A 144,179-nucleotide genomic window follows, 5' to 3' on the forward strand; every position below is an offset into this window, starting at 1 on the left:
CTTTCTCTTAGAGTGCTCACAGTGGGGAACGCCAGCTGCTATGTTATGAGACAGTCCTCAGAGAGGCTCATGGGTGAACTTAGAAGCAGATCCTCCAAGATGGGCCTTGAGGTGGCTTCAGCCTCAGCTAACATCTCAATTGCAGCCTTGTGAGAGACCTGGCATAGCACCCCCTAGATTCCTGACCCATGGAACTGGTGAGATAATAAATGTTCTTTGTTTCCCGTTTGCATGTTTTTGGGTACAGTTGACCCTGAACATCACTAGGGTTTAGTGGTACCTATCTTCTGGTCACTGGAAAATCTGATTATAACTTACAGTTGGCCCTTCTTATACATGGTTCCTCCCTATCCTCGGATCATATGGTGCTGAAGTACATACTTAATGGGAAAAAATCCATGTGTAAGTGGACTCATTCAGTTCAAGCTCATGTTATTCAAGGGTCAACTACAATTTGTTACATAACAATAGACACCTTGGAGAAGGAAATGGCAACTCACTCCAGTATTCTTGCCTGGGAAACCACATGGCCAGAGGAGCCTGGCAGGCCACAATCCACGGCATCACAAAGAGTCTAACACAACCGAGTGACTAAACAACAACAACACAGTAGATGACTAATACAAATACTATGCTAAATCTTGTCTCATAAAATAGCTCCTTTGTCTTCACAAACACAGAGAAGGGTAAGAAACACTACCCAGATTACAAATGAGGCAATGGAGAGGCAGAGCCCTTGAGTCGCTTGATTACATATAGCCAGTACTTGTTCCTAGCCCAAATTTGAATACTAATCTTTCCGTCTGCTATCTCATTCATTAGGTTTATTGCTTCTCCCCCGAAGCAAATTAATTCTTTCAGTTTTTCATTCCTTCAGTCAATTTATCAATCATTCAACCGTTATGTGCTGGGCACTGCTCTGAGGATTACAGTGATGAAAAAGATTGACACAGTGCTGACCTCATGGAGCTCCCATCAGTGAGGAGAAGTAAAAGACATATTATGATAAATTCACATCATAGTAAGTGCTGTGGCTGATGTAAACAGTGTGACAGGATGAAGATCAACAGGGGCAGGGGTGAGAGAGTCACTCAGACTGCAGAGTTGGTCGAAGGCCGAAGACTGAAACAGGAGACTGAGTTAGCTTTGGGAAGCCTTTCAGAAAGAGCCATCTAAGAAAATGGGCCTCTCGCTCCTTAATTTCCTACTCCTTGGTTTTCTACAATATCTTTGCTCAGTCGCTACAGTCATGTCTGACTCTTTGCAACCCTGTGGACTCTAGCCCATCAGGCTCCTCTGTCCATGGGATTTTCTAGGCAGGAACACTAGAAAATGGGTGGGTTGCCATGCCCTCCTCCAGGGGATCTTCCCAACCCAGGGATCAAACCTTGTCTCCTGTTTCTCCTGCGTTGCAGGCAGATCTTTACTGGTTCTTAATACCACAGCCTCCAACCTTGGAACCTTACCCAACTCACCTTGGATTTGCTTACTGCTTGGAGTTACATTATGTTCATCATTGATGAATTCGAATTGTTCACATTTGTATCAGCCCTTTAAGGTTGTTCCATATTCTCCTTTGTAAATTTGAAAATACTTACCCAATTTAAATTCACCACCATATCCCCTCAAACTTTTGTTTTCTTTATACCTGTGCCAACCCCCAACTTTATATTGGGATTTGTCCCTCTGCTCATAGAGGGATTATAATTGCAATTTTGCAGCTGTCATATGTGTTGCCTGGCACATAGAATATTCTAGAATGACTTGTTAATGTTGATAAATGTAAAGATGTTTGCTGTAAAGTCATTAAAGTCCAGAGTAATAGTATCCGAATTATAAGAAAAAAATTCAAATATCCATTAAATAATAAGAAATAACTCCTTGTTCTCATGGGAGCTTACATTCTGGCCAGAGTCCAAGCCCTCATCTTAACTATGAAGAATAGTATATTAATGAAAATATATTTTAGCTAACATTCCATTTCCTGAACATAGTCTTTTAGAGTGGACAGTTTATAACATACTGGGTTTGAAATACAGATGGTTTTTATTTTAATTGATTTGAAAATGCAAATAAGTAGGACCTATCCCATGTATAGAAGATGAGAAAAGATATGAGGGTTGGTGAGGAGACAGTAGGAGAAAAATATGGGAAAGAAGAGAAAAGATGGAAAGGGCAGTAATCCAAGGGATATGGGAAAGAAGAGAAAAGATGGAGAGAGCAGTGGTCCAAGGTGATCTTGCCATGAATTAGATTTTGTATTAGCAGCTGCAAAGACAGATGAAGTGGTGCTTAAAACAAAACATGGATGCCTTCAAAACAAACTTTGCATATTGGCTCAATAAAGAAAAGTTGGCATTTACTTGCAGCTTTAATATTGCCCATGATTTTCATGGCACTTTGGCTATAAAATTCAAACCTAATTTGTACACTCAACATGGTCATTCCTTATGTCAGAATTAAAGCCCTTTTAACTGAAATTGAGTCCATCCTTGCAGTACATTCTATTGGCTAAAGTACTAAATAGAATGATGGTTGTCTTTAATACAAATCGAGACCTTGAAATGGTTTATAAAGGAGACTAAAATGTAAGCAATCTGGTCTGAAAATAACCGTTGAGGAACTATAGCTGTTTAAGCAGCTATGCTGCATGGAGTGTACAACTGGTCTTTTAACTGTTGCAATAAATACATTGGTTAAATCACTCAGTGTTATATTTAATAAGTTGATCTGTTTAATCACTGCCACAAACAGCCTCCTATTGAAATGGTGGTGCTTTCAGTTTCATTCAGCAAATTTACCTTCAGTGAACTTACAAACTACAAGTGAATTATTGAGTTTCCCACAGGGAAGTCTCATTGCTTGTGCATTCTAAAAATTCAGACATGTTTGAAGGGATCTCTTTCAATAAGTAACAGGAAGATTTTCCTTAAATAATGCATGAGAGGCACCTATGTCACACTTTTAGGATTATCTGCTAATCAGACTTATCAAGCTTCTTTCATGTAGTGTACCAGAAAATTAAGAGTAAAAAGGTCTGAACAGATACTTTTTAGAATCATTTGTGACAGAAATTGACGTATTTGTATGTGTGTATGTGTGCCAACAAAAACAATTGACCAGATACAGACTTAAAGAAGGGGCAGGGTTCCAGAATTATTTAGAGGTTTTATTTGCAAAAGTAGAAAATCTTTGTGAGGTTATAGAATTATTATCAAATATTCAGAAATAGTCTCTCTCAGTTGAACAACAATATCTGATGAGAATCAAATCAGTCTTTGTTAGACTAGGAATGGGTTCGTGCTAATTCGGCAGCTTTCTGTCATGTGGGGGCCAACCTTTCTAAAGTTGAGCATTTCAAATTTCCAAGCTGCTGTTGAAGCTACATTCTCTGACCATTTCAAAGAGTTTTTCCTTGTGCAAATTATTTGCCTTTTCTGAGGCTTGGATTAAAGCTGACCTTAGGACATTATTTCTATGCATGTCTAACAGACAATCTACCCAGACTCTTGACTTTTCCTGAAACAATGTGCCTGAAACCTGACTATCCACACACTGAATTTCCCTTTATCACTGGGCAGTTTTTTTTTTTTTTATCTACAATGCACTCAACACATAAAACTTCTTAGCTAGACTAACCTTTATTTCTTGATTGACTTCTGGATAAGTATCCCAAGGTACTCAGGGTATTGGTCTTCTTTATCTGGTCTCTTTCATCCTTGAAATAAGCAAGAAGTTTCAAGATTAAAAAGCTGGCAAGCATAAATATTAAGCCACATTTCTTATTTCAATCCTCACTAGAATTAGAGAATCTTACAGATGCAAGAGATCCCAGAAGTCACACTGATCAGCATGGTTAACTTGGTAATTCATGACTCCTAAGTTAGTCTAAGGCTGATAATGTCTCCTTTGGCCATAGTCTGTCCACATATAATATTAGGTTTTGAGGACTACTGGAGGGTTCTCTTAGGTGATGGAGTATAGTTTCATGACATAACATTATGAAATAGAGGCAAATATTTGTATAATGCCTACCATGTGCTAAGCAGTATTCTAGCACTTCATATAGCTCATTGAACTCACATGTAACCTTCGTGACAACTCTTACCATATACTATTATTTTCCACACTTTACATATGAGGAAACTGGGGAGACTAAAAAACTTGGGCAAGGTAAGACAGCTAGTAAATAGGAGAATCAGGAGTCAGATCCTGGCAGCTTGGTTCCAGACTCTATGCTTAACAAGTACCTCAATAAAATAAAAGGAATTCTTATATCAAGTAATGATAAATTTATAGAGGTACCATTGCAAAAGCCCATAAAGTTTTTTTCTGATCTCCCTGAAGGCTTTGTGGTGATCCATCCACTCACTCTTTTTCATTGCCTTTGAGAATGGCCAGCGTCTATTTACAAAGTTGTTAGCAATCATTAGGTATGCCACTTCTGGACAGGAAGAGTACTACTCTATGGAAAGATAACCAGCTTATTTGTGGCTTCAATACATCTGAGACTTGGTTTCAAAAACTGAAAGCTATGACCAATAGCTCACAGCTGTACTGTGGTCAAATGCGTCTTTACTTTGTGAAGATTATGTAGGCAGCTCTTCTCTGTGGGTGTGTGATTCTTGATCCTAGAAATTACTTCTACAACTAGACTTCTTCTTGGAAGAGGTCATGGCAAAACACTTCAGTGTTCTTGCCTGGGAAATCCCATGGACAGAGGAGCCTGGCAGGCTACAGTCCATGGGGTCACAAAGAGTTGGACATGACTGAGTATATACATACACATGCACACATGATTTCCATATAATAACTATACACTCAGAAGAATGCCTACTACCAAAAAGGCTGACAATAGCAAGTGTTGACAAGGATGTGGGTCAATCAGAATTCTCATATATTGTTCACAAGAATAGATTTTGGCACAGCCATTTTTAGATGGCTGTTTGGCATTATCTACCAAAGATAAAGATAGGCTTATTTTTAAATTTTCAAATACCACTTCTAGGTATGTAACCAACAGAAATGCATACACATGCTTATCAAAAGGCCAGCACCAGAATACTTTTTACAGCACTAATTGTAAAAGCCCAAAGCTGGAAGGATAAAAAAGATAAATATGCATCAGCACAGTAGGCAAACCAACTGTGATACAGTCACACAATGGGATGCTACACTGATATACAGATAGGTGCAAAAATATGAATCAGTCTCACAAATATACTGTTGAGTAAAAGAAGCCAGACCAAAAAGCCATACATACTGTATGAGTCACTTTATGTAATGTATGCAAACTGGTAAAACCTCTGAGTGCTTTAAGCTTATCCCCTGGATGGGCAGAGATGGGGAGGGGCATCAGGAGATTTCTGAGTTCCTGGTGGTGTTCTGTTTTTTTTTGTTTTTTTTTTTAGGGGGGGTGCTAGTTACATGGATGTAATCAGTTTATTAAAATTCTGTTGAGCCTTACTCTTAAAAGACTTCCCTGGTGGCTCAGACGGTAAAGCGTCTGTCTACAATGCAGGAGACCCGGGCCATCCCTGGGTTGGGAAGATTCCCCTGGAGAAGGAAATGGCAATCCACTCCAGGACTATTGCCTGGAAAATCCCATGGACAGAGGAGCCTGGTAAGCTACAGTCCACGGGGTTGCAAAGAGTCGGACACGACTGAGCAACTTCACTTTCACTTTCATACTCTTATGATGTGCACACTTTTCTGTAGGTATGTTATATGTTAGTAAAAGATTTTTTTAAAAAAGTTATAGGCATGCAGTTTCCCCGCATAGTCTAGTGAATAGTACATACCATCAGTGTTTCAAGACAGTGAGTGAGTCTACTCTTCCTCAGAGAATGACTCTTGATTCTGGGAAGAAAGCCTGGCCAAATCCCATCACCCTTTAACCAAACAGAACCAAATAGGCAGAAGTGAATATTTAAAATGTAATCAACCTCTTTTTCAGATTTGTAAAAATGTTTGGATTAAAGAATAAATAAACAGGGTTTTCAACTAGAAAAACTGTCCCATTTTGACCTTCATATTAATTTTCTAGATAGTTTAACTTGGAATTAAACTTTTATGTGTCCATGGGGGTGTGAGGGAATGTGTTTGAGTTGTTGTATACTAGTATTCAGGCTTCCCAGATGGTTCTAGTGGTAAAGAACACAGTGCAAGAGATGTAAAAGATGTGGGTTTGATCCCTGGGTCAGGAAAATCCCCTGGAGGAGGGCATGGCAATCCATTCCAGTATTCTTGACTGGAGAATCCCATGGACAGAGGAACCTGGTGGGGCTCAGGGTCCGCAAGTTCTCAAAGAGTCGGACACGACAGAAGCAATGTAGTATGCATGCAGGCATGCTAGTGTTCCTAGCAGCATAACTTGCAGCCTGAGTCTCTTCTGAAAAAATAATATGTGCTGAATTTATTAAAATTCTAGAGTATTCAGGCTTTTTCAAACCAATAAAAGAGACACATATTGAGAAATAATTCAAGTTGACTATTCTACAATTTTGTGAATAACATATAACACTGTGATTAATGTTCAAGATGCATTTCTCTTAGGAATTCAGATTCAACTTGCTTTGCCTAAGGTACCATTTTGGATATTTCATATTCTTCATCTAATTTTGATTGTAGCTATAGATAATGGTTTTGGGTCTTTATTCTCATGATACAGATAAGAAAACTGAGGCTATTGAAATTGTCTTGTTCAGCAAGAATTCCGACTCCAAATCTAAGCCTTTTCTGTCATACTAGTGATCCTCAGAGATGATATTTTAGAGACTGTCACTGCTGAGAGATCCAGGAGACAGGAAGTCTTTTGCTATGCTGACAAAGGCGCCATCCTATGCCGATGAATAAACAGATGTTAGGCTAGAAGATGGAGAAGGCAATGGCACCCCACTCCAGTACTCTTGCTGGGAAAATCCCATGGACGGAGGAACCTAGTAGGTTGCAGTCCACGTGGTCACTAAGAGTCGGACAAGACTGAGTGACTTCACTTTCACTTTTCACTTTCATGCATTGGAGAAGGAAATGGCAACCCACTCCAGTGTTCTTGCCTGGAGAATCCCAGGGACGGGGGAGCCTGGTGGGCTGCTGTCTATGGGGTTGCACAGAGTCAGACACGACTGAAGTGACTTAGCAGTAGTAGCAGGCTAGAAGAAGTGGGTACAGAGATGGAACATGGGTGGACAGAGCTTGCCAAGCATTTCCATTCCTTTCTATTGAGGGCGAGGTCTAGGTAAACAAAATCCTATCCAAGTTTTTTTTGTTTGTTTGTTTTCTGAATCAGACATGATTTTGACTACCTCAATACGGGGGAATTTAACAATCCTTTTTCTTCTGCACCAAATGTTGATAAAAAGGAACAAACCACAGGGCCCCTTTTTGTCCTATGGTCTTGACCTCGGAATTGCTAAAGAATGTTTTCATATTTCTTTGTCACAAGTTCTGTTGGAACTGAAGAGAGAAGAAATTAAATTCTGTAAACAAAGTTCAGAAAGACGCCCTTTGGTTCCAGGAAAGAATTTACTTCGGCTCTGCATTCAATCTGGTTTGAATTGGCAGCTGCAACATCTTTGGGAAGTCCCTAAGTAGCTTGGAGAACTGATGCTACATAAAAGAGTAATTGCTGTCATTTGAAATAATTAATGTTTGAGTCCCTGGGTGGTATTGTGAGAAGCAAAATATTTATTAGACTGGCCTGTATATGTAAGGAAAAACTAGACCCTGGAGACAGTAACATTAAAAAAAAAAGAAAGATAAAAAAGAATAATGACCTCAACTCTCTTCCTATTACAGAAAGGAGGAAAAAAAGCTACTGGGATGACAGACATTTTATTCTTTGTGTCTTTTCTTGAAAACAAAAACTGGGACATGGAATAGCAGCAGGACATGGAATGAGTTAGTTATTTGTCACTTTGTCCTTGTATCTCTCCTTAGCTCTTGCAATCTTAGCTCTAACTGCATGTCCACTTCGAAATATTATTCTGCATGAATTTATTTCACTGTGTGTGTCTGGTGAACTTTTTCTCTATCTTCTGTTTCTCTATCTTGAATGTGAATTGAGCAATGGCTAGACTTTGGTTTGAAAGGTCAGCCTTCAAGAGGCTTTTAATTTCCCTCTAGCCTCCAGGACTAACCCCTAAGTAACTACCATAAAAGCTGATCCCAAAAAGCTTTCCCAAAGAGGGGTCAAGGTTTCTGAATTTTAAATCCTGGCCTGTCATTTGACCAAAAGTTTTCCTGGTTTGTGCACTTGCTTATATTTGGTTGTTTACTTCAGAATAATTACATAATTCTAATTGAGCCAAACTGAAGCACATCTGGGGAGCAGCTACCCAATAACTGCTCATGGAGTGAATGAATGAATTGGCTTACTTACCTAAACCTTGTTTCCATCTTTGGATCTGAGAACTAGTGCTTGAATTGACCCTTCCACGTTTGTTCCAAAACTTGTATGCTGCACCAGCATGTCTGGTTATTGTCATCTTGGATATTCCTCTGAAATTTCTTTAATAAAAGGATGAATTTAATGAATATGCAACTAGCCCATAACAGGGGTTATAAACTAACAGTTCATTGGCCAAATCCACACCCAAACATTTTTTATTTGACTTTCAGAGTCTTTTAAGGTTTTTAATTAAAATTTAGGAGTTGGGGATTTTACCCAAAAATATAGATTCTAACTGCTTGCAGTAGATCTATATTTTTCCCACAGCTTCATATGGTGGATCAGAATACCAGCTACCTGTTTCAGCAAGTCATGAGCCCTACACTTTACCCCTATTCATGTCTGCCCTAAGAGGAGATGCCGTTAATGATTTTATTTGCTGTTATTCTTCAAATCGGAGAAGGCAACGGCACCCCACTCCAGTACTCTTGCCTGGAAAATCCCATGGATGGAGGAGCCTGGTAGGCTGCAGTCCCTGGGGTCGCTAGGAGTCGGTCACGACTGAGCGACTTCACTTTCACTTTTCACTTTCATGCATTGGAGAAGGAAATGGTAACCCACTCCAGTGTTCTTGCCTGAAGAATCCCAGGGACGGGGGAGCCTAGTGGGCTGCCATCTATGGGGTTGCACAGAGTCGGACACAACTGAAGCGACTTAGCAGCAGCAGCAACTCTTCAAATATATGGTAAATATGTATTTCCCTGTACCACAAGTTTAGACTAAGAGCTGTATAATTTTAGAAAAAATGGAAATAAGTATGTGTTTTTCTTTTAATAGGAAAATAAATTCATTTACAGAAATGTATCATTTTTAATTTGCCTGGCCCATTTGAGTATTTGATTTTACAACTCTTGCCCTAGTGTCTTTTTTCTGTGATAAAGATTCTATGCTTTTCATTTCTCATAGCTTTACAAAAGCTAGAACCCAGAGAGAGAACTACTGTTTTCTGTAAAATAAATCTTTATTATTTTTATTTTTCCTATCAGTGTTCTTCTGAATAGTGATAAATTTAGATTAAAAGCTTATCAGAGACTGCTGACAGAGTGGTAAAAATCAAGGAGATGGAGTTATAGATAGGACATAAATAAATCCAGTCCATGGCGTGAGGACCTGGGGTCACATATGGGGCTGAGCCAAGCTGGAGGCAGGCAGGAAGCTGAGAACTGTATCACAAAGATCAGATAGCAACCAAGTCAAGAATTTACTGGAAGAACCAAGTCAGAGCTCAGGAAACTCAAAGAGGAAAACATGTTTGGAACTTGTGTCCCGCCTAGGTTTTAACACTTCAGCACACATAGAAACTTGAGGCCAGGTCGGTTATTTTTAATCTTTTTTCTTAAAAATCATATTCTAATATCTTCCACTATATAACTTAATTACAACATAAAAATGGTTTCTTCAGCAATTTTTCTAACAGTATACATGAAAGTATAACATATACAAGTATGCAGCTTAAGGATTTTTTAAATAAGTGAACAAACCAGGTAATCAGCATCCAAGTTAAAAAATAAAACATTGCCAACATCTTCACGGCCTTTCTAGGCATTATCCTTCTAAGGCTGACCACTATCCTTATATAATACATAGGTGATTTTTCTTGTTTTCTAATTATATATATATGGAATCATGCAGTATTTACTGGCTTTTTTGATTCAGTATTATATTTGTGAAAATCACACATTGTTGCATGTAGCAATAATGTTTTGTTTTACTGATATTGTATGAAAACACCATAATTTATATATTCATTCTACTCAATGTATATTTGAGCTATTGTTCTCCTTGTCTTTTTCATTTTAGCTATTCATGTAATTGTGAATAATCTGTAAAGGTGAGCACCTTTTCTTATGTTGATTGGCCATTTGAATATTTCTTTTTGAGAAGCATTTTTTCATGTCTTTTTTTTTTTTTGTATTTATTTTTTTTTTTATTTTAAATTTTATTTTATTTTTAAACTTTACAAATTGTGTTAGTTTTGCCAAATATCAAAATGAATCCGTCACAGGTATACATGTGTTCCCCATCCTGAACTCTCCTCCCTCCTCCCTCCTCATACCATCCCTCTGGGTCGTCCCAGTGCACTAGCTCCAAGCATCCAGTATCGTACATTGAACCTGGACTGGCAACTCGTTTCATACATGATATTATACATGTTTCAATGCCTTTCTCCCAAATCTTCCCACCCTCTCCCTCTGCAACAGAGTCCATAAGACTGTTCTATACATCAGTGTCTCTTTTGCTGTCTCGTACACAGGGTTATTGTTACCATCTTTCTAAATTCCATATATATGTGTTAGTATACTGTATTGGTGTTTTTCTTTCTGGCTTACTTCACTCTGTATAATAGGCTCCAGTTTCATCCACCTCATTAGAACTGATTCAAATGTATTCTTTTTAATGGCTGAGTAATACTCCATTGTGTATATGTACCACAGCTTTCATATCCATTCATCTGCTGATGGACACCTAGGTTGCTTCCATGTCCTGGCTATTGTAAACAGTGCTGCGATGAACATTGGGGTACACGTGGTTCTTTCCCTTCTGGTTTCCTCAGTGTGTATGCCCAGCAGTGGGATTGCTAGATCATAAGGCAGTTCTATTTCCAGTTTTTTAAGGAATCTCCACACTGTTCTCCATAGTGGCTGTACTAGTTTGCATTCCCACCAACAGTGTAAGAGGGTTCCCTTTTCTCCACACCCTCTCCAGCATTTATTGCTTATATAGACTTTTGGATCGCAGTCATTCTGACTGGCATGAAATGGTACCTCATAGTGGTTTTGATTTGCATTTCTCTGATAATGAGTGATGTTGAGCATCTTTTCATGTGTTTGTTAGCCATCTGTATGTCTTCTTTGGAGAAATGTCTATTTAGTTCTTTGGCCCAGTTTTTGATTGGGTCATTTATTTTTCTGGAGTTGAGCTCTAGGAGTTGCTTGTATATTTTTGAGATTAGTTGTTTGTCAGTTGCTTCATTTGCTATTATTTTCTCCCATTCTGAAAGCTGCCTTTTCACCTTGCTAATAGTTTCCTTTGATGTGCAGAAGCTTTTAAGGTTAATTAGGTCCCATTTGTTTATTTTTGCTTTTATTTCCAATATTCTGGGAGGTGGGTCATAGAGGATCCTGCTGTGATGTATGTCAGAGAGTGTTTTGCCTATGTTCTCCTCTAGGAATTTTATAGTTTCTGATCTTATGTTTAGATCTTTAATCCATTTTGAGTTTATTTTTGTGTATGGTGTTAGAAAGTGTTCTAGTTTCATTCTTTTACAAGTGGTTGACCAGATTTCCCAGCACCACTTGTTAAAGAGATTGCCTTTAATCCATTGTATATTCTTGCCTCCTTTGTCAAAGATAAGGTGTCCATATGTGCGTGGATTTATCTCTGGGCTTTCTATTTTGTTCCATTGATCAATATTTCTGTCTTTGTGCCAGTACCATACTGTCTTGATATCTGTGGCTTTGTAGTAGAGCCTGAAGTCAGGTAGGTTGATTCCTCCAGTTCCATTCTTCTTTCTCAAGATAGCTTTGGCTATTCGAGGTTTTTTGTATTTCCATACAAATTGTGAAATTATTTGTTCTAGCTCTGTGAAGAATACCGTTGGAAGCTTGATAGGGATTGCATTGAATCTATAAATTGCTTTGGGTAGTATACTCATTTTCACTATATTGATTCTTCCAATCCATGAACATGGTATATTTCTCCATCTATTAGTGTCCTCTTTGATTTCTTTCACCAGTGTTTTATAGTTTTCTATATATAGGTCTTTAGTTTCTTTAGGTAGATATATTCCTAAGTATTTTATTCTCTCTGTTGCAATGGTGAATGGAATTGTTTCCTTAATTTCTCTTTCTGTTTTCTCATTATTAGTGTATAGGAATGCAAGGGATTTCTGTGTGTTGATTTTATATCCTGCAACTTTACTATAATCATTGATTAGTTCTAGTAATTTTCTGGTGGAGTCTTTAGGGTTTTCTATGTAGAGGATCATGTCATCTGCAAATAGTGAGAGTTTTACTTCTTCTTTTCCCATTTGGATTCCTTTTATTTCTTTTTCTGCTCTGATTGCTGTGGCCAAAACTTTCAAAACTATGTTGAATAGTAATGGTGAAAGTGGGCACCCTTGTCTTGTTCCTGACTTTAGAGGAAATGCTTTCAATTTTTCACCATTGAGGATAATGTTTGCTGTGGGTTTGTCATATATAGCTTTTATTATGTTGAGGTATGTTCCTTCTATTCCTGCTTTCTGGAGAGTTTTTATCATAAATGGCTGTTGAATTTTGTCAAAGGCTTTCTCTGCATCTATTGAGATAATCATATGGTTTGTATTTTTCAATTTGTTAATGTCGTGTATTACATTGATTGATTTGTGGATATTGAAGAATCCTTGCATCCCTGGGATAAAGCCCACTTGGTCATGGTGTATGATCTTTTTAATGTGTTGTTGGATTCTGATTGCTAGAATTTTGTTAAGGATTTTTGCATCTATGTTCATCAGTGATATTGGCCTATAGTTTTCTTTTTTTTGTGGGATCTTTGTCAGGTTTTGGTATTGGGGTGATGGTGGCCTCATAGAATGAGTTTGGAAGTTTACCTTCCTCTGCAATTTTCTGGAAGAGTTTGAGCAGGATAGGTGTTAGTTCTTCTCTAAATTTTTGGTAGGATTCAGCTGTGAAGCCGTCTGGACCTGGGCTTTTGTTTGCTGGAAGATTTTTGATTACAGTTTCAATTTCCGTGCTTGTGATGGGTCTGTTAAGATTTTCTATTTCTTCCTGGTCCAGTTTTGGAAAGTTGTACTTTTCTAAGAATTTTTCCATTTCTTCCACGTTGTCCATTTTATTGGCATATAATTGTTGATAGTAGTCTCTTATGATCCTTTGTATTTCTGTGTTGTCTGTTGTGATCTCTCCATTTTCATTTCTAATTTTATTGATTTGATTTTTCTCCCTTTGTTTCTTGATGAGTCTTTTTCATGTCTTTTGTCTGTTTTTTCCTATTGTACGACTTGATGTTTTTCCTTCCTATAAGTTTTAAAAATACATGTATTCTGTATATGAACCTTATTGTGATACCAGTTTTGCAGATATCTTCTCCCATTCTGAAGCTCATCTTTTCACTAGTGATGTCTTTTGATGAATTGATATATTAAACTATAATATAATCCAATGTATTTGTTTCTTATGGTTAGTGCTTTCTAATGTATTTTATTTAGGAAATCTTTGCCAAGTCATAAAGACATTCTTCTGTACTTCAGGCTTGAAACTTTATTATTTCATCTGTCATAAAATCTGTCCATCTGGAATTAATTTTGTTTATACTGAGAAGTAGAGGTGAAAAAATTTTTTTCATATGGATATCCATTTGACATAGCGTCATTTATTAAGACCAATTTTTCCCCACTGCACTGAGTAATCAAGTGACTGTATGTGGTTTGTTTCTGGACTCTTCTTTCTGTTCCATTGGTCTATTTGTCTGTTCTTGCACCATTCCCCCACTGAAACTGATTAACTACTCTATAACAAGCCTTTGTATCTAATACTTTAAGACTTTCAGATTTATGTTTCTTCTGCAGCATTGACTTTGCTATTCTTGGATCTTTTCATTTCTCATATAAATAATAGGCAGCTTCCTTGGTGGCTCAGCAGGTAAAGAATCTGCCTGCAGTGTGGGAGACCTGGGTTTGATGCCTGGGTTGGGAAGATCCCCTAGAGAAGGGAATGGCTACATACTCTAGTATTCTGGCCTGGAGAATTACATGGACTGTATAGTCCATGGTGTCTCAAAGAGTAAAACATGACTGAGCGACTTTCACTTTCACTTAATTTCTACATGGTTGAGCAAACTCTGGGAGCTAGTGAAGGACATGGAAGCCTGGCATGCTGCAGTCTATGGGGTTGCAAAGAGTTGGACATGACTTAGCGACTGAACAACAATACATATGTACACACAAACTTGTTTGGAATTTGATTGAATTTGTCTAAATTTATAGATCACCTTGGGAAGAAGTGATGTTTTTACAATATTAAGTTGTTTTATCCATTAACATGATTTCAATACCTATTTTATTAGGCTTTCAGCTTTCTCTCAAACTTATTTAACATTTCTCAAAAAGAGCACACCATCCTTCTCAGAGATTTTGCTTTTTATTTATCATTTTGTTATTAATATGTATCTTTTCTGATTACATGCATAATGATTAGTCAAAGTACAAAAATAATTCAACTACAAAAAAAAGAGAAAATAAATAATTCATTCACTATTTCTGCTTCTGCTGCTACTGCTAAGTCGCTTCAGTCGTGTCCGACTCTATGAGACCCCATAGACGGCAGCCCACCAGGCTCCCCTGTCCCTGGGATTCTCCAGGCAAGACCACTGGAGTGGGTTGCCATTTCCTTCTCCAATGCATGAAAGTGAAAAGTGAAAGTGAAGTCACCCAGTCGCATCTGACTCCCAGCGACCCCATGGACTGAAGCCCACCAGGCTCCTCCGTCCATGGGATTTTCCAGGCAAGAGTCCTGGAGTGGGGTGCCATCGCTATTTCTACCTTCTGGGAAAATCACCATGAATATCTTTGCGTAAGTATCTTCCATATATGCCATAAAATGAGGATTGTACTATATACAGTCTTTTTTGTCTTCCTTTATCTCCTTGCGGCTTCCTTTGTGACTCAGCTGGTAAAGAATCTGCCTGCAATGTGAAAGACTTGGGTTCAATCCCTGGGTTGGGAAGATGCCCTGGAGAAGGGAAGGGCTATCCACTCCTGTATTCTGGCCTGGAGAAGTCCATGGACTGTATAGTCCATGGGGTCGCAAAGAGTCAGACACAACGGAGTGACTTTCACTTTCACTTTTTCACTTATCTCCTAAAGTATTTCAAAGATATTTTCTCACTTGTATAAGTTTCTATTTAAACATGATTTTAAAAATACTTAAGTATTACTGTTCCAACATATTGGCATCAAATAAACTATTTAACAGAACGCTTATCATTGTTAATTTCAAGTTTCTTTAGATTCTTTTTCTATTCTGAATCATACTGGAACAAAAATTCTTGTAAATAAATATTTGGTTTTATGCTTGACTATCAGGATTCTGTGAAATTTTGGGGGCCCTTCTTGCCAGGTGTCCTCATGAGAATGAAGTCATCTTTAAACACTACATGACAATCTTTGGCTGCACCACCAAGTCATCCAGGGAAGACAGCATGACCTAGGAATTCAACTGCTTCCTTTTGATCATCTCATTATTGGATGATTATCCAAAATACTTCATTGTGGGAGCAGAAAATGTGGGCTCTAAGCAGATGGAGCCAAACCACATACTCCTCCATGGGAAGGCCGTGGTGCTGATGGGCAAGAACACGTGACATGCGAGGCCACGGAGGACATCTGGCAGACAGCCCAACTCCCCCCCATCTCCTGTCTTCACTAAATCACATGGTAAACCACATTTGGTAAATTTCCTCAGAGATATCCAACACATTTTCGCAATGCCTCAGAAGCTCCAGATGTGGAGAAGACAGTGCCCCAGATGGAATTTAGAAGACATTCCTCTGGTGTGTTTCTCATATTATAGGCACTTTTCTCCCTACTTACTTTGCAGTAGGAAGGGCAAAGGAGGTGGGAGAGCCACAGGGCTGTAGGCCTGCTGTGGTCAACTGGGTCTGGTTCTGTGTAGAGTCTGGTGCTCATCTCTGCAGGAGATTGCTTCTTGATCCTAAAAGCTACTTTTCTGATTGTCCTTCTTCAGGGCTAGAATGACGAGCCTTGTCATTTATTCAGGGTTACTCTTTTGGGAGGGATTTATCTTTTATCTGTATCCTATTTTAAAAAATAATTCCTGGGGGATTTGTCTGCAGTGGCATATATGAACTGTATCACATGTATCAACTCCTCTTGACTGGTAATGGATAACTGGAGAACTAGGTGGAGAAACAGATTCATGGTTTAGAAGAAAAGATGCTAGAATAGTTTATCAATACTAATTAGGAATGTGTGTGTTGGGAAAAGTATATTTCTGATTCTGAGTCTATATTCTCAGTGCTTAGGATGCTAGATTAGGGAAGGCATTAGGAATGACCATTAGGAAACAGGTGGAGGTAAAATCAGTTGAAAAAATTACCAGAGAGTTCCTGGTTGGCACCTTGGATGGGTGGGCTTAAATAATGTTCCCTTGAGCCCACCCATTTCTCATCCCCTGCAGGATCTTTCTCCCATCTGTAAATACGTGTCCTTAAATTGCTCCTAGTTTTTTCATAGTTTTTCCTTTACTTTCACCTCTACTGTTCTTCTCTATTCTCAGAAATCTTTCTTACTTTCAACAAGTGTGTTTAGTGGGATGGATGGCAAATAATAATAACTGAATTCAATTCAATGTACTGAATCTTCAGTTCAGTTGAGGCAACAAAATTCTTCTAATGGTAATTGTCTTATTTGTAAACCTTCACTGAATCATGTGAGGTACACATACAAGCAGAAACACAAAAACAGTCACTTTCTTCCAGTGAAACCTTCCTCATATAAACTGATTATTTTAACACTGGATATGAATAATACTATGATAAAAGCAGTTAACAGGAAGGCCACTTATGGAGAACTGTGATGGAGCAGAGCTTTTACCCTCCTTGCAAGCTAACACATTAGCCTAACACAATTTCATGGAATCTGAGAGAAGACATCAATCATACTTCTGGATCGAAGACAAAGAATTCTGTTACTCATGACACAAACATGGACTTCATGTTTGCGTCACTTCTCTTGCCCAGCAATTCCCACAAAGGAGAGATCCGTCTGGATGTTTGTGTCATAGCTGAGGTTGCCTTGAGTTTAGGGAACCTGAATCTTTGATTCTATACAGTATGAAAGTACTACTCTTTCCTCTTCAGAGAGAGAGACACCATCTATCTTCTAAGACTGCTGGCTGTATAAACACCCTTAAAAAGACAGCCAGAAACAAATGGACACTTCATACCTCACTCATAAGACATGCGAAATCACAGGAGCCCCATGGAGAATTTGCTCTGCCTGGAAATCAAGGAGGAATTCTTAGAGGCATTGTCTAACTTTAATAATAAATATGAGGTCACCAGGCAGAGAAGTAAAACACCCTAGAGAGTGGAAATTGAGCGAGCAAAGACATGGATATAGGATGAGGAAAGTACTAGGACTATTTCCAGTGACTACAGACTAAAGTATTGTTCTCAGCTTCAACGATTTAATCAAATTTTGATCATTACTGAAATTTAATTGTTGCTGTACATTGATGTCATCATGATCCCAGGGATACATGTGAGACAAACCATGGCATTGAATGCACTGAAGGATGGGATGTAGATCAGGATACAATCTGCAGGGAGAAATATGTTTTGCCTTCTGGGGCCACACACAGTAATTGCTTCTCACCCCCGATTATGATGGCCGTGCTACAGCTATCTGAAGATAGCTCCTATCCCAATGCCTTCAGAGTCCTTGGGTCTTTTAGCCACTTAGCATATGTCATGGTTTTTAAATGCTTCCCCAACTTTATCCTTTTCCAGACATAACCCTAATAAAAGTGCATCATCTGGAACTGGGCAGAATTTCTGGGTCTTGAGTTCATCTTTTAAACTACTGAGGATCTAAGTGACTAACTCCAATGATTGCTTTGTTGCACAGCAACCAACTGAGCCATAAAGGTATCATCCTACCAACCCAATAAGTATTATATAAGGCTTTTGGACTAACCTGGCCCTGCCAAGGAAGATTCTGACCAATCTGGAGAAGAGAATTTTTGGTAGCCTAACAATCCTTCCTGAATTGGGGGCAGAGAACCACCTGCATCAGTATAACGGGGAGGAGAGTTGTGACGAATACATGCAGATTCCTGAGCACTACCCCCTAACAAATTAGTTTACCAGCAGCATTTTTAACAAACTCCTTTGGTGATTTTTTATGCACTCAAATATTTTTATGCACTCAAATATTAGAAATCCCTGCTTAAGAAGGTCCTTAGGAAATGAGTCTTTTTGTCCTGAAGGAGTTAATAGACATTGCTCAGGGGCCAATGAGCTTCCCAGCACGGGGGAGGAATTTCCCACCTATTTCTGCCAGTGTGTCTCCAACACCCCTCAGAGGAAAGGATAATTTATCCTTCTTATCTCATTATTAGGGGCTGAGTGGGAGGGAGATTGTTTCTTTTTGTCCTGAAGGTGACCCACGCAAGTGACAAGGTGTCGCCTGTGCTATGTAGCTCAGACTCCATAACCCACAGAAAAAGATTCACATGGGTTGTCAGGCTCGGTGTAAAGCGATAGATCATGGAGGTGAACAATACACAGGGTTTATCAGAAGTGTGGATGTCTAGAGAAATATACTGACCATAAGGTGATGGGCACGCTAAAAAATATACATCGCAATAAGTGCTGTGAATGAAATAAGTGGTGTACAGTGAGTGAAGGCATGAAAGGTGAAGTGGGTTCATTATCCTTCAAAGGAAAAGAAAAAATGTAAAGAAAACTCACTAAGTCTATGGAAAACTAAAAGACAGGCAAATGCCAATGATATGTCCTGAAATAAACATTTTCTATTTAATATATGGTTACATTTAGCACATTATCTCATTTAATTCTTACAATAATTTCTCCAGGTTAGATCCAGTTGCACGTGTTTAATAGATGAAAAAACTGAGAGTTGGAGGGTTTGAATTATTAAAGTTATTCCACAAATGTTTATGGAGCATCCTCCATGCATGGCATCATATAACCTCTTTGATTAAGTCCTATAACCAGTCAGTGGATGGCCTCTGACTTCAGGATGCACACTTGCTGTGATCTCTGGTCAAATTGCCCATAGCATGGTTACCAAATATGTAAATGTAAGTTACAGCATAACTTAAATGTAAGTACAATGTACCATACAAACTAAAACATAAGAGTTATAAGCCTATAAGAACTATGTGGATTAAAAATGTCATTTGGAACACCTGAAAAGGCTTCTTGGAGAAATATGGACTTGAGCTGGGCTTTTAAATGTTAACGGGATTTAGTGATGGTATCAAGAATAGAGGACACTTACAAAAATGCAAAAAAACACTAATTAAATGCAATAAAAATGCTAGTTCAACCTGTGTTTATTGAAGACTTACAAGATGCACAACTCTTTCAGTCACTAAGCTCTGGGACTTCAAAATCAGCACCAATCTTTTATGAAAGAATTTACAGCCCAGCTGGGGAGACAAGATATAAAGTTATAAAACAATTAGTGATAAGAACTAACAGCACTATGTAATGTAATGTATTAGGTTATGTAATGTAAACTAATGTACTAGGTTATGTAATGGATCACTCAACTCTCTAAGTCAAGGGCTATAACAATAAATGATACGGTGACGGCTATTTAGACAGTAAGAGGCAAAAAAATTAGAACCTAAGTAAATTTGACCTCTAAATGACTTTGGAAATTCCAGAAAGAAAAACCTGGAGGCAAATTAGCATGTTTGTGTGTGTGTATGTGTATAAGATTGCATTTTTCCAGGAAAGATAGACTCAAGGTTGTGTTTTAGTCTTTCTGTATCCTTTTTTTCCCTCTTCTGTATCCTTTTTGAAGTAAAGTACTTACTGACACTATAGGAGGAAACACATGTGATGTTTTCTGCTTCCTCCTAAGAGTACAGATTTCTATTAATTTCCTATTTCTCAAAGCTTTGTGCTATACTTTTTATTGTTCTTTTGCCAAGGCCGTCCTTCTTAACTTTCTACTGGATTCAAAGTACAATAATGAATTCTTAGAATGGAAATTGTGTGTATATTTAGTTTTTTTCCAGGGCATATATTTTAAAGCTTTTTTTCTTTTATTAAAATATTTGAAACATTTATGACAACTGCTGATATTTGTTACACTTTGGTTGTGAGTACATGAATGTCTCTATTGTATCATGTACCATATATATCCTATTAGATTATATTTAAATTTTTCAAAATAGAAACAAACTTTTTACCCAATTATAATATTCCCAAATTCTTGGCATTAGGAATATAGCTCACAGCTACAATCTAACATCCATCATCAACAAATGAGGCAAACCCCAGGATAACTTATATCCAACACAGCAAGTAGGAGGAAAGTGAGAAAGATTAGCTTGGGATGACAGTTACAAAACTGTTTTAATATAAAAAGGAAGGCAAATCTCTAACTTAAGTTTAACAGAATCAAATTGCGATAGAAGTCAAATGTACCACCCAGAAAACAAAAAGAAGAAATGGTATAATTCCATATTTTTTACTATTCCTCTTCTCTACACATCCTTCCAAGGCTTCCAAACACATAATGCATTTAACATCTCTAGCTCAGAAAAGTCTTTATGAATTCAAGAAATGAAATGACTGGCTCATTTCCTAATAGTTTAGGGGCATAGCCTTCCTGGGGTTTTGTTTAGTCGCTAAGTCGTGTCTGGCTCTTGAGACCCCACGGACTGTAGCCTGCCAGTCACTCTCAAACCGCAGCACACACGCTGTCTAGTTGGACCTGGACTTCCATCAGAATAGTTGATGGAAGTGTCTCCATTTTTGCAACTTTTGTATTTGAAAGACAATGAATTTTTTTAACTGAACCTTGTTTTCCAGAACAGATTTAGAGATTTACAAAAAATTAAGATGATAATACACTTGGTTTCCCCTACTTTTTATTGAGGTTACATTGGTTTATAACATAATGTAAATTTCATGTATACAACATGATATTTCAACTTCTGTACACATTTTCCACTCCTCCCCTTACAGTCAACTCCCTTTACTAATTTTGCCTTTCCCCTTCCACCCTGGCAACCACTGCTCTGTTCTCTATGTGTTTGTTTTTGTTTGTTAAATTATTTATTTGTTTTATAGTTCACATGTGAATGAAGTCACATGCTTTTTGTCTTTCTCCCTCTGATTTATTTCAGTTTGCATAATATTCTCAAGGTCCATTCGTGTTTTTGCCAATGGCAAGATTTTATCTTTTTCATGATATCTTTGAATGAGTAGTATTCCATTGTGTGTGTGTGTGTGTGTATACCAACCACATCTTCTGTCTTCTTTTTCCTTGGACTCTTAGGCTGTCTCCATCTCTTGGTTATTGTTAATAGTGCTGCAATGAACATAGAGGTGCCTATATTGTTTTGAACTAGTGTTTTTGTTCATTTCAGATAAATGCCCAGAGGTGGATATTAATTGGCTGGATCACAAGATAGTTCTATTCTTAATTTTTTGAGGAATCTTCATACTGTTTTCCACAGTGACTTCACCAACTTACAACCCCAGCAACAGTATATAAGTGTTCTTTTTCTCTACATTCTCTCCAACATTTGTTATTTCTATCCTTTTTAATAATAGCCTTTATAATTCCGATTATAGTTCTGATTTGCAGTTCCCTAGTACAGCAATGTTTAGCCATCTTTTCATGTACCTGTTTCCCATCAGTGTTTCTTCTTTACAGAAATGTCTATTCTGATCTTCTGTCCCTTTTTAGTCGGGTTGTTTAGGGGGGGTTTGTTGTTGTTAAGTTGTTTGAATTCTTTCCATATTTGAATATTAATCCCCTAATGGATATACAATCTGCAAATATCTTCTCCCATTCAGTAGATTGTCTCTTCAACTTTATTGATAGTTTCCTTAGCTATGCAGAAACTTTTTAGTTTGATGTAATTCCATTTGCTTATTTTTGCTTTTGTTTCCCTTGCATGAGAAGACAGATGCCAAAAAAAAAAAAAAGGATATTTCTCCTTTATATCTGAATGATAACTTTGCTGGATAGAGTATTCTTGGCAGACAGTTTCAGTATTCTAAGTATGTCAAATATTTTAAGTATGTAAGATAATTTTCAGTATTGTCTTTCAGTATTTTAAGTATGTCGTTCCATTGTCTCCTGGCCTTGTAGAGTTTCTGCTGAAAATCTGCTGATTGTCTATTGTGGTTTCCTTTGTAGGTTACTGTTTTTTTCCCCTGTCTGCCTTCAAAATTCTTTCTTTGTCATCAACTTTTGATAATTTTACTATAATGTGTTTTGGAGACAGTTTTTTTGTGTTGAGGTAATTGGACGTTCTCTTAGCTTCATAGACTTGTATATGTTTCTCCCCCAAATTTGGAAAGTTCTCAGTTACTGTTTCTTTAAATAAACTCTCTGCTTCCTTCTCCCCCTCTTTTCATTCTGGGATACCCATTATCCTTATGTTTCCCTTCCTTATAGAGTCAGATAGTCCTCACAGAATTTCTTCATATTTTAGCTTCTAATTTTTTAGATTTTTTGAATGTGGATCATTTTTTAAAAGTCTTTACTGGGATTTCTTTGGAAGGAATGATGCTAAAGCTGAAACTCCAGTACTTTGGCCACCTCATGCGAAGAGTTGACTCATTGGAAAAGACTCTGATGCTGGGAGGGATTGGGGGCAGGAGGAGAAGGGGATGACAGAGGATGAGATGGCTGGATGGCATCACTGACTCGATGGACGTGAGTCTCAGTGAACTCCGGGAGATGGTGATGGACAGGGAGGCCTGGCGTGCTGCGATTCATGGGGTCGCAAAGAGTCGGACATGACTGAGCGACTGATCTGATCTGATCTGATTGACTTTGTTACAATATTGATCCTGTTGTTTATGTTCTGATTTTTTGGGCCATGAGGCATGTGGGATCTTAACTCCCTGACCAGGAATCAAACCTACACTCCCTGCATTAGAAGGCAAAGTCTTAACCATTGGACTGTCAGGAAAGTCCCATTGGTTTAGATTTTAGCTGTTTCTACTTGTATCATTTCTAAATTTTTATCTTCCAGCTCACTAATTCTTTCTTCCTTATGGTCTGCTCTATTTCCAATACTTTCCAATGTTTCTTTGTCTCATTTATTAAATACTTTAGCTCCATAATTTCTATTTGGTTGTATTTTAGAGTTTCAATCTCTTTGGTAAAGTATTCCATCTGTTTATTAATTTTATTTCTGAGTTCATTGAACTGCCTGTAAATTTTCTTGTAGCTCATTAGTTTCTTCATAGTGGCCATTTTGAATTCTCTATCAGTTATATCACAATATTCCATAACTTTAAGTGTGGCTTCTGGAGAATTATTATTTTCTTTTTGTGATACTGTATTCCATGATTTTACATGGTACTTGATGAATTGTTCCTCTGCTGGTGAATATGAAGTAGCAAACACCTTTCATCTTTAGGTAGAGCTCTTATTTAACTTGATTCTAAAGATTCAAGTTTAGTAATTAGAGACCTTTCTTTTGTTTTTCAGTAGCTGGCACTAGAGCACAGGTTTCTGTTTCTCTTACCTGAGCTACCTCTGAGATACAGGCATCAGTTCAGATCAGATCAGTCGCTCAGTCGTGTCCGACTCTTTGTGACCCCGTGAATCGCAGCACACCAGGCCTCCCTGTCCATCACCAACTCCCGGAGTTCACTCAGACTCACGTGACAGGGTGACACGTGACAGCAGGGTGACAATATACAGCCTTGACGTACTCCTTTTCCTATTTGGAACCAGTCTGTTGTTCCATGTCCAGTTCTAATTGTTGCTTCCTGACCTGCATACAGATTTCTTAAGAGGCAGATCAGGTGGTCTGGTATTCCCATCTCTTTCAGAATTTTCCACAGTTTATTGTGATCCACACAGTCAAAGGCTTTGGCATAGTCAATAAAGCAGAAATAGATGTTTTTCTGGAACTCTCTTGCTTTTTCCATGATCCAGCGGATGTTGGCAATTTGATCTCTGGTTCCTCTGCCTTTTCTAAAACCAGCTTGAACATCAGGAAGTTCACGGTTCATGTATTGCTGAAGCCTGGCTTGGAGAATTTTGAGCATTACTTTACTAGCATGTGAGATGAGTGCAATTGTGCGGTAGTTTGAGCATTCTTTGGCATTGCCTTTCTTTGGGATTGGAATGAAAACTGGCCTTTTCCAGTCCTGTGGCCACTGCTGAGTTTTCCAAATTTGCTGGAATATTGAGTGCAGCACTTTCACAGCATCATCTTTCAGGATTTGGAATAGCTCAACTGGAATTCCATCACCTCCACTAGCTTTGTTCGTAGTGATGCTTTCTAAGGCCCACTTGACTTCACATTCTGGGATGTCTGGCTCTAGGTCAGTGATCACACCATCGTGATTATCTGGGTCGTCAAGATCTTTTTTGTACAGTTCTTCTGTGTATTCTTGCCATCTCTTCTTAATATCTTCTGCTTCTGTTAGGTCCATACCATTTCAGTCCTTTATCAAGCTCATCTGAGATATAGCAGATACGGTGCTAGACCACCACGATAAAACAGATGTTGCAATAAAGCAAGTCACATGAACTTTTTGGCTTCCCAGTACATACAGAACTTACGTTTATACTATACTTTATATAGTATAAACATAACTTCAGTTATGTTAAGCTTGTAATAGCATTATGTCTAAAAACCATTTTCACATACCTTATTTTTAAAAAAACTTTATTTCTAAAAAATGCTAACCATCATTTGACAATGCAGGGTTACCACAAACCTTCAATTTACAAAAACAAAAAACAAAACAAAAAAACACCCACACACAAATAAGCAAAGCACAATAAACAAGGTATATCGTTATTTGAGAATCAGCACTTTCCACCCTCTAGGACTGTTGTAAATTTTACTCAAAAAATGGTAAGGAGTTCCAACCAATTAATGGAATGAAGAATTTGGTGCCAGCAACACATTTTCAGTATTGAGAATAAAGTAGAAATAGAAGAGAATCTTCTTAACACTACTAGTCTTACACTTTAGCTATTTATCCAACTTGAGAAAGTTTAATTGAGTAATGTGTGATGTTACCTTGAATCCATTTGTAATAGTTAATTTATAAAGCAAAAATTTAGAAATCTAATTTTCTTTGTCTGTATATCTTTTGTCAATCTTGTATATTTACCAATTGAGTACATGTTATATAAAACAAGAACTATTATTTCCAGGAGAGGCTTAGATTAATGTTTGATGACCTCATTTCAAACATATCAAATTATTTACAAGCTTAAATTATGTAGTTATATAAATATTTAACTGCATTTATTATTTTTATATTCAATTTTCTTATTAAATACATCAAAATTTGCAACAAGTTTCAGTTTCTGGGTTGACAACTGATAACTTTAATGCAATTGTGTACCAGTATAAAGAACCAGAAGCTACATAATTCTAAGCTGAATCTTCTTGAGCCCTAGATAGAAGCACTAATACCCTCCCCCATATCCCCTACACACACGTTCTTTTTGAGTTTTTATGATGGCAGTGGGAGATTCCAAATTAATACTCATTTTATGAGATTAGATTTAAAATCTTGACCTCTGAGTTCTTTCACCTTTGTCTCATGACATGCTTAGATGGCATTCTGTAATCCTTTCCTAGGTTGTTTTATTAATTAATTAGATTAAATCTATAAATCTATTTAATGTTTGAGTGTATTAACCACAACTCTAAAGTCATTTTAATGATAAATGTTTGCCATCTTCTCCTTTTAACTCTCAAATCACATTTTTGCCTCTACATTCTGAGAAAATTTTTCCTTTCCTATTAAATTGATTTGATTTTTTTTTTTATTGGGTAATCGGAGTATCTTAAATTGAATGTAGTTTGTATACCTCCTCTGTCCCATTTGCCTTATGAAGGTTTTTTGGTGAAATAGCCACTTTTCACTAGTGTCCATGAATGGATAGTGTTACCATTGTATCACAAAAAGAACTCATAATCTCTCTCATATGGTTAGAGCTATGTTTCTCCTGGGGGATTTGCAATTTGTGATTTAAATCTGAAAGAATTCTTCTCTGGACCACCTTTAGACTCAAAACCGCAATGTAGATTCCTGCCTCCCTGCACTGCAGATTGCAAACTTGTCAGCCCCACGTCTGCGTGAGCCAATCCCTTAAAACTCTCTCTCTCTCACCATATAGATCACCGTATAGGCTCTGTTTCTCTGGAGAACTCTAATACAATTTTTTTTGCTTTTTGTTTTGTTTTGTTTTGTTTAAGATGTGGGGTGTGTAGTATAGATGTAGAAGTGATTCTGTGATTGCTAAGGCCAGGTTTCAAAAATGATGGGGCTTCTGCTTACTTCTTTTGGGTTGCTTGCTGGTGAGAGCCAGCGATTACTCTGGAAGATGAATGAAAAAACTGCATGTTGGTGTTCTGACTACAGTCCAGCTCAGATCCCACATGGCAGCCAACCTTAACCACCAGACACATGAAGGAGGAAAGGAGGGAGGGAGGGAGGGATCTTGTGGTCCAGCCCTCAGCCACTGAGCTGCACTAATTTATTCTTCAGGGAACAGAAAGATGCTAGCTTCAACTCTCCCCAACGCCAGCTCTGCCTAAGTTGCAGGTTTGTAAGCAAACAAAATGATAATTGCCGTTTTAAGCCACTAGTTTTTGGGTGGATTGTAAACAACAATTGATAACTGAAATACCTTGTAAGTAAACATATGGATCAGCTTAGACTAGGTTTAATTACAATAGCTATCAACTCGCCAAATCTCAGAGACTTAATAACATCAAAAGTTTATTTCTTGCTCCTATCACTTGCCGACTGTGAGTCAGCTGCAGTTCTACTCCAAATAATCTTTGCTCTGGACCCAAAATGAGAGGGCAGCTTCAGTCTGCAGCTTAGTGATGTCATAGCAAAGGGTCAAAAGGAAATGAGGTAACTACACTTTGGCCCTTAAAGCTTCTACTTGGAAGATTCATACATTTCCACTCAGGCTTCATTAGACAAATCATATGGCCAAGATGATTACATTTCAAATGGGGCAGGAAAGGATGGCCTCCTGCAAGAAACAGCAGAAGCTGGACTTCCCTGGTGGTTCAGTGGATAAGAATCTGCCTGCCAATGCAGAGGACAGGAGTTCAATCCCTGGTCCAGGAAGATTCCACATGCCATGGAACAACGAAAGCCTGTGTGCCACAAGTACTGAGCTCGTGCTCTAGAGCCCACGAGCTGCAACTGCTAAAGCTCATGAGCCTAGAGACTGTTCTGCAACAAGAGAAGCCACCACAATGGGAAGCCTGCACATCCTCACTCACCGAACTAGAGAAAGCCCACACAAAGCAGCAGAGACCCAGCACAGCTGTAAATAAAATGAAGGAGCAGAAGCCACATGAGCAGCCATACTGGGACATGCACGCATCACCCTCTCACGGGGAGGAGTGGGGAACTTGCTGGACAGTGTTGTGATCTGCCGGAGGGGACATCCTTATGTAGGAGAAAGCACAGGAAACAGTCAATGGTTTGGACCCTTTCTAAATCTAGTTCCTGAAAAAAAAATTGCTCAAACATCAATACCTCTCATAAAACATTGCCCACTCTCCCTGTTCCCTGTTCTCATAGTACTTAGCATTTCCCTCCTCAATATTTATCATACTCTTGTAATACATCATACTAGTAGGCAAATGAATTTAACCTGAATGCTATCTCTAAAAGACAATGAGTTATTGAGGATTTGTGAGTAGAAGGGCAAAGCAATCTACCTTATATTTTAGAAAGACTGATCTGGTAGGCGTTTGGAAGATGGGTTCAGATAGGATGAAACTGGAGACCAGTTAACCAGCAACTCAGCATTTTGTCTAGAAGTGTAGTGACTAGGGTCTGAATAAGTTCATAATGGGACAAAGGCCAAGGACATGGGTTAAAATTGTTAATAAATTTCATTGACTAGCATGAGTGATAAATAGGATATGGGAAGTGAGAGAGAAAGAGATGGGGATGCTTGAGTTTTCCAGTTTAAATAATTTCTCATTAAGATAGAACAACTGGCATGTTTCCTTTCTTATGTTATCATTTCTAACTTTCCAGAGAAGAGAGCCTAATTTGCAAAAGAAAAAAAAAAGACTTCCAGGAACACAGGACTTTTGTTTAAGACAGGAGTGTTCTACTAGTTTATCAATGTTTGTGTCATAGGTCTTAGATACTTCTTACCCAAAATCTACATGAAAATTATTCTTAGACCAAGAAAAAAATAATGGCAATAAAATTTAAACTTGAACTCTGCTGAAATGTGTGTCTGGGAATTCTGGGCAAGGAAGGATGTGAAACCATCAGAAATGACGCTGCCCGCTGCTCCATGACAAGTCATAAAAAGACACAGAGGGTTGCTCAGCAGAGCAGTATCTATCTACTTGGAAGTTCTCCAACTGAATGGCAAGAGAGACTATCTTTGGGGAAAGAGGAGGGGGAGAAGATTTATCTGCCCAGATTCCTCCCAATGGATGTTTTGCCATATTCAACATTTTTTTCCCACAAGGAGAAAATGTGCCTGGGTTGTGTCATCCAGTCTTTTCATCCCCAAACGCTGATACATGGTGTTCTGTCTAAATCTAGAAATGATGACCAGAACTGGAAACACCAACAGGGCTGGTAGTCAAGGTTGAGTCAACACACTCAGCGCCAATTACTGGGTAGCCTTAGATAGCAGAGCGACAGGGACAAGCAGAGTTTAGGGGACTGTACTTGACAAGTGGAGTAGTAGCTGGAGTCCTGGGAGACCTGTGGAGTTGAAGGAAGCTGAAAGGGTGTATAAGATGTGTGCCCCATACATAACCTATTTTCTTTACTATGTCACTGCTGCACACCAGATACTCTGTTCAGATCATCTAATCATTATAACCTTGTAGACATTTTACATGTGAGGAAAATGTGTGACAGAGGTTAATGTGTTGGCTAAGTCCACACTGCTAGAAATGCAGAACAATTTGGAAGGAATTTCTTGGCCACAGTACTAAATTGGCAGACTCGGAGGAAAGTCTCCTGCACTTGATTATCGACATCATGAAGTTGAGACCCTGGCTGTCTTATTGCCACAGAAGATATGCATTCCATTAGCACTGCTTGAATAAATTTAACAAACAAAACACTCCATTACTCGAAAAAAATATTTTATTTGCATTCTTTCTCCTTAACTTACCTATTGTGTAATTTTTCAAAACCATAGGACTCTGGGTCCCTTTGGAATGCTGAAAAATATAGTTTAGAAGAAAAAAAAGAGTCTCAATTATGTACAATATGAATTCTCATTGGTAGACATACTTTTCTCACTATGATATATTATTTATGAAAAAGTGCTCCCTGAGAGCAGAATGCAATCCCCATCTCATCATTCAGCAATAAATCATTAAAATTTAACAATAAATCCGCTGAGTTTTTATCTCAAATGTTAGACTTTAAGCACATAAGATTAACTGCTTGTATACAATAACGAGTCATCAACAATATGAAAGCCTTTGAAGCACAACACTTGGTAAATTATTAAGCTCCCATAGCTTTGAAAGACCATAATACAGATATTTTGTTTTTCCTTCTTTGACAGCCATAATTAGATTTATGTTTGATGACAGTGTGGTTAAAAATGAATATGGAAACATTATCCAATAACACAGCACATTGAATAGCATACATGCCTGCCAATAACATATACATTCTGAATTTAATATATATCAAGAAAGAAGAGGAAGATAAAGTATAAAATGTGGCTTGCAGTTACATGGATTTTTTTTTTCTCACAAATGTACAAAACTGATCCTAAAATTTATATGGAAATGTAAGAGACCTCGAAAGCCAAAGCAATCTTTGCTTTGGCAAAAAGAATAAAGCAAGAGCACTCATATTTTCCTGTTTCAAAACAGACTGTAATCAAGACAGTGTGGTACTTCCATAAGGATAGATATATAGATTGATAGAATAGAATTAAGAGTTAGTAAACAAACCCTTACATTTATTGTAAATTGGCTTTTGACAAGGGTGCCAAGATGCCTCAATGGGGAAAGAACAGCAAATGGTTCTGGGACGCCTGGGCATATCCACATACCGGTAAATCAAGCTGGGCTCCTATCACACACCATATAACAAAATTATCTCAAAATAGACATAAACCTAAAGGTACAAAACTATGAAATCATTAGTGGAAAACATAAGAATAAATCTTGGTAACCTTGGGTTAAACCATGGATTCTTAGATACAATACCAAAAGCGCAAGTGACAAGATAAGAAAATAGATAAAGTAGACTGTATTAAAATTAAAAATTTTTGGACTGCAAATGATATTAAGCAAGTGAAAGGAAAACCCAAAGAATAGGAGAAATATTGCAAATCATGTATCTGATAAGTGACTGAAGTCTAGAATTTATAAAGAACATTAATAATTCAATAATAAAAAGACAAGTCAAAAGTGGGTAATCGACATGAATAGTCATATCTCCATAGTTGTGCGAATAACCAATAGACTCTAAATTTTGATAGATGTCGTAGTCATTATGGAGTTGAAAATCAGAGCTACAGTGCAATATCATTTCACATCCCATAAGATGAATATCATCAAAAAGACAGACAGTAGCAAGTATTAGGAGAACGTGGAGAAACTGGAACCCACGTTGCTTGCTACCGGAAATGTAAAGTGGTGTAGTCACTTCCCAGAAAAGTTGGACAGTTCATCAAAATGTAAACCCTAGAGTTGACATAGGATCCAGCAAGTCTACCTATTTCTAGGTATATACCCAAGAGCAATGAAAACATGTCCACACAAGAACTGGTACAAGAATGTGCCAAACAACATTATCCGTAATAGCAAAGAAGTGTAAGCCACCCACATATCCACCAACTGATACATAAAATGTGATATATCTATACAACGTAATTGTATACAGTATTTATCCACAGAAAGGAATGAAGTACTGTACATGGTATAACATGGATGAAACTTGAAAATATTATGCTAAGTGGAAAAAAGCAGTCACAAAAGGCAACATATTGCATGACTGCATTGATATCCAATGTCCAGGATACAGGGATAGAAAGTAAATTAGTGCCTACCTAGGGTCGGACATGGGGACTCATTGCTAATGAGTATGAGTTTTTTGGTGAGGTGATAAAAATGTTATAAATTTAGATTATAATGATGGCTGCACAATCCCTTGAATATACCAAAACCCATTGAACTGTACACTTAATTTTTTTAATTAATTACTTTTTGGCTATGCTGGTTCTTCATTGCTGCATGGGCTTTTCTCTAGTTGTGGAGTGGGGGACTACTCTCTAGTTTAGGCATGCAGGCTTCTCATTTCTGTGGCTTCTCTTATTGCAGAGCATGGGCTCTAGGGTGCATGGCTTCAGTAATTGTTCCCAGGCTCTAGAGCACAGGCTTAGTAGCTGTGGTGCATGAGCTTGGTTGCTCTGGGGCACGTGGGATCTTCCTGGCTCAGGGATGGAACCTGTGTGCCCTGCATTGGCAGGCAGATTCTTTACCACTGAGCCACCAGGGAAGTCTCCTGAACTGTACACTTTAAACAGATGAATTCATTCAGGGCTGTTGAAGCGGCAGGTGGAGGGACTATTTAACTTCTCTGAGCTTCAGTTTTATCATTTGTAAATTACTTAGTTCACCGGCTTTTGTTGAAATGAAGTGTTCAATGAGCACCTAGCCCTTAAGAAGCACACGTCAATCAATACTCTTCAAGGAGGTGATTTGTAATTCATTTCCAACCTGGATTTTAGAAAAGCTGATGAAAAGGATGGGCTGTTTCCTAGAAAAATTTACACGCAAGCTCAATGTAATACATAATTCTAGAGGACTCAAGGCTCCTGGAAGCACATCTGCAGGTTCCTAGGTCTGTATTTCTCAGGGGATCATCACTGGAATTCACTCATGGAGAACCATGTTAGGAATTCAGCTATTACCACTGTGCACTGGAATCTGCATGAGAACATCCTCTACGTTTTAAACCTACCCCACAAGGTGATTCATGTGCACTCACTACCACAGAGGTTAAATGACTCCAGTCATGTCCTGCCTGCCATTCTGGGTTATTCGCAGGAGTAAGACGATGCAGCCTAAGCACACTCAGAATGTGCTTTTACATGCTCGGCTTGCCTTTCCCTCAGGACAGCAAGGAAACTCTGTCCAGGAGCCTCCTTGACATACTCATCCAGCAAAGGCGCTCTGACCTGAGCGAGTGCATCACAAAGGAAGTTCTCTGCCTGGTGTTGCAGAAAGACTAGCCTCTTGCGATGGCTTCCATTAGGGTCCAGCTGCTGCTGCTGCTAAGTCGCTTCAGTCGTGTCTGACTCTGTGTGACCCCATAGACGGCAGCCCACCAGGTTACCCCATCCCTGGGATTCTCCAGGCAAGAACACTGGAATGGGTTGCCATTTCCTTCTCCAGCAGACACTGTCATTATTTGAGTTTGTAATAGGTATTTTGCAATCCAATTCTTGGAAAAACAAAACATCTGACAGTTCCTAAGTGCCTCTATGGATATCAAATAGCTCCTTATTTAGTAAAAATTGCAGAGTCAAGGATCAAAAATCAGCAGAGATCATCTGTTTTTCATTTGATTGTATTTAAATCTAACTTTCAATAAATGTGTATGTAGTTTACATAGGAAATGCCTTAAAAATAATTCATTTCATATGTGTGTGTGTGTGTTTGTGTGTGTGTGTTGAAAGAATAATTCTACATAATTCCAATGCTCACTGTTTGGAGATAATTACATTTTAATTTTTCATGAATATCTGTTCATATCCATTAGAGATACATTTAGATATAGAAGAATACAGTTTGATATCATGTCCTTGAGAAGCTCTTCCTTAGTCTTCTACCCTCATCCCAGTCTAGAATAGTTTCCCCTGTTAAACCAGTTCTTATCACCTGTACTTTTTCTTGATGTTCCTTATTAGAGAAGAAATTATTTAGTTAATTACTGGAGATGTTTCCTGCTGTATATTTCCACTATGAAATAAGTTCTTACTAGTGAGGTAAGACGGAGAAGGCAATGGCACCCTACTCCAGTACTCTTGCTTGGAAAATCCCATGGACGGGGGAGCCTGGTGGGCTGCCATCTATGGGGTCGCACAGAGTCAGACACGACTGAAGTGACTTAACATAGCATAGTGAGGTAAGAACAATGTCTATCTCATTCATTGCTATATCCCCAGCATTAAACTGAGTGCTAAGTATATAGCATATGTTTCTTGAATTAACAAAGGTTAACGTTAAAAGTCTATGTGTGTGTTGTAAAGTCAGCTACCATTTCAAACATTTTTGTCTGGTGCAGTCTTGAAAACATCCTATAGAAACAAGAATGCTACTAAAGCTCTCATTAGGAACTGATACATTTTGTGGAGTTGAAACAGAATAGAGTTGATGACCAAGAGAAGTAACGTATGAGAGGGGGCAGGGATGCTCAAGAAGGAGGGATGGATATACATATATTTGTTTATTTATGGCTGATTCACCTTGTTTGTGGCAGATGCCAACATAACACTGTAAAGCAACTATCCTCAAATTAAAAAAAAAAAAACAGAACAGGGAACTCACATACACGTACACAGAGTTTGTGAGGAGCAGTATGAGGCATAGAGGACACTGGCAAAGTTTGAGCCTGGTCTGGTCATCTTTATTGAGTCTCAACTGAGAGAGTCTTCTCTAGGTGAGAGCAGGCACCTCTTCATCTAATTCTAAATCTCATGTCAGACCTATGTTGGTTTTCAATGAAAGCTCATTAGGCTTCCAGTGAGATGTAGGAATGACTAAGAGTTCCTGCAAATGACACTGCTCATTATTTTAGAACTTTCTCTAGAATGTAAAAACTCAGTCTGCGTTGTCAGCTGAAAGATGTATAAATATGCATGAAGCTTTATCTTCTTAAAGCCTTGGTTTCTTCATCCTTAAAATGGGGATAATAATACCTACCTCAAAGTCTGGGAATAAAATGCATTGATGGAATTAAAATTTAAAAGGATTCTTGAGTGAACCAGTAATCAGTAAGTCAGTCAGTCAGTTCAGTCACTCAGTCATGTCTGACTCTTTGCAACCCCATGGACTGCAGCACGCCAGGCCTTCCTGTCCATTGCTAACCCCTGGAGCTTGCTCATACTCATGGCCATCAAGTCAGTGATGCCATCCAACCATCTGTCTTCTGTCGTCCCCTTCTCCTCCTGACTTCAATCTTTCCTAGCATCAGGGTCTTTTCCAATGAGTCAGTTCTTTGCGTCAGGTGGTCAAAGTACTGGAGCTTGAGCTTCGGCATTAGTCCTTCCAATGAACACTCAGGACCAGAAATATTTCTCCATAAATGAAAAAAGTAAGACTACCTCAAATCTCTCCACATGTGAGACCCTCTAGCTTCACATCTTACAGGAAACAATCTCACCACCAAAGAATTGATGCTTTTGAACTGTGGTGTTGGAGAAGACTCTTTAGAGTCCCTTGGACTGCAAGGAGATCCAACCAGTCCATTCTGAAGGAGATCAGCCCTGGGATTTCTTTGGAAGGAATGATGCTAAAGCTGAAACTCCAGTACTTTGGCCACCTCATGCGAAGAGTTGACTCATTGGAAAAGATTCTGATGCTGGGAGGGATTGGGGGCAGGAGGAGAAGGGGACGACAGAGGATGAGATGACTGGATGGCATCACTGACTCAATGGACGCGAGTTTGAGTGAACTCCGGGAGTTGGTGATGGACAGGGAGGCCTGGAGTGCTGCGATTCATGGGGTCGCAAAGAGTCGGACACGATTGAGCGACTGAAGTGAACTGAAACCTCTATTGAAATGCTTGCTTTTATTGACAATAAGGGCAGAAACTGAGGAAAGACTATGCAAGGACCTATCAAAGCTATTATTGTTGCCACATGTATTCTGAATATTTTTTTTAATTTTTATTGGCATATAGTTGATTTACAATGTTGTGTTAGTTTCAGGTGTTATTATATATCTTTATCCAAAGAAAACTTGCCCTAGGAAATATAAATCTGACAAGCATTGTATGTGTCACCTGAAGCTGAAGAAATCAGAAAAATCTTTGATTATAACTATCAGATAAGAACTAGCAGGTTCTTATTGCATTTCCTTTTTTTCACTGCAGAATTAAAATCTGCTGCTTCACTTGAATATTCTTAGACATACAGTTCATTGAGAGAAAGCAAACACAAAAGACCACATATTATGTGATTTCATTTATATGAAATGTCCAGAAGAGTTAAACCCTTAGAGACAGAAAGCAAATTGGTGGTTTCCAGGGGCTGGAGTTGGGGATGGGGAGAAATGACCCCTACATGGATACAGGGTTTTCTTTAGGAATGATAGAAATGTTTTGGAACTAGAGAGAGATGGTGATTGCACAATTTTGTGAGTATACTAAATGCCGCTGAACTGTACACTTTCAAGTGGATAATCTTATGTGAATTTCATCTCAGTTGAAAACAAAAAAAGAGAGGTGCAGAAAGGGACTTTCCAAATTCGATGTTCTTAAGAAAGTCCTTTCTCAGTGAAGAGATGACTAAGGTGTGAGGCATAGGTCATCCCCAGAAAAAAGTAGTGGAGTCAGGAAAATGCCCAAGGGCAGAGTGTGCTTTGCACAAGGACTTGGCAGGATGGGGTGCAAAAAGTGTTGCATTAATGAGTCACATTTTAGGTCAAGCAAAAACAGTATCACATTCCTTTATTTGCTATACTACATTTAAATCAGATTTAGTTCTTCCATGCTCCTCACATTTCTGTATTCAATCTTTTTTCCTAAGCAACTGCTGAGAGCAAGAGCTGGACGAATAAAACCACCGAAATAAAAAAAGGAAGTGCTGCATTGAGATCACCTCTCATTTACTGATTCAGGTTTCCACCAATTCAACAAATGGTCTTTATAAAGATCAACTGCAATCAAGTCCATTTATTATGTAGTGTGTCTCCTGCTGCTAGAATCTTAGCTCCACAAAGAGTAAGTAAGTATGTAAAGTCAGTGTCCGACTCTTTGCAACCCCATGGACTGTAGCCTACCAGGCTCCTCAGTCCATGGAATTTTCTAGGCAAGAGTACTGGAGTCTTTGGATATTTTATTAACATTTTAGTGAAAGGTTTAAAATGGTGCCTGGCTCAAAAAGAATAGTTCAACAGGGATTTTCTCAAAGACTAAAAATTCTGTGATTCCATTTAAGCACCTTCCTTGCCATATTAGTGTGAAGTCTGAACATAGCCCCAGCAAAGCAAGTTTCTGCAGCCCCTTTGGGAAGCTTTGCTGTCTCCTGTTGCCTAAGATGAGAGTAGAAATACTAATGTCCAGGTGCTGGGGTTGTCACATCAAGCTATTCTACTCCAGCCCCACTCGCCAGGGGCCAGACTGCATAACGCTTGTGCACGCTTTGAACTGGACCGTCTCTGCTGGGGCAACAACACAGTGGATGAGCACACTCTGAAGAGTAGGGGGTGCCGAATCTTTGCTTTGATATTGTGAAAATCTTGCCAGTACTGGTCGGAAAGACCTGGAGGTCTGTGATAGACACAGTGACGGAGAACTTAATGAGATTCCTGAAACTTCGTTGCTAAACTTCCTGCACATCTACCTCTTTCTGCAGGGTGAAGCCATTATCAGAAGGCACTGGTTCACTTATTTGTAAGCAAAGAGCAGCCCATGGGAGTCCAGAGGCAGAGCTCAAGATGATTCTGTTGAGTCTGCCAAGTCCTGTTACCCAAATATATCTGTAAATGAGGTAAAACCTTCAAGGATGCTTTACAGACTGTCCTAGATCTGATTGCATGTGTGCTAAGTCACTTCAGTCATGTCTAACTCTTTGTGACCCTATGAACCATAGCCTGCCAGGCTCCTTTGTCCATGGAATTCTCCAGGCAAGAATACTGGAGTGGGTTGTCATGCCCTCCTCCAGGCGATCTTCCCCCCTCCCCCAGATCTGATTACCACACAGTAAATATTTATAAATATTTGCTGTGAACACCAAAGGATGAACAAAATACAATTCTCTGATTTAATTAATCTATGAGTAAAGGGGACTTCATAAAACTTTTATTCAAAATAGAAAATAATTAGTGTTATTACAAAGGAAGTTAATAACTTCTGTGCCTTAATCTCTCTTTCAATTGGTATATATTTGCATAACGCAGTTTCTTAAATTGTGGTCCAAGAGCCTTCAGCATCATGATTATTTATCAAAGATGCTTGGTAATATACACCTTTCCAGGCACAGCCCTGTACTTACTGAACATCTCTGGGAGAAAGACCTGGAGAATATGCATTTAAAGAATTTTCTCAGGTGATTCTATGCACATTAATGGTTAAGAACCTGTTCCATAGTACATTATAATTTATTACACTTGCCAATGTATTTTCTTCTTGTTCTTCTCCATCATAAGGGCAAGCCAGATGTGTCTTTTATAGGTGAGGAAACGGAAACTTGGAGATGTTAAATTCAAGATTGTAAGTTAGTGGCAGAACTAGAATCTGAACTTGGATTTATCTGATTTCAGATTGAGTCCTTGACCTACTACTCCAATCTGTGCTGTGCCTGTACTAGGAAAAATTAAAAAAAAAAAAAGAATTAAAAGCACAAAATGACCACTTTGTTTCTGTAGGCATGTCTTTTATACAAGCAGGGCAGTTAGTACTAGGAGAAACACTGCCATCTTCTGGCCATCTGAAAGCAAAGTGTAACCTTGTTATTTTACTGATCATTTTCTCTTGCTGACCTTGATGCGCCTTTCAATGATGGATATGTTCTGAGCCATCCTCACTCACCACAGATGCATTTGAAGGACCAGTGGACCAGTCCTTTGGTCTTTAATTTTGTAGTTGCGATTTTTTTCCCTCGTAGCTGAAGTTAGCTTACTCGTCTAGGAGGGCAGATACCACAAGATTATTAGTGCCATACACACAGTAGATCCAAGGTACATTGATGAAAATGTTTTCTGGGACCAACATATCCTGAATCTCTAGACTCTAAGTCTTTTTTTTTAATTTAAAAATATTTTTTGCTATGGTTATACAACTTTCCTGATGAATCCAATGTGCAAGTTAGAGAAGTAAAGGGAAAGAATATAGCAAATGCGTGAGATGGAGGGAAAGAAGAAGGATGGGGAAGAGCGAGGGGCAAGAGAGAGGTGATTTCAAGTGGTTGCTAGAGAAGAAGGGGAAGAGGAGAAAGCTGAGAAAATGAGGCGAGCAGGAAGGAAAGGAAAGGCTCTCCCTTCCTGGTTCGGTGGCCACTGGTGGCACCCAGTCTCCGTGTTCTGGGTTTGTCTCTCCAATAGGAGCTGATGGTTGATGACTGCAGATGTCTCACAAGGTGATTAATGTTGCCACTAGATTAGTCCCCTCTCATTAAAAAACTAAAAAAAATATTACTGTTGGTGTCAGAAAGCTAACCCCTCTCTTCAAACATTTTTTTAACACTAGTTATTTATTTGATTGTGCCAGGTCTTGAGTTGTGGCATGTGGGATCTTCAATCTGCATTGCAGCATGCAAACTCTTAATTGTGGCATGTGGGATCTAATTCCCTGACCAGGGGTTGAACCTGGGCTCCCTGCATTGGGAGCACAGACTCTCAACCACCGGACCACCAGGAAAGTCCCCTTCAAACATGCTCATGGAAGAGAAGAAGACAGAGCTTCTCTCTGCTCTGCTTAGTCTCTCCGACATGTCCCACTCTTTAGCTTGATCCTATCTTTATCAGTGTAAGTGTTACCAGACAGATGCTTGGAATGGTGGCTAGAAATTAAATGTAGGACTTTTAAGCAAAACTTGGAAGTCTCCTGACATTCACTGGGTTTCATAGTAGACTGATCTCTTCTACCTAAAAAGCAAAGTAATTATTCCCACCACAGTACTATAAAGTGAAGCGAAGTCGCTCATTCATGCCCGGCTCTTTGCGACCCCATGGACAGTAGCCTGTACCAAGCTCCTCCATCCATGGGATTTTCTAGGCAAGAGTACCGGAGTGGGTTGCCATTTCCTTCTCCAGGGAATCTTCCCGACCCAGGGATCGAACCCAGGTCAGTAAGCTGCCAACAATTTAACAGTTGGCTTACAAAATTCCTGAGTATTGAACAATTAATGCTTGTGAGCTAGTCCAAGCAGTCTTCATGGTATTGCTGAGCCCTGCCTTTGGACTGCCCGTCCTGTAATGTATTGGGTTGGCCAAAAAGTTCATAGCATTTTATGGAAAACCCAAATGAACTTTTTGGCCAACCTGATACTGTATTTTTCTATTGTCAGTTTGAGTTGGGTACCCAAAACATCCTAGCACTCCTACTGAGAACCCCCCTCCCCCTTTTACCCTCTTAGCAAGGGTCCTCCTCCCAACTACATCTTTGGCAACTCAGGGAAACCTGATCCTACCCGAGGCTCAAGATTGAGCCACATGGATTAAGCCAACCAGAACGTCTTGCCCCCTTACATAACTGTTGTCCTTCCTGGATGTTGTGATACACAGATAGGTCCAAGTAGCTTGTCGCCATCAGCCTGACAAGTAGATCCATATGAAGATGGTAAATCCAAGAGAATCATAGGAAATCATGACTGGAGGCACTGGAATAGGTTAGTGCTTAAACCCACCCTATCTCTGAACTGCTAGTAAAATATGCGTCAATTTACATTTTGCTTATGCATCTCAGTTGGATTTTTTTTATTACTATCTGCCAAGGTATGGAGTCAGGCACCATTGGCATATACTTCATACACGTTCAATTTATTCATCATAAAACTCCAAAATGCTGAAACAATTTCCCCATTCTATAGATGGGGAAACTAAGTCTCAAAGACATTAAAATATGCATGTCTACCCTTATGGAGTGTTGTGGGCCAGAGTGAGGCACTCGGCCCATGGCAAAGGTCATGAGGAAGGAGGCTCGACATACTCAAAGGTGGGATCGAGCCTCAGGAGTCCCCCTGGAAATTCTCGAGCATCTACCCCCATAACCAGAGCCTGCCTACTTTACTACTTTGTGCTCTCACCTACACCTCTGACTTTATGGGGGGCTGTCCCCCATCACCTCTTTCGGAGAAGGAGTTAACTTAGAGCTCCAGTTAATAAAAACTCCTGGGCATGACAAGAGTGTTTTAACCTACAAACTCCTCTGAAGGTTCTCTAGCCTGCCTGACAGGCTTGTCCAGCCACATGTGATTGCTCACAGCCTCCCAACTGTGAGAGGCATGAGATGCTTTAAACCTTCTAAAAACAGGTTCCTTAGAAAAGTTAGAAAACCATTAGTATAAGTATAATAGGCTGATTAGAAATTGTATTGGTGAATGGTTTTTCATTTGTTGAGCCAATGTTTACTGCTAAGTCTCCACATCCCCTGCCCTTACACACATTAATGAATATATAGAAGACATAAGTATTAACCTTTGATATAAATCATGTTAGACCTTAGGCTAAGTAAATTCTTTCCTTAACTAAAACCCACTACACCCTATAGGAATGTAACTTTATTTGGGTGGCATCTGTTTTAAGAATAATCACCCCTGGAGAAATAAGTGTCCTGGTTGACTGACCGCTGTCACAAGGAGAGAGTCATAAATTGTCAGCAGGTCCCCTGGCCAGAAGATGATGTAACACCCCTAAGACCTCTGTATACATTTGTATGAAGCACCTGACTTTGATAAAAGTCAGGACTGCTGACCCCACGTGACTTTTGCATAACATCTCAGTGTATAAAAGTAGACCATGGAAAATAAAGAATTGGGATCAGTTTCTCGAAATACTGGTCTCCCCATGTCGCTCTCTCTCTCACTCTGGCTGAGTCTCCATCTGGAGCACGGAACCCACCAAGCTTACTAATTTTGCGTGGGCTTCTAAGATCCGACCAGGGAGGCCTCAGTGTCTCCTCTCCTTTGGGAGAACGGAAGGACGCCTGCGGCCTATGTAAGTGGTGCAAGCTTCTTGTCTTGAAATTTTATTGGTCTCCCGCGTAAACCAAGCTACTCAGCCTCTTTTCTCCACTGAATTTTCCTACTGAGCTATCCTCATTCTATTACTCTTTACATCTTTAATTAATATCTAATTGAAGCTATTGTATCCTGATCCTTGCCGACGCCGTCCCTGCTTCGAACTCCCTGGATCAGCCGGGGTTGGATCCCGGCAATGGAGAAAATAAACATTTAATCCCAGATCTGTAGGTCTCTAGATGTATCACAATAATAAAACTCAGGTCCACTTGGGAAATCCTACAGTCCCTATTCTTCTATTCTTATCAAAGGACTCTGTGTAACTGAAAACAACTTGAGTGTTAGTTGTAGCTTAAAAATGTAAAACAAAGCATTGTTTCTGATCACCTAATGACAAAATTGGGGCCTTAGGGTTAGACTAGAATTGTAAGTGCACTTCTGGAGGGCCAGCCCCTCCCAATCTGAACAAATAGCAATGATCCACAACACACTTTAAAAGGAAAATGAAAAGGCACAGCCAGGCTAAAGAATAAGAAACTCTTCCTTGCTAGAAGAATGGAAAACAACTGCAAGATAATTAATGACCTGACACAAGCCAAAGCCCTGTGAGATCAATGCCCGGAAGGAAAGCAGGGCTTGTTCATGGGTTTAGTCAACAATAAATACGTCCCATTTGAGGCTGAGGACAAGAGCCAGCCTCCCTTCTTACAATCGGGGAATGAGGCAGAGCTTTCTGACTGGTGGAAGAAAGCTAAACAGAACTGCCAGACACGGCCCGGGACTATGGCTTATATGGAGTTGTGGAGTTTGAGAGCTAGTAAGTCCTAGGTACAACAGCCACATGACATGGAGCTGAGCCAAGCTGACCCTAGATGCCTGACTGAATATTGTTGTTGTTCAGTCGCTAAGCTGTGTCTTACTCTTTGTGACCCCATGGACTGCTGCACACCAGGCTCCTCCGTCTGAATATGCGACAGCTCTAATGTCACCAAGAACTGTGAGTTGCATAACACATCTATAAATCCAGTCTCAGAACTGAGGATTCTGGAAGCCCTGGTAAAAGAGGCCATGAAACTACTAGACAGATGAGACTGCAGAGAAAAGGGGTTGGGGGGGAGGTGAGGATCTGTTATTACAGAGCTCAAAAATACAAGAAGAAAATCCTTCCAGAAGAGCCACACTTCAAAATCAGTATGAAATTGCTTCAGTTAAAGTTAACAAAGCAATTCTAAAAAAGACTTTAAAATAACTATAAGATCCTCTTCTCTACAAGGAGATAGATGGTGGAATAAAATCTATTAAACTCTAATACATTGCCAATGAAAAACAAGCATAAATGAGATAAGTACAAGAGAAAATGTGAAAGAAGCACTTAGAAATGTTACGAACGAAAAAGGTAGAGAATAAAATATATACCTAAGTGGATAGAATACTCCAACCTGATTAGTAAGAAAAAATAGTTAATTTAAAAAGAATAATGAGGAATTTCCCCCAAATGCAACATTTAGAGACAAATATATTAAAAATAAAAAGGTAAAAATTAGATACTCAAGAAACTTCACCAGATAATACTAAGAGTTTCAAAAGAAACTCTTATGAAAGAGAAAATAGCTGAGAATTTTCCAGACAGAACAAAAACCACAGCCCTATCTTTCTGATAAAAATTCTACACTTATTACATAGGCTAAGTAAAAATAAATCTTCACTGAAGCTCATTATAAAAATAAATCTTCACTGAAGCTCATTATAGTGAAACAGCAGAATACCAAGGACAAGGTAGGGGAAACTTTAAAACTTATCAGAGTTAAAAAATAAATATTATCTTTGAGGGAATGATATTTAGACCAACAGTAGACATTCCTTTGGCAGCAATAAATGTAAGAAGACAATAGATTAACATTTTCAAAGAGATGAGGGAAACTTGCAAGTATCCTAACATAAAATTCTGTACTCAGATAAAATACCTTTCAGGAGTGCGTGTGGAAAATTTTTTAAATTTTATTGATTCTATAACTTATCTAGACAGCTGTGCAGAAACTGATTCAATAGCTAAAAATTTCTGATCAAATCAGAGTTAGGAGAGCTCCATGTGCAAGCCAATGGGGAAGACCAAGCTGTTTGTGTAAGCAAGTCTCACTGTGTGATCTATGACCTCCTTCTGCAAATGAACTTTTCCTTCCAGCTCACAGGTGATACTCTTCCCCATGATGTCTGCCACCAAGAAGACCAGATCATGTTCACCACAGTAAGGGTGATCTTGAACCAAGGGCCATCTCAGACTCTGGAACATGGTTGTAACTATTCGGAACAGTCACACTCAAGTGAAATTATGAGGGCAAGAGCCATGCCACCAAGCCCAAAGACCTTCTCAACTTCCCTCGTCCTCCCAAAGGAACCTGAAATTCTTGGATTGGAGCTCACCAGAGAGGGTACAGGGTGTTCTATGACTCAAGTTCACCTTGCAAAGTACAAGGCATACCTCAGAGATATCGTGGACTCTGCTTTAGATTACTGCAATAAAGCAAATATTGCAAAAAAAGGCAAGTCGCACAAATTATGGGGTCACCCAGTGCATGTAAAAGTTATGTTTATACTATACTTTAGTCTATTTAGTGTGCATTAGCATTATGTCTAAAAAAATTTATAAACACTAATTTTTAAACGTTTTATTGCTAAAAAATGCTAACCATCATCTGAACCTCCAGCAAGTTTTATATATATATACATATATATATATATATGTATATATATTGGCAGCAGATGGCTCAGATGTTGTAAAGAATCTGCTTGCAATGCAGGAGTGGTAGTGGTTTAGTTGCTAAGTCATGTCCGACTTTTGTGAACCCATGAACTGTAGCCTGCTAGGCTCCTTTGTCCATGGGATCCTCCAGGCAAGAATGCTGGAGTGGGTTGCAATTTCCTTCTCCAGAGGATCTTCCCGACCCAGGAATCGAACCCAGGTCTCCTGCGTTTCAGGCAGATTCTTTACTGACTGAGCTATCAGGGAAGACCAGCAATGCAGGAGACCCAAGTTCAATGCCTGAGTCAGGAAGATCCCCTGGAAAAGGGAATGGCAACATATTCTGTAGTATTCTTGCCTGGAAAATTGCATGGACAGAGAAGCCTGGCAGGCTTTATAGTCCATGGGGTCGCAAAGAGTTGGACATGACTGAGCAACTAACACTTTCACTTTCACTTTTCACAACATCAGAGATCACTGATCACAGTTCAGCTCAGTTCACACGCTCAATCGTGTCCGACTCTTTGTGACCCATGGACTGCAGCACACCAGGCCTCCCTGTCCATCACCAACTCCTGGAGTTTACTCAAACTCATGTCTATAGAGTCAGTGATGCCATCCAACCATCTCATCCTCCGTCGTCCCCTTCTTCTCCCACCTTCAATCTTTCCCAGCATCAGGTTCTTTTCAAATGAGTCAGTTTTTCACATGAGGTGGCCAAAGAATTCGAGTTTCAGCTTCAGCATCAGTCCTTCCAATGAATTTTCAGAACTGATTTCCTTTAGGATGGACTGGTTGGATCTCCTTGCTGTCCAAGGGACTCTCAAGAGTCTTCTCCAACACCACAGTTCAAAAGCATCAATTCTTCGGTGCTCAGCTTTCTTCACAGTCCAACTCTCACAACCATACATGACTATGGGAAAACCATAGCTTTGACTAGACAGACCTTTGTTGGCAAAGTAATGCCTCTGCTTTTTAATAAGCTGTCTAGGTTGGTCATAACTTTTATTCCAAGGTGCAAGCGTGTTTTAATTTCATGGCTGTCACCATCTGTAGTGATTTTGGAGCCCAGAAGAATAAAGTCGATCACTGTTTTCCCATCTATTTGCCATGAAGTGATGGGACCAGATGTCATGATCTTAGTTTTCTGAATGTTGAGTTTTAAGCCAAATTTTTCACTCTCCTCTTTCACTTTCATCAAGAGGCTCTTTGGTTCTTCTTCACTTTCTGCCATAAGGTGTCATCTGCATAAGTGAGGTTATTGATATTCTCCTGGCAATCTTGATTCCAGGTTGTCCACCCTTTCTCATGATGTACTCTGCATATGTGTTAAATAAACAGGGTGACAATATACAGCCTTGACGTATCCCTTTCCCTATTTGGAACCAGTCGTTGTTACATGTTCAGTTCTAACTGTTGCTTCCTGACCGGCACACAGATTTCTCAAGAGGAAGGTCAGGTGGTCTAGTATTCCCATCTCTTTCAGAATTTTCCATTGTGTTCCATTGTGTTTATTGTGATCCACACAGTCAAAGGCTGTGGCATAGTCAATAAAGTAGAAATAGATGTTTTTCTGGAACTCTCTTGCTTTTTCGATGATCCAGCAGATGTTGGTAATTTGATCTCTGGTTCCTCTGCCTTTTCTAAAACCAGCTTGAACATCAGGAGGTTCACAGTTCATGCACTGTTGAAGCATGGTTTGGAGAATTTTGAGCATTATTTTGCTAGCATGTGAGATAAGTGCAACTGTGTGGTAGTTTAAGCATTCTTTAGCATTGCCTTTCTTTGGGATTGGAATGAAAACTGTCCTTTTCCAGTCCTGTGGCCTCTGATGAGTTTTCCAAATTTGCTGGCATATTGAGTGCAGCACTTTCACAGCACCATCTTTTAGCATTTGAAAGAGCTCCACTGGAATTCCATCACCTCCACTAGCTTTGTTCATAGTGATGCTTCCTGAGGCCCACTTGACTTTGCATTCCAGGATGTCTGGCTCTAGGTCAGTGATCACACCATCGTGATTATCTGGGTTGTGAAGATCTTTTTTGTACAGTTCTTCTATGTATTCCTGCCACCTCTTCTTAATATCTTCTGCCTCTGTTAGGTCCATACCATTTTGTCCTTTATTGTGTTCATCTTTGCATGAAATATTTCCTTGGTATCTCTAATTTTCTTGAAGAGATCTCTGGTCTTTCCCATTCTATTGTTTTCCTCTATTTCTTTGCATTTATCACCAAGGAAGGCTTTCTTATCTCTCCTTGCTTTTCTTTGGAACTCTGCATTCAAATGGGTATATCTTTCCTTTTCTCCTTTGTCTTTGTCTTTCTCTTCTCTTCTTTTCGTAGCTGTTTGTAAGGCCTCCTCTGACAACCATTTGCCTTTTTGCATTTCTTTTTCTTGGGGATAGTCTTGATCACTGCCTCTTGATCACTCTATCAGATCTAATCCCTTGAATCTATTTCTCACTTCCACTGTATAGTTGTAATGGATTTGATTTAGATCATACCTGAATGATCTAGTGGTTTTCCCTACTTTCTTCAATTTAAGTCTGAATTTGGCAATAAGGAGTTCATCATCTTAGCCACAATCAGCTCCTGGTCTTGTTTTTGCTGACTGTATAGAGCTTCTCCATCTTTGGCTGCAAAGAATATAATCAATCTGATTTCAGTGTTGACTATCTGGTGATGTCCATGTGTAGAGTCTTCTCTTGTGTTGTTGGAAGAGGGTGCTTGCTATGACCAGTGTGTTCTCTTGGCAAAACTCTATTAGCCTTTGCCCTGCTTCATTCCGTACTCCAAGGCCAAATTTGCCTGTTACTCCAGGTGTTTCTTGACTTCCTACTTTTCCTACTTTCTACTTTTTCCCCTATAATGAAAAGGACATCTTTTTTGGGTGTTAGTTCTAGAAGGTCTTGTAAGTCTCCATAGAACGATTCAACTTTGACTTCTTCAGCATTACTGGTCAGAGCATAGTCTTGGATTACTGTGATACTGAATGGTTTGCCTTGTAAATGAACAGAGATCATTCTGTTGTTTTTATGACTGCATCCAAGTACTGCATTTTGGACTTTTTTGTTGACTACGATGGCTACTCCATTTCTTCCAAGGGATTCTTGCCCACAGTAGTAGATATAATGGTCCTCTGAGTTAAATTCACCCATTCCAGTCCATTTTAGTTAGCTGATTCCTAGAATGTCGACATGCACTCTTGCCATCTCCCATTTGACCACTTCCAATTTGCCTTGATTCATGGACCTAACATTTCAGGTTCCTATGTAGTACTGCTCTTTACAGCATCGGACTTTACTTCCATCACCAGTCACATCCACAACTCCGTGCTGTTTTTGCTTTGGCTCCATCTCTTCATTCTTTCTGTAGTTAGTTCTCCACTGATTTCCAGTAGCATATTGGGCACATACTAACCTGGGGAATTATCTTTCAGTGTCCTATCTTTTTGCATTTTCATACTGTTCATGGGGTTCTCAAGGCAAGAATGCTGAAGTGGTTTGCCATTTTCTTCTCCAGTGGACCACGTTTTGTCTCCACCATGACCAATCCATCTTGGATGGCCCTACATGGCATCGTTCATAGTTTCATTGAGTTAAACAAGGCTGTGGTCCATGTGATCAGATTGGTTAGTTTTCTTGGATTGTGGTTTTCAGTCTGTCTGCCCTCTGATGGAGAAGGATAAATGGCTTATGGGACCTTCCTGATGGGAGAGACTGACTGAGGGGGAAACTGGGTCTTGCTCCAATGGGCGGGGCCATGCTCAGTAAATCTTTAATCCAATTTTTTGTTGAAGGGTGGGGCTGTGTTCCCTCCCTGTTATTTGACCTAAGACCAAACTATGGTGGAGGTAATGAAGATAATGGTGACCTCTTTCAAAAGATCCCATGCACACACCGCTACACTCAGTGCCCCCGACTCTGCAGTAGGCCACTGCTGACCCACGCCTCCGCCAGAGACACATGGACACTCATGGGCAAGTCTGGGTCAGTCTCTTGTGGGGTCACTGCTCCTTTCTCCTGGGTCCTGATGCACACAAGTTTCTGTTTGTGCCCTCCCAGAGTCTGTCTCCCCAGTCCTGTGTAAGTTCTGTTGCCTCTATGGTGGGGTTAATGGCGACCTCCTCCAAGAGGGCTTATGCCATACCCAGGTCTACTGCACCCAGAGCCCCTGCCCCTGAAGCAGTCCACTGCTGACTGTACCTCCTCAGGAGACACCCAAAAACAGTTCTGTCTCAGTCTGTGTGGGGTCTCTGGGTCCTGGTGCACACAAGGTTTGTTTGAGCCCTCTGAGCATCTCTGGTTGGTATGGGATTTGATTCTAATCACAGATTACCATAGTAAATAAATCATCATGAGAAAGTCCAAGATATTGATACTGCAAGAATTACCAAAATGAGCACGAAGTGAGCAAATTCTGTTAGAAAAATATGACACCAATAGTCTTGCTCGATGCAGGGTTGCCACAAAACCTGTTGGGAAAAATCACAATATCTGTAAAATACAATAAAGTGAAGCACAACATACTGAGATGTGGCCATAGGACTTCTGCTTTTGGCCATGAAGATGAACTAGTTGCCCCACTGTTGTCTAGAACTAGAAAACCAGATAATAGAGTACAGATTGTCCCTTAGAGGATAGAAACTAATGAGGTGACCCTTATGATCACTCAGATCTTCTGCCCACAGGCTCTTTTCAGACCCCGGTACAGGAGGAACTCTAAGCAGAGAATAGTCTTCTTATCAAGTTGAGGGGCACAGGGTAGTATTTAGGAGGCTGAGGCTGCCAGACTTTTCAGAACAGAGTACTGAAAAGAAGGAAGTTACACAGAAAAAGAGTTCCAGAAATCTGTGCAGAGATTCTTTGAAACCTTTGGCTATTACTATGTGCAGAGATAAGACTCTGAGAGCCAGCAAAGAACAGCTGTGGGTGCTGTAAGCAGAACAATTCCCAGCAATGACATGGGGGTGGGAGATGTTGACACTCCAACCAACCAGAGTAAAGAGAAGCCCTTGAAAAGATGGTGAAAGTACTGGACTCTAGTAGTAGGGCTAAACCAGCCATAGAGTTAAATTTGCAGACCTGCCCTAATAAAGATAGAGACCTGAACTATCAACACCATAGCCACTAGCCACCAGCTGTTGAATCTTTGAAATGCAGCCAGTCCAAACTAGAGATGTGTTTAAAACTGTAACTAAAATACAAACCAGATTTTGAAGGCTTTACTAGGAAAAAAAAGAAAGAATGCAAATAATCTCATTAATAGTTTTTATATTGCATACATGTTGAAATGATGACATGCTGGAGTCCAGCTCCAGCAGCCAGGGAATCAGCCTGAAGGGTTGAGTGGTGTTGGCGGACGATGATGTAGCCTCTGACTCACAGTACGGAACTACATGTTTATTTCAAGCTTCAGGTTTTATTTTCTACTTTGACAAAAGCATTAGGTCAGAGGTTTGACATTTTTAGTTTTCCCTATCCAGATTTATTGTCTCCAGAAATCACTGTTGTCCTACAAACTGAGTTCCTGCTTCAGTGATTCTCTCAGAATCAGCTTTACTATCTATTATCTGGAGAAGGCAATGGCAACCCACTCCAGCACTCTTGCCTGGAAAATCCCATGGATGGAGGAGCCTGGTAGGCTGCAGTCCATGGGGTCGCTAGGAGTCAGACACGACTGAGCGACTTCACTTTCACTTTTCACTTTCATGCATTGGAGAAGGAAATGGCAGCCCACTCCAGTGTTCTTGCCTGGAGAATCCCAGGGACAGGGAGCCTGGTGGGCTCCCGTCTATGGGGTCACACAGAGTTGGACACGACTGAAGCAACTTCGCAGCAGCAGCAGCAGCAGCATCTATTACCTACTTTCTCTTATGTGTCCTATACTTAACTTGTGATTACATTGTTAACTCATGCCACATTCCTCAGTTTCTTTCTTATCTTTCTAAATCCTGTTTGCCCCTAGCATCTTAAGATCACTATCTCCTAAAAAGGCTTCTAGCTATTCTTAATTATTCCTAAACCCTAAACTCAGCAAACTTCTTTTGCCATAAATATTTCCCTCACAAGCAGGTCTCAGATAACAATCCTTCTCATGGCCTCAAGCTGCAGGCTATGTGCTCATCCTGGAACATTCTTTGTAAAGATCTTTGAACAAATGTCAATGGTTACTTTATAGATTATTTTCTGGGCACAACTGCAGAAGGCTTTGTGCTTTCTCATGCTTCTCTCAAACACCTTAACATTCTTTCCAGCCAACTCAACCGAAGAAAGGAAAGAACAAGTCAGAATCACAAGGCCTAACTCCTTCATCCCCGGACTGTGCCTGCGAGATGAGGAGAGGGGGTTGGGGCCGTGCCTCCATTTTGTCAGTAATGTGTAACCCAGCTCCCAACAATAACATTTGGGAAATAATGGACTAAACAAAATGTATTATTAAAATTAAATTTTAAAAAAGAGAGATAGTCCAGTGGTCGTTACGGAGCCAGAAATAAAAAGTATGCAGGAAGGAATATTTCAAAATCTTCATTTAGCTTTCTTACCAATAAAACAAATCCTTTGAACTATTTACTTTTTTCTTTTTCTTATATATTTCCAGTTATACATATTTTTAAGAAATTTTATTATTGAAATATAATTGTTTTACAATGTTGTGTTAGTTTCTGCTATGCTATGCTATGCTAAGTCACTTCAGTCGTGTCCGACTCTGTGCGACCCCATAGACCGTAGCCTACCAGGCTCCCCCGTCCCTGGGATTCTCCAGGCAAGAACACTGGAGTGGGTTGCCATTTCCTTCTCCAATGCATGAAAGTGAAAAGTGAAAGTGAAGTCGCTCAGTCGTGTCTGACTCCCAGCGACCCCATGGACTGCAGCCAACCAGGCTCCTCCGTCCATGGGATTTTCCAGGCAAGAATACTGGAGTGGGGTGCCATTGCCTTCTCCATAGTTTCTGCTATATAACAAAGTAAATCAGTTATACATACACATATATCCCCTCCCTCGTAAGCCTCCCTCCCACCCATCTAGGTCATCTCAGAGCACTCAGCTGAGCTACCTGTGCTACACAGCAGGTTCCCACTAGCTATCTATTTTACACATGGTACTGTAATATAGGGTACTACCCAGGTAGTGCTAGTGGTAAAGAACCCACCTGTCAATGCAAGAGACATAAGAGATGCAGCTTCGCTCCCTGGGTTGGGAAGATACCCTGGAGGAGGAAATAGCAACCCACTCCAGTTTTCTTGCCTGAAGAATCCATGGACAGAGGAGCCTAGAAGGCTAGAGTCCACAGGGTTGCAAAGAGTCGGAAGCGACTGAAGTGACACAGCATGCACGCACCATATATATATCAATGCTGCTGCTGCTGCTGCTAAGTCACTTCAGTCGTGTCCGACTCTGTGTGACCCCATAGACGGCAGCCCACCAGGCTCCCCCGTCCCTGGGATTCTCCAGGCAAGAACACTGGAGTGGGTTGCCATTTCCTTCTCCACTGGAGGAAAGTGAAAATTGAAAGTGAATTCGCTCAGTTGTGTCTGACTCTTCGAGACCCCATGGACTGCAGCCCACCAGGCTCCTCCATCCATGGGATTCTCCAGGCAAGAGTACTGGAGTGGGGTGCCAGTGCCTTCTCCATATATCAATGCTACTCTCCCAATTTGTCTCACCCTCCTTTCCCTGCCTATGTCTACACGTCTGTTCTCTACATCTGCATCTCTATTCCTGCTCTGCAAATGTGTTCATCGGTACCATTTTTCTAGATTTCACTTACATGTGTCAGTATACAACACTTCTAGTGCCTAATATATAATCTTGTCATGGTAAGTCCTCACATAATAAGTAATTATGTGTTGTTTAGGAGATATATTCTTAGAGTAGCAGCCTATGGAGGAAATGACTTAACCACTAAAAGCCTTTAAAAAGGAAATACCTCCTGAGAGATCAGAGAATGGATGAAAGATTAATGAACAGGTTACAGTTAGTAATAAATAGAAAAAAGGAAAATAAAAAGCAAGGTCCCACCAAAAAAGAGATAACCAGAAATACCAAAAACATGATTTTACTAAAATATTTTTACTTATATTTTCTATTTCCAGACATAAAGAGAAAACACCTTCCATCAGTGGAGCTCTTTAGGTAGTTCGGAGCATCCGCTTCAGCTTATAACTTACAACTATACAAATATAAATAGTATTTATTAACATTCACAGTTAATACAAACTTTCAAAAGTGTTTAAATGTAAAAGCAAGGAAGTGATAGTGGGGAGAGGGGCTTGTCTAAGAAGCTACAGAAAACAACAGAAGCAATTCTTAACACCTAGTATGATTTCTGGAGAAGGCAATGGCACCCCACTCCAGTACTCTTGCCTGGAAAATCCCATGGATGGAGGAGCCCTGCAATCCATGGGATTTCGGAGTCAGACATGACTGGGCGACTTCATTTTCACTTTTCACTTTCATGCCTTGGAGAAGGAAATGGCAACCCACTCCAGTGTTCTTGCCTGGAGAATCCCAGGGACGCGGGAGCCTAGTGGGCTGCCGCCTACGGGGTCCCACAGAGTCGGACATGACTGAAGCGACTTAGCAGCAGCAGCAGTATGATTTCACTTCTGCTGTGTATAAGCTGACTTTACACTAACAGAGAACACATGGCAAGTTACTGAGTACTTTGTGGGGGATGGAACAAAATAAGAATCTATCTTATCAGCTTTGATGATAGACATGGGCTCATGATATGCCACAAAGCTACCTTCCATAAGAGCAGCTGGTCTCTCCAAACCAAGCTAGATGTTTCTAAGGGCAGCCCCAGTTTTTCACGAATCATTCAGTGTTTCTTAGAAAGTCCTTTCAAGTCTGGGGATACACAGTCTACCAGGATGCACATCAAGGTGAAAACAGAGAGATGACAGTGATCTAATAATTCTTTCCTGATCAAAATGTTTGACACCTGAGAAAGAAGTGGGTTATTTGATCCAAGTGACAAATATAAAATATTCAAGCATTATAACTGAGTCTGCATTTTCTATGTGAATCCAAAATGGAAATATTTCACTATGAAAGGCCAATAATCTGTGTAAAGATTATTTGTGCAATAATCTGTGTAAAGATCTTAATCCTTATTAAATTTTACGTTCAGAGGATATGTGCAGGTTTTCCCTGAATATACTCCTCTCAAAGGTGTAAACAAAATTTATAAATATGGCAAAATCTCTAGAATTATCAGTGGAGCTGGGGAGGTAATTTAGAGGCAGTTGATCACATCGACTAATTCATGGAATGGGGTCAACCTGTGGATAGGCATGTGTGTTCACATACATTAATTACCTTCACACTGACAGGATCATATGTTACACACTTGAGCATGATCTCAATCTTTGAATTCACGCTTTTTTAGACACTTAACAGGCAAGAAGATGAACATGGGTATTTACTCTCACCAGCATTCATCTCCCCAACTAGACTTTAAAAATCCTTGAAAGCAGAATCATGAAATGCTAAAAGCTATTAGCCCTACAAATAGCTTTGTGCAAATATATTAGCTCTACAAATCTAATAAATGAAAAAAGAAAACACACCCAGTAAAAAGCCAAGCCAAGCAATATCTATAGCTACTCAGAACTTATTTGAACATATTTAGAATATTTAGTATATTCTCAGAACTGAGTTAGTTGTTTTTCACTTTAAACCAAGTTTTCATTTTCATTTTGCAAGTTTGCATTTTCACGTTCATTAGTAATGTCCTTCATGACTATGTCACAAATTTTCTCTGCAAGAGCTTTTGGGAGACTTTTAGTCAAAGTGCAATATGCATTTTTCTTCCCATGACTTTGATACCAATTGCGGAGCAGTTGGACCTTCTGTTCAGCTGTTTCATGGACATTGTCATGCATGATATCATCTATTTTGGCTTCCTCCATACCGTTCTTCCGAACAAACTCTTTAACTTCAGTTATTCTCATTTGTTCAGCAATACTAGGGATATATTTACCCAAGTCAACATCTAAAAAATAGAGAACAGTCTCTGAAAATTTGTTTTTCTAAACAAAATTCCCACTTCTGAAAAACCATAGTTATTTCTCTTCTTACTGTACTTAAGAATATGGGTAAGTCCTAGAGATCTAAAGAGCCAATTGGGGAAAAATAAAAACAGAAACAACCTTGAGTTCTTATCCCAGCTCCTTCTATGTCCCCAGTAATTTGCTCTGTACCCTGGGCAAGATACATAACATCTCTGCATCTTCTTTTCTCATCTATATAATAAGAGGGCTGGAAGTGCTCATTTCTAATGCCTTCATGGACCTGATGATCAATGATCCACAAATATAAAAGGTAGGCCAAGGGTTTATGACCATCTTATCACTGACTCACTGGAACTAGGATACACCAAGAGTAAGTATACAACTGAGTCTACAATTCAGATTACCTAGGAGTTTAGGCAGAGTTTTTCTATACTATACCCAACTGCTTGTGAAGGAAAACAAAGCTTTAAGAATATAGCATCTTATGTTACCTGACTTATTTTTAATAATGAGCATTAGTTATAAATTTAAACACACTGCCTAAGAAACCCTTGTTAGTGAGCAGGAAGAAGTGCAGCCTCAAGGAATAGCAAGATCCCACAATGTGCCACTGAAATTTACAACATTATTTTAACTGCAAAATTAGCCTGTTACTCCCAAGGAAGCCATCTCTATCAAACAAAATGATAAAAATCTTACCTGTTAAATTCAGTTGCCTCCCTTCCTGGGGAAAAAACAAAAACAGAGGGAAGAAGAGAGGGAAATAAAAATATATTTAGAATACTCTAAATGCAATCTTCCAATTCTTCCTTAATACTCAAGGAAGTACACTTACTTGATGTATACAATTAGACTAAATGACTAAGGAGGATTCTTTCACCATTCAAATTTTTATTCTGAAATGTTCCAGCCTAACCAGAAACGAAGGGAATAATGGTTCATTTTTTACAGAGGCAAGAAACCTAAGGGTTTGTGAAATGTGCTGAGATTATTCTTTGCACAGGCACATGAAAAACAACATAGTAAACATCATTCTAACATTTTCTTTACTGTAACGATTTGAATTTTTGACACAAGAACATAGTTTAAGTTGAAATGATTTTGTACTATATTGATTTAAAGAACCCTAAATCCCACTGGCCCCAAATGAGAAAATCAATATTTACCAGGTGAGCAGGTCACTCTCCCCATTGTACCTTTGGCTTTTTTTTTTTTTTTTTCCTCCTTTGGGCACGGCTTGCAGGATCTCAGTTCCCTGATAGGGACTGAACCCAGGCTACGGCACTGAAAGCCACTAGGCCACCAGGGAACTCCTTTTTTTAGCGATGTGACAGGCTTTGATTCCATGTTGGAAAAAGATATGGTGACAGATAAGGTAACAAGTGACTGGAGAGAGCTGAGTTGTGCCTTTAGTGTGGACTTCCAGAGTAATCTCTTTGCTTGGGCATGTTGAATCCATGCTCTGGGAAAGGATATCTCTCTGCATTTCTGTTCATGAATAATATCAACATGGAACGTGGACGCTTGGCCACATCCTTTTGTCAGCTCCCTTTGTGTAAGTGAGAACTTATTAATAAGAATTTATTTGTATGTTATTTGTATAGAAGTTTCTTATAAACTGGGCACCATATCTTAATTCATTTTTGATGCCCCTCTAATCCATGCACACACAAGCACCATAAAGGTTTGCTTTTTAAAAAGTAACAAGTAGGGGGACACATGTACACCCATGGCTGATTCAGGTCAATGTATGGCAAAAACCACCACAATATTGTAATTAGCCTCCAATTAAAATAAATTAATTTTTAAAAAGTAACAAGTAAAAAGCTGAATGACTATTTTTTTAGGATAGCTGATGCACATTTCAACACTTACATCATTTGAGGCTGCAGAGTTGCAATAATCATTTTTTTTATTCCTCTCTCGACTTTTCGCCACTGAAAGATCCAAGAAATATCTATCAGACTCAGGTCTCAGCCTTGTAGGAAGCATGACAGAACAAAGTCTCATACTAAGAGAAGCATGAGAAGAAAGGAGAAATTCATTCACTAAAATTTACAGCAACCAACCACCAAAAGAAGCCTATTTGTCCTGATTTTGAAAACTCCATCCCACTGAGTCAAGTGGTACAGAGATATGCCACATCTTTTTTTAAATTTTTTTTCTATGTGGACCATTTTAAAAGTCTTTTATTGAGTTTGTTAAGTCTTCCCTGGTGGCTCAGATGGTAAAGAACCTGCCTGCATTGTGGGATACTGGGTTCGATCCCTGGGTCAGGAAGATCCCCTGGAGAAGAGAATGGCAACCCACTCTAGTATTCTTGCCTGGAGAATTCCATGGACAGAAGAGCCCGGTGAGCTACAGTCCATTCGGGTCGCAAAGAGTTAGACACGACTGAGCAACTAACACACACACTGAATTTGTTCTAGTATTGCTTCTGTTTTATGTTTGGTTTTCTGGCCATAAGGCATGTAGGATCGTAGCTCCCCAACCAGGATCGAACCTACACCCCCAGCACTGGAAGGTGAAATCTTAACCACTGGACCGTTAGGAATGTCCTGATATGCCACATCTTAATGGAGCCATCCAGTTACCACACAGTAGCCTGAAGCTGGCTTTTGACTTACTGTGTGGCCATCGCCACTCTGTCTCGCTCGCTTGAAGCTGGGTGACATGGCTACAGCAGGACACAGAAGCCATAGGTTACAGAAAGTTGACTTCAGTTTGCTGGGAAGTGGCATTATTTAAACATTGAGTTTATATTTTCAGCTAAACCTCTCAAGGCAAGACAATTTTTTTATCTTCAGCTGACCTGGAGAAACAGTGATTTGTTCCAACAGAAAGGAAAAATTGGATGTATCAGTGTCATCAAAAGTTGGCTCTGCCATGTGTTGTATGAATGATCTAATGGGAGTTTTCTAGAATAATTATTGTTGTTGCTTTAGTTGCTAAGTTGTGTCCGACTCTTTTGTGACCCCATGGACTGTAGCCCACCAGGCTCCTCTGACTATGGGGTTTCCCAGGCAAGAATACCAGAGCAGATTGCCATTTCCTTCTCCAGGGAATCTTCCTGACCCAGGGATCGAACCCGTGTCTTCTGCATTGGCAAACAAATTCTTTACCACTGAGCCACCTGGGAAGCCCAGGGTAATTACAAGTATTCCAAATTTTGGTTTACCTGATGATTTTACTAAGTAACTCTTGCATAAAAGGTATGCCACAGTCTTTAAAGTGGATAAATAATAAAAAAAACATGGGGTCTTGACAAGGGAGAAGAGGCACAGAGAGGGATGAATTTATCAAGTGTCTGCTGCAATCCCTTTGCTCTTGGAGTTCTCTTTATGCAGGGGATGATCTCAATGTAGAGTCAAGGACTACTTCTAATTCTTGGCCAACTTGGCTGCTGTGTAAATGAAAATACCCTTGTTCATGGGGAGGATGGGAATACCCAATCAGTGCCCCAGAATGGTTGCTCAGAAACAGTAGCTGAAGGATAATATCATCTATTCTTATCAGCTCTCAGGGGTGTATTTAGAAGTAGGAATTTAACTATACTAGAGTTGCTACCTGGTAGGAGCTTTCTTACAAGTAGAAGACAGAAGGGAATTCTTGTGAACAATGACTTCCCAAGTCACTTCAACCTGCCATTTGAATGAAGTAAGAGCTTACCTTTGTATATTATTAGAACTATTGGGATGAGGAGGATCAGGAGGGCCCATAAACTGTTTGCGTGAGATCTGGATCCTGTAGATAGGAACATTGTACATGATATATGAAAGTATATACTTCTTAAGATTATTAAAAAAAAGATGAAAACAAAGTACTCAAAGAGTCAAAATGGATTGCCTTTTCTTCATATTTTACAGTGAGTTTGGGAGAAAGGAGAATATAATCATAAAAAGAAATAATAACCTTTGCATTTGGTGTTGCTCGTTGGTGTGCATTTCTCAATGATTCCATGTTCACACCTAGAAAAAAATACAGAGGGAATTCAAAAATTCTGATGGACTGATTCCTTGATCATTTTCAATAACATACTATAAATCCAGGGACATTTTATCCATTTTTGCATCTCTGGCAAACATATTCCCTCAAATATTTCTAGATTAGCATTTTGTTGTTGTTGTACAGTCACTCAGTTGTGTCTGACTCTTTGCAGCCCCATGGACTGCAGCATGCTAGGCTTCCCTGTCCTTCACCATCTCCCAGAGTTTGCTCAAACTCATGCTCATTGGGTCGGTGATGCCAACCAACCATCTAATCCTCTGTCATCCCTGTCTCCTCCTGCAATCAATCTTTCTCAGCATCAGGGTCTTTTGCAATGAGTTGGCTCTTCACATCAGGTGGCCCAAGTATCGGAGCTTCAGCTTCAGCATCAGTCCTTCCAATGAATATTCAGGGTTGATTTCCTTTAGGATTGACTGGTTTGATCTCCTTGCTGTCTAAGGGGCTCTCAAGAGTCTTCTCCAATACCACAGTTCGAAAGCATCTATTCTTCGGCACTCAGCCTTCTTTACGGTCCAACTCTCACATCCATACATAACTAATGGAAAAACCATAGCTTTGACTATATAGTCCTTTATCAGCAAAGTAATGTTTCTGTTTTTTAATACACTGTCTAGGTTTGTCATAGCTTTTTTCCCAAGGAGCAAGTGTCTTTTAATTTCATGGCTGCAGTTACCATCCACAGTGATTTTTGGAGTCCGAGCAAATAAAGTCTGTCACTGTTTCCATTTTTTCCCCATCTATTTGCCATGAAGTGATAGGACCAGATTGGAGAAGGAAATGGCAACCCAATCCAGTATTCTTGCCTGGAGAATCCCATGGACAGAGAAGCCTGGTGGGCTACAGTCCATAGGGTCGCAAAGAGACAGACATGACTGAGCGACTAAGCATGCATGCCTAATGGGATCGGATGACACGATCTTAGTGTTTTTTAGCATCTACTTGGTGCAAATTCATGACATAATTTGGGTGTTTGGATGAAAAATATCCTAAAGAATGACTATGGGTTAAAAATACCTTAGGGTTACAAATACCTTGAGGTTAAAAAAAAGGCATTAAAATATCAACATGTGAGAAAAAAGATGGAATAGACATAAAAATAAAGTTTAATTAGCTAATAAACGTAAAATTATAAATTTCCAAAAGCAATTTCAAAACAGTCATAGAGCAATTAAATGGTCAGACAATAGCCCACTGCCCAGCCTGCTGCTTATGGAGTCTACTTAGCTAGCCCCTTAAAGGCCTCCTCTTTTATATCAATTAGTGATTAGGGCACTCAAGAAGTTCCTGTAGGATTTTCTTCAGACAGCCAAATACTGACAAATTGTCTGAATTATAACCTGGCTCTGCCCATTCCCTACCTAGGTGAGCTTGGACAAATTTCTACAGCACATACTACCCAATCTGATTGTCACAGAAATGATGTTGATAAGACAAGTGAGTATTATTTGCATCCACATTCAAAAAAATAAGATCATGGCATCCAGTCCCATCACTGCATGGCAAATAGATGGGGGTAAAAATGGAAAGTGACAGACTTTATTTCCTTGGGCCCCAGAATCACTGCGGATGGTGACTGCAGCCATGAAATTAAAAGACGCTTGCTCCTTGGAAGAAAAGCTATGACAAACCTAGACAGCGTATTAAGAAGCAGAGACAATACTTTGCTGACAAAGGACCATATAGTCAAAGCTATGGTTTTTCCGTTAGTTATGTACGGATGTGAGATTTGGACCATAAAGAAGTATGAGTGCCGAAGAATTGATGCTTTTTAGCCCTGGTGCTGGGTAAGACTTTTGAGAGTCCCTTGGACAGCTAGGAGATCAAACCAGTCAGTCCTAAAGGAAATCAACCCTGAATATTCATTGGAAGGACTGATACTGAAAATAAAGCTCCAATAGTTTGCCCACTTGATACAAACAGCTAACTCATTGGAAAGGACCCTGATGCTGGGAAAGATTGAGGGCAGGAGGAGAAAAGGGCCACAGAGGATGAGATGGTTGGATGGCATCATCAATTCAATGGACATGAGTTTGAACAAACTCTGGGAGATAGTAAAGGACAGGGAAGCCTGGCATGCTGCAGTCCATGGGGTCGCAAACGGACACGACTTAGCGACTGAACAACAACAAAATGAGTGAGGAAACCAAAGTGCAGAGAGGTTAAGTGATCTTTTCAAAATCACCCAATTAATCGGAAGAAAAGTGAAACCTACAATGAGGTGTCCTATCTTTGGGTTAAAATCAAGCACTTTAGCATGAAAGACAGGTCCTTCATGATCTGACCTGGTTCCTTCTCAGTCTTTCCTAAACTCCAGCCAGGTCCTTTGTTCTCCAGAGCTTCCTTTTGCCTTGTTGCAGTTGCTGTTCCCCTGCCTGAAATGTCCTTTCTGTTCACACCAGGTAAGTATCTTTCCTTCCTTTTTTCAAGACTCAAGCCATGTGTCATATCTTTACCCATCCCCCAGAGTTCAAAGGTTTTCCTATATAACTCAAAATCTGGAACACAAGTCTAACCATATGGTCTGGACATAATAACCATCATCTTCCTTGACACTCTCTGCCTCTAGCCTTAGATCTTCAAGACCAGGCATGCGTCTGCATACATCAATGGCTTGAGCAGCCAGCACAGAATCAAGCACTCAGGAAGTGTTCAATAAATGTTTAGACACAGGATGTTTGGGTGAAAAAATGGTTGTTTAGTTTCTTGGAGTCAAAGCAAAATTAAAACCCAAATTCTTCACTCTCAGCCAGTGCTGCTTCCCTTTCAGGAAATCATTTTCTCTCAAGATACACCTACTGTTTTAACCAGAGAAAGACTAAAACTTACGTGGTGCAAGGGTTACAGTGTTCACACGGAGAACTGTTACAAAAAAAGTTCGATTTGCATCTGCACTTGGTATTCCGGGTCCGAGTACAGTTTTGTTCCACTTCTAGCCCTAGAATACCAATTTGATGAATGAACAATGAAAAGGATGGGCAGGAGCAGCATGCGTTTTTGAGATCCAGTGCTGACATCAGCAATCAAACCATCAAACCTTTAGTAACATATCTAGCGTTTAAATGCCAAATAGACAATCCCAGGTTGAAAGAGCTGAAATCATCTAGCAGTGTTTTAAGCACACAGACAATCCAGCAACCTAGACAATCCCACCTGTACTTAAAATGGCTCCCCTGTTCTCGTCTAGAGCCTGGCTACTCAAAGTATGGCTTATAGATCAGCAACCTCAGCATCACCCAGGAGCTCGGTCAGGCCCTGCCCCAGACCTACTCAATCAGACCAATGCCAAAACCCTCACTTAGAGATTCTGATTTAATTGCTCTGAGATGGGACCTGAGTGAGAGAGTGAGTGAAAGTCACTCAGTGGTGTCCAACTCTTTGTGACCCCATGGACTGTAGCCCACCAGGCTCCTCTGTCCAAGGAATTCTCCAGGCAACAATACTGTGGTGGGTAGCCATTCTTTTCTCCAGGGAATCTCCCCGGCCCAGGGATCAAACCTGAGTCTCCTGCATTGCAGGCAAATTCTTTACCATCTGAGCCACTTAGGAAGCCCTTGAAATTGGACCTAAATGTGGGCAATTTTTATAGCTTACTGTTTGATTCTACTATACAGTTAGGGTTGAGAAACACTGCTTTAGAGCCCGCATAGGGACAAGAAAAGCTTTATGTCCAGAGGGTTCTTGATGTTCTTCTTAACAAAACTGGGAGTACTTCTGCTTTAATCTGAACCCTCAAGATAGACTGGAATATCCATGAAAATTCAGGTCCTCAACAGTAATTATCAGGACAAGCCAGATCCTCAGAGAAATGGGGAGCAGTCCACCCACCTCTTGGGTTTCTGTGTCCTTGTATCTGCAGGCTTCTGAGCTCTTTCTGGCTAAGAACAAAAGTCATTTTACAAGCATAAATCAAGGCAGGAAAGAAAGTCCCTGCAATTCTGGTTAGAGCTGATGGGTCCTGTTCACCATGCTTACATTTAGTCATTCTCTTACATCTGGAAGAATTGCCTAGAGTTGACCCATAAATGTCCAGACCACTCATTCACTGGGTACCTGATCCTGCTTCATCCCCATCAGCCCCACCCTCTCCCTCCTGTATGTTGACATAGCCCTAGCATAGGTCCCAGTTTCTGACTGTATTATACATGGTGCTACATGCAGTACCATGATTTGTCCCTTTTGAATGTTTTTTTAAGACACTTACCATGTTCTTCATCACAGATACTACATCTTATGCATTTGTCAGAATGATGGCTCTTGTCTGTGTACTCGTTCCCCTCTGAGCAGAGCACACATTCTGGTATATCTCCGTCGCGTTTGCAATCACCGTTTTTCCGTTTGCCTGCCCATGGGGAAAAAATGGAACAAGTGTTTAAACACAAGTGTTTAAACAACAGCAAGGGAAGTCTGCAGGGATGATAATAAAACACTCCTGAAACAGGAGTGGAAGGGCTAAGCTAATGAAATATAAATACAGTAGTGGAGAAGGCTGTTGAAAAATCATATCAAGAGACAGAATTTCTCCCAAGACAAAAGCTAAAAGAGTTACTGAGAGCCAGAGATCAAATTGCCAACATCCGCTGGATCATGGAAAAAGCAAGAGAGTTCCAGAAAAACATCTATTTCTGCTTTATTGACTATGCCAAAGCCTTTGACTGTGTGGATCACAATAAACTGTGGGAAATTCTGAAAGAGATGGGAATACTAGACCACCTGACCTGCCTCTTGAGAAACCTATATGCAGGTCAGGAAGCAACAGTTAGAACTGGACATGGGACAACAGAGTGGTTCCAAATAGGAAAAGGAGTACATCAAGGCTGTATATTGTCACCCTGCTTATTTAACTTATATGCAGAGTACATCATGAGAAACGCTGGGCTGGAAGAAGCACAAGCTGGAATCAAGATTGCTGGGAGAAATATCAATAACCTCAGATATGCAGATGACACCACCCTTATGACAGAAAGTGAAGAGGAACTAAAAAGCCTCTTGATGAAAGTGAAAGAGGAAAGTGAAAAAGTTGGCTCAACATTCAGAAAATGAAGATCATGGCATCTGGTCCCATCACTTCATGGGAAATAGATGGGGAAACAGTGGAAACAGTGTCAGACTTTATTTTGGGGGGCTTCAAAAATCAGTGCAGATGGTGATTGCAGCCATGAAATTAAAAGACGCTTACTCCTTGGAAGGAAAAGTTATGACCAACCTAGATAGCATATTGAAAAGCAGAGACATTACTTTGCCAACAAAGGTCCATCTAGTCAAGGCTATGGTTTTTCCAGTGGTCATGTATGGATGTGAGAGTTGGACTGTGAAGAAAGCTGAGCACCGAAGAACTGATGCTTTGAACTGTGGTGTTGGAGAAGACTCTTGAGAGTCCCTTGGACTGCAAGGAGATCCAACCAGTCCATTCTGAAGGAGATCAGTCCTGGATGTTCATTGGAAGGACTGATGCTAAAGCTGAAACTCCAACACTTTGGCCACCTCATGTGAAGAGTTGACTCAATGGAAAAGACCCTGATGCTGGGAGGGATTGGGGGCAGGAGGAAAAGGGGATGACAGAGGATGAGATTGCTGGATGGCATCACTGACTCAATGGATGTGAGTCTGGGTGAACTCTGGGAGTTGGTGATGGACAGGGAGGCCTGGCATGCTGTGATTCATGGGGTTGCAAAGAGTCGGACACGACTGAGGGACTGAACTGAACTGATGCCTACTTTATTTTTTTTTAATTTTATTTATTGATTGATTGATTTTTGGCTGTGCTGGATCTTCGCTGCTGCACAGGGGCTTTCTCTAGTTGCAGCGAGGAGGTGCTACTCTCAGGCTGTGGAGCGCAGGCCTCTCGTTGCGGTGGCTTCTCTCGGGGTAGTGCACAGGCTCTAGGGCACTCAGGCTTCAGTAGTTGTGGCACATGGGCTTAGTTGCCCAACAGCATGTGGAATCTTCCTGGACCAGGGATCGAACTCACGTTCCTTGCATTGGCAGGCAGATTTCTAACCACTGGCCCACCAGGGAAGTTCCTATGCCTACTTCTATAGGATGATTAGCAATAGGAACATATGAAAAAGAGGTCAGAATGACCAAAAGCACTGGAAGAGATGCCTTTACCAGCTTTGGGGGAGGAGGGAAGAAGGTTGCTAAGTATATATTCACAGTAAGAGATGACTGCCACTGGCCACTGAGATGACCCAATTCTTGCTCTGACTTCTCATTTGACTTTCCAAAGTCCACAAATCCTGGTAAGAATAGTACTGTTTGAGAAAAAGAACATTTGAAGTTCTAAAGACTCTGGCTATATTTTTAACAGCAATAACATCTTTAACAAGCTGCTTAATCTCTCTGAGCCGAATTTCTTCATGCATGTGATGGAGATAATCACACTTCGTTTGCACAACTAAAAGAACTGCAAGGGACCTGCCCAGTAAGTGCTCACAGTTTCCTTTTCACTCCTCTTTCTTTCTATTCCTTTGCCACTAAGTGGCAGAATATGTTATGATGTGTAGGTTTGCTATCTTAATACACAAAACTTTAAATCATATTCATGTTTGCTTTCCTTTAAAAATAAAATGAATCACTGGACTGCTATTAGTAAGTATTATACAACAATGGCCTTCCCTGAGAGCTTAGTTGGTAAAGAATCTGCCTGCAATGCAGGAGACCCTGGTTTAATTCCTGGGTCGGGAAGATCCCCTGGAGAAGGGAAAGGCTATCCACTCCAGTATTCTGGCCTAGAGAATTCCATGGACTGTATAGTCCATGGGGTTGCAAAGAGTCAGACATGACTGAGAGAGTTTCACTTTCTTTTTTCATACAACACTGTCTTCTGGAAAATTCATTTCCTTAAGACGTGTTTATGAATACCTATTGTGTGCCAGGCACTTTCTGGGAGCTGGAGATACCCTTGGAAGACCAGTCCTTGGTCTCCAAAGACTTCACATTTTCAAGGTATAAGCAGGCCATGCACAAATAAATACAGGATGGCAAGTGGTGATAATTGCTGTGGGGGAAGCTAAGTTATAGCAAGGGAACAGAGAAAGATGAAAGAAAAAATATAAAGGGACATTTAAGAGAAAAGCCTAAGTAGTGACTAAACTTGTTATAACTAAACAAAAAGAATAGGCAAAATCTAATCTGCCCCCCTCGTATGAACAGCAAACATAATTTATTCTGTTTTTCTCAGGTATATGACTTTCTTAATAACTTCATAGCATTCTTTTTTGTCTTCTTCTTAGTTTTTTAAAAAACTTATTATTGGAATATAATTGCCTTACAACGTTGTGTTAGATTCTTCTGTACAACAAAGCAAATCAGCTTTATGTATACATAAGAATCTGCCTCCCAGTGCAGGAGATGTGAGAGACACAGGTTCAATCCCTGGCTCAGGAAGATCCCCTGGAGGAGAAAACGGCAAGCCACTCCAAATATTGCCTGGAGAATCCCATGGACAGAAGAGCCTGGTGGGCTATAGTCCATGGGGTTGCAAAGAGTCGTACACCACTGGGCAACTTTCACTCACTCTCTCACTCAGGTCCCATCTCAGAGCAATTAAATCAGAATTTCTAAGTGAGGGTTTTGGCATTGGTCTGATTGAGTAGGTCTGGGGCAGGGCCTGACACTCTGCATTTCTAACAAACTCCTGGCTAATGTGGATTTTGCTGACTTATAAACCATACTTGGAGTAGACAGGCTCTAGATGAGAACAGGGGAGCCATTTTAAGCAAAGGTGGGGTTGTCCCGGTTGCTGGCTTGTCTGTCTACTTAAAATTCCACTAGGTGATTTCAGTTCTTTCAACCTAGGGCTCAGAAACAGGGTGTACATATGACAGTTCAGTTCAGTTCAGTCACTCAGTCATGTCCAACTCTTTTCGACCCCATGAATTGCAGCACACCAGGCCTCCCTGTCCATCACCAACTCCTGGAGTTCACTCAAACTCATGTCCATGGAGTTGGTGATGCCATCCAGCCATCTAATCCACTGTCGACCCCTTCTCCTCCTGCCCCCAATCCCTCCCAGCATCAGAGTCTTTTCCAATGAGTCAACTCTTCGCATGAGGTGGCCAAAGTACTGGAGTTTCAGCTTTAGCATCAGTCCTTCCAAAGAACACCCAGGACTGATCTCCTTGCAGTCCAAGGGACTCTCAAGAGTCTTCTCCAACACCACAGCGCTCAGCTTTCTTCACAGTCCAACTCTCACATCCAAACATGACTACTGGAAAAACCATAGCCCTGACTAGACAGACCTTTGCTGGCAAACTAATGTCTCTGCTTTTGAATATGCTATCTAGGTTGGTCATAACTTTTCTTCCAAGGAGTAAGCATCTTTTAATTTCATGGCTGCAATCACCATCTGCAGTGACTTTGGAGCCCAAAAAAATAAAGTCTGATACTGTTTCCACTGTTTCCCCATCTATTTCCCATAAAGTGATGGGACCAGATGACATGATCTTCATTTTCTGAATGTTGAGCTTTAAGCCAACTTTTTCACTCTCCACTTTCACTTTCATCAAGGGGCTTTTTAGTTCCTCTTCACTTTCTGCCATAAGGGTGGTGTCATTTGCATATCTGAGGTTATTGATATTTCTCCCAGCAATCTTGATTCCAGCTTGTGCTTCCTCCAGCCCAGCGTGTCTCATGATGTACTCTGCATATAAGTTAAATGAGCAGGGTGACAATATACAACCTTGACGAACTCCTTTTCCTATTTGGAACCAGTCTGTTGTTCCATGTCCAGTGCTACTCTAATTTATTGTAACATTTCAGACAATTACTTTACATGACTGTTCAGAAAATATTCTCATTTCAGATTCCATGGTGGAACAACAAAAGATTAGTGGATTAGTATACAGAGAAAATGAGAGAAGGAACATTTGAGATTTATGTTAAATTTTAAAAGAAAATTCCTCACTTACAGTAGCTCATTGTCATTCATGAGAAATATGTTATAAGGCCATCACAAATTCTCAGTTTCACTTATTCCAATATAGCATGTCATTCCATCCAGAAGAATGCAGGTAAAGTGTATATGAACGCATCAGATCTATTCAAATGAACCCATTCAAATGTATATGAACCTGTTATAATTCTTACAATGGTAACAATACATGATAATAGTAACACTCATTGAGCCAAGCGCTCTGCTACACACTAGAAACACATTCCATTTGTTGTTCACAATAATCCCAAAAGGTCAGAACTATTACTACTTCCATTTTACAATTAAAGAACCAGACTCAAAGAAATCAAGTATCTTGCCCAATGAAGCTTGTAAATAGCTAGGAGAATCAATCATCCCTGTGTGCCCAGGATGTGAGACTGTTAGTGCTAAAATTGGGGAAGTCTCGGGCAAACCAGAATATGCTGGTCATCCTGTTAAGTGTCAGAGGGAGGACCTGAAAGCAGTGTCTGATGCCAGTACTTAAACTATGAAACACAATTCAATATCTGCTTGGTAAAGATTTCAGCTATCATATTGCAAACTCTTAATATGACAAAACTTTTCAGGGGCTCTGTCCTATTTCTCTGCCTTCATCTCACAGTCCCAGTGGCTTATCCGCTGCACTGGAGAATGTGTGTACCAGAGCATGATTCTTTACTTGCTTTCCTTTTCCTTTCTAACATTGTCCCATAACTGTCTCTCGGAAGTCAGTTTGCCTTCCTGGGATCGCTTTACTGGGGAGCTCTTTACTGGGTGTGCCCACCATGGGTGCCAAAAACCTAACTGCAAACGGTGATACTACACAGATCAACACATGACAATGTCTTCACATTTTTCTTAATGTAGAACTTTGTAAAAGACCAATGTTGCAGAGATCCCTGATTCACCTAATATCCATTTTTCCTTCTCTCATAAGAAGAGAATATTTACTAGGAGACATGGCTGCCCTGAGTCAAGACTACATCTCCCAGCCTCCTTTGCATGGCCATATAATTAAATTCTGGCCAATGGGATGTTAGCAAAGTGTCCAGTAATATCGTACAGGATGTTTCCTGAAGAGAGCTGGAATGCACTTTAAAGTTTAATCTGCCCTATTCGCATGAAGAGCAAAAATTATGTATACTATCTTTCCTAGGAACATAGAAATTGTTCCTCGGAAATCCAGGAACATAGAAATTCTTAATAATTTCTTTTGATAAAACAAAATACTACTCAATACATAAACAAGTCATGAAATTTAAACATATACAATACTTTAGTAAACAAAGGCAATGGTATGTCAATAGAAAAAAATAAACAAATGGTGGAAACTCGGAACCAATTTAAATACAGCGCATCGGGGTTCTATATCATTGCAGCAGTTTGTTTAAGAAAACCAAGTCAAAGTACAACTTTAATTGCTTGCCAGTAGAATAATACTGCTTTCTAAACGGGCTGACCTCTTTAATGAATTACCTTGCAGAATGCCTATGGCATGACAGAGATATAATATCACAAGTTCTTTCTTTCTTCCAAAGGATAAAACCTAAATTTATCAAAATATTAAAAAAGGAGTTGTTTTCTTGAAAATAATATTTTAAAATATATTTGTTTCTGAGTATACTACTATATATGCTCACTGTATAAATTTTAGGAAAGTGTAAAAAGCACCTATATATCAACCACTCTGAGATATTATTTTGGTGCATTCCTACACATATATACATGTGAGTGTATGTATGCATACACACCTATGTGTATATGTATGTGTATATATATATACACACATAGGTATGTATGTGATCCCCTATGTGAATTGACTTTTTTTTAATCAAAAAAGTCCTTATCACATCACCATATTCAATAAGAAGGATTCTATGGTACACTGCATACATTGCATATATATTTTTTGATTAAAAAAATGTCAATTCAAATAGGGGATCACAGAAAAATTACTATAAATAATTCAGTTTATAAAGTATAACTGTATAATTATTTGCCACTCTTGTGATATAGAAACAACTTATTAGAATTCCAGCTTCTTTCTCACTTAAGTCACATCCAAAATGTTTCACTCACAATTTCTTTTTTCTTTCTCCTTCTTCCTTTGTTTTTGACGGAAAGAAAAGTTAAAGACTTCAATAATCTGTATGAAAGGCTTTCATAGTTTCATTATTTTCCCCATGTATTTTGCCTCCACCTAATTCATTAATAATTTTTTTTAGTAACTCGACTTTACTGAAATTCTCCAAAGCATTAAAAATAATTTTCATAGAAATTAAATGTTTTTCCTGTGTATTTATTTACTGATTTATGTAATGTTAAATTATATATTACTATCGCAAAAATTTTTGGAAGCAATTTGGATACTGATAAGCTTAAATTTCTTTTCAAAAAGGAATAGAAGTGGGAAGATTTTTAGTACATATTGGACACCATCCAGGATGTTTTAGAGATGGAGCAGAGAGAATCAGTTAATCCAGCCAGCAGATCAGTTAGAAATCTCTTAAGAAAATTTATATACATTGAGGTTTATATCATAAATATATCAGAAACATGATTTTGATTGATACATAGTATTCCAATCTTTGAATACTTTGAAATTTACTTAATCTCACATCATTGGATATCACAGTGAAATGTTATGCATATATTTATTTTTTACTATTTTTAAGACATTTTTCCACAAATCTATTATAGTATAAGTAGATTTTCAAATTTTTGACCCACATATCCAAATTTCTTTCTTAAAATGTTTTAACAATTGACATTCCAAGAGTGATGTAGGAGAGTCTGCTTATCTCATAAGCAAACTCACTGAGATCACTTCGAAAATGAAAATAAAACAAAGCAAAACAAAAAAAGGAAGCAAACAAAAGTCCTTAACAGCTTGATATGCAAAGCATATTATCTTCATTTTAATTTGCATTTTAGCATTTAAAAATATGAGTAAAGATCTCAATTCATAAGACAAATAGATGGTGTTTGTGAGTGAGCATGAAGTCGCTCAGTCATGTCCAACTCTTTGCGACCCCATGGACTGTAGCCTACCAGGCTCCTCTGTCCATGGGATTTTCCAGGCAAGATTTCTGGAGTGGACTGCCATTTCCTTCTCCTCTCCAGGGGATCTTTCCAACACAGAGGTCAAACCCAGGTATCCCACATTGCAGGCGGATTCTTTACCAGCAGATTACAAAAAGCCAGGAAGCCAGTCTTTATTCTCATTTGGAGGAGACTAAATATAAACAGGCTTAAATATAGTTGGATTATGACAGATTTTCCATAAGGATTGTTAAAACCTGGAGAGAAGGCCAAGTAAGACTGTTAGAATCTTTTCATAAACAGGGCCCACATCTGTTTAGCAGCTTAAGTACTGGAGGCCCAGAAAGCCAAACATGAAACCTACCACCATCCTTTGCTGCTGCTGCTGCTGCTGCTAAGTTGCTTCAGTCGTGTCTGACTCTGTGCGACCCCATAGACAGCAGCCCACCAGGCTTCCCGGTCCCTGGGATTCTCCAGGCAAGGACACTGGAGTGGGTTGCCATTTCCTTCTCCAATGCATGAAAGTGAAAAGTGAAACTGAAGTCGCTCAGTCGTGTCTGACTCTTAGCGACCCCATGGACTGCAGCCTACCAGGCTCCTCCGCCCATGGAATTTTCCAGGCAAGAGTACTGGAGTGGGGTGCCATTGCCTTCTCCAACTACCATCCTTTATGGTTCTATTAATCTATTATATATGCCCATGTGCTGTTTTCCTTTATCTTCCTGTCTTCCTTCATGATGCAGCTGGGAAATGCTTATCTGTATAACGTAACAGTCAACTCTACTCCGTGTTGAAAATAAAAGTCTGCACAATTGCTTTTTGCTTAGCTTTTAATTTGCTAGTGTTCAGAGGATTTCCGATCTGAAATTGGTTTTCATTTCAAAAATACTGATTTAAAAAAAATGGTTGGTTTTTATTCTTTGCTTTCGTAGCTCATCTAGTTATTCGGTTGCAAAATGCAAATGTATTTTTCAGGCTTCAGTGCTAGGACAAACATTCTTAGAGACTTTCTGATTGAAGGGAAGTGTTGAGACATATCTCTTAAGGGTAGAAGTTTCTTGCATTTAGAGCTCCACAATTATTATGATACATTCTAACCAGTTCTGATGTGGTAAGTTTTAATATCCACAACTTAGTCTTTTTTGGCTATTGAAAAATGGAGCTAAACAAATAAGTCCTCTCACTTCTGAGTTACATGTCATTTACAAATTATATTTACTCATGTTCACATCAAATCAGTGTGATAAAGATAAAATAAGCTAGTCTTGGAGGAATAAAACCACCGTATGACCCAGCAGTCCCACTCCTAGGCATATATACCCTGAGGAAACCAAAATTGCAACGTTCATTGCAGCACTATTTACGATAGCTAGAACACAGAAGCAAGGTAGATGTCCATCGACAGATGAATGAATTAAGAAGTTGTGGTATATATACACAATAAATATTACTCAGTCATAAAAAGGAACACATTTGAGTCAATTCTAATGAGGTGGATGAACCTAGAACCTATTATACAGAGTGAAGTAAGTCAAAAAGGGAAAGATAAATATCATATACTAATTCATATATATGGAATCTAGAAAGATGGTACTGATGAATTTATTAGCAAGACAGCAGTGGAGAAACAGACATAGAGAATAGATTTACGGACATGGGGAGAGGAGAGGAGAAGGTGAGATGTATGGAGAGAGTAACATGGAAACTTACATTACCATATAAAATGGACAGCCAACAGGAATTTGCTGTGTATCTCAGGGAACTAAAACAGGGGCTCTGTGACAACCTAGAGGGGTGGGTTGGGGAGGAGATTCAAGAGGGAGGGGACATATGTACACCCATGGCTGATTAGTGTTGATGTTTGGCAGAAAACAACAAAATTCTGTAAAGCAATTATCCTTCAATTAAAAAGTAAATAAATTAAAAAATTAAGCCAGTCTTGGGAAAATAATGTCATAGTTCTTTTTCTTTTCAGTCATGCCATAATGCAGGAGAACTAAATGCTGTAAAAACACTCTCTTCATTATTACCACATGCTAGTCCTCACCCCGATTTTCACCCTGATTACTGGATTTTTTTTTGTTTGCGTGTGTATAACATACCAGGAGGACAAGGCTGACAACAAAACTGGTGCTCACGATACAGGCCTTCTTGGCAGGAGTTCGCTTCAGTAATATTCAATTTCAGCCCCTCAGAGTTGATACCAGCCATGTGGGCATTTTCACCTTTAGACAATGGCCCAGAAACAGAGATAAATATCTATAAAAGAAAAGCATGAAGAGAATTTTACTGACTTCTGATCTAAGCAACGTGGTAAAAAAGGTGTTAACTCACCCCAAACGGCTGTATTTTATTTGCTGCACACAGATCGACATAGGCTCCATCCTTCCACTGACCCATCTCCAAAAAAGGAGCAGGTCAACCGCATAACAGTCCAAACCTCGGGTTCTCCAAACCACCTGAGAAACAGCATCACAGATGGTAGCTCAAGGGACAACGTAGCAGACTGGGAAAATACATGGAATTTCAAAACAACTGTGGCTTGAATCCTAGCTCTGCGGTCGACATTGACTTTAGGCAAGTTAGATAACCTCAGGGATCCTCAAGGTCCTGATCTGTGAGTGACAACAGCAGTTTCTGTCTCGAAGCGCTGAGGATAAAAAGTGGTAATTTCTCCCAAACCTGGTACTTAGCGTACAGCATGTTCTATTTCTTCCTTTTTTATATATAGTGACAGAATAGTCAGTGCTGATGAACTCCTTCCTGGTTAACCAGCACTAATAGGTGACTCAGTAAATAATCTGCCAACAGTGCAGAAGACTTAAGGTCAATCCCCGGGTGGGGAAGATCTGCTGGAGGAGGAAATGGCAACCCACTCTTGCCTGGAGAATCACGGACATAAGAGCCTGGTGGCTTTCACAATAAATCCAACAGGATTTTTTTCACTTTTATTCAGGAAAAATGAACTTCTTTTAATATTGGTTCCTTTGTTTGGGAGACAAAATCCATAAGGGACACTGTGTCAAATTTATCTTAGTCAGTTGTAGGCTTGAGTTCCTCAGAAAAATGAGCTCCTAAAATGTATAGAAACATTTGGGGTTAATGTCTGTTTGATCCCTTTCTCAGGTTTTCTAAACATTTATTGTTTGTCTCTCTAAACACAAATTTAAATAATCTTTCCTTCTGTGTGGAATATGTAAATTCATTGCCAAGCATCACAATTTTTTAAACTACTAGTTCTGAGGGTTTTTTCCCTCAAGGTCATTTTTCACATTTTTCATGGCATACATTATTTTTTCTACTTCATGGCATGTTCTGGGTTAAGGGAACTAAATATTCTTTGTGTATAAATCACTGTCACAGGAGTCCCCAAATCTTCCCTTTTAGCCTTTCCCCCTTTGTCACCAAAGCCTGCATTGCCAAGTCACAATATACCATGGGACCTCCAAGGAAGGAAGGATGAAGGAGCTGTGGTTGCCATCTTTTCCTTCTGGGATGGCTGATTTAAAAATGCATTTCCAGGGACTTCCTGGTAGTCCAGTGCTTAAGAATCCACCTTGCAATGCAGAAGACATGGATTCGATCCCTGGTTGGAGAAACTAAGATCCCACATGCCATGGAGAAACTAAGCCCATGTGCCACAATTACTGAAGCCCACAAGCTCTGGAGCCCACATACTATAACTAGAGAGAGTCTGTGTGCAGCAGCAAAGATTCACATGTTGCAACTAAGTCCCAGCCCAGGCAAAGAAAGACAGGAAGAAAAATATTTTAAAAATAAATTAAAAAGCAAAAATCTTGTCTAAGTCACCTTACTCATATTACAGTGTTTTTCCTGCTACACCCAACTCACCATAAAATGTAGCTTACTTTTTCTATGTCAACAATTCTATTTAAAGAATAACTGGAACTGGTAAACAGATCAGAGGAATTATGCCTCAGTGTGCTGGCTTCACTATCAAACCACTGCCTTTACAACCCAACAGACATTTCTTTAGCACCTACTCTGTGAATACAGAGATGCGTAACACTGATTATAATAGAAATTATAATTATATTATATATAATATATAAATTATAATTATATGTGTAACACTGTTTATAATCAAAAATGAATTTTAAGTTTCCAAAAGCAGACTTGCACAGGGGCGTGTTATTTGTAATATATTAATCATTTGGGAATTTTTTAATTTCTTAACATTATATTTGCCTGACTTTTACTTTTTAAAACACATTTGAATCTATGGTCTTTGTCTAAAGCAGCTCTGAACTAAAGATATTTATCAGTATCAATTTCTCTTTTCAAGATGACAATTCCTCAACCAATTCTTACCTTCTCTACAGAAGATCATCCTCTTAATATTAGTCCCTCTTCTAAATCATAGAATCATAGCTAATGAACAGTAACTGAATTGAACACTTTAGGAAATAATGTGATTGAAATCACACCAAAGCTTTCACTGTTAAGATGGGAAGGGCTTTCAAATGAAAATCACCCATGTTTTAGGATCTTTATTCTATCACAAACTTTGCTCTATGTGACAGTCAGGAATTAAATATACTAACCATATAACATTCCAGACATTGCCAGCACATGAAAATTCTTGCACAAATTAACAGGTTTCTGTAGCTAGAAGAAATCAGTAAGCCCCTTCTAAAACAGATAATGGAAAACTGAATCTAAGCAACCAAACTGCGTAGGAGCAATTCTTTCTGTTATCAGCCACCTCAAGGCCTGGAAAGAGGGAGTTAACAGTGAGATACTACTTGCTCTCTTCTTTCAATTCTGGTTTCTCATCTCACCAGAAAATGAACAAAATGCCACACATTCAAACTCAAAGAGATTTGAGTCAAAATTGGACTAGTTAAAACTGACAATTTAAAGGTGTTCAAAATTGATACACAGTAGAGTGTGTGTGTGTGTGTGTGTGTGTGTACCCTACAGCTATAGGGCCCATCTTCCTTGGTATACTAATTTCATTCAGTAATCATGTGACAATATTATAAGCAGGTCCACAATTCCTGGTTTAAATGATCGAGTGCTCAGAGGAGCAGCACATTTTATATGTATGAATTGTTATATTAGCGTTATTTCTAAAAACACTGTGCATTTACTCAACTTTCTGGAACTGTCTGAAAGAAATGTACTTGCTAATACATTTCGTTTTAGTGTTGAAGTTTTTGACTGGAAATCAAAAGTCACTGTCCAAAATACATTCAGAATTTGAGAAATGTGAATCTTGGAGTAGAACAGTGAAAGACATATATATCATTGGCCATGAAGCAGACACCGGCACCAAACTCACTTCATATCTGATCACACCAGCTTCAGAGAGTTCAATTTCTGGAAACATTTCCTACTTACTTCAGCATCAAAGAATTATGTCAAGTATTAAAAAAAAAAGATGTGTCTAAAGAGCATATTCTGTTACATGATTCGATGTAAACAGTTTCCACACAGCTTGCATTTTTTAAAGTTTTTATATTAGCTCAAGTTTGCAGTATGCAAAGATTTAACCCAAACTTTCCTGGCAGAAACTGGGGTGTTTTTAATTGCGACAAGGCAGGAAACCCACAAAGAACTAAATGATCAGAATGCTAAAAAATTGTTTTTCAAAAAAGCTGAAAAGGCCAGAAAATTAGTTCAAGATTTGAAAAGCAGAAAAACTAAGGAAAATGATAACCAAATGGGGAAAAAAGGAATAAAACTAACCATCATAACAAAGATTAAAAAGTCGAAAGGACCTCAGTTTTAGATTCTGCTGGGAATAATCTTAGCTGATACATTAATCAATTATTTAAATGAGCAAATACTTTGCTGAGTACCTTTGCTGCTGTTTAGTCACTCAGCATATCCAGTTGTTCGTGATCCCATGGATCCTCTGTCCATGGGATTTCCCAGGCAAGAATACTGGAGTGGGCTGCCATTTCCTTCTCCAGTTGAGTGCCTGCTATGCGCCAGACAGACTCTGGGAACAGAGCAGTATACAGATAAAGACTCAGCTCTTACAGCATTTATATGTAAATGAAGTTATTGGTCAGGCTTCTCAAGAAAAACAGGCTCAGTACTGAGTGTGTGTGTGTGTGTGTGTGTGTGTGTGTGTATGAAGAAAGAGAGACTGATTGATTTTCAGGAATTGGCTCACACAACTGTAAAGGCTTGGCAAGTCCAGATTCTGCTGGTGGGGTAGGTCAGTATGTTGGAGAGTCAGAGGAGAGTAGCAGCTGAACTTCAAAGGTAGTCTGGCAGAATTCTTTCTTCCTTGGGGGGGGGTCTCAGTCTTCGTTCTACTGAGGCCTTCAACTGATTGAATGAGACCCATACACATTACAGAAGGTATCTAATTTACTCAAAGTTTAGCACTTTAAATGTTCAACTCATACAAAGCAAACAAACAAAACCTTCACAGAAATATCCAGAGTACTGTTTGAACAAATATCTGGGTGCCATGGTCCAGTCATGTAGACAAATAATATTAGGCATCACACGGAGGGAAATGATGAAGAAACAAAGAAATAGGCAACATAACCAGGAGGAATGAGGACTATTTAAAGGAATAAGGCAAGCTTAGGGGGCATGGAGAATTTGAGGTGTGAGGCAGTGCTAAAGTTGTCTGTGAAGGCCACTGAATAAGAAAACTGACTTGTTGCAAGTAGATGATTAGCTGAAAAGGGCTTTCCAGGCAAGTCACACCCAGAGCAACTTGGCTTAGCCCAAATGGGGACATACCTGAGGTCCTCAGAAAAATATTATTACCAGTTAGCTATTAACAGAAATAAAGATCAATGTCTCCTGAACCACACAGGTAATTAACATGTTGACTATTGAAGACTTAGTGCATGGGATCACACAGCCAATCATAACCACAGACGCTGCAATCTTGTAGAATCCTGAAACATCAGAGCAGAAGGGGACCATGTAACCATCTGCTCCACTTCCACACAGATTTAAAAAGTGGATCTTCTTGAGTCTTTCCTTATCTACAAGATTTTAATGTTTTCTGCAAATCAGAAAATTTCTTATGAAATGATGAAGAAAGGTAAGGTTTGTTATTTAGCATGCCCAGTAGATGCTTTAACAGCATAAAGCCTAAAACCTGGTGAAATTCATTTTGAGAAATGGCACGTAAAAATATTACAATCTCTTAAATTCAGAATCTTGAGAGTTCTGTTAATGAAGTGGCAACTCATATCTAGCATCCTAAGTGAGGAGAATATTATGACCAAAATGTCATTCGGTCGAATGGATAGAGTCCCGAATCATTCATGAAAGTGTTGTCAGGAAACCAAACCCCAGAGTCATTTACCTATTCTCCCTTGACATTTGCCTGGCGTTTTATGAAGTTCATTCATATACATCACCTCAGTTCAGTTCAGTTCAGTAGCTCAGTTGTGTCCAACTCTTTGCGACCCCATGAATTGCAGCACACCAGGCTTCCCTGTCCATCACCAACTCCCGGAGTTCACTCAGACTCACATCCATCGAGTCAGTGATGCCATCCAGCCATCTCATCCTATGTCATGCCTTTCTCCTCCTGCCCCCAATCCCTCCCAGCATCAGAGTCTTTTCTAATGAGTCAATTCTTTGCATGAGGTGGCCAAAGCACTGGAGTTTCAGCTTTAGCATCATTCCTTCCAAAAATCACCTCATGGTCACCACAATAAACCTAGACATGAGGAATTATTACTTTCTTATTTTATAGCTGAGGAAGCTGAACAGAGTATGTGAAATGACTCATTGGATAATCCCCGTTAGGACAGGCTAAGGGAAGACTCGGCACCTCTGGCGCAAATCTGGACTCTGGTTCTGGTTTATAAATCAGTTTCTTAATCGCTTTCTCCATTTATGCATGCAAACAATGCAGTCTGTTTTCAGACAATTGTGGGCAAGATGGCTGAGTGTTAATTTTACAATGAACCTTCAAAGCAAATGCATGTTGAGGGTGGAGGAAGTCAGCAGGAACTTTCTGAAAACCAGAAGTCCGTCCCAAGCCCTCTAGTCTGGGAAAACTGTGGCAGGGCTATCCAGGCTGGGATTCTGGCTGGCAGGGAAGGGGAAACTTCCTAGCCCTGATCTGCATCTTGAAAAGAAGGGGAGTTTGGGTTTCCCTTCCTCCCATCTGGGTGCTGAGTTTCTGAGCACAGCCATCAAAGGCACTGTGAGTCTCTTGTGGGTGCGGGGATTTGCAATGAATAGCTGGGAACCAGGAGTCCTCCTAGCCTATCATTGATCTTTGCATTTGCTCCCTTTGAAAGTCTCAAAAACAGGCTGACATGAGAGTCTGTCTCTTGTATCAGATGACGGTTGACTTTATATTAATTAATTGTATCATATGATGGATCACTTTTCATAGCCAACTGGGTTACTACATAGAAGAAACAAAGCAGGAAGGGCCAGATCCAGAAATCGACAACCACCCTTGAGGCATATCACTCCCCTTTGACAAGCTCACCATGCTTTCCCAGGAATTGTAAACATTCAAGATCTAACATGGCAATCACAAATAGAGTAGCCTCACAGTGACTGAACTAAACAAACTACTGGAAGGAACTGAGAATCCCATTAGGGTTACTTCAAAGAATCAGTGTGGCAGTAGCCCTTAGAGATGAGCCAGGGTTTGAAAAGGAAGTTTAAAAAAAAAAAATCACCTTTTTTTCTGTTCTCAGTGAAGTTCAAAGCAACAGGAAAAGAATTTGTAAAAGCAGAGGAAAAAAAAAAAAAAAAGGTGTCTGAAGGTGAAAAATGGCAGTCCTTCAAATGACAAGAGTAAGAAGACAGATGCTTAGAATGGTCAGTGAGAATTTTTGATACTGACCACATACTTCAGACTGACTACAAGCTCTCCAGTAATCACTGGGAAGAGTTTTAGAACCCAAGCCCTTCATCTGTTAGAGGCAGCTATGCCCCAAACTGGCGGTCGGGTCTGGATCAAGAGAGTCAGTCTCTTTAGGCTGAGTTGTCTCTCCCTCACCTCCAAATTCTTCTGTTGAAGTCTTAACCCCAGTAACCCAGAATGTCACCACATTTACAGACAGGGTCTTTAAAGAGGAAATCAAAATGAGGTCATTGGGTGCACCCTAATCCAATATGACTGGTGTCCCTCTCAGAGGAGGAAATTTGGGCACAGAGACAAGGGGAAGAGGATATGAGGACACAGGAAGAAGGGCATTCATGAGCCAAGGAGAGAAGCATGGAACAGATCGTTACCTCGGGGTTTTCAGGAGCCAAACTTGTCGACATCTTGATCTCAGACGTCTAGGCTCCAGAACTGAGAGAAAATACATTTCTGTTGTTTAAGCCACCCAGTTACAGCAGCCACAGGAAATGAGTACCTATCGGCCCACACCACCATCTTCTGATTCCCTCAGAGTCTAGATTTGAGGGAGGTCCGTGGTACACACACATTTGGGAATCCCTCGCAGCTGAGCATTAGGATTTCCCATCTTCAACCATCACTGTGCTAAACGGACTAGAGACTGAAAATGGTCTTCAGAACTGGAATCCTCAGGGGCCAGGAGGAACCTGAACTTCCCAGTCTTACAGACCTCCACTAGGAAGTTGAAATCTCACTGGCCCCTCCTGTCCAGGGCACAACTGTAGCAACACATGAGTACTGGTCATTCCCTTTTCAGACTTTTAGTTACTGATCAACACTTTAGGAAAAAGAACTTCTAACAAACCATTAATAGTCCACCATTTCTGACTGTTCAATGCATCTCTATTTGTATAGAAAGTGAGATAATATTAATAGTGATGGTATTTTGTAGTAGGTACATTATTGAAAAACTGAAATAAAAACAAGTATTCTAAATTTTCTAAACATAGAAACATTTCAGTATTAAAGAGATAAGTGAAGATTTCTTTCGCTCTTATTTTTTGTGTGTAAATAAAAACACACAAGGTAATCTTATTCCAGTAAGGTCTTCATTCTTTCTTAAGGCTGGTTTCTGGGAAGACCAGGAGAAAAATAGCAAGGTCAGTAGAGTAAGTGATTGGTTAGACTCCTGACTGAATCAAGTCGTAAATAAAATAAAATGAAACCTAGAGAATTCCATTTGGGATTAGATTTGGGGTTTTGTGCTAGAGTTAGAAAAACTGTCCTCAAAACCCTGAAAAACATTAGAATCATGTAGTGATGGTTTTCCCAATGGCTCAGCAGGTAAAGAATCCGCCTGAAATGCAGGAGACACAGAGATGCAGGTTCGATCCGTGGGTCAGGAGGATCCCCTGTAGAAGGATATGGAGACCCACTCCAGTATTCTTGCCTGGGAAATCCCAAGGACAGAGGAGCCTGGTAGGCTACAGTCCATGGGGTCACAAAGAGTTGGACAAAACTGAGCACACACATACACAGTGATACATTAAAAATATGAAATGCTTCGGTCCCAGCACAGACCTACAGAATCAGGATCTCTGAGAATGGGGCCTCCTCATGATTATGCTCAACCTTGTTTTTTAATATCTAATAACCCTGGTTATTTTGCTGCTGCTCGCAGCTGAAGACCTGGGAAGGTCTTTAGGGCTGGAGGAAGCGAAATCTGAGGTTAGCAGATGAGTACATTTACATGTGAGAAGAGTATTACAGACCAACAGCCTCTGTGCTCTGCACTTGCCAATTAGAATTTGACTTTTCATGGAGAAATAACGACCCTTCTAAAACTAAGCCTGAACGGAAGAGAAGTCATCTTTGGTGGAGGAAATGGGAAGATTACCAAGTCCTAAACTAGAGCCCAAGAATTCTCAAATGCCCAGAAGGGTCACAAGAGTAAAGCATCCAGGTGGAACAGACAACAAAGTTCAGGCAGGGCTGTGAAAATGGAGAGGTGCGCTTGGACCCAAGGGGCAGCCTTCTAATCCAGGAGGGTGGGGACCAGGTGGCATGTGGGTCCAGACCTTTCATTTTTCAAGAGAAACCAAAATCCTCCAACGTTTAAATGGGGCAACTAATATTAAAAATACATACCTGCCTATATACATTCTGCATGTGTCAAGGCAGTGCAGCAGAGACATAACACAGTCTGGGGCGGGGATTTCCTTGTGGTCCAGTGGCTAAGACTACATGCTCCCAATGCAAGGGGCCTGGGTTGGATCCTCAGTTCGATCCTTGGTCAGGGAACTAGATCCCACATGCTCCAAATAAAGATCTTGCATGCTGCAGCTAAGACCCAGTGCAGCCAAATAAATAAATATTAAAAAACAAGAACATAGTCTGGGGCAATGTAAGCCCAATTTTTGAAATCACGCCTAAGACAGACATTCATATGAAAAAACAGTCCATTAGGTACAAGGATCCTTTTGTGAAGATGGCTAAAAACCAAAGCTCAAACCTCAGCGAGGGGTGGGAACATTATACCACATGTTCTGAGTTCATTTTCTCTCTCTCTATCTCTCTCTCTTTTTTCCAAGATCTTTGATGTCAGAAATCAAAAGTATTGACGTTTCTCACAGGTTATATTTTTATGGTGTCCCAGAACACAGAAGTGACTAAATCTACAATGCAGCATCACTCGACTATAAGACAGCCTGACATTAATGACTTCAAAAAAAAGTTTATTCTAATTTCCCAAGTTTATCCCAGTTCACAGCTTAACAATACCTACATATAGTAGGTTTGCTTGCTTTGCTGGGCAGAGTACATCTGCTGAATGAGTTTGTAGTCAGACTGCTAATTTATAAGACTAGCCTTAATCAAAATGCATAATTTCATACAAAAGTTACTATCACCCCTCACTTAGTGGGTCTCTAGCCAGGTGTCCAGTAGAGCAATAGCTGCTGTTTCTAACTGGCCCACAGATGGGGATGGCTCAGTTGCGCAAAAGCTCATTCCAAATCAAGAAGGGAACTGTGATCAAAGAGGAGAACCAGCCCATTTCCTTCTGAGGAAGGTGAAGTTAACAGTCTTATAATGATCAACTTTCTAATTCGAGTCTTACTACTCATACTCTCACATCAAAGAAAATAAAAGTAGGCAAGTACATTTGAATTATTTGTTCCTATTTAAGACTGAATGGAAGATACTCAATTGGTGTTAGGGATCCAATTACATACAAAGCAAAAGATACACTACTTTATTTCACTTTTGTTTATTTATTTACTCATTTTATGTATTTCATTTAAAAGCAAAGGTCTTCTGGGAAATGAAAGGACTTATTAAGTAGTTAAATGCTGTTTTCCCACTTTTGTAAATAGATACACACACATAGCAAAAAGAATACACTACTGTCCATTAAGGTACTTACAATGATTCTGCAAATAATTTTTTGGTAGCAAGCTATACATGTTATTACCTTTATGTTATTACTTTTCATCGTAAGTCAATAAATCTTTAGTACCTATTACAAAACATGTGCTCATTTAAGGGACTTTTGGAACCCAAGATAATTTACCAAAATGTACTTAACTCATTAGGGGTTTTCAAGTGGGGGATTTCCTTATTCAGGTTTTTGATCATCTCTTAGAAAGTGATTACTCCTTAGCAGCTGTGGTGTAGTGCTAGTAGCCTTCAGAGAGGTTCCTTTGAAATGCTGACACTTCCACTCTTAGGAACTATTTAGAGGTAAATTACTTGTTTAGTATTCCAAAGAAACTTACTTAGAGACAACATCAAAATCTTGAGTCCTCTTTGCCTCTATCTCACTTTTCTCCTTCTATAAACTCAGTGCAAGAATAAAAACTGCTTTGCTAAATTAAACTCCAGTTTTGCCACTAAGGGTGGTAATTGTATTATGGAGATAGACAATAGAAGAGTTTTCATTCAGCTAATTGAAGCTAGCGGTGAAGGCCCTGAGGATCTTCACATATCAATTACATTTTTGCCTCCCAATCTTGCCATCTTTTATCAATGTGTGTTTTTACATGCTGGTTGTTAATGTTTTAAATTACATTTCATAATATTATTTAATTCAAAAGAATTTTCAAGTCCGCCATGAGATAAGGAAAACCTGCGAAAAACAACAATAAATAGAAACACACCACAACCTATTTCTTGCTTCTTAGCCTTGTTTATGGAAAAATTATTAAATTACAAATTAAATGACTGTCCTTTACTTTCTCCTCAAAGCTCTCCTGTATGGTTATTTTAAATACACTTTTTCAGCTGCCCTCTCCTTTCCCTTGCCCATAATTTTGAAAACTCCAAGAAATAAAGGACAGGAAAATGGCTATCTAGTAATTGCCTAACCATAGACCTAAAGAGTACAAAACAAAAGCTATCAGAACTATGTGGTATTACAAGTAGCAGCATCAGTACTCACAGCTATTTCTCACACAAATTTCTAAAGTAACTATGCCTTTTCTTCTGTATCCAAACAACACCCAGAATCCAAGAGAGAGAAAACTAACTTCAACAGGGAAGAAAGAAGGAAAGAGGTAAAGGATGGGATATTTGCTGATGATAGACCACACTCGAGATGAACGGACCAGAGAAAGAAAGAGGAAAAAAGACAGCATGGTCGCTCCCTCCCATCCACTTCCAGTCCACTGACATGACTGAACCAAATGTGCTTCTGTGTTCCACGTAGTTAGCACTCACGTCCCAGTTTAACTGGTTTAATTTATTTGCGACTAGTAATTAAGCCCCACTAAATGCGAGGTCATAAAAGCAAGCATTTTCTGGAGACACACAAGGTGACATAATGGTGTGGAAACTTCTCTAAGAACAGAGGTGTGATGCTGGGCCCGTGATGGGGGCAGGGCAGGATTCTGGGTAACTAAACTGAAGAGCCATATTAGAAAAGGGAAATAGAAGATATACTACAAAATGTAAACAGCACTATCTAGGTGATAGTTATATCAGATTTTTTTCTTTCTACACATCTGTATTAACACATTTTATTCAATAAACATTCACTTCGGAGGTTCTATATCATACAACAATAATAAATGTTTAATATATATCATAGCTATTATAATCTGCATATACAAATAAATGTAAATAAATCTGTATTTGCACATATGTGTGTATGAATACGTGTGCATTCTTTCAGAAAAGCAGTTTCCTTGGTGTTTTAAACAGGCACCCCTGGTAGAGACACTATAGCAAAAGTAAAGTGTAGCTCTGGGCTTTGATAATTTTGCTATACTAGTTGGAATTGTTGTTCCTAGAACGAAGAGATTGTCAAAGCAACCAAGACTGCAATAAGGCAGTGATTCATGATAAGGAAGAATGTGATTTGAGGTTGTATAAATGGTTTCCCAACTTTGAATCTCAAATTTTCTCAAAGAAAATTTCTAAAGGAGCCCAAATATCGTACATTACTTCCAAAAGGACCAGGGAGAATTTTTTTTCCAACCATAAGACGGTTCCAGACATCTTTTTTTATCTTTTTTTTTCTCTTAAAACTCTGGGTGTCATCTGGACATAGTTGCGGTCGACACCCCCACCCCCACCCCCCAGGCTTTGGAATGGGATCTAAATTGGATTTAAATTCAGTCCTGCCTCTTACTGTTATGGACTCGACTTACATAAGCTGTCTGAACCTCATTTTGCCATCTGTAAGATGGAGATATTGCGCAGCCGCTGTGAGAACTGACTGAGATCATACTCATAAACATTCCTATCACACTGCCTGGCACGTCGATGAGGCCCAGCAAATAAGAATCCACTGGTTTTCAGAGAGTTCGGAACTCAAATGAACCCCTTGAGGCCAAAGTCTTCGATCAGCCATCACCAAGCCGGGATGTCTGAGGTAGGGACTCTCCAAAAGAGGTGGATGCGGCTTAGGCTTCTAGGCCAAGTACAGGCTGCTCAGCGCATGCGCGGTGGCAGCAGGTACCACCGCCTGAGCAATGGGGCCAGGGTTACCTCCCGCCTCCGAGTCCGGCAAGCAATGAAAGATTTAAAAAAAAAAAAAAAACGGAAGAGAGATAGAGAGGGAAAAAAAGGGGCGGGGGGCAAACCTGAGACAGTGACTCACACTCTCAAGGAGAGGGATTCCCGGAAGGGAAACAAAACAGTTTCTTTTTCTGTGTAGCGGCAAAAAGGTAAACAAGTCTCTTTAAGGCGCGTTCAGCCCCAAGATAACGTTTTCAAGAAAGAAACGGTGCGCTCCAAAGCCTGTGGTGTAACCACTGCCTCGAGGCTGATTTATTCCCAAAGTTGGGAAGTGTTGGAAAAACTTGTGTTATCAATTTCGAGAGAGCAAGTTCTCACCGCCCCGGGGCGCACACGTTCATAGCACAGCCTTAGCGAGACATGCAAGGACTTATCCAGAAGACCCTTTCCTGCCTCAGACGGGGGTCTCCCTGCAGCGACCCCCAAACATCCTCGGCGCCAGCCAGCCCCCCGCGCCCACCCACTCGGCGCCGCAAACCGCGTTCCCAGGGGGCACCCAGAGATGTTCCGCCTGCCTCGAGGGCTCGCAGCTTCGCATCCAGCCCCAAGAAAAACGAGTAGCCTGGTTTCCTGAGACCTCGCCCTCAAGAGAAGTCCTAGCAGTCATGCGGAGCTAGCGGGGCAAAGGCCGGCCAAGTCCGCCGCCCACGCGCGCATCTCCCCCGCCGCCCCCAGAGCGCGTCCCGCGCCAGCCCAGTGGCCGAGCTGGGAGAGGCCCTCGCCGGGGCAGAGACGACTCACCAGGGACAAGTGAACCCAGATCCCGGACATGGCTGTGGAACAATCTCCGAAGTGAAGGAGCCTTACAACTGGCACCAGGGCGAGTTACGCACCCGGTGAGTAGTGAGCCCCGACTGGCCCCTCCCCGCGCTCCAGCCGGCCTGGGAGAGTGCTCCCCTCCCGGGCCCGCCCCGGGCGCTCACGCACAGTTACTCTCGGGACGCTTTCCTCTTTCTCCAGCAGCGTGTCTGAACACCTGTTGGTAGCTCATTTGAAAAGACCAAAAGAAATGTCCCCGGAGCCAGGGGGTGGGGGTTGGAGGAGGAAGCTTAGCTGGGGAACGCCCGAGTAGGGGAGGGCGCCTTTGATTCTGCAACCCTGCGCCTGGAGTTGGGGGTGGGGTGGGGGAAGGGGTATTGAACGGGGAGCGGGGAAAGCGCCAGCGTTGTTGCACAAGCGGGCATTCCCCTTTGGGAGCGTTTCCGCAGTCGACTGGCATGCTCGGGTTCAGGTGAGGATCCTGAGAACGGGCCCCATGTCCTTTCTAAACTCTTCTGCAGTTTCATCTGGGGAGGCTGGGGAGGACTGAAGTGCAGAGCGCACGCGTCTTGCTCGGAGCAGGAGCCTCGGCTGACTGCTGGGATTCCCAGAGCAGACCCAGCCTTGGCTCAGCTCCGTGTGCCGTGGTGGCGACGTTAAAGGCTCACAGGAACCCCGGACTAGTGTCTGTAGTGGCCAGTGCTGTGAGGATTCCGAAGAGGGAGGACCCTCTATATTTTATTCTCACGAGGAGTACAAAGCTAACTCCTAAGACAAATCACACACCTCCAGCTATATGATTAAAAGCGTTCAATTACTTCCCCTCCTTGATTACTCATTTCCTGGCCAATTTTCTTTATTAAAAAAAAAAAGTATACTTTAGTGCTTTGGTTAACAGCTCGAAGTCATTACTGTTTTGGAAAAGTTGATTCGTCTGGTTAGCCAGTTCGCAACAGTTTTACAGAAGGTTTGTATAATGACATCCTTCGTGAGCGTGATTCTGCAAGTAGTTGGTAAGCTGGGGCCCGCCTCCTCCATAAGCTCTGCATCTGCAGTCGGTTGTCCATCTTCCCTGTTGGCTGTATCCCATTAGGAACACTCTCCTTTCCCTCCCTTTGCCTGGCTCATTCCTCATCCATCTGGATCCCTCTCTGAAGACATTTTCAAGACATTTTCGTCTGGGAGATCTTCCTGTCTCCCAATTCAAGGTTAGGAGCTTTGCTTTGCTTCTAATGCTTTGCTTCTAAATGCTTTCACTCTCCCTGTTTTCTGCTCTGCACTCGTGGCCCTGTCTTACAGGTGTGGATTTACCTGCCCCCTGCTTCACTGCCCAGCAGATTGTTAGTGCTTTGAAGAAGATCCTGCTCCTGCAGTTCCCAACCCAAAACAGACACAAAAAGAAGTGAATGGTGGGAGGTTGGGGAGAGGGGTGTAAAGGGGCTGGCATATGGAGACTCTGTATTATCTTTGCAACTTTTCTGTAAGTCGAAAACTATTCTGAAATTAGAAGTTTATTGAAATAAAAAAAAATCATAAGAAAGGCGAGAGGAAGGGAGGGAGGAGAGCGAGACAGCTGACAAAATCAGCATCTCTTGAGAATGAATCATAAGTCAACAACTTTCACAAATGGTTCTTCCTTACCTAATATTTGCCATTTTAGCCCAGTGAGGTGTCTAATTATTATATTTACTTTATAAAGAATTGTAGCCAAAAAAATTTAAGCAACACTGACAGTTTGATTAGTTAGTAAATAGTAGATTCAGGAATTAAACTTAGATATTCTTGCTCTTTCTAACTCCCCTGAAACCTCCCCCACTCCACACACACACCTAACCCTTAAGTTTAATGAAATAGTAATAGGTACTTTGTGGGAAGAAATGTGTTACATGATCAAATGATTTTAGAAAATTCTGGGTTAATTTAAACAGGTCTCCTAATCTAAGAGTTCTCTGAGCCCTCAATATGCTAATATGCATTCTGACTAAGATAAACTGTGATCTATACTGTTTCCTAGTCTTCTTTGTCTTTATGGAGTTCTTTGAAGAACACCTACTGAATAACACCTTAGGAATGCTGGTGTTCTGGAAGAAACAGTTCAGACATCTTTAACAGTTAATTTTAACAACACATTTTTACAGGCCTTCAAGGGCAAAGAAATACAATTTTAATAATAGAGTTTCAGGCACTCTACCAGATGTGGGAGACACTTCGGACAACCATCCTGATTTTACTCAAACCACACCATGTAAGTTAAAGCCTGCTGCTTCTACTCTAAAGAAATCCTTGCCATTGAACATTTCATTCTAAATAACATTTAAACATATTTCTACTTATTTTAAAAAGCTGGGAGGAAGAAAACCCCCAATACCCTTTTACCATCAAGACTTTTTATTTCTTATCCCCTAATGTTTGAAAATTTTTGTCAACAAAGTTTCTCCTACTAAATAGCAGCAAATTGATTTCAGTAATCCCCATCTGTAGTGCACATTCATGATTGTTTATCCTCCATCTTCTCCCCTTCTTCCTGGTAACATCTTCCAAGTTGTCTTTGTTCCTCTTCCGTCTTCCTAGCTATTGACATGGTTGCGTTAGTCAGGGTTCTCTAGAAAAACAAAGCCAATAGGATACATACAGACTAGCCATAGATACCAAGATTTATATAGCTATATCTATCTATTTTTACATAGACCTATATATAAACAGGGAGAGAGACAAAGATGTTGGAAGGGATTGTTTTATGTGATTTTGTAGGCTGACAAGTCCAAAATGTGCCAGGTAGGCTAGCAGGCTGGCAACCCAAGGAAGAATTGCAAAGGCCATCTGCTGGCAAAATTCCCTGTCTTTCAAGAGAGGTCAGTCCTTTACTCAGGGCCTTCAACTGGTAGGACGAGGCCCGCCCATACTATGGAGGGCAACTGCTTTACTCAAAGTCTCCTGATTTAAATATCAATCCCATCTAAAAAATACACCCATCTAAAAAATACACCATCTAAAAGAAACACCTAGAAAAGTACCAAGTCTTTGGATCCTGTGGCCTGGTCAAGGTGACACGTAAGGTTAATCACTACAGCGGTCGTGACACCGATCCCAGAGTCTGTGTGTGTGTGTAAAGCGGGGGAGAGGAGGACAAGGAACCCCACGTGGTTAATGCAACCAGCACATCACATTCTGTCGTGAGCTTTCCAGGAAACAGTGGGACACAAGCTCTTCTTTTTCTTTTTTTCCACTGTATTTGAAGTGGAAATATTTGCGGTACAGAACTGATGAGGTTGCTCCTGCCAGAGCTGAAGGCAGAGTCAACCCAGGATGAAAAGAAACCACACCGAAGGGCCAAGCCTGATAGTGTCGCCTGAGTCCGGAATCGACTTAATCCTGAAATCAAAAGTTAGACTACCCACAGTTACCCAGCTCAGTACAGTCTCAACGTTTGCTTAAGCCACAGTCTTACAGCTAAAAAGAGCCTTAACAAGTAGGTCATCGGAGCTTATAATCGGCATAAGAAATTCTCTGTTATCAAAATTAGTTGTTACAAATAGACTGTTACAGTTTCAATAAGGATGATGGTCTTAAACAAGCCTATAGAGATGGCTGAAGATCTAGAACATCACTTCTACCAAAGACTCTTTCTGTCACTAGAGGGTGCCAGATACCACATCAGCCAAACGATGAAGCAACTTGAACAAGGTTTTGATTCGTGAATAAAAATATATTTGGATTCTTGGGAAATGGAAGAAAGAAGAGAGAGAATCTGTGAACTGATTATCTAGACATTTTCATCTGTATGAGAACATTCTTCCAGGATTAAAGACATGATGTATACAAAGCACCTAGCACATACAATAAATACTACTTTATCATTGCTCCTCCTAAATGAGGTGTGTTCACAGGACAGGTTGCTAATTGGGGTCACAGTTCAGGTAGAAAGAAAGACAAATTTAGTAGCTTACAACCGCTTTTCTGTGCTACTTCCTGTATGAGTGTGATTGTGGCCTAAAGGTACAGCTCAAGGAAAATACTTGGAGCCTGGCAGACAGAGGCTGGAAAGCTTGGCCACTGGGATGTGGAACAAGTTCCTCCATCTCCCAATGTCTTCTGCCTTGAAACCTGATGTATCAGTCTACCTCTTGAGCAAGAACTTGAAAAAGACAATGGATTAAAGAGCATTTATTTGTTTAATATTTATTGACTGATTTGATAGAGTCAGGTCTTCAGTTGCAGCCCACAGGATCTTTATTGCAGCGTGCAGGCTTCTCCAGTTGCGGCTCCAGAGAGTGCTTAGCACTTGCGGCATGCAGACTCAGTAAACCTAAAGCGTGTAGGATCTTAATTCCCTGTGTGCATGCTCAGTTGCTCAGTTGTGTCTGACTCTTTGTGACCCCATGGACTATAGCCCACCAGGTTCCTCTGTCCATGGGATTTCCTAGGCAAGAATACTGGAGTGGGATGCCATTTCTTTCTTCAGGGGATATTCCCGACCCAGGGATTTAACTCTCATCTCATGCGTTGGCAGATGGATTCTTAACCACTGAGCCAACAGGGAAGTCCCTAAAGACTATAGTGGTTAAGATGCAGAGTGCACTCTGAGCAGCAAGTAGTTGAAGAAAACGGTTCCTCTGTAGGTCCTGGTTTTGTAATCCAGTTGGACACTCCTTCCCTGAGCGCCCTGAAAGCACAGATTTTCTATGAATCCACACACCAGAAGTGGGCCCATCCAAGGTGTTCCGTACCACACATGAAAAGATAGGGGCCACTTTTCAAGAAGAGCTAATCTGGGGCAGATGAAATTTAAGTCTTATCTTGAGGCAATATTTCTTAAACATTTTGCTATTTCTGTGGTCCACTTGTACTTTCATTTAACTAATATACATATATATAATATATAACTAATATGTATATATAATATATAACTTAGTTATATATAACTATATATATATATAATATATAACTTAGTTATATATAACTGATATATATATAATATAAAGTCAACTTGCATTGTTTCATAAGTAACTTATTTTACAATAACATATTACATTGTATTCCTGCCCTGCAGGTAGATTCATCAGTACCAGTTTTTCTACCTTCCATATATATGTGTCAATGCATGGTATTCATTTTTCTCTTTCTGACTTGCTTCTCTCTGTACAAAGACGATGTAGAGAATGGACTTCTGGACACAGCGAGGGTGTGTATGTGTGTGTGATGAATTAGGAGATCGGGATTGACATATGTATACTACCATGTGTAAAACAGACAGCTACTGGGAGGTTGCTGTATAGCACAGGGAGCTTAGCTGGGTGCTCCAAGAGGGGTGGGATGGGGGTGGGGTGGGAGGAATGTTCAAGAAGGAGGGGATTTATGTGTACATATAGCTGATTCATGTTGTACAGCAGAAACTAACACAACATTGTAAAGCAATTATACTCCAATTAAAAGATAAATTTAAAAAGATGTTATAGAAATAGAAAAAAAAAAAAGCATTACATTGTAACCATAAATGGAAAATCAGCATTCATTACCAAAGATAGAAGGTATCTGTAAAAATAACCACTGAAATGAAATAGTTGCCTTCCTACCACTAAAAATGTTTCCCAAACCACCAGTGGTAAGGGTACTGAAAAGGTTGACATAAGGCATGAAAATCTTCTGTTTTAGCCTTCCTCTCTGCCTCCAAAATGACCACCAGAAAAAGGCCCAGGAAACCTGGGTAATATCAATATCAAGAGATGTCAGAGCAGCATGGAGTTAGGGGCAGTCATTGCCTCTTAGGCCCCACCTAGTGCTGGAGGGATGAGATTGGGGGGAACCCTGTACCAAGGCCCAAGCCTTTCCCATTAGAACAGGCTAAGTGGCAGCTCAAGGGACATGACAGATAAGAGGTAAAGGAGGGTTACAGAGAATCTTGTAAAGCTAGAGAGAGAATGCGGAGTAAGGTATTAGAAAAGAGAGGATGGGGAACAGCAGGCTAATCTAGAGCACAGAGCACACGAAGAGAAGGACGTAGATGGTTTTCTGCAGACGATGGCCTTCGTCAGCTAATACAGAAGAGTGAGGAGGACAGGCCCATGAATTTAAATCCTAGGTCAGTTCCTTCACTAGCTGTGGGAAGCTTTGCATAATATTTAACCTCTTTCAGTCTCAGTTTTCTCACCTGGTAAACCTAAGCACTTTCAGCATAATGCTTTGCTTGGGAGCCGGTCTTGTACTTTGCAACTTTATTTTTTTTGCGGTGTGCAAATGTCCTCTCAAAACCTCTTGGATTGCTAGCACCTTTTAATGGGTGACAACATACACGGGCTGGTCCCAAAGTTGTCACTATCAGTGAACTTTTACTTACCTGCAGTGCTTTTCCTTCTTCACTAGGTTGGAGAGAATAAACATGGCCTGCAGCCCCTCATCTTGGCTTCTCCACAAAGGAAAGTATATTTTAAACTTCCTGGAAAAGAACTAAAAAGAAATCATTGTCTCAGAGTTTTTGATCCCATGATCATCTGTTGTTGGCTCTGCTCAGATCTCTTCATATGTGACTTGACTACTTAGGCTGGCCCAAAGGTTTCATTAAGAACCAAATACAAATTATGTGCCCAGTTCATGCCATGTCCATAGTTCATTTGCTGGTTCAAGTCTATCAAATGGGTATTGACGAAAAACAAAGATGTTAGTAACTTGCTTTGTGTGTGCCGCAGTGATTATGATCAAGTTGTTCAAACCCATAATGAGACGTGCCCCAAAAGGGAGAATGTCATAGATAAACTATTTAAAATAGTTTTAAATTGCTAAGCATCCTGTCCTCCTATACACACACCACCCTCTGGGAAGGATGGTTCTTTAGAAGACTCTTTCCCATGTTGTAGTGGTTATGAGTCTGCTGGGGTTTGGAGAGGCTGGGACTGAGCAAAGACCCAAAGCAGGCATCTTCTACTCACCTGGCTGTGAAGTCTTGGAAATTCCAAGTCATTCAAGGGGCTTATCAATACTCTTTTAAGATTTTTCTTCAGATTTATTTTTATTTAAACCATGGAAATATGTTGGGAAGAATTGTTTAAAGAGAAGGGAATTGTGAAATCCAACAAACCTAAGGCATTATTCATAATAATATCTAATAATATTAAAATGTCTAATGCTTAATAATAACTAATCTTGGCACAGACATTTATGTGTTCTTTGCATTCATATTAATTCATATAAGCCTCGTAACTTAAAGTAGATCCCTTAGGTTCATGAAATAGGTTCTGTTAGCATCTCGTTTCAGATATAAGAAATTTGTTGCAGCAACTTACCCAAAGTCACCTGGTTATAAAGTGGCTGAGGTGAAGTTCTAAAGTCCAGGCTGAATCTACTCTAAGGAAGTACAGAACCTGATTGTTTTGTGGTTCTGTTGAGCACTTGGTTTCTGGATGATTACTGTCATACTTTCATCATTTTATTTTCTTAAGTTTCAGGTTTATTTCCTAAGATATCATGAGCTAAGGGAACTCTTTACTGCACCAAGCAAATCTATCAAGTATGAAATGTTGCTGTTTATATCCACTCACTCCTAATTATCATAGCTCTTGTCCATGTTAATTGGATTGAAGTGATGACTGTAATGATTAAGATTATGTGGCCACAACTCCACATTCTCAGTGCTTTCCAAATCGTAATATAGAGATAAATCACCTTGTGATTTTATTAAAATTCAGGGTTTGATGCAGTAGGTCTGAAGAGAAGCATGAGATTCTGCATTTCTCATACGCTTACTCCTGTGGATGGCACATCTGGAGAGGAGCCTTGGGTTGTCAAGGTAACCAGCTCAAAGAAACTAGCCATTGATCCAGCTCATACAGATACAGACAAGCTGACCCCACTTTTAACAATTTGACCAACTGTACTGCTATTTGAGAACCTCTTTCATGGTATTAGGTAGGGAATGTAGGGATATCAACAAATTAAATAATGTCATAATAAACATATTTTTATCCAGTTCCCATTTAGCTTATTATTATACTCCCTGGGCCAAATTTTCACTTAGCAGAAACAAGCCTTCTCTGACTACATAAATAAATCCTTCCTATCAAGAAAAATAAGGGGGAATAAACTTAGTTCATTTTCAAACACACTGAACTTTTATTTCCGTGAACGGAAAGAAAACTGGCCAGAAGCCTGCTGATCCCCTCAGCCAATCAGAATAATGTGACCATAAATGTCCATGAATTCCCCCCTCAGTGAATCTCTGCCTTCTTTATTTCTGTCGTGGGGACATGTATCTTACAGTTCCGTGCACATACTCTGCCTTTTATGTCTGTCTTTCCCCTTCTCCAAAATAAATAAATAAATAAATAACCCACAGTGGATCTCTCGTGTAGAAATTTTTTTTTTATGTTACATTTAGTGCATGTACAGCTTTTGATTATCTTTAACACATTTATTTAGAGCACTTAATATGAGCCAGGTACTATGCTAAGGGTTATAAATATCATATCATTTAATGCCCATAAAAATCCTGAGAGATAGATCTTCTTATACCCATTATATAGATGCAATAAGGTGAGGCCCCAAGTGGTTAAAAATCTTGCTCTAGTCACACAACAAGTAAATTGTAGGGCTGGGATGTGAACCAAACAATTATTTCTTGCATTTAACCATGTACTGCCTTCTTCCTGAACCAGTATAGATTAGTTAATTGAGCATTCACTATGCATTAGATCCTTCTACATATATTATCTCATTTAATTCTCCTACCCACATCTATGAGGAAAGACTAACTTTTCTTATTCACATAAACAAGTACCTTGATCAAGTTCCTCAGGTAAATAAGGAACTCAAGTCTGTTGTTCAATTGCTAAATCATGTCTGACTCTCTGTGATCCCTTGGATTGCAGCATGCTAAGCTTCCTTGTCCTCCACTATCTCCTGGAGTTTGCTCAAGTTCATGTCCACTGAACTCAGGTTTGTCTGACTCTAAAGTCTGTGCTCTGTCTTTGCCCAATATCTTGATATTTCCTACCTTTTTTAGTGAATGAGAGTTTATCTCTTGCTTTCTTTTGATATAGCACCAATCTGAAACCTGGTCATATACCAGAGCATAGACTAGGATGTATATTCTCTGGCTCTGGAGCGCTTTCTGGAAGGGTCTGAAATACCTGGCCTAACTTTTCCTTAGTCCTTTCCCCACCTCACCTTTCCTTTCTTCCTGTGACCTCATGTCTGCCACCCCCATCCGTCTCCTCCTTTGTGGTCTTACCAACAATTGCGACATTAGATGGGAATTGGAAAATGTCCCTCCCTCACCCTCCCTTGGGGCTTTCCCATGCCCTAGGATTGTATCTCTTCATTTTTCTTTCTTTAGATACTATTCTAGCCCTCATTCAAAACAGAATTTCCTATCTACTTTTCATGTTGTGAATATAGCGAAAGTTCACAAACCACAATGACAAAGGGTAAAGCATTGGCCAATTTCTTCAGAAAAAGTATTTCCTCTCTCAGCCCAATGATTGACACATTACTAACCTTTAGCCAAGAGTTTAACTGTACGTAAAAGTGGAAGTTGCTCAGTCGTGTCCGACTCTTGGCGACCCCATGGACTACACAGTCCATGGGATTCTCCAGTCCAGAATACTGGAGTGGGTAGCCGTTCTTTTCTCCAGGGGATCTTCCCAACCCAGGGATCAAACCCAGGTCTCCCGCATTGCAGGTGGATTCTTTACCAGCTGAGCCACCAGGGAAGCCCACTAGGAAGTGCTTTTTGCACAACCTCATGTGATCCTAACATAATCTCATTATGTAAGATTGTCCTCATTTTACAAATTAAGAACCTTTGGCTTGGTGAATTTAGGTTATTTGCCTGAGTTACACATGCCAGTATAGGGTAGATCTAGGTTAGAACACAGGTCTCAGGTCTCCTAAGGTATCCCTTCATCAACTAACCCCACTCCCTCTTTGATGATGTATTATTGCCTTTGCCCTTTGCTAACACTGACTTCCTGGCAGTCAGCCTCCCCATGCCCTGTCCCCAACCTCTCATCCAAACTGCCTATCTGGAAGGACCCTCTTCCTCCACTTTGACCCTCCAAATCCCACTTCTCACAGAAGGCAGAATTTAAAACTCTAGCCTTCTCTGACTGTCTTTACCCATTGTGACCTTTCAGAACATAGAACTTTCTCACCACTTTTGAAGAGTGAATGATATTGACTTTCATATTTGGAATCTGTGAAAATCATCTTTAAAAAACAAAACAAAACCACATTTCAGGTAAATCTATATCAACGTGGAACTGAACTACCCCACCCTGATTCACCTTTGCCTTAAAAATGGACTTGACTTTATTTAGCACCAGATACATTGCTAAATCAGAAAACAAGTTACTTGAGAGAGGGGCATCCTTTACTACTGTCTTTGAATGGAGGCTTTGAACTTAAGTCTGTCTGGATCCCAACAATCTCCTTAATTAGATGAATATCTATACGTATCTGCTTTGTGGCATGGGCTCTACTAAGTCCTGGGAACAGCAGTGAGTTGAACAGGTGTGGTCCCTGCCTTAACAGATTTTACAAAATGATTGTAATTCTCAACCTTGACTCCCCTTGCCTAAGAAACACTTACCTCCTTCGGTTCACCAGACACCTCTCTTCTGGTGCTCCTCCTTCCCTGCCATCTTCACCCTGGTTATGCTTGACCTCCTGCTACTCTCCTCAGCATTTCTTCCCCTCACTTTCTCAAAGATGCCCTAAAGCTTTGACCATCCCCTCTTTCCAGATGACTTTCAGATCTCTCCCTCTTTCTCCCACTTAGGTTTACCTTCCCATTGCACTGTTTTAATTCCTTCTCATTTTCCACTTATCACCTCAAACTGTTCATTTGTCTAAAACTGAGCTCTTTGATTTTCATCCAGACCACAAGGGTGAGGAAATTGAAAGCAGTGAACAAAATAAAAAAGTCAAATTTCAAGTGGAAACAAGCCCACGATTAGTCTTTGGGCCCATCTGGCCATGCTCAGAACCCACAGACTTTGCAGCTGTGTTTTGCTTCTTCTGTCTGTTAATTTCCGTAATTAGATTGGAAGCTCCTTAAAAGTAGGAAGTGTAACTTTTACTATTCCATATTGCACTTTCTACTGTTTGAGGAGGTTTGTGGTGAAGATGCAGACACTGGAAATGGCTTTAGCTGTTTCTATACAGACTCACCTGGAGAAGGCAATGGCACCCCACTCCATTACTCTTGCCTGGAAAATCCCATGGACGGAGGAGCCTGGTAGGCTGCAGTCTATGAGGTCGCTAGGAGTCAGACATGACTGAGCGACTTCACTTTGACTTTTCACTTTCATGCATTGGAGGAGGAAATGGCAATCCACTCCAGTGTTCTTGCCTGGAGAATCCCATGGACAGAGGAGCCTGGTGGGCTGCCGTCTATGGGGTCGCACAGAGTCAGACACAACTGAAGCGACTTAGCAGCAGCATCAGCAGCATACAGACTCACCTGTCACTTGATTGTGGAGTCAGGACTAGATGGCTAGCAAATTATAAGGCCAAACACCTATAATCCTTTCTGATTGAACGAGGTTTTAATTTTGCCCTGATTTTTAATAAAATGATAGAAAGAATTATATCCATGCTGTCCTTCCCCAAAGTTCAGGGCTTTGAGACATGTTAAGATAAACAATAATGTCATCATCCACAAAAGAAAAGCAGAGGGACAGAGAGGAAGAGAGAGATGCCTCAGCCTGAGACCATTAAGTTCTCTTTCCCATTCTTTGCTGGGTGATGACTGCTACGCAAACCAGAGTTTAGTATCACCTCTAGATGAGTAGCATACGTTTTCAGGGGTCATGACAATTACTTGGCCAGACTTGCCTCCCTCCTGGATGCTGGCATCTTCTCCTCCTAAACATCTCTCTTTGAAGTCAGCAGGAATCTGGTCTGTGATGAATCACAAGGCCTGGCTTCTCTAGGAACCAGAGCTGCCAAACCTCCCTGCTGCAGAGCCTGGAAACTCACTGACCCCATTTTTTTTTTCTTTCTTCCCTTTATTCTCAGCTCTCATCTCCCTCTCTCTGCACCCCTCCCCCTGCACACACACCAGTGCAGTCCATTAGAACTGGCTTAATAACAGCTAAAGAATCTATCACTTGAATTATGTTTGTTTTTCTCTGTTTTCCAGGGTTTTAGACAGTGGACCATGTTCCTAAACATAAAATAATATGTTTTTTTTCCCCTCACCAGTGCCCATTTTTTGGATGCACATTTTATTCTTCTCTTTACTCTGCCTCTGGTCATCCTGCTTTTTCTCCATTAAGCAAGGAGACATAAGGACAGCTGGATTAGTGTAGATGTATATCAGGACAGGGAAAATCCTCAGTTCTGTTCTGGGAGACTGTCAGGTGCCATCACGTTCTCAGGACTGAGCCTTTTGTCCATAGAAACCACATTTCCCCATACTAACTACTTTCAAAGGCTCACTTGTATTAAAGATATTTCTCTACTGTTGTCTTAGGGAAGATGGTAGGATTCTGGGTGTATTCAGTGGGGTGGCCGAGTGAAAATAGATTTGGTTTATTAAACAGCATGAGGGAGAAGAGGAACTTTCTAGGTTACCCTGACAGTCCACCATGGCTTGACTTTCACTTGGTTTATAATTCTGAAGGCATAGGGAGGAAACCTTTTTACCTTCAGTTCTGTTCTCAATTAGTTCACATTGCTACATGACCCTTTCATGTCCCTCAATGAGGATGTTATAACAAGCCAGCCTGTTCCCCCATCCAGAGTAAAACCAAAGACCAATTCACTTCTGGGTTTTAATTCCAAAACTATGTATTGACATTTGGGCAAGTCTCTGTCTTTGCAGCAGCGGGAGAAAAGGAAGACTTAGGATGTAGAGATATATAGCATATGCGTCCTGTCCCCTAGAGAACCTGCTATGCTAAGTCACTTCAGTCGTGTCCGACTCTGTGTGACCCCATAGACGGCAGCCCACCAGGCTCCCCCGTCCCTGGGATTCTCCAGGCAAGAACACTGGAGTGGGTTGCCATTTCCTTCTCCAATGCATGAAAGTGAAAAGTGAAAGTGAAGTCGCTCAGTCGTGTCCGACTCTCAGCGGCCCCATGGACTGCAGCCTACCAGGCTCCTCCATCCATGGGATTTTCCAGGCAAGAGTACTGGAGTGGGGTGCCATTGCCTTCTCCGCTAGAGAACCTAGGCAGTCAGTATAATCTATGGGGTCATAGCATGGATTCTGGGAGTTGAACTGTGGCTCCACAACCATTAAGTAGGTGGGCATGGAGCAGTTGCTTAGTTTCTCTGGACTTTTAGTTTGATCTGTAAAAAGATGTTAACAACAAAACGTACCGTCTATGCTTGTTATGAAGGTATAGGTAATTCAGGGAAAGGGCGTGTTACACAGAATCTGACACACAGTCATTTCCTGATGAGTGTTATTATTTCCTAATATTATTTCCTAATATTTCCTACTATTATTCCCTAATAGTGTTATTATTTGTATAAGAAAGTCAAATTGGCAAGAAATCCAAATGGAGGAAAGGTTGCTTCTAGCTTCAGGGGCCATAGAAGACTACGGAGAAGCTGCTGCTGCGAGGGATGGCCCAATTCTCCATGTGTTAGTGGGAGAGAAAAAGTGAAAATGTTAGTCACTCAGTCATGTCCGACTCTTTGTGACCCCATGGACTGTAGCTCACCAGGCTCCTCTGTCCATGGAATTCTCCAGGCAAGAATACTCGAGTAGGTTGCCATTTCCTCCTCCAGGGGATCTTCCCAACCCAAAGATCAAGCCCTGGTCTCCTGCATTGCAGGCAGATTCTTTACTGAGACACCAAGCACGCCCTAGTGGGAGAGAAGATCCACTTGAATAGAAGTCCCTTCCCGGAGTGGTCCCCGAACACCTTGAGACTTCTAGGTTCCCTGGCAGTAGGGTGAGCTGGAGCTTTAGTGTGAAAGGACTGATGACTAGATCAGCTGTCAGCACAAGCCTGGCGGCATTCATTTCTTCCTTCCGTTGCAGTTGGTTCCAGTAGAACAGTCTTTTCCCTCTCCTTCCACTTGCTGACAGGTCAGAGAAGGTTTGCAGAAGCTCTCTCAGTGTACACAGAAGACAGGCTCGTGCAGATTTGTAGAGTTCTGACAAGTGTACTGACAGTTATGTTTTCTCAGCTTCACCTATTTCTGTGAAATGGAGATAGAGACTTCTTATAGCCTTTTAATAATTCAATCCTCCAAAATATTAATTCATTCAATGCTGGAGAGGCCAGGAATAAGTTTCTCCTTTGGGATTTAGAATAAAATATTTTGCTGTTTATTCAAAGGAAACTGGCGGGACGGGGAGGGGGCGGGGGCGTAGGCAAAACTCCGTAAACCAGAGTCAAGCATCTCAAACAATGTCAACATCTTTTACAAACATTGGTATTGATTTAAGCCTTTAAGAGGGTCTAATAATGTTTGATAAAATAAATAATTATTTAATTTTCAAACCTCAACTCTACCCAAGTGCCTGAACATTTATGTGTTTTGTGTTATTTAATGAAACATTTTCAAAGAATTCTATTCAACATTTTCTTCCTAACATAATTATTTAAATATGGATATACATTTTAAAGTGTCAAGAGAACACAATTGTATTAATTTAAAATTACAATCAGTCAGAATACTTAGCATACATTTTAAAATAAGAATACAATGTCACTGAATTGTAATGAATTCAGCATTTGTTACAGTTAGTCATTTTCAAATCACCGAGAGGAAGTGTTTTTTAACTATAAAATTACAGACTTTCAGAACCAAAATCTTTAATTAGATCAGTACAATGGAAAGGTTACTTGAAAGTAATCAATGTACTTGTCTTTTGCATGACTATCAAAATAAACCAGTATATTGTCGTCAACACTATCAACCTCTTTGAGAATATATACTTTCCTATCATCTTTACTCTGGCTTTTGTGATCATATTAATATAGTTAATTAATATATCAATTGTATATCATCTAGCCACATCATAAAATTAATAATAATAATAATCCATGACAATATCAATGATCTATAATAGCGTCCTAATCTACAAAGGACACAAGAATCAAGCTTGAGAAGGATCTCAGATTTTGGCAGCAATTAATTTGAGAATTTAAAGAAGAATCAAATGATGTCACAAATACTGGTTTTAAATTAAATTCACTGAATTACAACTGTATAGTGCTCTGGCATCACACTATAGTATTGTACTACATACTTTGTATTATTGTATAGTATTCACATGTATTAGTACTACACGTGAACACGACTACTACTACATATACATTATATGTGTGCGTGTGTGCTAAGTTGCGTCAGTCATGACCTACTCTTTGAGACCCTATGGACCATCACCTGCCAGGCTTTTATGTCAATGGGATTCTCCAGACGAGAATATTGGAGTGGGTTGCCATGCCCTCCTTCAAGGGATCTTCCTGACCCAGGGATTGAACTCACAGCTCTCATGTCTAACCTCCACTGGCAGGAGGGGTCTTCACTACTAGCGCCGCCTGGGGAGCCCACATACACACTCTGCTGCTGCTGCTGCTGCTAAGTCGCTTCAGTCATGTCCGACTCTGTGCGACCCCATAGACGGCAGCCCACCAGGCTCCCCCCTCCCTGGGATTCTCCAGGCAAGAACACTGGAGTGGTTTGCCATTCCCTTCTCCAATGCATGAAAGAGAAAAGTGAAAGTGAAGTCGCTCAGTCGTGTCCGACTCTTAGCGACCCCATGGACTGCAGCCCGCCAGGCTCCTCCGTCCATGGATTTTCCAGGCAAGAGTACTGGAGTGGGGTGCCATTGCCTTCTCTGCATACACACTATACATGTACACTAATACTGCTACATTCCCCAAGTCTAAGGAGAGAAGACAGGTTTTTACTACCTTAACCCTTTAGTATCTTCCACTTTCTCTCCTTGCTTTTATTCTAGAAAACTTATTCAGAGCCCACTATGTGATAGGCACTGGTTTGTGTCCTGGAGATGCAGCAGTGAACACAATTGAAGAAAATTTCCTACCCTTTGGAGTTTACAGTTCAGGTGAAAAGCACGTGTGGCCCCACTTAAGCGAGCCCAGAACCCGAAGATTTATTTCCCCAAGGCTCTGTTCTTGCCCTTTCCATGCTGCTTCCCATATTCTTCTTGCCTTTCCACCTGAGATTCTTGCCTTAGAGCTTTGGGAAGCCAGAACCAACAGGAAAACTTTGTTATGTCTACTCTGGAACAAACAAAACACTTACGGTGTTTTTCGTTTCCTTAAAAAAGAATCACAAATTTATCTTTTTTTCAGTTGGTTTCCCTTCCATGGAGCTAGGCTTCCCTGATGGCTCAGTGGGTAAAGAATCTGCCTGCAATGCAGGAGACACAGGAGATGAGGGTTCGATCCCTGGGTCAGGAAGATCCCTTGGAATAGGAAACAGCAACCCACTCCAGTACTCTTGCCTGGAGAACCCATGGACAGAGGAGCCTGGTGGGCTGCAGTCCATGGGGTCACAGGAGTTGGATGCAACTAAGCACGCACAAAATACCCACGGGGCTAGTACCTCACTGAAGCACAGATGCTGACCTGTGGGGGTCCTCTCTGTCTCCGATTTATCGTTTTTCTTTTTATAAATTCAGCAGTCTTCTTCAGAAGCCTTAAAATACCCACATATTCGGAGATTTAGAAAACATAGAAGCAGTATGATTGTTTGCTCCTGCTTGAAAGTCATCTTCTTTTTTTTTTTTAATCAATGACTTAAAACACTGTTTCACTTTGACTCTAGTTGGCAATTTAATGTGATACTAATACAATCCATGATAATAGGGAAAGGCCCTGAGCACCTATTGCCTGCTAGACATTGCACTAAGCAATGTACATTATTTCACTCACTGTCAGAATAACTATATCGTTTCCCCCCCACTTTAAAGATGATGTTTGGAGACCACCAACATTTAATAAGTTACACACTTTGGCAATTGCTTTTTCCATATTTTCAAATTAATTGAGTGGGGCTTTAGCCTCAATCTCTCTTTTAATACATAAATCATCCAATTTCAAGTATAAATTCTTTGGACACCTATTAGGTGAAATACATCAAGAACAGTTTTCTGTTTGCTGTTGGTTTCTTAAATCAGGGTCTTGAGAGCCTCATTTCTTTGCTGAAGAGTCAAGCCGAATTCAATATGGCTTAAATCAGGTTACATTTACAATTCACCCTAATGCCTGTCTTAGGCCCAGCTGTAAAATTTAATAAACTTTGTAGCTCTGAAGGTACATGCTTACGTAATTATGCAAAACACACAGGTAATTATGCAGGTACAGGTATATATACTTGTTTGTATTTGGCCTGGCAAACACTAGATTGCCTGGTGACTTTGGTTCAGTTGCAAAAATGAATATAAGTTTTATCTGAATGTCTATAATTGAATGAGAGCCATTTGAGGTTAGTTCATTTTAAGCACTTTGTATCTGAAGAAAGAATGGCCCGTTAAAGAGCTTTGGGGGCACTTTGCACTTTAAATGGGGCCTGCAGGCACATCGTCTTACATCCATGATACTTGATAGAATGATGAATCAGGATGAAGCGATACATTTTTGTTTAGAAAGGGATAATCTCTGGGACTGCATCTCCCTGGCCCCATCAAGACATTTCACTTCCTGTCTCTCTTAAAGCTGCTGTTCAGATGGGGATGATATCCTCGAGATCCCTAAGGGTGGGACCCCATAAGGGTCAGACTGCATCTTCAGGATCAATTTCCTGGGGTTTGTCTCCAAAGTTGTACCTGAAATTATCCAAATAAGGAGTTTCTGACTCCATGGGTCACACAGAGGAAAGAAGGGGGATGGTCAGTGGAAGAGAAGGAAAGCAAAAATAGAAAAATGAAATTTAGAAGTTAACATTTATTTTTGGAAAGACCAAGGACTTACTAAGTTGGATTTTAAAATAAAACAACCACAAACACCATATGGATTCATTCTTCTTTAGTCTCCTGCAGTGGCTTTTTCAAAAGTTCAGCCCTTACAAACACATGTACATAGAAACACAATCTTTCCGTCAGCCATCAAAAACACATGAAACACTAAAAAATTGCCTTTAGGACTCTCAGTTCAAATACATATTGGAGAAACAGTCTAGAGATAGATCAAAAGATAAACGAGGTGCTCACTTTGACAGTGCATATGCTCAAATGGAAATAAAGCAAATTGTACTATTAAAAAAAAAAAGCAAAGTATATTAAAGCAAAAATTATACGATTGTATGGGATTTATAATAGGCATTGTAACAGGATGGGAGAGGATAAAAGTACTTATGCACTTATAAGGTTTCAACTTTTTCCATGAAGTGAAACAGCATTAACTCTATGTGGATTGTGACTATTTAAGGAGGCACATTGTAGTCTTTAGAGCAACTGCTTAAAAATAGTACAAGAAGATACAGCTAAAGGGAAATGAAGTGTTAGTCACTCAGTCGTGTCCAATTCTGTGATCCCATGGACTGTAGCCTGTCAGGCGCCTCTGTCCATGGAATTCTCCAGGCAAGAATACTGGAGTGGGTAGCCATTCCCATCTCCAGGGGATCTTCCTGACCCAGGGATCGAACCCAGGTCTCCTGCATTGTGGGCAGGTTCTTTACCATCTGAGTCACCACGGAAGCCCAAAAAGAAAATAGATACATTAAAATGATGTTTAGAAAATATTTATGTAGCACAAAAGAAGTAAGAAAGGAGAAAGAGAAAAACATCAATCACTATCAAAAATAATGAGTCCCTTATTCTCCTGCTGCCTGAAGACCAGCCAATGGCTGAATTTAAGCTCCTCTCCTCTTGTTAGCTGATGACTTTGTTTCATTTCACTAGAAACGCATAACCAATAAGTAGTTCCACTGAACAACAGCCTCCTAGTTCTCCAGGAACTGTAAATCTGGCTTGAATAAATAAGGAACTATTGGAGAAGCTACAGATCTGTATGTTAACTCATCCTCAGAGTACTACTCTCCAAACACTTATTGGCTATTTCTAGGGAAAAAGTATGCAGCAAGGTTAACAAGAGGAGTATCGCACAAATTGTTGAGCCACTACATGCTGTGGATCCTGTCTTCATTATACAAAGGTCCAGTAGTAAAAACAAAAAACAAAGGACAACACCTACAACAAAATTCTCTTCCAGTGATTTGTACTGTTGCTTCTGCTTCTGATAAACCCATCAGAAAATAAATAAATAAAACCCAATGGTCTGAAATGAAAGAGTCAAGTAACGAAATTTGGGTCTTACCATTTAGCAGATGTGATTTAAGGAAATATAACTTCTATTCATTCTTATTCTATTTACCCAAACACTCACATACTAACAAAAAATTTCAGGGGCCATGTTGACAATGATTGAGACAGAATCCTATGTCTCCATGCCATTGATTCCTTTTACAAAACATACTACGTGGGGTTTGCCCATTTTATGCTTGTATTTGTCCTTAACTGTACTTGTTTCATCATGTTAACAATTGAGGATAAAAAACAAATGTACCATCTGTTATTTTACACACTTGGAAGTGAGATATTCATTTAAGGAGTTGAAGTTTTAAACTCTAGGCAAAGTGAAAATAAGAAAAACACCTGCCTTCTCCAGCTTTGTTGTTGTTCAGTCACTCAGTCGTGTCCGAATCTTTGTGACCCCATGGACTGCAGCACACCAGGCTTCCCTGTCCATCACCAACTCCAGAGCTTGCTCAAACTCATGTCCATCAAGTTGTTGATGCCATCCAACCATCTCATCCTCTGTTGTTCGCTTATCCTCCTGCCTTCAATCTTTCCCAACATCAGGGTCTTTTCTGAGTCAGCACTTCGCATCAGGTGGCCACAGTATTGTAGCTTCAGCTTCAGCCTCAGTCCTTCCAGTGAATATTCAGGACTGATTTCTTTTAGGATTGACTGGGTTGATTTCCTTGCAGTTCAAGGAACTCTCAAGAATCTTCTCCAACACTATAGTTCAAAAACATCAGTTCTTCAGCGCTCAGCTTTCCTTATGATCCAACTCTCACATCCATACATGACTACTGGAAAAACCATAGCTTTGACTAGACCTTTGTTGGCAAGGTAATGTCTCTCCTTTTTAATAAGCTGTCTAGGTTGGTCATAACTTTTCTTCCAAGGATCAAGCGTCTTTTAATTTCACGGCTGCAGTCACGATCTGCAGTAATTTTGGAGCCCAAGAAAATAAAATCTCTCATGGTTTCCATTGCTTCCCCATCTATTTGCCATTAAGTGATGGGACCAGATGCCATGATCATCGTTTTTTGAATGTTGAGTTTTAAGCCAGATTTTTCACTCTCCTCTTTCACTTTCATCAAGAGGCTCTTTAGTTCTTCTTCACTTTCTGCCATAAGGGTGGTATCATCTGCATATATGAGGTTATTGATATTTCTCCTGGCAATCTTGATTCCAGCTTGTGCTTCCTCCAGCCCAGCATGTCTCATGATGTACTCTGCATATAAGTTAAATAAGCAGAGTGACAGCCTAGGTGTTCTAAAAACTCCTTCCTGCCCCATTCCTAATTGTATGAGAAGTGCTTAAAGATCAGGCTTAATCACTTAGGAAGATGTCTACTATTTATCCCTTTAATGGATAAGAGTAAGCCAAGAACAAAGTTTGTCACTACATTTTATTGTCTTTTGATGGTAAAATCCCAATGTCAGACACAAATTCAGACATATCTCTTTGTCACATTTTTGGATTCATAAATATCGAGTGGAAAATTCTAGAGCTGTGCAAACTAATTTTAGGACTACCCAATGCAATATTAATATTCTAGTGTGTGTCCTTTCTACCCTCTAGGACTCACTGCTGGGCTGAGTTGTTTTTAGCTAGAACCAGCTCTATTCAGATAGTCCCTGAATTCCTAACTGAAAGCCCTTTCTCAGGAGCAGGGACCTGAGCTCCAAGGAAACTTTGGAATAAAAGTGGTGATGGAGGACTTGCCAGGTAGGCTAATGGTTAAGATTCTTCACTGCCAAAGCAGAGGACATAGGTTCAACCCCTGGTCAGGGGACTAAGATCCCACATGCCTTGTGGCAGAACCAAAAGATTAAAAAAAAATTTTTTTTTTTAAAGTGGTAATGGAAGTTGGAGAACATTCAGCAATTTTCTGAGTTAGAAGGGAACTCAGAGGAGAGGAGAGTCAGGTCAACATGACTTTTCCAGCATGTTTCTGGAGAGTGGAGTTAAGAGGTGGAGGTTGGAGGAATGCTTCCTGGACAAATAGATCTGCTTGAATGGAGTAATGACATTGCCTCTGAGTGGAGAAAGAACTGGTGAGCTCCAGTCCACGAAAGTAAACATTTTTCTTAAGCGGCATTTTAATGCTAAATGTAAGGGATTTACAGATTGCCTGAATATTGAAAACACTTTTCTGTCACTAAAATTGCATCTAAATTCATCTTTCTTTCATTACCAGTATAGTCCACTATCAGCATATTTTGCAAGGAGTGCCTGCTTCTTGAAGGATTAGAGGCACTCACTCATCATCACTGGTTAGATAGCATCACCAACTCAATGGACATGAATTTGAGCAAACTCCAGGAGACAGTGAAGGCCAGGGAAGCCTACTGTGCAGTCCTTGGGATCTCAAAGCGTCAGACACAACATAGAAACTGAAAAACAACGACAAGTCATCATCAAGGCCCAGGTGGAGTTGGTCCTTTGCCAACATCCACATGAGAGACATTTACTGAGCACCTGCTATGCCCACAGCTTTTAAAAGACACTGGAGATACTGTGGTGAACAGTCAGGTCCCTACCCAGTCTAATGAGAAAGGTGGGTATCACAAAATAATCCTACACTATTACAAAGACCAACAAGTACTATTAGAAAACAGTTGAGTGCTCTTAAAGAACATAATATCTAGTTGGGAGGGAGTGTGGTGGTCAGGGAAGGCTTCCAAGAAGTTGACCATCTGAGAGATCTGAAAAATCTGAGTGGAAATAAGGCAGCCATAAAAGGATGATGAGAGATGAAGCTGAAGGCTTGGAAAGTCTCCTTTGCGTGACAGAAAATCTGTTATTCTGGGTGGGTTGTGTCCTTTCCGATAGAGATATCAAAGGCATATCAAGGCAGAGTGACAGCTCAGGTTACAGAATAGGCTTGGGCACAGTTGATGCCCCAAATACCCCAGAATGTGGAAATGTTTGTATCTTACAAAGCAGTTTTTTTTTTTTTTTTAAGATGGATTATTGACACTAAAGTCAAGAAAGTTTTTGGGAGATGAGAGAAGTGGCAAAGCAAACAGCGTATTGGAAAATCCATTTTAATTTTATGGAGACAATGTGTTCCAACTTCCCCTACTCCCGTCACTTAAGATTATACTTACTGGTTCAATAATCAAGATCCTATGTATAAAATTGTCTTGAGTACCATTCAATGTGAGGGGAAAAAACCCCGATGCAACACAGATAATAATGTTCCAAACCCCTAAATCTTTCTGTTTTCTGGGATGTTTCTTCTTATTCAGAAGAATCTTCTACCCAGATACATTTTCCATCTGTATGTCATCTGGGAAAAAAAGCTTTTTTAGTGTAGTGTTTTACCCCCAAATGCCAGACCTATATAAAGTTCTGACAGGCAGAAACTTCTCCTTCTTTAAGCCTGAGAAATCTTCCATCCACGTCCACTTTTCAAGAGGAAGACTTTAAAAGGGGTGAGTGAGGTGTAGGGATCTGTAGAATTTCCACAACACATACACAGTCTGTTACTAGAAAAGAGGACAGAAATTCCTAAATCAACAGTTGCCTGAAACATTTTTAGCAGAGCCTCATTCCAGGCCAGCCAGTGAGACAGAATTAAGCAGGAAAAGACTTTCTGTGACTCAGAAGCTGCCTTCCCTTATAAAGTCAAGGTTCTCCCCAGTGGTATTTTGACTACTTTTGGAGGAGGGGTTGCTTGCATCCAGCTCTCTGAAGAAGCCAGAATTTTCTGTTCCTCTCTACCAAAAAAGTACTCTGTCGACAAATATGTGTGCACGACACAAACCCTGTTCACATTCTTTCAGGTCAGTGGAGTGCCCGTGTTACCAGCATCTACAGCTGGTTTTTGGATAAAGTCCTCGTTGTCATGGGTTCAGTAAAACAAACATGTTTTATTGTTCTATGATGAATTTTAAACCCAAGGTGACCAAAGACCCTGCCTGAAGACTCCCTGTGTTCCTGTGCCTGTCAGGATGATTATATATGTAACCAACTCTACTACATGTAAGAAAATTGCTGCACAGTAAGGAAGTTTATTAATGCATAGGTGTGATCACATGGGAACATAATTAAATATTGTGATTAGTCAGATATGCTGGATGAATGAGAGTTGCTAAATCTAACAGATCTGAGTTAGAAGTTTGCAAAGACTTACATACAGATTTAATATACAACATATAATTGTACATAAATAATTATATATACAACCCCACTGAATTGAATACTTCCAAAGGAATGCTAGAATCATGCCACACTTACAAGTCACAACTGGAAAATCTCAATTATTGTTACAAGCTACAGCAAAAAAGCAATCGTTATATGCATGATATAGCTTAAATTCTGGAGGAAATGTAAGCTTGCAGGGTGATAATAATACCAGAAAAATCTTGAGATTCATTTAAAAAACTCAAATTTATTCCTATGAGAGACCCAATGTAGGGGTTTGAGGGAAGACTTATCAACCGTCATCCTATTGTTTAATTTAGTGATGAATAAAATGTGTTAAGGGTATAATCTTTAAAAATTGTGAATCACTGTGTTGTACAACTGTAACTTATATATCATTGTACGTCAACTATACTTCAATAAGAGAAAAAGGATAAATGCATAAGGCAATCAGATATATTACCAGAAAAAGAGAATAAACTGGGTTCAGGGATGTGAAGCCTCATGGCTTCTGGACTAGTTGAAGTAATTCACAGAGCTTCATCCTGCTTGTCTTTTACTGGCCTTAACACGACACTGCCCATGGCAAGAAAGTTATGAAACCATTTGTTCCACATTATATATTAATCTTTCATCTTGGAAAATTTAAGAAGCAAGGGTTCTTAAGCTTCTTTTTGTTTGTGTTTGAAGGGTGTGTTTGCAGTTTGGGTTCAGACAACGTAGCTTGTAATCAAATGCATGTTAGAATGGAAGACTGCTGAGGAACATTCTATTGAAAGTCACCAGAATTCATTATTCCACTGTGTTCTCCCGTCAGTCCTTATAATATTACAATATTCCTATTTTACAAACGAGAAAACTGAGATGCTCAGATGTTAGATGATTTGCCCAATGAGTCAAATTAGATTGTTGGGAAAAAAAACAGCCTTTGAATCCAACTTGATTCCAAAGCCCATATGTTTTCTGCTACTTTGTGAAACTTTTCATCACAGTGCGAATCTCAGCCTGATCCAGCTATGTCAAATTCCAATCAGGTTTTAAAGAAGCGGGAGTTCATCAGCCTGAAATTACCCTATAGGGTCTCAATTTTGTTGGAAAAGGAAATGAATGCTTCAAATTCCAAACTGAAGATTTTAGAATTCTTGAAGCATCCAAAGTTATCTCGTGGGGTCCTTCCTGTTCACTTTCTTTTCTGGGGGCTAAAAAGTATGTCTGATGCTAAAATGAGAGTGTTTGTGTAAACTCGCAGCTGATCTTGGCACTCAGCCTGTGCTGCCTCGGCTTGGATCAGGCCACTTTGCTTTCTATGGGATCTTCCCGCTTAAACCTCAGGACCATCTAATGGCACCCTACACTCCCAGGGCTTCCCACAACACTCCGGACAACAGCGTTAAAGTATCTCCTGCTATTCAGTTGAGTTAATCCTCGTTTTGGTGACGACTCATAATATGCTCCCTTGATTGGCATTTTAAAGTTTTCAAAGTACTCTAGCAATTTAAGTCTTTCTATAAAATTTATCAGCTCAGGAGTCTTGTGCCGTGATTGAGCAGGTGTCATGGTCATTTTGCAAATGAGAAAACTGAGGTGAAGGTCACACCCACAGCCAGGGAGTAATAAAGTGCCAGTTCTTGGGGCAAAATTTCAGCCGCTGTATTTTTCATACCTTACCTTCTATGAAAACTGTCAACATTATCAGCCTGTTACCTCATAGATGGTGTTGTAGAAGACTTTTTAGAGTCCCCTGGACAGCAAGGAGATCCAAGCAGTCCATCCTAAAAGAAATCATTCCTGAATATTAATTGGAAGGACTGATCCTGAACCTGAAACTCCAATACTTTGGCCACCTGATGTGAAGAGCTGACTTATTTGAAAAGACCCTGATGCTGGGAAAGATTGAAGGCGGGAGGAGAAGGGGATGACAGAGGATGAGATAGTTGGATGGCATCACCGACTCAATAGACATGAGTTTGGGTGGACTCCGGGAGTTGGTGATGGATGGGGAGGCCTGGCGTGCTGCAGTCCTTAGGGTCCCAAAGACTCGGACACAACTGAGTGACTGAACTGAACTGAACTGAACCTCACAGATGCCCTCAGGCCAGTTTATACTTTGTATTTTCAGACAATATTTCAATCAGAGATGAGTGGACATGAAAAGGACGTTGAAATATGTAGGCCCCCACACTTATAGTTATGAATGACAAAACCAGGGCCACAGGGCTTAGTGAACCATACAAAGTCACACGGACGATCAGTGACGGAGCCGAAAATAGAGCAGAGACTTCTGGTCTTGCTCAGTTGCCTTCCCCTTTCTGTGTCTGCTCTCTGAGGACACATGCCTGGGACCTGTCATCTCAAGAGAGATGATAATGTTAATGATGACCCAACCTACACTGTTTTCCTATACTTTGGAGAGTCACATTATCCCCCTACACTTTGTGCTAGTGCTTCTAAGTAGCTCTGGTTTAAATGCACATCTTCAGGCTCTGCCCCAGAGAATCTGGCTCAAGGAAACCCCAGAAATGTGCATTTTTATAAACTAACAAGTAATTCCAATGGCTAAGGTTCTATAAGTTTAAGCCATGTTTTAAGAAACTGTTCTAACTCAGTATTTCCAAGGACTGGGATGGGAAATGCACTGATCAACTACATTTAAGGGTCAACTTTTGTAAAGCTGTCCCAGAAACCAGTTATCTGCAATCAATAATCGGTTAGCAGCAGGTCAACCCAAACCAGGAGCATATCATAAAATAAAGACTCCTCTAAGGAGTCTGATGTTCCTTAAGTAAAAGGCTCCTCTGCTCAGCAATCTTGGGAAAATCTCTCCCTTGCAGAGGCGCAAAGAGAAGCCTGATGGCTACCCCCGCCTGCCTTGCCAAATATCCTGGACTCTGGTCCAGCCTGCTCGACCCAGGGCTCTCTTCTGGGCATTGGTTTTCAGCAGTGGAAGTAGGCTGATAGAGCTAGTGGGCCTGACCTCCTAAGGCTGAGATACTAGACAGCCACACTGTTTAAGGAAAAGAGGGCAGTGGTAGCATGTTTCCATAACCCTGAAATGTGCTAAAGAAAGCCTAAAGCCAGAGCGTTTCCTTATCATATGCATCTTATCTGTTCTTTTCTTAAAATACATTAGGAAATTTTTCTAAAAATAACAATGTCTGAGATGGTCACTGCAGCTCTTTTAAGGCTTGAGCAAAGTAGGAAGTTGCTTAACTGCATTCCTGAGTTCCCACTCTGTGCCCTCTGGGAATAACCAAACCACAGCCTGCCTGTAAAAGTTTGCAACCTAATGCTGAGTGCAGGGCACACATGAGAAAATGTAAGAGCTTTTAACAAGGAAATATTATAACCCACCCAACTTTCTCCTTGGTGTAGCAGCTTTGTTATTAGTTCAAGGCTTCCATTAGGGAAAAATGAGTTTCCGAATTTCATTTTACACCATAAGCTCTCTCAACAGTTCGTGTGTTCATGTGTTCTTGCGAATGGTTCCATCTTCAGCTTGCCTTCCTTGTATCATTTCTCTGAAGTCAGCAACTTTCATAAAGGTGCTTACTTTTTCCCCCTTCCGGAGTAGAAACATGGTTGCTTCTCATCTCTTACATGTTTACTACATCCTTTGGATAACTTTGGGAATGTCTCCTTTCTCTAAGAAAACAGCTGACCTAATCTTTTGTTTTAACCTCATATCCAAAGTCATACAGACCTGACTTTGAATCCTAAACCCATCACACAGTAATGGTGTGACCTTGGGTGAGTTACTTAAACTCAGTTGCAGTCCCTAATTTAAGGAATGGATATATTAATAGTACAATTGATGCTTGATATATGCAAATAGCTTAATAAATGTTTGTTGCTCTTGTTAATGCTACTGTGGCTCTGAAATGCCCTTTACTGCTCATGTGCCATATGATCCTCTTCACATGGCCTTTTATCCCCTAGGATTCTGGGCTCCTCCTTGACACTGTTCCTCTAGTTGACTCGGCTGATACTTTCTCCTCTTTAGCTGATCCCTCAGTGGTGTGTATGACTCCAGTCCAAAGCACTGTATATATATTCTCCTTGGAATGATATTTTTTTCTCCTCCAATATGCTGGGTTCCAATTCCAAAACACTCCATGGTGGTAATATCAACAGTTCTATATTTATCCACTGTTTTGTGTCTAGAGGATCTGAGACTTGGTTTCTAGACTAAATAAGTGACTATCAGTCTCCACGGAAGTCCAGCAAATCCATCCATGCACCATGTCGTCCACACTCAGACAATCAGCGAGTCATCAAGTTGGAAGAAAACCCAGGACATCACGTGATTCTGCCCTTCGGACTGGTGATTCCCAGGTTTCGGTATGGATAGGGATCTTTCGGGATCCTATCAAAATTAGACTTCATGCTGGATAAGCTTTATGTAGGTTCTCTGCCTTCAAGAAGATGGAGGGTAGCTCCCCGTTATTTAAGGGCATATATGGGCTGTGCATAGTGACTTCATCCAAACAGGACAGTGGGGAAGGGACTGGGAGAAGAGAAATTTCACAGTGCAGAAACCTGACAAGCCTCAACCAGGGATTAAGATTGATATCAGCTATAACATGTCATCTTGGTGTCATGGACTTTGACAAGGAGCAATGAAAACGGCGGTACTTTACCTCTGGGCCTTCCTCCCCAAACTTACGACCTCCCAGTCTAGTCATGAGAAGATCATCCAGTAATTCCCAACTGAGGGGCATTTTACAAAATACCTAACCAGTATTGCGCAACACTGTCAAGGTCCTTAAGGAAAGCCTAGGCAATGGCACCCCACTCCAGTACTCTTGCCTGGAAAATCCCATGGACGGTGGAGCCTGGTAGGCTGCAGTCCATGGGGTCGCTAAGAGTTGAACACGACTGAATGACTTCACTTTGACTTTTCACTTTCCTGCATTGGAGAAGGAAATGGCAACCCACTCCAGTGTTCTTGCCTGGAGAATCCCAGGGACAGGGGAACCTGGTGGGCTGCTGTCCATGGGGTTGCACAGAGTCGGACACGACTGATGCAACTTAGCAGCAACAAATTGTCACAGCCAAGAGGAACTTAAAGAACTAAATGTTATGTGATGTCCTGGGTGGGACTCTGGAACAAAAAAAGAGGCATTAGGTAAAAACTAAGGAAATCTCAATACACTATGTGTGTGCAGCTGCTCAGTTGTGATCGCCTCAGGGTGCAGGACGGGGCAGGAAGTGGGGGGGAGGCTTACTGGAGATTAGTGACCTAGCTGAGTTGAGGAGGATGAGTGGAACACAACAGAAGAATTGGATTTGGAGGAGGAATTGGAGAGGTAAATGGGGAAAGACTGTTCCAGGCAGAGGAAGAGCAAGAGCGAAGGTCCTTACCTATGAGCTAGTCTGATTTGTTAGTGGAAAAGTCCAGGATTATTATGGCAATGTAGGAGCATAGCACTTCCGAGTCAAAGTAGATAGTGTGGAAGATACAGGCAAAATGTAAGTGAAACTATAAGCAAGGTGAAAAGACAGCCTTCAGAATGGGAGAAAATAATAGCAAATGAAGCAACTGACAAACAACTAATCTCAAAAATATACAAGCAACTCCTACAGCTCAATTCCAGAAAAATAAATGACTCAATCAAAAAATGGGCCAAAGAACTAAATAGACATTTCTCCAAAGAAGACATACAGATGGCTAACAAACACATGAAAAGATGCTCAACATCACTCATTATCAGAGAAATGCAAATCAAAACCACTATGAGGTACCATTTCACGCCAGTCAGAATGGCTGTGATCCATAAGTCTACAAGCAATAAATGCTGGAGAGGGTGTGGAGAAAAGGGAACTCTCTTACACTGTTGGTGGGAATGCAAACTAGTACAGCCACCATGGAGAACAGTGTGGAGATTCCCAAAGAAACTGGAAATAGAACTGCCATACAACCCAGCAATCCCACTGCTGGGCATACACACTGAGGAAACCCGAATTGAAAGAGACACGTGTACCCCAGTGTTCATCGCAGCACTGTTTATAATAGCCAGGACATGGAAGCAACCTAGATGTCCATCAGCAGATGAATGGATAAGAAAGCAGTGGTACATATACACAATGGAGTATTACTCAGCCATTAAAAAGAATACATTTGAATCAGTTCTAATGAGGTGGATGAAACTGGAGCCTATTATACAGAGTGAAGTAAGCCAGAAAGAAACACACCAATACAGTATCCTAACGCATATATATGGAATTTAGAAAGATGGTAACAATAACCATGTATATGAGACAGCAAAAGAGACACAGATGTATACAACAGTCTTTTGGACTCTGTGGGAGAGGGCAAGGGTGGGAAGATTTGGGAGAATGACATTGAAACATGTATAATATCATGTATGAAATGAGTCGCCAGTCCAGGTTCGATGCACGATACTGGATGCTTGGGGCTGGTGCACTGGGGACGACCCAGAGGGATGGTATGGGGAGGGAGGAGGGAGGAGGGTTCAGGATGGGAGCACGTGTATACCTGTGGCGGATTCATTTCGATATTTGGCAAAACCAATACAATAGTGTAAAGTTTAAAAATTAAATTAAATTAAAAAAAAAAAAAAGGACAATACATAGCATCTTTCTCGTCCAGAAACTCACCTCAGCCAGTGGAAGTCTCCACTCTTTATGATCACACCTAATTTCCCGAGCTATCTTTTGGTGATAGTGAGAATACTAAAAGTTGGTCTGCCTCCCAAATCTAACAGGGTGCTCTTCTGCAATCCAACATACATTTTACAAATAATAAAGCACTTGAATACATCTTGAAATACATTACGTATTCTAGACAGCCTGACAAGCTTAAAGAAGTGAACAAGCTGATTCTGCTTTTCCAGTTGGCTTTTATGGCATTGTGGACAGATAGTTTTATGGTTTTCTGATCCCTTTCCTAACACAGGACTTGTGCATTATCTCTTAAACGTCTATTAGATGTTAGTAAGTATACCTAATGTCAACACTATTGGTGGAAATATTGTTTTAACTGAAAAACTGTTACAAATGCCTTGATACGCAACAGGAAATGCATCTGCATGTGACTGGATATGGTGTGCAGAATAATGGCCTCCCAACACGTCTGCATCCTAAGGCCCTGAACTTATGAATCTGCAGATGTGATGAAGTTACTCTTCTTAGAATATAAAGGTATCCTGGGTTATCCGTCAGGGTCCGATGTAATCACAAGGGTCATTCTAAGAAGGAGGCAGGATGGTCAGAGTCAGAAAGACAGATTTGAAGATGCTACAGAACTGGCTTTGAAGATGGAGGAAGGGGCCGTAAATCAAGGAATGCAGTAGCCTCTACAAACTGGAAGAGACAAGTAAACACATTCTCCCTCAGAGCTTCCAGAAGAAAGATAATTATCTTGATTTTAATCCAGTGAAACCTGGACTTCTGACCTGAAGAACTATAATGAAATAAAGTTTTGTTGTTTGTAGAAAGTTTGTTTTAATTTGGTAAAGCAGAAACAGGAAACTAACACTCTGTCACATTCTACTGGTTAAGAGTTTATGGAGAGAGTAACATGGAAACATATACTACCATATGTAAAACACATATCCAACAGGAATCTGCTGTGTGACTCACAGAACTGAAACTGGGCTCCGTAATAACCCAGAAGTGTGGGCTGGGGAGGGAAGTGGCAGGAGGGAGGTTCAGGAGGGAGGGGACATATGTATACCTACGGTTGATTCATGTTGATGTTTAGTAGAAACCAACACAATATTGTAAAGCAATTATCCTTCAATTAAAAATAAATTAAAAAAAAGAGTTTAAGTCTGCAATTCTTTTTTTTTCCCCTGAGAAAGTATCTCTCTCTCACCTCTAGATCTAAATTTCCCTCATAGGACACTGGATAATAATAATAACTAATGATCCCACAGTGTTCTCCATGGGCAAGGGCACCATTCCAGGTACTTCTCATTTATTAACTCTCCGCATCTCACTACCACCTTGTGATAAGATATGATTATTAACCCTGTTTTTCATATAAGAAATCTAAGGGGCAGAGAGACGACACAGAGCTAATGGTGGCTCTAGAACTTAAACTCTGAATCAAAATCCCTCCTGTATTGCTCTACATTTTTTGCACAGACAGGGACTGAGGGCTGATTTTCACTACATCTCCTCCGTATGCTGCAAGTCTTTGATCTCACATTTAGTGTGCCAAGTGTCTTCTCTTATAGGAAATTCCTTTGAATCTCTCAGATTTTTCAAATAAATGAGAACATTGTGAAAATAAATACCATCTTCTCAGTATTAGCATATCCCCAGAATATCAGCCTACCTTCCCATGTACCTGCGTGCATGCTCAATTGCTTCAATCATGTCCGGCTCTTTGGGACACTATGGATCGTAGCCTCCGAGACTCCTCTGTCCATAGGGATTCTCCAGGCAAGAATACTGGAGTGGGTTACCATGCCCTCCTCCAGCAGATCTTCCCAACGCAGGGATCGAACTCATGGCTCCTGTATCTCCTGCATTGCAGGCAGATTCTTTACCCACTGAACCACCTGGGAAGCCCTTACCTTCCCATCAGTTCAGTTCAGTTCAGTCGCTCAGTTGTGTCTGACTCTTTGCGACCCCATGAATCACAGCATGCGCCAGGCCTCCCTGTCCATCACCAACTCCCGGAGTTCACTCAGACTCACATCCATCGAGTCAGTGATGCCATCCAGCAGGTATCAAATCAAATTTGCCATAAAAATTTTGATTTTGCTCAAGCAAAGAACAGAACAGAGTCGGGCACACCCATGCAAATGTGGTTAGAATGGCCATTGTGCCAGCGTGGGCGGGATGAGTTTGCTTGGGCTCCTAGGAGGACTCAAGCTTTGGTTCTGAGAATTCCAGAACTCAAATCCAAGAATGAGAGATAGAAAAGATAGCTTGCTCTCATTGAGTCTTCTCAGAAAAATGAATTCTATGAGCTGAACAAAATAGCTAATGACCATGATGAGTCTAGAGAAAACAATTTCAACAAATATTCAACAGCAGCAGAAAATCATTTTCTTTGCCAGACATCCATCTTATGTGGCTGTGAGCCAGCATGGACACAGCCAATTGAAATCTACAGGGTACAGGAGATAAAGATTAATCAAGAAATCATTAGGCAATTATTGAACACTCACTGCTTACTCAGCTCTGGACTAGGCCCCAAAGAGGATTAAAATTGCCCCAGCTCTCTATGAATTTACAGTAAATCATCATTGGATTATGTTACCAAGATGGGGTGTGCTGTTTATAGAGTAACACATCTGGAGATGATTCTTGACTGTGCTTATAGCCTGAAATTTATTTTATAGTTTTCCTGAACAGCAACCAAGTCATCAGACACTACTGTTTTCCTAATTGCTCTGTAGCTCCTTGGATACATGGCTGAAAGCCCCAGAAAAGATCTGGCCTCTTGACTGGGGATTTCTCTGTACACACATCCGTGCTCACCCAGTGCTGCTCTCTCTCACTGATGAGGCCTGGATGGGGTAAACCTCAGACCCAGACAATGAGACCATTTAATTGCTGGGTCAAAAATTTATTTTCAATTACAGGTGCTCCCTCATTAGTGTTGTAAATTTGAAAAGAGAAGGAAAGAAGAAAGGAAGGAAAGAAGGAAGGAAGGCAAACTTGTAAGAAAAATTAAACCTTGAGTCATCGTCTTGTAAGTCTGTTTATGTCATTATATTCTGGTTGCTGTCAGGCCTGTGAATATGCACTACCAGAATCGAGGGAGAAAATGAAGAACCGTAAAAGTGAACATCAAAACTTACTTTCAGTATTTAATAAACATTCACTTCATAAAGCTATCAGGGACTACACAGACACTGCTTGGGACAGAAGTGAGAGGAGGGAGGGTCCTACTGCTACTCAAATTGCCCTCCCAATGAGGAAAATATGAAATTTTTGCTTCACATACTCCCTGTGATTAAAAAAAAAAAAAACAACACTGGATATCCCAAATGCCCGATTTTATGTTGTACTGCATAGTCTTCTTCAAGTTTGAACATTCAGACAATTCTGTTTTCTGGTTGCCAGAAACTAGAAACAGTTGACAAATGCTTGAAAATACAGAGAAATCTGTATTTTAGTTATTTAGTCTTAAGCTACAGAAAATTACATAATAGTCAATAGCGCGATTTCTCAAAGATTAATGTGAGTTTCTGTCTGTACCATAAATCAAGTAAGTCAGATAGAGTAACATGAGGGAAGAGCTGGCCACAGCTGTGAAACAGAGACATTCACCTTGGGATTTTTCTCACATGTCAGCAGAAATGCTTATGTATCCATAAAAAAATATTCTGTCATGAATTTAGTCAGAACCGTGGCTTGGTGGAGGGGAGTAGGAAAACGTAAAACCATTGAAGTTATCCATGCCACCTGGGAATGAGAGCTTAGACCAGACTTGTGTTCATTCACTACCTTCCTTGGAGGAATGCCTGGGTCACCCCGTCTGTCTGTCACCTGTCAGGGGGTCGTCAGGGCAAGAGGAGGCCCTCGAAGTGCGTGAGAGCCTTCCCTGAAACACAGGCTTTGCTCTTGGACTGCCTCTGTGACAGGGGCCTGCGTGGACTCTGCTGGAAGGATGACCCTCAGCATGCTGCTACACGGGTCAGGACAAAATAGCAGACACCGCTAATAAACCAGGAACCAAAATGGTTAAGACTGTGCAGACTTGGAAGCGCCTCTGTGAGACACGGGCCCTCCAGCCTGCTCCCCTGCAGTTCCTGCTTCCATTAACACCCCCACAGACTTGACTCACAAACCCAGTGCTGATGATCTTCACACCATCTCCTTACTTCTGAACCACTGAAGCATCTCTTTGTTCCTTGCAGGCCCCATTTGTGGGAGAACTTTTTAAAGTCCCTACTCCTCAGAGGCTGCTGCTTTCTGTGCTCAGTTCATGAGGAAATGCCCCGAAACGAAACGCTAGCCTGACAGCCGGTTGGCATCTCCTGAGGAATGTGTGAACCGTGCCTGCCTATGCCCCCTGAGGCTCGCTCTGTATCTCTGGGCATTTCAGCAGTTGTTCTGGAGGCTGGGGGTGTTTATCTCCCACAGGCAGCTGAGCTGCCTCCCGTTTCATGAGCAGAGCAGTGGAATGCGGTGGAAGAGACCCAGGCCTCCGGCCACCCAGATTAGAGAGTTTTGTGCTGAGGTCCCTATATGGTTGTGTTAGACTCCACAGAGGGCTTGAGTCCGTCTTTGTTCCTTGTTTGGGAAGCCAGTGGGAGGGGAACAGGCCAAGGGGCTATATAACCCTCCAGCCTTCAGCTTTCCAGAACACCACCCAGAGCGGAGAAGCCCAGCCGAGAACTTTCAGGGTAAGTGGCACCGGCCCAGAGATGTGGCTTAGATTCCAGCAGCTCTGACATTTCCCAGTATAATCAGATGTCATCTATGGAGATTTTAGCCAGACTCACACGCTCAGAAATGTTTGAATGAAGATTGTACTACTAACACGATTGTAGCCTTTAGCTATAATTATCTAACCTCAAAAACAAAGCTAAGATGCAGCCTGTGTGAGGGAGGAAGGGGTGAGGAAGATGGAATGAAATCTATGAGTGTCACCTGCAAAATTTGTTTATATTAAACCAGCAGCCCCGGTCTTGCAGTGCATTTCAGAGGCGCAGTCTAGCTGTCTGCAGTCAGCTACATAATGATGTATATTTAGACACTGGAAACTCCAGTATCTGCTTGTGGTTCAGATTTGGTATGGGGATTTTTCACTGGACTGTACTTTGGGTGTAACTGTGGTGTCTTGACAGTGGAGTTTAGAACTGAACAGAGGTTAGCTGCCTAGCCTTTGATATTGGCCCTTTGTGTATTTGCATCTGGGTTCCTCTGGCTCTCATTGGTGGTATCTTCTATGGGAAAGTCTCTTGAGTGTAACTGTGAGCTTGCAGTTCAGGGTATATGCATCTCCCTTGGTTGGTTTGCAGCAGAGCATAGCAGGAACTCAACTGAATCTTGGTGAGTAAAGAGGGAGGGAGCTGGCGTGCAACTGACAGCTGTTTGCATTTCAGCCTATGGGATGGTTTGCATTTCTCAGCCAGGCGGGACCACGGAGCCAGCCTCGCCACCTCAGGCTGATCTTCACTGTGAATCAGGGTTTGGCAGCTCCGGCCCCGACTGGGGTTTTCACGCTAAGATTTTTCCTTCCATTTTGTGATTCATGACTAAATATGGTTTGTGTTTCAAGACCGTGGAGCTGGGAACTGGAGTGTTCCCCTCCCACTAGCTCCTCATTTTTGGCACAAGATGCACTCCAGTCAGTTGGAGCAAACCCCCCTGACCTGGGTGCCGTTCCAAGAGCAGACATTCTAGTGGGTTTTACCTAATTAGGAAATGCTTTGCTCCAAACCCAGCTGCTCATCAGGTTAGATAAGAGTTGTAAACCATTCAGCCAGCTTCTTTCTGGGGCATACAGATTTCTCTAACGACAGTGCTTGGTTTAGAGATTTTAAGATTCTTCCTAGACATTTTTTTTTTTTTTTGTCAAATAAAAGCACATTTACTAAATTTTGGGTTTTTTCCCCCTGCATGTTGAGGGTTCAATCTATTTCTTCTGCAGTGCATTCTGACACTCCCCCAAACCTTTCTTGCCCAAGGAAAGGGTTACTAAAGACGTGTATTCCTGGTGTTCAAACCATCACATTTTCAAAGTCTCCTAATTCTGAATATTTTATCCTGTTTTCAGCTCTTCCTTTTGGTTTGGAAAGTCTGCTTAGCACATCCAGAGAGGGTACTGATCTGGTGCTGGCCACCTCTGACACTTGCCTCAGGCTGCTTCTTCTGCCTCATCTCCCTTAAATTTCTCACCTCTCTCCTTACTTCTTGATCTGCTAGGAAGGAAGCCAAGTCACATGACTGCCAAACACAATTCAGTGCCTGGAAAGGGAAGGGAAGGGTGGGAAAGGAAAGAGTCAGCCACTTATAAGTTACATTTTCTATTCTTACAAGTAGAATCTACAAGTTGAAGATCTCTGTCCTAAGCCTGGAAGTAGTGTGGAAAGGAAGCCAAGACTAGAAATAAAAAGATCTGGATAATGATAATAATCACACAATAATTATAATTTAAATTGATAATTTAAAAATAGTATTTACTGAGAATTCATAATGTATATGCCACTATCAATTATTTTAAATACTTTAAAATATCTAATCCCCATAAGATTCTATGCACTACACATGGATATTATTGTTCTTTCATAGATGGATAAAGAGACTGATTCAGAGATATTAAATAACTTACTAAATCACATAGCTTCTAAGTGGTGAAACCCACACTCAAATCCAGGCAGTGAGACTCCAGAGTCCAAGACCATAATCATTGGATGCTATAATCTTTGCTGTCCCAACTTTACCACTTTTGAGATCTGGACAAGTCACTTCAACTCCTTGAGTCTTGATTTCCTTGTCTGTCAGTTGGCAATGATAGCAAGTGTCCTGGATTTTAAGTTATGTCCTCTAAGGTGAGGTTCATGTTTTTTGGCAAATCACTTCTCCTGAGTTTTCTCATGTGTAGAAATGAGGATATTAAACGAAAATGTTCTCTAATAAGCCTTCAATTTCCCAAATCTTTAAGTTGTTACTTTTGCTCCAACCTTCCAAATTTTGTCATGCAATTCAAGCTTAAACGTGGGATATTTAAAATACTGTGTTCTTACTGAAAGAATATATGCTCGATCTATTTAGAAAATATCACAGAACCCAGGGTTTCATGTAAAACACCTAGAATATCCACCACTTCAAAAATAAACCCATCAACATCTTGGTAAATATGATTAATCTTTTTTCTAGTGCATCACAATACATTTTAATGGGATCATACAACGCATACCTCAAGCCTAGTGTTGCATAAGAATGACCCGTAACTTATCCTTTTATTTATATTTCTTAAGGACAATAGAACATTCTACTGCATGATATGTAATTTTTTGGACTCACTCTGCCTGGTTGGACTTAGAGGTTAGCAGTGATTTTTATTAATGGAATGACTGTGACCCCTAAAATTTTAAGCCCCTCCTTAAGACACTTTGATTGGTTCCTCAGAGCTTTAATTTTACCCTTGTGTAAAATTAAAGTCCCCCGGATCCAAAAGAGAATATTCTTTTAAACATTTTTTACATGAAATGTTTCAGTACTTCCAAAATTCACATGCTGCTCATTCCTCAAAATCTACTTTTTTGGAAAAAAATTTTAATTTATAGCATATCTAGAAAAATATGAGTATGGGTATATACAGACAGCAAATTCTAGGTACTTCATTAACAAATGACGGGTGACTTGTCCCTGTGAGATCAGATCTCGTGGGCCAATATTCCATCTGTGTTCTGCAGTGGTTCATTCCTTCACTTGCTTAGTCAATCTTTAAAGTGCTTATAGCACACGTGATGTTCCTGTGCTGGAGACCTCCTGTATGAATGGACAAGTCTGAATTTAAGATTACGGTCTAATCAAAGTGCTTTGAGATAAATGGTGTGTTAGATAAGAATCAGCAGAGGGCGCTCTAGGAGTACAGAGGAGGAGTCTTAACTCCGGCTGGAAGGTGGGAGTGGTCAGGTAAGCTCCAAGACTGCTGGATCACCCCTGCGTTGGCTTCCTCCCTGATCCCTTTAGGACCCTGTGAAGCAGCTCCAGCCGAGATGTGCGAGGAGGAGGACAGCACCGCCTTGGTGTGTGACAATGGCTCTGGGCTCTGTAAGGCCGGCTTTGCGGGGGATGATGCTCCCAGGGCTGTTTTCCCATCTATCGTGGGACGTCCTCGACATCAGGTGAGCAAAATTCTCTCTGAAGCAGAGAGAAACAAAGCCATATAGATTTGGTTCCTCTATGTCTCTGTGCCCATGGATATTCATAGATTGTTGCTCTCTGCCTAGAAATTATGTAACTTTGTTAGAAATGTACCTCTGATGACTGAGGTCCAGAGATAAGTGCCCATTTCATATACATTGTTGACAGATTACCTGGTGGGAGACTTTTTTTTTTTTTCATAAATCGTTTTTGTATAAATGTAACCATGGTCATCAGCATCAGAAATATCTATGAGTTATTTGATGTATTCCATAGCTACTCTATGGAAAGAAGCTACAGTAAAAAGTCAGGTTGCTCATTCTCAAAGAACCTAATGTGAAATGAAAGTAAGCGTTGTTACCCAATGTAATTTTACATCTGTTAGATGTCAACGAAATACATGTGGATAGACATGGTAATTTTACACAACATTATATAGAAAGAAAATATGGATGGCAGCCACAGGGTAAAAGGTGAGAGCTTCATCCCAGAAATTCTCCTTTCACATCAGAAATGTATTTTGCACATTGAGCCTATCTGATTGATATTTAGACTTTTGATCTGGCATCAATTCACAAGAAGACATAATAGAAGCCTTCCCCAGGGAAAGAACTCTGTCTTTTTGTTGAACTTTTACAACCAAGATATTTTGCAAAAATCGCTTCTTAAGGAACTATAGGAGCCCCACCTGTTTTGCAATTCTGTCACTCCAATGCAATTTTAAATTTTAGTCATGAGGATTCTTTTTTTCTAAAGATTCATATTAATGAGTAAAAAAATACATCCCACTAGTTTAGGCAGATAGGGTAATATTGATCAGTATGATTTTATCTATTAGAAACCAAGTACTGAGTGGTCATTTGTAGAAATAATGCTTTTGCTTATAATGGTTAGATATACTCTTGAGTAGGTGACAGTTCGAAACGTACAGTTTACAGGATTCATGAGAGGCAGAATGCCATTTAACTAATGTGTAAAGTTTTGTATATCCATTCAACAAATAATGATTGAGTGGCAGATACACGCCAGGCAATTTGTCTTAGTGGCAAACAAGACAGATACAATCTTTGCCCTAAGAGAGCTCATGAAGGAACACAGAAGATAAATGACAAAGTCGCCTTACCCTCAAGGTTCTCTGCTATTTGTAGGCCTGTTCAGGCCTGTTTCAAATCACCTAAGGGATGTTTCCTAAGAGCTCAGTAACTATAGGATCAGCGGGTCATTGCTGGTACTGGAAGGACTTTCATTGCAATGATTTAACCCTTTGTGTTTGGACAGTAATCAGTTCACAAGTTCTGAGAGAGGCTGATTTGTAATGTGTTGAACTTTTTAGGGAGTGATGGTGGGAATGGGACAGAAAGACAGCTACGTGGGTGATGAAGCACAAAGCAAAAGAGGAATCCTGACCCTGAAGTACCCGATAGAGCACGGCATCATCACCAACTGGGACGACATGGAAAAGGTACTGGGAGAGGCATGGCTAGTTCCTATGGCTCGGATCTCAAAGGTCTGGCTACTGCTGGGGAAAAGAACAGGCTCACTTTGCCTGATCCTTCTAGATTATTACTAACTGAATTTTTAAAATTCTGAACTTTATTTTAAAAAGCAAATTCCTTGACTACGAGGGTTTATAAACCAATTAGAGGCAGATGGGCTTCCCAGGTGGCTCTCCTGGTGAAGAATCCGCCTGCCAGTGCAGGAGATGCAAGAGATATGGGTTCGATCCCTGGGTGGGGAAGATCCCCTGGAGGAGGAAATGGCAACCCACTCCAGTATTCTTGCCTGGAGAATCTCACGGACAGAGGAGCCTGGTGGGCTGCAGTCCATGGGGTTGAAGAGAGTCGGACACAACTGAGCGACTAAGCGTGGCACAGAGGGAGCTAGCTCTAAAAATGAGAACAGTAGTCCTTTGACAGTGGTGGGAATTATAGTCTATTGCTCAGACAACTGGCTTGCCCTCCAAGGACAAGCACTGTATGGGCTTCAAACAGGATAACAAGGGATGGAAGAGCTGGGCAGAGCCTTCCCCCACACACTCCTGAAAGTTTTTCATTAATTTACCCTGAACATTAAAAAAAAAAACTAGGTTTTTTTTTTTTTTTTTTGCTTTTAGTTTTCTCTGTAGAAAAGGGGCTATGACATTGTAGATTTGGTACATTCCTAAAATGTCCCTCAACATATTGAAGCACAAGCAACCAACACAAAATTTTAAATAAACAGTTCAAAAAATATCTCCCTGAGTGGCATTAAGTGAAGTCTTTCTCTCCCAGACCCATATAGAAGAGCTAATGAGAAGAGTTAAATCCGAGGATTTTGATGTTTGCTCTTAAGCATCATGGAAACAAAGTGATCAAAGAAAAAGCAGAAGAAATAATGAGAAAGTGACTTAAATTTTTAAATGCGACAAATATGTTAGAACCAGAAAATCTGGACTTTTATATATCTGTCAGCTCCACACACACAGATACACACACATACTGTCTCTCACGATTTTAAAAGAAAATAGTCTTTAAAAGAAAATAATGTTGCCAGAATTTATCAGTGGTAATGCTGAAACCTCTGCTGCTCTACAAAAGAATGTGTTTCATTAGGTTTGCTGAGTCTAAGAGTCTGGATTTGGGTGAGACTGCAGGAGACACCGAGGAGAAGATAAGAATAGCGATGAGAAAATTCTCTTTTAAGACTTTCTCCATGCAGCTGGCAGCATCACAGAAGGGATTCACCTGGACAAAAACAAATGAAGCATACTGTCATTTCTAAAATGTAAAGTGTCTTCTGGAGAGAGAGAGAGAAGAGAGACAGAGTGGGGAGAGAGAGAGACTGGTTGGTTTCTAACGATGTTTCAGAGTATCCAGGGTATTCAATAAGATTGGCAGCATTTTTTTTTTTTTTTTTTTTTTAATTTCTTGAGCACTGTGTTGCTTTTACTCCATCAAAGGAGTAGAACTTTCAGGAGTCTCATTTCCTTTCTAGAAACCGCAAATTCAAAACCAAAGAAACTGCAACAAGATAAAGAATCTTTAAAGTCAATCCAGCTTTTGTTAATGTACAAACTTTCACTGGCAGTTCTTGTTTTTATTTTGTTTCAATTCTGAATTAATTTAATATTTCAGGCACTACTGGAGAATTTGGGGGCTTTTAAAAATAATTAATCACCTGAACTCTTTTCACAACAGTTTGTTCTTTATGGCATCCAGGGTTAAAAAGGACGCTTACAGAGAACTCTACTCAATATTCTACAATAATCTATATGGGAAGAGAATTTGAAAAAGACTTTTCAGTATAACTGAATCACTTATCGGTACACCTGAAACTAATACAATATTGTAAATTGACTATACTCCAATATAAAATAAAAATTAAATTACAAAAAGAAACAGCTCAAAAAATAAAAATAAAGCGCATGCTTAACCATGAAGCAAACACAAGCATATTCAAAGTACATCGTGCTAGAAACAGGCACTGGCTTTTTGGGGAAACACCTGAAGGCCAAGGTCTGTCCATGAATGAAAGGTCCAGTGTGTGCCAACCAGGGTAGGCGTCTTTCAACCCTGGGGAGCAAAAAGAGGAATGGAGGGGTGGAAAAATGCCCTTAAATATTAAAAATAACCATTAGGTTTTCAGACCTGCTTCATTCATCCATTCATATATTCATTCATTTGTTCTTTTACTTGCTACACTAAGTCACCTGCCCATGAATATTAATTAAAGTGGGGGCTTCCCTGGTGGCTCAGCAGTAAAGCTTCTGCTTGAAATGCAGGAGACACGAGAGACATGGGTTTGATCCCTGGCTCAGGCAGGTCCCCTGGAGGAGGAAATGGAAACCCACTCCAGTATTCTTGCCAGGAAAATCCTGTGGCTAGAGGAGCCTGGTGGGCTACAGTCCATGGGCTTGCAAAGGGTTGGACACGACTCAGTGAGCACCAGTGGGTAAAGAAGATATAGTTGAATAATGGCAACATTTGCTCTGGGCCAGGCACTGGGCTAAATATTAATTCCAGGGTTCCCTGATTTTAGTCTCACAAAGACATGAATCATTTTTATATTCGCCATGAAGAGATTGTTGCAGGGAAGGGTTAAAATTTGCCTACACTCATATAACCAAGAAGTGCTTAAGCCGGGATTTGAACCAGGTTTCACTCCAGAGCCTATGTCCCTAACCACCACCCTTTCCTGCCTCGTAGACCTGGGCTTGGGTTTTTGCTCATTCACTTACTGGGTGTGAATTCTCAGGGAAGTTCCTTGTAGTCTCTAAGCTTGAGTCTCTGCACCTGTAAACATGCAGGCACGTAATGAGCCCTCGTGTTTGGACCTGGTTTCACGTGCTCCTTCTGGCCCCTTTTCGAGGGCTGTCGTGCCTCTGCTGCGCCTCATTGCTGTGCTTCTCCTTGGTCCCCTAGATCTGGCACCACTCTTTCTACAATGAGCTTCGTGTTGCCCCTGAAGAGCATCCAACCCTTCTCACCGAGGCGCCCCTGAACCCCAAGGCCAACCGGGAGAAAATGACCCAGGTAAATACCACTCTAGGACCCAGCACTTTGGGGCTTGGAGGGGGTTGTACAGAATAGCAGATAAAAGGCCCACCCAACAGTCCACTCACAGGCTGACAACTTTCCTGGATTCCCAAGGCCACGGGCATCAGACATCCTTACTGCAGGAATGGCCCCTTGGCTCCAAGAGCAATAGGAAACTGTCCAGATTTAACTGAAAGGGCCACATGTTTAGGTTTAAAGCTTCTAAGGAGAAGTCATTTCAAAGTGCAGGATAACATACAATGGAGAATTTTGCTCCTAGAGTCAGATCCCAGTTTGAAGATTCGATACGTCACTTATCAGCTGTGTGACTTTAAAATATCCACTTAATTTTCATAGACTCAGTTTCCTTGTCCATATGCTGAGAATAATATTAGTACTATTATTTTTCAAACGATTTGAAGATTAATGAGACAAATGCTAAATGTGTTTCATGGTACCTGGTATGATAAACACTAAACAGGTATTTATTATTATCTTTATTGTGACTTTCTGAAGCTCAGAGATTTTGGAACAGGAGACTATCTATTCCATCATCCAGACAAAGTTTCCAGTTTGGATGAGCTGCTTAATAAATACACCTAGTGTCAACTTCATGCTTGTTATGGTTAAGCACTAGGCTAAGCGTTTTATACAGATTGTCTCTTTAAATCTTAACTTAAAGCATGAGCTATTATTATCCTAATAATATAAATGAAGGCTTCCCTGGTGGCTTAGTCAGTAAAGAATCTTGCCTGCGATTCAGGAGACCCAAGTTCTATTCCTGGGTCAGGAAGATCCCCTGGAGAAGGAAATAGTAACCCTCTCCAGTATTCTTGCCTGGAAAATCCCATGGACAAAGGAGCCTGGTGGGCTATATACTCCATAGGGTTGTAAGAGTCAGACTTAGCAACTAAACCACGACCAATATAAATGAAGAATTTGAGACTTCAGTACATTAGGTGATGGTCCCAAGGTCACACAGTTAGAAGTGTCAGAGCTTGGATTTGGCCCACAATCTTTTGACCTCAGAGAATAATAAACAAACACTGCAAAGCCTTTTTCTTGGAAGAGCTCTGGATGCCTCATCAACACACTAGCAGCTGTTTTCTGCAGGGGAACATCTGTGTGTCTGGAAAGGACTCATGACGCAAGAGATGCTGTTTCTTAAGGGAGCTTTTTTCCCAGTGAATGGTAAAAACGAATAGTTGGGAATTATGGCCGTCTAACAAACTATGCTCAGAGAAGGCAATGGCAACCCACTCCAGTGCTCTTGCCTGGAAAATCCCATGGATGGAGGAGCCTGGTAGGCTGCAGTCCATGGGGTCACTAAGAGTGAGACACGACCGAGCGACTTCACTTTCACTTTTCACTTTCATGCCTTGGAGAAGGAAATAGCAACCCACTCCAGTGTTCTTGTCTGGAGAATCCCAGGGATGGGGGAGCCTGGTGGGCTGCCATCTGTGGGGCACAGAGTCGGACAGTACTGAAGCAACTTAGCAGCAGCAGCAGCAGCTGCAGCAGCAAACTATGCTAGATGTTTACTCTGGTTAATAGACCAGAGAGGGTTTTGCAGATGGAGAGATGGAGGCCTATGGGCCTCTCCATGGGCACACATTTCCAACACGTGACCTGGAGGGGCTCTGGTGCTAACTATGCTCTGGACGGCATGAACCGCCACATCAACATTCATATCTGGTTCTCTGTTACCAGCAGGTAGTTCTTTTCTTCCAGCAATCAGGACTCCTTCACTGCAGCTAGAATGGCCTCAGACTCTAGGGCTGACATTGACACAGCAACTACAGAAAAAAGTTGAGCAGATTAAATGGAATCTCAGACAGATCACAGAATGGGGTTCATCTCAACCAGTCTGAGCTTCAGTGGTTTAGGCTCTGTGCTTTCACTGTTCAGGGCCTGGGTTCGATCCCTGGTTGGGGAACAAAGATCCCACAGGCTGCCCACATTAGTCAGTTGTTAGTTTGGTGAATTCTCCGGGTCACGTTCAAGTCAGGGCCAGGACCAGAAACTAGACCCTCCTAATACCTGGCTGGTCATGTGTGCACACTGTCCCTTCCACCCGCCATGACACCAGGTCACCGGTATGGTGGTCTCTCCATTTACACCTTCCTTTCTCCTCGACCAGTAACCAAGGCTTCTCTGACCCTCCTTTACCTTAGTTTCCTCTGCCCAGAACCAGGCGGGCCCATCTGCAGTCATCAACAAGATGCTCTCTTGTGCATGCTTGATGATACTGGCAGCATCATTAACTCATCTCTTTGGCTTGCTTTGCAGATTATGTTTGAGACTTTCAATGTCCCAGCCATGTATGTGGCTATTCAGGCGGTGCTGTCCCTCTACGCCTCTGGACGCACAACTGGTAGGTGGCTGGGCCAGGTGAAGGCCCTGGTTGAGTACACCATCAGTTACAGGATCGAATGGTTTATAAACATGTGTGTTGTGATGGACTGGGGGTATTTAGAATTGACAGAGTTAATTCCCACCCCTTGAGGGCTTCTTCTCACCTTTGAAAATAAGCCCTTTAACTTGTATTTCCAGGAGGACTTCTATTGTTTCCCTCTTCCTGTTTTTTTGTCTCTTTCTTTTCTTTACCTAGCCCTGCCTCAGCTCTCTTTTCCTATCAGATGCCTTCCTTCCTTTCAAATAAAAGGGTTAGAAATCCCCCTTCTACTAGACCAGTAAGTGATCATACTCCAGCTCCCCTGGTGACTTGTCGTGCACAACTGTCCCCCAGGCATTGTGCTGGACTCTGGAGATGGTGTCACCCACAACGTGCCCATCTATGAGGGCTACGCCCTGCCCCACGCCATCATGCGTCTGGACCTGGCTGGCCGAGATCTCACCGACTACCTCATGAAGATCCTGACCGAGCGAGGCTATTCCTTCGTGACCACCGGTGAGGCCTGAGGGACATAAAGGGAGGGGTCATTGGGGCGGGGTGTTCTTCCCTGACCTGGTGACTATCTGAGAAAACAGTGGGAGGGAGCCTTGCAGACAGCGAGACCTGACTTTAATGCCCAGGGCAAAGCTCTGACTATTTTGCTATGTGTAACCACAAAAGGATTGCGCCATTTCCTTACCACAAAATGATTACACCATTTCCTTGAGAAGAATAGTTTTAACCATCAGGTATTATGAGCTTGTCAGAGTTGCATTATTTGAACATTTTTAATCCCTTCCATTCACACATAGAGACTGAAAATAGGGGAGGAATTGGGAGATGGAGATCGACATATATACACTCCTGATACTATGTGGAAAGTAGATAGCTAGTGAGAACCTACTGTATAGCAAAGGGAACTCTACTTGATACTCCACCGTGACCTGAATAGGAAGGAATCCAGAGAGAAAGAGCACATTATATGTGTATGTATAGCTGAATCACTTTGTTGTGCAGTAGAAACTAATACAACATTGTAAAGCAACTATACTCCAAAAAAATTAATATGAAAAGAGCCTGAAAATAGTATGGCATGGTGATTGGCAGTCTTTGGAAACATCTTGACAGGGCTTGGGTCCCAGTTCTGCTGCTCACTAACTGTGTGACCTGGGACAAGATGCCCAAGTCCACTAAGCCACAGGCTGTCTGTAAAATGGGAGTAATCATTTACTTTCTCACCAAGGATATTGGGAGTAGTAAATGTGATCATGGAATTCCTGGTCCTGAGGAAGCATGAGATACTTACTTGTTAGGGATTAGTAATACCAACCCAGCAGGCAATGACATGTTTGTCTTCCGACTAAACTGGTACCCTTGGTCTCTCTCTATAAGAGGCAGAGGCAGAGAGTCCTAGAGACATCAGGACGACCTCAGCGCCCTTGACCCTGGCTGCCTGCCCTTCCCTGGCCAATTTGCTCTTGTCCAAATGTTCAGGTTTTTGGACATGCCCAAGACTTATCCTAGACTCCAGACTTGAGCCCTGACAATTTAAAAATCTCCTTCTGGAATAGAGAGTTGAATGAATTCTGACCCTTCTCTGCCCTCTCTGAGGAATTCCAAGAAGCCTCCAAAAAGTTCCCAGGGGCCTGGGTAAAACCAATAGTTTAGAACTTCAGAGGACAGGAGTCAGAAAAGGGTCTGCCCACCCACTTCTTCCATGCACCACTGGGACCTTCTCTACCGGGACTGGTCCTGAGCCTCTTTCTGGAAGGTGATGAGTTTTCCAAGGACTTGAGTTGGGATCCACCCAGGTCAGACAACATGGGTCTTCAGAGCTTTTTAAAACTGTAGGTGCTTCTAAGGGACTGTTTCGGCATGAATCTTCCTGGTCAACTGAAAATCCAATATAACAAACTGTTATATAACAGATATAACATATAACATATATATATATGTTATATATGATATATATAACATATAACAGAGTCATTAATTAATCATGCAAAAAAGTTAACGTCCAAAAGGATTCCTGCGCTTTGTCTGTCGCTAGCCAGCTCATTTTCATTCTACCATGCACTGTCTGGACATTATCTGCTTAGAAGTTTCTCTGTGGGAAGCACTTTGCTGGGAACAGAAGTGGTTCCCTAATGGACCTATAATTTAATTGTCCTCATGGATTTGGGGTTGCAGAATAGAATATACACTTTCAGGGAGAAACCTGTATTGTAAGTACTGTAGGGCAGGTGGATTTTTACCACCTGTGCAAATCTCAAGGTTGGCCACCATGTTTGTGTCTCATTGACAGCTGAGCGTGAGATTGTCCGGGACATCAAGGAGAAACTGTGCTACGTAGCCCTGGACTTTGAGAATGAGATGGCCACTGCCGCATCCTCCTCCTCCCTCGAGAAGAGCTATGAGCTGCCTGATGGGCAGGTGATCACCATCGGGAATGAGCGTTTCCGCTGCCCTGAGACCCTGTTCCAGCCCTCGTTCATCGGTAGGCAGCACACCCGGGAAGAGCACCCTCCCCTCCTTCCACCAGCCGGTCTCAGCCCCCAGCTCCCTTCTGCATGTGGCCACATGTGACAGGGGCCAAAAGGGCACCTCTGAGCCAGGGCAAGGGAAAGAATGTCACGTTTTTAAAGTGAGAAGACATAAAGAAGCCATGAAAGGAGTTTTCTTTTTAAGAAAACATTGTTTAGGTTGTAGTCTAGCTGAAGCATTCTTGGTGCATGGTTTATGGTGAAAGAATCAGATACTGTCCATGCTTAGGAGACAGCGGAGCCACCGGAAGGATGGGTTGAATGCTGAGTCTGGAAATAACAGGGGAAAAGAAAATTGGAGATGTCCGTTCCTACATTGGCATTGACCTTGGGAGACAGGTTTGCATAGTTGTTTATAGAGAGGTGAGCCTGGGTGTGAATCTTAGTTCTCCTTTCATAATGTTGCCTCCTGGAGCCTCATCTGTAAAATGTCTTCATTTGTAAAAAGTGTCCTCATCTTTAAAATGAGATGTGTGGGGGCGGGGGCACTAAGTGCACTCCATGCTGATTGGATGTTCAGTTCAGTTCAGTCGCTCAGTCGTGTCTGACTCCGTGCAACCCCATGGACCACAGCACGCCAGGCCTCCCTGTCCATCACCAACTCCCGGAGTTTACCCAAACTCATATTGGCAGTAATCCATTACTAAGCATGATTAGTAGTACATCATAAAACTGTAAAAGATGAAGAGCCATCTGGAGGTTCTTTTCAAAAGACCCATGTCAGAAATTAACAAGAAATTCAGACAAAAAAATATCGAGGTTGAAGAAAAATGAGTCTTTGTCCAAATAAAATGAAACCTATTTCGAATGTTCCAGCACCATTTAGCTTTGAGGGGTGAGAACATGACAGCAGTCAAGGAGAGATTTAGGAGTTCTGAACAACAGCTGTGGCATTAGCTCAGCCTGGGACCTTCTCAAGGCTTTGGGAATTTGAAGGCTTTGCTTTTTATTTGAATCATTTATAGTAGAGAGTCTATTAAGACTGAGGACTGTGATACTGTAGCCTCTCACCCTTCCAGAGATGCCGAAGCAGGGCTTCCTCCCTAGACAAATGGTAGGAGGACCTGGGACATTTCAAGCGTCTTTCAGTCCTGAGATGGTGGCAGCTAGAGCATTGTGCCTGCCAAGCTGTGGTCTAGTGTAAGATCATCCAGTTGCTCATACCATCTTCCATGTCAGCCTGGGTTTTCTTTGTCACCCAAGGACCACAACCTGTGTCTCTTTTCCAGGGATGGAGTCTGCTGGCATCCACGAGACCACGTACAACAGCATCATGAAGTGTGATATTGATATCAGGAAGGACCTCTATGCTAACAACGTCCTCTCCGGGGGTACCACCATGTACCCCGGCATTGCTGACCGCATGCAGAAGGAGATCACGGCCCTGGCCCCCAGCACCATGAAGATCAAGGTAAAGCTCTGTGACAGACCCTTATAGCTGCTGGCAATGCCAAGCTTATAACCAGAAGTGAGGGATTCTGCAGAGGCTGCATCTTGGTTGCATACACTTATGGGTCTTAGAGCTAGGCGGTGGGTAAAAGTCCTCAAGTATCATCCTTTAAAGGGTCTAAGTCAGTTCCATTCATAGAGGAGTTGAATTATCTTGTACAAAGTTTAATCAATACTTAGCCATGTCAGTCGGCTACTTTCAGCGGATGCAGGAAAAGGTCAATAGAGCCACTCATGTGCCCATATCTCATTGAAATACACAATACGTTGTTTTTCCTCATCACGAAAGTGGTGCATCTCATGTATAGAACATTATAAACATTACAGGTGAGCCAGACCTTTCTAAACAGGTATAAATCCTGTAGATTGAGTAGTATACTCCTCTTTCAGTACTAAATGTGATTCCATCTCGGCAGCCAGGAATTGGAACTTTATCTTCATCTCTCTTTCTGATGCACCTTTTGAAATGAGTGCTCCAAACTGCAGCATGACCCCAGGATGGCCAAACTCACTCCCTGAGCCAGCAGGACCCTTACACTGTGTGCGTTTTGAGTCAGTCAGAGGAACTCAGATTAAAAGGCTATCATTCTTTGGAGGCAAGCTAACATGTGGCCGGTGACTTCGCAAAGGCTACTGTTACTCTGAAATCAGGAGGCCAGGCTGGGACCCTCTGATCCATGTCCCAGGGAGCGGGAGAAAGGGCACTCAGGGTGCAGTTCACACGCACGAGAGCTATTCAGACAAGTTCTCTGTTATTTGCGCTCCCGTCTCTTTTTTTAAGGAAAGAGTCTGCAGCTAACATAACAGGGTGTGCTAGACTGAAGCACACTCTCTCTCCACATTACAGGCGAGGAGGGACTGTGGGGTGAGAGGAGAGAGCCTGTTTTCTGAGGATTTGTGTTCCTCGGATGATAGACACCCAGCCAGAGTTGGGTAGTTTCTAGTTTTCCAGCCTTGGAGTCTTGAATAGAAATGAGTGTAGAATTTTGAGCTCCAGTGTGGTGAGAGCAAACCATTGAAAACCTGGGACAGTAAGGTGGTGACATTATGGGAAATTGAAACTGAATGGGGTTGGGGGGTGGTCTGTGGGGATTCTGTACTGTCTGTACCACTCGTATGTAAATCTAAAAGTATCTAAAACTGAAAGGTTATTTCTAAAACAAAACAGAAAGAAAAACACCTGGGAGAGGTCCTGGTTTGCATATTGGGTCTTACTTGTACCAGTCGGTGTGACCAAGGTGAATTACTTAAACCTCGCTCAGTTTGTTTCCTCATTAGAATACGGGACAGATTCCGTCCTTATTCTTCAAGGTGGTTATGAAGATTAAATGAGATAGTACATGTAAAATGCTGGGCAAAGTGCTTGGCAGATAGTAAGTTCTCAGTAAATATCAGCCCCTTGCATTAAAAATAAATGTTCAACCAGAGCTCAAGGAATAAAGAGAAATTAAACCCTTTCACCACAGTTTCAGAAATATCTTATCTATTGGTCAATATTTATTTCTACCTAAGTATCCAAGTCTGATGTGGAATTTAGACTTACTCAACTCTAGCTATATTTAGAACCAGAGAGCAGAGATCAAGGTAGATGTACCCTTGTTCTGAATCACTGCTCTTTGGGCCTAAACCATTCATTGATTTAAGAAACGTCAGCATGTCCTTGCGTGCCAGGCCGGTTCATGCAGGTAGGGCCAGCCAGTGCAAGCTTAGCTGAGACCTATCCCAGGGGAATCTTCATCCCACCAGCAATGGATCCCTCAGTGTTAAACAGTGCCTCTTGGTAGACTTAATCAGGTCTTACAGTAAGTTCTTATATGGCCAGAAATTCTGACACCGTTAAAAGTTCCCCTGGAAGTTGCTGGTGTTTGTGTCCACAGAGCATATGTGTTGTGCTGAGCTCTGAAGAACAGCTGATAGGAATCAGGGACAATGTCAGGGCTTAAGTGGAGGTTATGCAGAATTGGGGGCCAGCTTTCCATTTGCCTGATAGTAGGCATCACCGACTCGATGGACATGAGTTTGAGTGAACTCCAGGAGTTGGTGACGGACAGGGAGGCCTGGTGTGCTGCGATTCATGGATTGCAAAGAGTCGGACACGACTGAGCGACTGAACTGAACTGAACTGAGGCTGAATGAAGCTGAAGTGTCAGAAGTTTTGGAGTAGATTGTTTAACAGCAGTCCCCAACCTTTTTGGCATCAGAGACTGGTTTTGTGGAAGACGATTTTTTCCACGGACTGGGGGTTAGGGGATGGTTTCGGGATGATTCAAGTGCATTTATTGTGCGCTTTATTTCTGGTGTTGTTACATCAGCTCCACCTCAGACCATCAGGCATTAGATCCCAAGGGTTAGTGACCCCTGGTATAAAAGGAAGCCGGGAAATCAAAGGTGCTGATTGAAGAATCTATAAATCCACAACTATTCACACCCCATGGGTTAGGGTCCAGTTTCAGCATCTAACAGCCAAGACTGTCCCCAAGGCCCATGAAAGTTCAGCCGGGGCCACAGATCCTTACCATGCTGGAAACCCCAGTTCCCCTCCTAGTGCACTAATGGTCCTTTCTCATCCTGACCAACAGATCATCGCCCCTCCCGAGCGCAAGTACTCTGTCTGGATTGGTGGCTCCATCCTGGCCTCTCTGTCCACCTTCCAGCAGATGTGGATCAGCAAACAGGAGTACGACGAGGCCGGGCCATCCATCGTCCACCGCAAATGTTTCTAAGACACTCCCTGCTCTCTTGTCTGTCTCTAGTACACACTGTGAATGTTCTGTGGAATAATGCCTTCAATTCTTTTTCAAATCATTCCTAGCCCAAGCTCTGACTCGTTACCTATGTGTTTTTTAATAAATCTGAGATATGGTACCTGTAATCTGTAGCCTTGGCTTCGGATCAGCATCAGGCTGATCATGTTGATTTGGTTAGACTGACCTCACCTGTTATGGAGTGGCTCCCTCTAGTGGTGCATCTAGGGACATGACAACCAGGGTGTGTAAGTTTCCCAGGAAAGGCTACAATTACATTAAGGTGAGAAGTGCCAACTAATGCTGTACCAGGAAAAATGTGAAGATACACAGGAGATAAACATAAACATGGATTAAAGTGTATCAATAGGATAGTTCATACTGACTTCACAACCTGATAAGTCATTATATAACTTTGCTCTCTATAACCGCCTGATAGCCTGTGTACACATACATACATATATTATACATATATATGAATTTTTATATATGAGATATTAAACTTGGATATATATATTTTAAAAAGTGTGACTTTTAAGTTTACCAGGGGAAATACAGATTTTTAAAAAACAGAAACACCACTAAAATCTTACTACACATCTAAAGCATCTGTTTCCCTTCTCCTGATCAATACCTGTCTCTGAAAATGATACTACAGATACATTCAGGCTGGAAGGGATGGGAAAAATAACCATACTTTGCGAGCACTACCGGTGTCAGTCATCACACTAAGGGGTTTACACATGTCTCCACTCATTTGTTCTTCAGAACTCTTTGGGCCCATTTTATTTTGACATTAATTTTTTATTGAAATATATTTGATTTACAATGTGTTAGTTTCAGATGTACATCAAAAGTGATTCCGTTATGCACACAAATGTATCTGTTCTTTTTCAGATTCTTTTCCCTTATAGGTTATTACAAAATATTGAGTATAGCTCCCTGTGCTGCACAATAGGTCCTTGTTAGTTATCTGCTTTACATGTAGCAGTGTGTGTGTGTTAATCCTAAAGATTTTATAGAGAGAAAAACAGCAGTTGTTCCCTTAATATCAAATCATATAGGAGAGCTGCCAACTTCTCTTTTACTCATCTGGCCCGAGAGGTACAAAGACGTATAAAAGTATTTCCCTGCCCTTAAGCACTTTTTCTCAAAGCGGTTTTCTTCCCAGGCTGCTTAACATCCGTGAAGCTCCCCGGTACATGCCACTTGTCTCCCTGGGGACAGCTGCCTCTTGTTGTCTTTGGGAATGAGGGAGTAGGTTTCCATCCATGGCAGCATCTCACTACAGGGAACTCAGAGCCAAAGACTGAATGCCTTTTTGATCCAGAAAATCCCCTGGTCTTCTCTGCCCTATAGCTTGACCTAATTAAATCAATACTACAAATAATAAGAGCTGGCGTGTACTGGGTCCCTGTCATGACCAAGCCCTTTATATTAGGATCTCATTTTATCCTGCAACAGATCTATGGAGTAGATATTCTCACTACCTTCTTACGGATGGAACAATCCAATGTCATACTACTGGCAGAGACGGGACTTGGGTTTGGTTCCAAATCTATACTCTTAGTATTGAAGCCAGCATTTCTCAAAGAACAGTTCACACAGGTCAACCTCGTCGGAGGCTTATCTTTTAAAAGATAATTAATTATGTATTTATTTTTGGCTGTCCTGGGTCTTCGCTGCTGCATGGGTTTTCTCCGGTTGAAGCAAGCAGGCTTCTCATTGCAGTGGCTTCTCTTGTGCCAATCCTAACTCTGAAATTGGCAGATTCTTTACCACTGAGCCACCAGGGAATCCTCTGGGAGCTCATTTTAAATGGGCCTATTTCTGGGAAACCCAAAGCCTGCAGAACAAGGACATCTGGAGCTGTGGTTGGGAACTTGAGCTTTAATCATATTTCTCTGGTGATTCTTTCGCACATCAAAACTTGAGAACCACTATAAAATGCTAGGATTAAAATATTCCAGTTTTAAATTTATGCTTACCAGGCAAGGCACTTAATACCCACTAAACTGAAGCTTAACGATTAATATACAGATATTTGGAAACAGATCACAGTCATAATTGAGGAAAAAATCACTACAATTTCATAGTCCCTACAGGGTTCAGGTAAAGCGAACCAAGTTGACTGTGCTGTTGTACTTCATATTCACCACCAGAGGGCGCGAGCTCTCTGGTAAAGGCAAGGGCGTCTAGAACAAAGTATCTAGAAACTGGCGTGGCCAGAAGTAAAAATCAGGAAAACCAGAACGGCCCGCTGAATGTGCATTGGTGAAATGTTCTTTCCATATGAGCACCCAGAGGCAGTGCCTAAGCACCTTCTTCCAGTCATAGATCAGTAATTCCTCCCTTTGATTTCACAGATGCTAATGACGCAAAGGGCTGGACAGGTGAGAATTTCTTGTTGAGCCTCACATGAATCTCCAGAGGAGGGAAACCTAGCAACAGACAGGCTCGGCTGTTTCCTGAGTCCTCTTCTCTCCCCAAACTCTAACACTCCTTCTGTGAGCACAGAGTTTCCCACAACAGGCTTATATAGCCCTTGAAGATGACCTGGGTTTCTAATAACATTTATTCATATCATGCAAGCTTTGCTGTGAGCATATGAGCAAGAGAAAACATTATTTTTGAAAAACAAATAATTCTGTTATCTCTGAAGCATCATTTGTGTAGTCAAGCTGAGTTTGAGTATTTTTTAGCAGGATTTCAAACAAAGAACATTCTGGAAGAAAATTTGTGATTACTGCAATGGCGGGGGCTGTCTGGGCTAACACACTCTCTATCTGCAACTAAGCTTATTCAAAAAGATAGGACAAAAAAGGAGAGAGAGAAAAGGGGATGGGAAAGCTGGGGAGATGGTTCTTCTGCATCAGAATATGAAAACCAGATGGTTATTTCATTCCTAGGAGAGCCAAGTCTATTCAGGTAGTGTTTGAAGAGCACATGCTAGAGATACAAAGAGCAAGTTTCTGCCTGGATGGAATTTACAATTTATGGAGAAAATGGACATGAAACAAGTAGCAAAGGATTACAGAAGTGGAAACACATGGGGTATGAGCTCTTACGACTTCAGGAAGACTTCAGGAAGGCTTCCTGAAGCTCTTATAACTTCAGGAGGTGGGGCTTCAGCAGAGGCTTAAACAGCAAGAGTTAACTAGAATAAAAGGAGGGGGGATGAAAGGGTTGAGGCTGGACAAGAGAAAGTAGAGTGTACGGGAATGTTCCAGGCACAGGCAAGATATGGGAGAGGACGCTGCATATGTAGAAAAGAGAAGGCAAAGAACTGAACCTACATACAGACTTTAGAAGTACATGCTGTGTGCTTAGTCGCACAGTCGTGTCCGACTCTTTGCCATCCAATGGACGGTAGCCTGCCAGGCTCCTCTGTCCATGGGATTCTCCAGGCAAGAATACTGGAGTGGGTTGCCATTTCCTTCTCCAGGTATCTTCCAGACACAGGGAACCAACCTGCATCTCCTGTAGTGGCAGGTGGATTCTTTTCTTTAGATGAGACTCTACAATAAAATTTTTACAATAAACAATTCAAGAAAAATGTAACTTTGCTTTAATTTTGTTCTTTTTTTTATACATCCACCTGATGGTTATAATCAAAGGACCTAGAGCACAAATAATATCTTCAGTTCAGTTCAGTTGCTCAGTCGAGTCCGACTCTGCGACTTCATGAATTGCAGCACGCCAGGCCTCCCTGTCCATCACCAACTCCCGGAGTTCACTCAAACTCATGTCCATCGAGTTGGTGATGCCATTCAGCCATCTCTTCCTCTGTAGTCCCCTTCTCCTCTTGCCCCCAATCCCTCCCAGCATCAGGGTCTTTTCCAATCAGTCAGCTCTTCACATGAGGTGGCCCAAGTATTGGAGTTTCAGCTTCAGCATCAGTCCTTCCAATGAACACCCAGGACTGATATCCCTTGGGATGGACTGGTTGGATCTCCTTGCAGTCCAAGGGACTCTCAAGAGTCTTCTCCAACACCACAGTTCAAAAGCATCAATTCTTCGGCACTCAGCCTTCTTCACAGTCCAACTCTCACATCCATACATGACCACTGGAAAAACCATAGCCTTGACTAGATGGACCTTTGTTGGCAAAGTAATGTCTCTGCTTTTGAATATGCTATCTAGGTTGGTCATAACTTTCCTTCCAAGGAGTAAGCATCTTTTAATTTCATGGCTGCAGTCACCATCTGCAGTGATTTTGGAGCCCCCCAAAATAAAGTCTGACATTGTTTCCACTGTTTCCCCATCTATTTGCCATGAAGTGATGGGATCAGATGCCATAATCTTAGTTTTCTGAATGTTGAGCTTGAAGCCAACTTTTTCGCTCTCCTCTTTCACTTTTATCAAGAGGCTTTTTAGTTCTTCTTCACTTTCTGTCATACGGGTGGTGTCATCTGTACATCTGAGGTTATTGATATTTCTCCTGGCAATCTTGATTCCAGCTTGTGCTTCTTCCAGCCCAGCATTTCTCATGATGTACTCTGTATATAAGTTAAATAAGCTGGGTGACAATATACAGCCTTGATGTACTTCTTTTCCTATTTGGAACCAGTCTGCCCTTCCATGTCCAGTTCTAACTGTTGCTTCCTGACCTGCACATAGGTTTCTCAAGAAGTAGGTCAGGTGGTCTGGTATTCCCATCTCTTTCAGAATTTTCCAGTTTCTTGTGATCCACACAGTCAAAGGCTTTGGCATAGTCAGTAAAGCAGAAATAGATGTTTTTCTGGAACTCTCTTGCTTTTTCCATGATCCAGCGGATATTGGCAATTTGATCTCTGGTTCCTCTGCATTTTCTAAAACCAGCTTGAACATCTGGAAGTTCATGGTTCGCGTATTGCTGAAGCCTGGCTTGGAGAATTTTGAGCATTATTTTACTAGCGTGTGAGATGAGTGCAATTGTGCGGTATTTTGAGCATTCTTTTGCATTACCTTTCTTTGGCATTGGAATGAAAACTGACCTTTTCCAGTCCTGTAGCCACTGCTGAGTTTTCCAAATTTGCTGGCATATTGAGAGCAGCACTTTCACAGCCTCATCTTTCAGGATTTGAAATAGCTGGATTTTGATCATCTCCACTAGCTTTGTTCATAGTGATGCTTTCTAAGGCCCACTTGATAATATCTTAATGGATCCCAAAATCTAGTGCTGTTTTTTAACAATTAATCCCTGCCATGAAAGTAGAAGCCACTTGCTCCTTGGAAGAACGTGCTTATATGCTCAGTCTCTAAGTCACGTCGGCTCTTTGTGACCCCATGAACTGTAGCCTGCCAGGCTCCTCTGTCTGAGAATTCTCCAGGCAAGAATACTGGAGTGGGTTGCCATGCCCTCCTCTAGGGGATCTTCCAAACCCAGGGATTGAACTACAGGCGGATTCTTTACCATCTGAGCTACCAGGTAGTACAATTTTCCAAAGTAAAGTTCATAACATTTTCCCTATGAAATGTCTGCCTTGAAATTAGACACTGATTACAAGCAATTAAGGCAATGTTGAAGTGAGAATTTTGGTATCTCTGATTTATTTCCCATTCCTGAGCATTTCCTCTTACAGGTTAATTCAATTCTTCATTTCAATTTCAGAAATGTATCTGGGAAATGAATGCACTAATATCATCACCTCACTCTAATTTGTTCCTGATGACTTTAGCTATTCAGGCTGTTCTTCTTATGGTAACTTTATGCCCCTTAAAGACAGAAGAAATAAAAATGATTACCACTTACCTGGTTGTTCTTGTAACATGTTGTCTTCAAGGAAAACAGATGTTGAAACAGGCTCCTCTGGAGGGTAGTTAAAGACAGTTTTCAGTGGTCTAATGCTCAGGGATCCTTAGGCAGGTTTTCCATCATTGAGAAAAAGCATTGTTGTTCAGTCACTCAGTCGTATCCGACTCTTTGTGAACGCATGGACTGCAGCACGCCAGGCTTCTCTGTCCTTCACTATCTCCCAGAGTTTGCTCAAACTCATGTCCACTGAGTCGATGAGTCACGCTGTAAAAAAGCATTGCAGTCACACCAAAAGATGCCCTTTTCATATTTCATATTCTTCTTAGACTGTGTCTTCTATTTCTTTCCCTCCACATGCAGTTTTGAACCTTATTCCTTGGTCCTTTCACTGAATCACTTCTCTCCGCCCGCCTCGACCACTGCTTTCAACTCTGCATCTGCTACAACAAAATACCTTAAGAAATGGCCTAAAATCATGTACTTCAACCTTCCTTTGTGAAGTGGCTTCACCTACTCAGACCAAAATATATTAAGCAGGCGAATCATTACCTCCAAATTTACAACCAGCCCTCATTCTTAAAAATAGAAGAAGTTATGATTTCAGATGGATGCTCTGATGTAATCTTCTCCCTTGTGAATGTATGTGAAAGTGAAAGCGTTAGTCACTCAGTCGTGTCCGACTCTTTGTGACGCCCTGGACTGTAGCCCAGCAGGCTCCTCTGTCCATGGGATTCTCCAGGCCAGAACACTGGAGTGGGTTGCCATTTCTTTCTCCAGGAATCTTCCCGACCCTGGGATTGGTCTCCTGCATTGCAGGCAGACGCTTTACCAACCGAGCCACCAGGGAAGCCTGTGAATGTATAAACCAGTGCATTTGATGAAAAGCTAAAGTAGTATTTTAGAGTGCTGTTACTGTGACTCTAGTTGATTGTTTGCTCTTATGCAGCCCAGAGTTGACTGTCCTTGATTTTAAAAAAATCTGCTTCTGAACTTAGTTCTAGTGAACTTGGTAAGGGCCTGGGATTAGTCACCCACAACAATAAAAGTGTGATAAGAGTGGATTCTAGAAGATTCAGATGCCTTCATCATTACCTCTGCTTTTATTATTAAGTTGACTTTGAAAGAATTAATGAATGGAGAAGGAAATGGCAACCCACTCCAGTACTCTTGCCTAGAAAATGCCATGGATGGAGGAGCTACAGT

The 144,179-nt window shown here is 40.8% G+C and overlaps 2 protein-coding genes across 5 annotated transcripts; one reads left to right on the forward strand and one right to left on the reverse strand.

Annotated features, from left to right (window-relative positions):
* Positions 1-19,595: 19,595 nt before the first annotated feature.
* Positions 19,596-85,694, reverse strand: FAS (Fas cell surface death receptor). 4 transcript variants are annotated; one of them, XM_070363797.1, is made up of 11 exons: positions 85,407-85,694; positions 71,935-72,091; positions 62,078-62,215; positions 60,703-60,811; positions 57,781-57,836; positions 57,538-57,612; positions 55,744-55,805; positions 54,568-54,592; positions 48,244-48,324; positions 29,355-29,403; positions 19,596-19,647 (listed from the first exon to the last, which is right to left on the reverse strand). In XM_070363797.1, exons 1-11 carry the CDS (start codon positions 85,434-85,436, stop codon positions 19,611-19,613), a joined length of 819 nt encoding a protein of 272 aa, XP_070219898.1. In that variant the 5' UTR covers positions 85,437-85,694; the 3' UTR covers positions 19,596-19,610. The 4 variants fall into 4 exon arrangements, with proteins under 4 accessions (XP_070219898.1, XP_070219900.1, XP_070219899.1 ...); XM_070363799.1 differs by lacking the exon at positions 48,244-48,324 and having other exon boundaries at positions 85,407-85,690; XM_070363798.1 differs by lacking the exons at positions 19,596-19,647; positions 29,355-29,403 and adding an exon at positions 35,870-38,058 and having other exon boundaries at positions 85,407-85,690.
* Positions 85,695-119,965: 34,271 nt separating this feature from the next.
* On the forward strand, positions 119,966-137,367 carry ACTA2 (actin alpha 2, smooth muscle). The gene is made up of 9 exons (XM_005897714.3): positions 119,966-120,122; positions 123,421-123,575; positions 124,928-125,056; positions 127,995-128,105; positions 130,398-130,482; positions 130,858-131,019; positions 132,809-133,000; positions 134,276-134,457; positions 137,075-137,367. The coding sequence occupies exons 2-9, from the start codon at positions 123,447-123,449 to the stop codon at positions 137,216-137,218; spliced, it is 1,134 nt and encodes a 377-aa protein (XP_005897776.1). The 5' UTR covers positions 119,966-120,122; positions 123,421-123,446; the 3' UTR covers positions 137,219-137,367.
* The last annotated feature ends 6,812 nt before the right edge of the window (positions 137,368-144,179 follow it).

The sequence above is a fragment of the Bos mutus genome, chromosome 26, assembly GCF_027580195.1.
Source record: "Bos mutus isolate GX-2022 chromosome 26, NWIPB_WYAK_1.1, whole genome shotgun sequence".
Taxonomy (NCBI): Eukaryota; Metazoa; Chordata; class Mammalia; order Artiodactyla; family Bovidae; genus Bos; species Bos mutus.

Bases quoted from the DNA above. Each gene is read 5' to 3' on its own strand.
- ACTA2 (XM_005897714.3), top strand. From the start codon at position 123,447: ATGTGCGAGGAGGAGGACAGCACCGCCTTGGTGTGTGACAATGGCTCT. The intron at 133,001-134,275 runs GTAGGCAGCACA...TCTCTTTTCCAG, and splicing joins GTTCCAGCCCTCGTTCATCG to GGATGGAGTCTGCTGGCATC. The intron at 134,458-137,074 runs GTAAAGCTCTGT...CCTGACCAACAG, and splicing joins CCAGCACCATGAAGATCAAG to ATCATCGCCCCTCCCGAGCG.
- FAS (XM_005897713.2), bottom strand. From the start codon at position 85,436: ATGTCCGGGATCTGGGTTCACTTGTCCCTG. The intron at 62,216-71,934 runs GTATGTTATACA...CCCCATGGGCAG, and splicing joins TTGTCAGCCTTGTCCTCCTG to GCAAACGGAAAAACGGTGAT. The intron at 53,850-54,567 runs GTAAGATTTTTA...TCTATTTTTTAG, and splicing joins GAGGCAACTGAATTTAACAG to ATGTTGACTTGGGTAAATAT.